The sequence below is a fragment of the Bos grunniens genome, chromosome 10, assembly GCF_055505025.1.
Source record: "Bos grunniens cultivar Pamir isolate PY7600 chromosome 10, Bosgru_T2T1.0, whole genome shotgun sequence".
In the NCBI taxonomy this organism is placed as follows: Eukaryota; Metazoa; Chordata; class Mammalia; order Artiodactyla; family Bovidae; genus Bos; species Bos grunniens.
Window position 1 is genome coordinate 3,360,509 of NC_141174.1, and position 130,347 is coordinate 3,490,855.

At 48.7% G+C, this 130,347-nt stretch overlaps 2 protein-coding genes and 1 pseudogene across 2 annotated transcripts; 2 read left to right on the forward strand and 1 right to left on the reverse strand.

Moving 5' to 3' along the window:
- The first annotated feature begins 3,320 nt into the window (after positions 1-3,320).
- KCNK10 (potassium two pore domain channel subfamily K member 10) lies at positions 3,321-91,154 on the forward strand. The gene is made up of 6 exons (XM_086319338.1): positions 3,321-3,652; positions 33,912-34,029; positions 46,612-46,772; positions 80,924-81,110; positions 85,279-85,421; positions 87,679-91,154. The coding sequence occupies exons 1-6, from the start codon at positions 3,428-3,430 to the stop codon at positions 88,294-88,296; spliced, it is 1,452 nt and encodes a 483-aa protein (XP_086175464.1). The 5' UTR covers positions 3,321-3,427; the 3' UTR covers positions 88,297-91,154.
- Positions 65,855-65,934, reverse strand: LOC147363880 (U4 spliceosomal RNA; annotated as a pseudogene).
- A 6,979-nt stretch (positions 91,155-98,133) lies between the features above and the next one.
- On the forward strand, positions 98,134-101,849 carry LOC147363881 (uncharacterized). The gene is made up of 2 exons (XM_086319339.1): positions 98,134-100,748; positions 101,301-101,849. Exons 1-2 carry the CDS (start codon positions 100,198-100,200, stop codon positions 101,440-101,442), a joined length of 693 nt encoding a protein of 230 aa, XP_086175465.1. The 5' UTR covers positions 98,134-100,197; the 3' UTR covers positions 101,443-101,849.
- Positions 101,850-130,347: the final 28,498 nt, after the last annotated feature.

The window sequence follows — 130,347 nt, forward strand, 5'->3', positions numbered from 1 at the left end:
TAGTTCTGCAGTAAGTCTCTTGTAAGCAGCTTATAAATAGGTCTTGTTTTCTTATCCGGTCAGTCACCCTGTATCTTTCAACTGGAGCATTTAGTTCTCGGACATTTACAGTGACGATGTGTATGTACTCATTGCCATTTTATTGCTTTCTTTCTGGTTGTTTTGATAGTTCTTTCTTGTTCTTTTAGCTCCCTTGCTTGTTTGATGATTTTCTTTCCTGGCATGCTTGTGTTCTTTTCTCTCTTGTTTTTGTGTATTGTAAGTTTTGCCTTGTGGTTACCATGGGATTCTTATATGTTGACCTGCAACTGTGTCTATTAGTTTTAAACAGGTAGTCCTTTAAGTTCAAACACATCCAAAAAAATCTACATGTTCACTTCTCTTTCACACGTTTTTTTTTGTTTTTGATGTAATATTTTGCATTTTCATGTTTATCCCTCTGCTGATTATTGTAGCTATACTTGATTTTCCAGCGTTTTTTGTCCTTTAATCTTCATACTCGCTTACTTAAGTGGTTGATCCTCACACTTTATTATGTACTTTTCTTTACTAATGAGATTTTTCCCCCCTTTATCTATAGATACTTCTTCTTGTAGTCTTTTCTTTTCTGCTTAGAGAAGACCCTTTAACCTTCCTTTTAGGGTTGATTTAGTATTGATGAACTCTTTAAGTTTTTGCTTAACCGAGAAGTTCTTTGTCTCTCCTTCAATTCTAATTGATAATCTTGCTGGGCAGAGTGTTCTAGGTTGCAGGCTTTTCCCTCCCTGCACTTTGAATATGCCACAACACCCCCTTCTTTCCTACAAAGTTTCTGCAGAAAAATCAGCTGATAGCCTTCTGGGGGATCCCTTGTGTATGACTGCTTTTTTTTTCTTGCTGTCTTTAGAATTCTCTCAGTTTTGTTATTTTAATTATATCTTGGTGTCTGTCTGTTTGGGCTCATCTTGTTGGAGACCCTCTGTTCTTCCTGCAGTTGGATGTATGTTTCCTTCTTTAGATTTGGAAAGTTCTCAGTCAGAATTTCTCACAATGTGTTTTCAGCCCCCTTCTCCCTGTCTCTTCCCCTCCTGGGCCCTTTATGATGTGAACGTTGGTTATCCTAGGGATCTCTCACTCTGCTCTCCTTAGAGTGCGCTTTCCTTCCGGCGGTTCCGGGTGACTCCCGCTCTTCTGTCTTCCAGATCCCTCATGCGTTTCTCTGTGCCACCCAGTCTGCTGCTAAGTCCTTCTCGCGTGTTTTTATTTCAGTTATTGTTTTCTTTGGTTCTGAGTGGTTCCCTTTCACATTTTGTCGTTCCCTATTAAAATTCTCACTGCGCTTATCTATTTTTTCCCCTAATTCAGTTAGTATTCTTATTACTTATCTTTGAATTTTTCATTTGGTAAATCATTTATTTTGGTTTCAGTAATTATTTTTTCAGGGGTTTTTCTCTCGCTCTTCCAGCGGAGACAAGCTCCCCCTCTCACTTTCCTTATCTCTCTCTATCTTTATGAAATTAGGGAAGGTAGTTCTCTGTTGCCCCTTGTGTTGCAGCATTCCTGTTTGATCTGTGTCTGCCCCGTGGCTTGGGTGGAAGAGCCGGATGTGATGAGAACACAAGTGACATCTTTCCTCGGGTTGTGCCTCCTACCAAGGCAGTAGCTGGGAGTGGAGACGGAGGGGCTGGGCCAGAACAGGTGTGCCCTGGGGCTCCTGTGCCGAGTGCCATCATCACTCTATGGTGGGCGGGGGGCAGGGTCAGCCTCCAGGTTCTTAAAGCGGAATCTCTGAGGGCTGAGCTTCCAAGCTAGCTCGGCTCGCTTCAAGTGTGCGCTCTCTCCCTCCTCGCACTGGCACCCTCACTCCGGGGGAGCGAGAGGGGCTGTCCCAGGCACTTGGTGAGGGCTGGGGTACAGCCTGTGGGGGTCCGGCTGACGTCAGGGGTCTGGATGTGACCTGCGTCAGTGAGAGCAATGGCTGCCTCTGCCCTGCTCAGGTGCTGCTTCATGTTTGAGCCGCCTCGGTGTCTCACAGCTGAGGTCCTCCTCATAGCAGCTCCCATCCCACCGTGGAGCTGTGACGTGAGACGGGGGGGCTGGAATGTTCCCCCGGCTCAGGCTGGCACACACACTGAAGTAGCTGTGGTAGGCCAGTTGGCCAGCTGGCCCCTCTCCGCCCTGCTTTGGGAAGGAGCCAGCAGCAGTGCGCTCCTCTTGAGTGCAGTCCCAGCTTCCCACGGCTTCCTGTTAGTCCCGCCAGCCCTCCAGGGGAGCTCATTTTTTTTTTTGTAGAACTCCAGAGGTAGAGCCCCCACTATGGGGTTTGAACCACTCACTTCCCAGGGAGAGTCTTCTCCCAGTTTAATCTCCATTCTCCTCTGAGCCCCCTCCCAGGGGCACAGCTCATAGGGGAGTGAGCTCCATGTCCTCCTCCTATTCCTCCATCTTGATCTGAGAGGTGCTGTGTTTGAGTTTGGACCCTTCTCCCGTATAGGAAGCTCACCCTTCTGTTGTGACCATAGACCTCAAGAAAAGAACTTTTAAACTTGCCAGATGCTCATATCTTCTGTACACTTGGTATCACCTAGCCCTCAGTGCTTGGACAAATCTGCTGGGTATCCTTTTCCTACTTATTTCCTGTCCAGATTGAACAGTGCACTTCTTTTTAAAATATGGTGGTTTGTTGTCTATCTTGAAAGTGAAAGTCGCTTAGTCGTGTCCGACTCTTTGCAACCCCATGGACTATACAGTCCGTAGAATTCTCCAGGCAAGAATACTGGAGTGGGTAGCTGTTTCCTTCACCAGGGGATCTTCCCAATTCAGGGATCACACCCAGATCGCCCGTGATGCAGGTGGATTCTTTACCAGCTGAGCCACAAGGGAAGCCCAAGAACACTGGAGAGGGTAGCCTATCCGTCTCTAACAGATCTTCCTCACACAGGAATCGAACTGGGGTCTCCTGCGTTTCAGGCAGATTCTTTATCAACTGAGCTATCAGGGAAGCCCTAGTCTATCTCACACATTGCTTAACAAGAAAACTGAGGCAGGAGCTGAATGATAAATAACAGACATGGCTTTCAGATTTGGACCCTTGTAGAGAAATATACACATTTCAGACTCAGTTATTATTATTATTGAAAACTGGAACCCCTGGTGCTCAGCTTTTATTCAAGCAGACACCTAGCAACTGGTTGAATTCCCTCACTGGGGGCTTGGGGAACCCATGTTGAGCCCTCCCATTTGACAGCCGGCTTGAAAGATGTCTGCGCGGTGACATGGTGTAGGGTGTGTGTTTATAAACGAACTCTCTTCTCCCTCTCGCCCGCCCCGTTTCCCAGTGGCCGTTCCTGCAGCAGCGCCCCCGGCGTGCCCGCCCAAGGCCGCCGCTAACGGGGCTCCGCCGGCGCCTCGCCTCGCCGTGTCCTCCCGAGCCGCGGTCGTAGCCAGGATGGAAGGCGCGGCCCAGGGGGGCCTGCAGACCGTCATGAAGTGGAAGACGGTGGTTGCCATCTTCGTGGTCGTGGTGGTCTACCTCGTCACGGGTGGTCTCGTCTTCCGGGCGTTGGAGCAGCCCTTTGAGAGCAGCCAAAAGAACACTATCGCCTTGGAGAAGGCGGAATTCCTGCGGGATCATATCTGTGTGAGCCCCCAGGAGCTGGAGACGCTGATCCAGGTGAGCAGGGAGGGAGTCCGCCATCGCCTCGCCCGCGGGGGGAAAGGGCGGCCTGGACGTCTGTCTTTCTGGCTCACTGAGCCTTGCCTTTGGTCGAGATGCTTCTGGAGGTGAGGGGGGACCTCTCTGGGAGGTGATGTTTGAGTGGAGACCTGTGACAGGGTGCGGGAGAGGGGTCCCCCAGAGCACACAGCAGCAGGCTGCGTTCTGCATCACCTGCTCTGGGATGCGGTGCTCAGCGGCTGCAGCAGGCTGAGGGCTTTGGATTGCCAAGTTCAAGGCCACTTATGTAGGCTGATTAACCGTTACATCTGTGTGAGGTGCTGGGTAAGAGGGTGGCCTGGAAGTCAGAGAAAGAATTTTAAGCAAGTAGGAGTGTCTTAACCTGTCCCAGGTGAGTGAGAATGGAGCAGAGAAAAGGCCACCAGAAGTGGGGTGGGGAGGCCGCGAGAGACTTGGAGAGGCTTTGGTGGCTTTGTAAGGATGAAGAAGTAAGGACGTCTATGACAGCGATGAGCAAGACGCTGTTTCGCAAATCCACTGTGTGTCAGGCACCGTGCTGGGGCCTCTCTGTACTTTGGATAGGAAGGAAAAAAATATTCAAAAAAGAAACGGAGGTGGAGAACTTTGGCCTCCTGCCTGCCAGGCAGAGGATGCAGAGGTGGGGTGGTGTTGGCAGGGGCGAAGTGAGGCTGGAAGGGAGTGTGGGGAACAAGGAGTCATCTAAGGCGGTATGGTGGGGGGGCGGGGCGGGGGGAGAGAAACAGGAGGCTTGAGAAGCACCTCAGGCGGAGAGGACCGAGTCCCAGGAAGAGGACAAGGGGGCCGCTGAGAGCCCAGTTGGAGGGCTTCACCGCAGAGGTGACAGAGGGTGAAGCTTCTGAGCTGAGGTTTGGTTTCCAATCTGCACATCCTCCTGAACCATGAGGCGTGGTGGCTGGGGTTTGGTTTCTAACCTGCACACCCTCCTGAACCATGAGGCGTGCTGGTGGAGGGTGGTGACACAGAAGCAAGGGAGAGCCCCGTTTTTCTGGAGGTTCTCAAGTTTGGAAGGCAGAGGGGTGGAGGAGACAGCTTTCACGGTTCCTTTTGGCCCTGGTGTGACCCACATTAAGTTCTAATGGTAGGAGAATGCTGGAGTGTGTAGCCTATCCCTTCTCTAGCAGATCTTCCCAACCCAGGAATCGAACTGGGGTCTCCTGCATTGAAGACGGATTCTTTACCAACTGAGCTACCTGTGAACCCCAAGAGAAAAACGAAATCATATATCAGTGCACGTGGGCTTCCCAGGCAGCTCAGTGATAAAGAATCCACTTGCCAATGCAGGAGTTGCAAGAGACATAGGTTTGATCCCTGGGTTGGGAGGATCTCCCAGAGGAGGAAATGGCAACCCACGCCAGTATTCTTGCCTGGGAAATCCCATGGACAGAGGAGTCTGGCTGGCTACAGTCCATGGGGTCACGAAGAGTCGGATACAACTTAGCGACTGAGCATGAGCAGGATTTTAATGCATGTATGTAGAATCTATTAATAGAAAAATGGTACAGATGAAGCTAGTTCCAGGTTATGAATAGAGATGCAGACACAGCAGTGGGGGGCTGGCAGTGGGGGAGGAAGAGGAGAGGGGGACAGAGTGGGAGGTTAGGATTGACATGCATGTACTACTATGTGTAAAATCAATGTGGGAAGCTGCTCTATAACACAGGGAGCTCAACTCGGGGCTCTGTGATGCCCTAGAGGGGTGGGGTGGGGGGCAGTTGGGCGTATATATGCGTATAACGGAAACTGACACAGCATTGTAAAGCAAGTATAATCCAATAACACATTCTAATGGTTACTACACATCAGCTTGCTATGAGTCACAAGTCTGGGCCGGCTTCTTTCTTTATCTATTTTCAGCTCCACTGACAGGTAGGGGAATTCTGGGGCCACTTATGATCTGACCCCTTTATTGTCATTATATTCTTTTCTTTGTTAGTATATAATCTTTTAAATGTTTCTCTAATCTGACTTGGTGGTGGTGGTTTAGTCCCTAAGTTGTGTCCGACTCTTGCTAATCCACATCTCCTATATTGGTAGGCTGATTCTTTACCACTGAGCCACCTCAGACTTGACTCTTAAGTTTAATAGAAATATACATTTTCCTTCTGGGACTGCATATGACTTCATGCTATGTCCCACAATTTTTATTAAAAAAAATAAAACCTTACAATTTAAAAAGATAAGGGCAGTGTTTCTTACCACTCTTTCTTAGATGGACTTGTCTTTTTTTTCTCCTTTCATGGGAACATACAAACAGTTTTGTGATGGTGAGAGTGTTGTGCTAATCTGTTTAGCACAGGTTTAAGGCTCATATTGATGTAAAGAATGGAGGACATAATTCTGGAGTAATTTTAAGTAAGGGATTATACATGTTGCATTGATGTGTAATGAGACCCTTTGTATTTAGTTGCCGTATATGTAATAATCTAATAGGAGGCCTGGATTGAATCTGGGCTCATGCCTGAATTTTCCTTCCTTAGACAGTGAGACACTGGGGAAAGGGATCATGTCTTATTATCTTTGCATCCACATGTAGCCTCTGCATGGCTTTGCATCTAATTATTACCCAAGAGAGAGACGCTTTTGGAATGAGATATCAAAGGAAATCTCTAACAGTGGTGACGCCACGAGGTATCTGAGCTTATTCATGCGTTCCTTTATTAACTCAGTAGTTCCCTATTGTCCGCTCTTTGGTTTTTTCCTTTATGAAAGAATTCAGAGGCTAGAATGAAGGACAGGATGACAGAGGTAGTTCTGGTGTTGCCGTTAAGACCCATCCTTTGACTTCAAAAGTTCCTCTGTGAAATGAGGGGTGTGTGTGTGTGTGCCCATGAGATCATTTTTATAACAACTTAAAAATCTACCCTTTGTTAGGTATCCATTGTGAGTTAGGCACCTTCTATCCATCAATTCATTTAATCTCTCCAATAACATTCTAAGTTGGTACTACTCTACGCATTTCACAGGTAAAGAAACTGATGCTAAAAGAGGTTGAATACCTTTCCAACCATCAATGTGGCAGAGCTGAGATTCAAAGTGAGGTTTACCTGACTCTTCCTTGCCTCACCCGATGAGTATTTAGCCCTTTAAGTAGTTCTTGCTTGATCATTAGCTTCAGTTCAGTTGCTCAGTCGTGTCCGACTGTTTGCGACCCCATGAATCGCAGCACGCCAGGCCTCCCTGTCCATCACCAACTCTCGGAGTTCACCCAGACTCACGTCCATTGAGTCAGTGATGCCATCCAGCCATCTCATCCTCTGTCGTCCCCTTCTCCTCCTGCCCCCAATCCCTCCCAGCATCAGAGTCTTTTCCAATGAGTCAACTCTTTGCATGAGGTGGCCAAAGTACTGGAGTTTCAGCCTCAGCATCGTTAGCTTAATTCTCTCTTAAATATTTGCTTCATGTTTAATGCTTTCCAGAATTTTAGCAGAGTCAAAAAGCGTTGGATTTCCTTGCTCTCTAACAGAAAACATTTCTTTTTCCACCCCCCTTTATATGCATAGACTGTCAGTCCTGGATATGGGACGCTTTAAGATCTCCATCTGCTGTGGTGTAAGTGTTTATACCTGTGTTGATCTACAGTTTTTGAAAGCTAAGTAGTTAAAATACTGAACCTATGTCAATTAAGAATCACATTGTTGGGGCTTCCCTGGTAGCTCCGTGGTAAAGAATCTGCCTGCCACTGCAGGGGACACGGGTTCAGTCCCTGGTCCGGGAAGATCCCACATGCTGTGGAGCAACTAAGCCCGTGTCCCACAGCTGTTGAGTTGGTGCTCGGGAACCCAGGACCACGATTCCTGAGCCCTTGCAAGACAACTGCTGAAGCCCGTGCTCCGCTGCAAGAGAAGCCACTGTAATCAGAAGCCCCTGCAGCCCAGTTAGGAGCCCTGGCCCGCCGCAGCTAGAGAAAAGCCCGCACAGCAATGGAGACCCAGCACAGCCAATAATAATAACAATAAAGAATCAAATTATTATGCGCTGTCCTCAGTTCACTGCTTCCTTCATAGGCTGCAGGTGGCAACACCTTAGGACCAGGGAGCATCCTCTCACTTTCGAGCATCCTCTGGGCAGCGCTCTCTGGAGTGCGCATAAGAAGCACGCTGTTTAGGAGGGCTTTCAGGATGCTGGGAAATAGTATTATTGTATCTCAGTGATACTTTTGTCTAATAGGGAAAAGGTCAGATTGATGGTATTTATCTGATGGTGTCAGGACTCTCGGCTGAATTGAGTGAACCACTCATAGAGCTAATTTGGAAGGTGTGCTGCTGCTGCTGCTGCTGCTGCTAAGTCGCTTCAGTCGTGTCCGACTCTGTGTGACCCCATAGACGGCAGCCCACTAGGCTCCCCCGTCCCTGGGATTCTCCAGGCAAGAACACTGGAGTGGGTTGCCATTTCCTTCTCCAATGCATGAAAGTGAAAAGTGAAAGTGAAGTCGCTGAGTCTTGTCTGACTCTTAGTGATCCCATGGACTGCGGCTCACCAGGCTCCGCTGTCCATGGGATTTTCCAGGCAGGAGTGCTGGAGTGGGGTGCCACTGCCTTCTCCGAATTTGGAAGGTGTAATTCATATTATTAATAATAACAAACACAGAGCAGTCTGAACAGTTTGAGTGGTAGTCGCTCCGTCCTGTCTGACTCTATGTTCCCCCATGGACTGCAGCCCTTCAGGCCCCTGTCTCCATGGGATTCTCCAGGCAAGAATCCTGGAGTGAAGATGCCAGTCATTGGGATCTTCCCAACCCAGGGATTGTACCCAGGTCTCCTGCATTTCAGGCAGATTCTTTACTGTCTGAGCCACTGGAATAGCCTAACCCCCATGAGATGCCTGGATAGCTTAAAAGACCTATAGCTGGGGAGGGTTTTTTTTGGGGTACCTGCGGACTGCAGAGGAGACAGATGGGTCACCATCCCTGACCTCGATGCTGTTATGGAGGAGACTATCTGATTAATAGATTCATCTGTGCATTCTTTACATTGCTACTGAACTTCTGTTATATCAGGTCACAGGCTAGATGCTGGGGATAGGAAACAGGAGAATAAAATGTGCCACGAGCAAGTTACAAACCTCTCCATGATTCTGTTTCATTATCAATAAAGTGTGCCCCAAACCCTTCACCCTTAGGGCTTGAGAGGATTAAATTCTGTGATTCATGAGAAGGGCTTTGAACTGTGCTTGGCATGTGGTGAGTATTCAAAAAAAAAAAAAAAAAGGTAGATATTGCTGCTGCTGCTGTTTATAGTGTTATTCAAGGAGCTCAGAATTTTAAGCAGTGGTTCCTAATGGGGAGTAGGTTGCCTCTGGCGGGGAGGCGCATCTCTCAATGTCTGGAGACATTTTCTATGTCACCGCTGGAGAGATGGTGTGGGAGGTTAGTGGGGAGAGGCCAGGGATGCTGCTAAAGACCCAGCCCACTCATCACAAGGAATCATCCAGTCTCACATGGCAGGAGACTGGGCAACCATGGAGGAAGAGGCGTGTCAGCCAGTAACTGGAGCTCACTGGAGTGGAGGCATTTCCCCCCAGTTTTATTGAGATATAGTTAACGTATATCCCTGTATAACTTTAAGGTGTGCAGCATAATGGTTTGAGTATTTATTGCGAAGCGACTACTGTAAAAAGTTGAGCAGGCCTCCATCATCTCATATAGGTCCACAGAGAGAAACTTTTTTCCTTGTGGCGAGACCTCTTAGATTTCCTATCTTACAGTTCTCATCTATACCAAATTGCAGTGTTCACTGTAGCCATCAAACTGTACCTTCCCTTCTGAGGACTTAAAACTGGAAGTCTGCAGCTTTCCAGCACCTTCCCCCAACTTCCCTTCCCCCACTCCCATCTCTAATATTTTTCTCTATGAGTTTTTAAAAAAAAAAACAAAACATTTCACACATAAGTGAAATCACGCAAACATTTGTCTTTCTCCATCTGATGTATTTAACTTAGCATAATGTCCTTAAGGGCCATCTGTGTTTGTGCAAACGGCAGGATTTCCTCGTCTTTTGATGGCTGAATAATATTCCGTGATACCTGCCTCTGTCTGTGTGGACTTCTGCGTCCATTCACCTGTCAGCGGCCACTTAGATTGCTTCCACGTCTCGTCGCTTGTGAACGATGCTAGGAGCGTGGGGTGCAGACAGCTTTTCTGGTTGTTGTTTATGTTTCCTTTGGATGTATTCCCAGAAGTGGAATTGCTGGATCATATGGTAATTCTATTTTTGATTTCTGAGGAAGCTCGTACTGCTTTCTGTGGCGGCTGTGCCAGTTTCCGAGCCCGTGACCGGTGCCCGAGATCCCTCTTCTCCACATTCCTGCCGGCATTGTCATCCCTTATGCTGTGGATGATGGCTGGCGTGGTGTTCCGTGAAGCGTGTGCACAGTGGGAGCCCGCGGAGGCCAGCAGAGGTCAGGAAGGACTTGGTGGTATTTGTCTCTTTGGGTCCCTGTGGCGATCGTGTGAGGACTGTCTGTCGTGCCACTTCCAGAGGAGAACGCTGAGGCAGCCTGAGGTGCAGCTGCACGCTCAGGTGAGCTGGAGGATCCCGGCTTTACTCCTGGCAGTCTGACCCGCGTGCCCTTCCCTCATACCCAGTGTGTTGGAGCAGAGACCTGGAATGTGGGAAGGATCCGTTCAGAACTTGCTCTGAGGGCATCCCACCAGCCTGGGGGTCCCTGGAGGGGGCTGCAGGTGGTCCACCTGCCCGGAGTGGGGAGGTGTGGGAGAGCTGATGGGGGACGGGGCTGGACCTGAGAGGTGGTCGGAGAGGCTAGCCAAGGAGTTCGGGCTTCCTGCTACAGGCAGTGGGGACTCGCTGAAAGATTCAAGAAAGTTGTGACATGACGGACGTTTTCTGTTGGAGAGGCAGCCATGATGTCCGGTTGGAGGAAGGAGAAGCTGGAGGAAGGAGGAGTCGTTTGGAAGAATACTGGGCCCTCGTAGGTGGGCCGTGCCGAGATGACAGTGGATGAGACTGCATTTAAGGGAGTCTGACAAGGCTGACTTGAAAACGACTCACTTCTCATCCAGCAAGGGTCTAGAGGGCCTGCCCTGGGCCCGCACCCCTCCTCCAAGCGGAGGCCACGCGGGTCGCGTGGCACGGCCGGCGGCACCCGCGCTCGAGTCGCTGTCCCGTGCTAAGGCTCTCTTTCCGCTCACGGGCTGTGTGACCTGGGTGAGAGGTGGCATCACCGCAGCCCCAGCTTTTCTTTCTGTAGAATGAAGATGGTGAAGACAGAGTCCGCCTTTTAGGGAGCTCTGAGGATTAAACAGAAAAGCTCAGCCACTCTGAGCTACGGTGACTGCTACTATTTGTTTCTTAGGGAAGACAGGAAAAAAAGAAGTTTAGAAAGCCCCTCAACCATGTGCATCTGGGGGTTTTCTGTTCAAGGAAAAGAGAAGCAAGCTCTTGAAACGCCCAGTGGGGCTTCAGATCCTAAATTTCCTAACTGACCAATGTCGATTTGCTTCGCCTGTTCACGTGTCAAGTCTGTGTCGCAGAGACGACTCTCCCGAGCGCTGAGCTGGGCTGCTGAGTCCATTTGCTGAGTCGCTGTGGCCGGAGCCCAGGGAAGCCACTTGGCAGCTTTGTGTGTCCTCTCAGGGACTTACCCCGCCCCCAAGATCATCACTTTTACCAGCAACTTTGGTGGGGTCGCTTGGCCTCAGGTGATTCAGTAGACACCAAGCTGGCTTTGTGGCCTTGATTCCCCCTAACTGTTCCCCTGTGGGGCCCAGGACACGCGTGGGAGAACCTCAGGGACGGGAGATGGAGGCAGCCCCGGGGAGCAGGTCACCGGGACAGCGGGCTGACCGGTGACCACAAAGTCACTGGTCTTGAGTGAGAGCTGCGGTCCTCCGGGCCTGACGGCTGTTCATCCCTCAGGGAGAAACGTCCACCTTCTCGTTTGTTCCCCGGGGCAAGGCCGTTAACCCAAGCTGGGCCTCAGCAGCTCAGTCTGCAGAGCACACACAAGACCCGTCCATCTGCGGACTCTTGTCCCTGAGACCCGGTGAGAGACTCTGCAGACGACAGCATTGGGAGGTTTCCTGTGGAGCTGTGGTCACCATAAAAAATAGCTACTGTTTATTGGTGGTTTCCCTTCCTCTAGGCTTGTTCTAAGTACTTTAATCCTTAAACCCTTGCAACAGACCTTCAGGTAGGATCTATCATCATCATTCAGTTTCCTGGATGAGCAACAAAATTCTGAGAAGTTAAGCAACTTGCCCAAGGCCACCCAGCAAATAAGTGGTTAAACTGGGATTTGAGCCTCGGAATGCCGGACTCCAGAGACCAGACATCTAACCACTGTGCTAGACTGCTCACTTGTGTCAACCGTCTGCATCCTCCATACAGTGTCTGCGCTTTTTCTTAAACCTTTTGCTCCAAGGAAAAGACTGGAGGGAGAAGGAGACGTTTTTAGCTGATGTGGTACTGTGGTCCAGTTTCTGAGTCATGTTGACTCTTTGCAGCCCCATGAACCGCAGCACTGTCCTGCGCTGCCTCCCAGAGTTTGCTCAGATTCTTGTCTATCGAGTCGGTGATGCCATCCAACTGTCTCATCCTCCATCGTCCCTTTCTCCTCCTGCCCTCAATCTTTCCCAGCATCAGGGTCTTTTCCAATGAGTCAGCTCTTCCCATCAGGTGGCCAAAGTATTGGAGCTTCAGCATCAGCATCAGTCCTTCCAATGAACACCCAGGACTGATTTCCTTTAGGAGGGACTGGTTGGATCTCCTTGCAAGTCCAAGGGACTCTCAAGAGTCTTCTCCAACACCACAGTTCAAAAGCCTCAGTTTTTCAGCACTCAGCCTTCTTTATGGTCCAACTCTCACCTCTGTACACGACTATTGGAAAAACTATAGCTTTGACTGTATGGGCCTTTGTTGGCAAAATGACGTCTTTGCTTTTTAAAACACTATCTGGGTTTGTCCTGACTTTCCTTTCAAGCAGCAAGCATTTTTTAATTTCATGACTGTGGTCACTGTCTACAGTGGCTCTGGAGCCCAAGAAAAGAATATCTGTCACTGGCTTCCACTTTTGCCCTTTTATTTGCCATGAGGTGATGGGACCAGTTGCCATGATCTTAGTTTTTTGAATGTTGAGTTTCAGGCCAGCTTTTTCACTCTCCTCTTTCACCCTCATCAAGAGACTCTTCATTCCTCTTCTGCCATTAGAGTGGTATCATCTGTATGTTTGAGGTTGCTGATATTTCTCCTGGCAATCTTGATTCCAGCTTGTGCTTCATCCAACCCAGCAGTTCGAATGATGTGCTCTGTATAGAAGTTAAATAAGGAGGGTAATATACAGCCTTCTCCTACACCTTTCTCAAGTTTGAACCAGTCAGTCACAGGACTGTAGCACTCCACATGTGGCCTGTTGTGTGTTCAAAGAAGGAGGTATCAAGGAAGGAAAAGACCATGAGCCCCTTACCCCATTAAACCTAGAACTACTTTTCCTATTGCAGGGCTGGGGCCGCCCCTCCTCATTTGGAGTATTGGGAGGAGGGGGTGAGATAACCCACATAGGTGCTCAGCAGAACTCCCAGCACAGAGTTGGCGTTTAGGAAACAGTATTTCCTACCCCCTGTTCCAGCTTTCGTCTCCAAGGCCAAGTGCAGGGAACGGAACTGTGGATGATAAGCGCACCTGGACGGCTTGCCTTGCTTTGGCAGGTGAATAAGACACATTGAGCAGGTCTTTGAAGTCGTTGTTCCCACCAGCTCGGTTGGAGAGTCACTTCACTGCAGGAGCATCTTACCCTCTGGGCTCTCACACACCACCAGTGCTTACTTCTCTGCCTCCCGCAGAGTTGTTTTGGAAGCTTCCCCTCGTGACTTGTCGGGAAGGAAGCAGTGGAACATCCATCCTCTGGAGCCATCAAGACACAGAATCATGGGGCGACTTCCCTGACTGGCAGGGGAGGGAGCTCCGGTCTGCATGGGTGAGGGTCTGCAGTGGTCACTTTTCAGGCCATGAATACATTTAAAGACTTTGAGTGTCTTCAGTGTGTCTGGTATGGTCACGGGGCTGTGGTTTCTCCTGGAAATGGCCCTGCTGAAGGGAGTGGTGTTTCACAGGAGTGGATTTAGTGTTGGATAACTAAGACAATAAAGAATCTGCCTGCAGTGCAAGAGACCTGGGTTTGATCCCTCGGTCGGGAAGATCTCCTGAAGAAGGAAATGACAACCCATTCCAGAATTCTTGCCTGGAGAATCCCATGGACAGAGGAGCCTGGCGGGCTACAGTCTATGGGTCGCAAAGAGTCAGACATGACTGAGGGGCTAACTGAGGTGCTCACAGGGAGGACCTAGGACTTTCCCGGTCGTGGCACAAGCAAGAAAGATCCCTCTCTCTCTGGAGAGTGTTCTCACGGCAACTTGTGTGTATCCCACCCACAGTGGGCAGGTTACCTCGCTGTCCAGAGGGTTGACTTCTGTCCCCGGCACACTTCAGTCCCCGTCTTGTCGAGTTGCTTCACCCTCAGAACCCTCAGGGCCTTCTCTGCATGCTGGTTCTTTCTGGAGAAAGACTGCAGCTTCCCACGGCCTGCCGTGGGCTGGCTCTGGAATTTCCGGGAGGTGGGAACCTTGGGGGTGGGGTCCCTCCTCGTCCTGCTGGGGGTCCCCCTCCTGGACTGGTTCAGTGCCTTTTTCTGTTGGTGAGCAGGATCCTTGCCACTGGGTTTCACTTTGTGGTCGCGGAGGGTTTTTTATTCTTTGATAATAAATGCCTAGAGCCTTGGCTCGTTTCCTCAGTGCTGAGGCCTCAGGCTCGATTTGGTGGCTACTGTTTGACACCATTGGTGGGGCCCTGACTGTGCGCAGGCTCGGGGCCAGGCTGTTCCTAACCTCGTATTTTCATTCCTCACTATCCCGAGGGGTAGCTACTGTTACCGCCCACATTTGCTGACGCTACGGGCCCTGGGTAAGTCCTCTCAACTAGCTGGTGGCAAAAGTGGGTATGGAATCCAGATTTTCTGACTCCAGAGCCTACGCTTTCTCTCTCTCTTTTAATTTTATTTATTTTTTTAATTGGCGGAAACTTACTTTACAATGTTGTTTTGGTTTCTGCTGTACAACAATGAGAATCAGTCATCACTATATACACACACATCTCTCTTCCCTCCCGAGCCTCCCACCATCCCGCCCCTCCGGGTTGTCGCTGAGCGGAGGCTGGGCTCCCTGGCTTATTTAGCAACCCCCCACTAACTGGTTTACACATGGTAGTGTACAGATGTCGATGCTACTTTCTCAGTTTCTCCCACCCTCACCTTCCCCAACAACTGTGTCTCCAGATCCATTCTCTGCTAGGTTCATCAGCACCATTTTTCTAGGTTCCATATACATGTGCTAATATATGGTGCTTGTTTTTCTCTTACTGACTCACTTCACTCTGTATAAGAGGCTCTAGGTTCATCCACCTCCCTACAACTGACTCAAATTTGCTCCTTTTAATGGCTGAGTAATAATATTCCATTTGTATGAATGCACTACAACCTCTTTATCCATTCATCTGTTGATGGACATCTAGGTAGCTGCCATATCCTGGCTGTTGTAAATATTGTTGCAGTGAACATTCAGTTCAGTTCAGTCGCTCAGTCGTGTCCAGCTCTTTGCGACCCCATGGACTGCATGCAGCATGCCAGGCCTCCCTGTCCATCACCAACTCCTGGAGTTTACTCAAACTCATGTCCATCGAGTTGGTGATGCCATCCAACCATCTCATCCTCTGTTTTCCCCTTCTCCTGCCGCCTTCAATCTTTCCCAGCATCAGGGTCTTTTCCAGTGAGTCAGTTCTTTGCATTAGGTGGCCAAAGTATTGGAGTTTCAGCTTCAGCATCAGTCCTTCCAAAGAACACCCAAGACTGATTTCCTTTAGGATTGACTGGTTGGATATCCTTGCAGTCCAAGGGACTCTCAAGAGTCTTCTCCAACACCACAGTTCAAAAGCATCAATTCTTCAGTGCTCAGCTTTCTTTATAGTGCAACTCTCACATCCATACATGACTACTGGAAAAACCATAGCTTTTACTAGACAGACCTTTGTTGGCAAAATAATGTCTCTGCTTTTTAATATGCTGTCTGTGTTGGTCATAGCTTTTCTTCCAAGGAGTAAGCGTCTTTTAATTTCATGGCTGCAGTCACCATCTGCAGTGATTTTGGAGCCCAAGAAAATAAAGTCTCTTACTGTTTCCACTGTTTCCCCATCTATTTGCCATGAAGTGATGGGACCATGATCTTAGTTTTCTGGATGTTGAGTTTTAAGCCAGCTTTTAAACTCTCCTCTTTCTCTTTCATCAAGAGGCTCTTTAGTTCTTCTTCACTTTCTGCCCTAAAGGTGGTGTCATCTGTATATCTGAGGTTATTGGTGTTTCTCCTGGCAATCTTGATTTCCGCTCATGCTTGGGGTACACGTATCTTTTAGAACTGTGGTTTTCTTACATTATATACCCAGTAATGGAATTGCTGGGTCATATGGTTGATTTACTCCTAGTTTTTTTAAGTCATCTCCATGCTGTTCTCCGTAGTGGCCGTACCAGTTTACATCCCTACCGGCCGTGCAGGAGGTTCCCTTTTCTCCATGTCCTCTCCAGCAGTTATTGTTTGTTGACTCTTTGATGATGGCCATTCTGACTAGTGTGAGGTGATGCCTCACTGTGGTTCTGATTTGCACTTTTCTAATGGTGAGTGATGTTGAGCATGTTTGCATGGGTTTATTGGACATCTATATGTCTTCTTTGAAGAAGTGCCCATTTTTTGACTGGGTTGTTTGTTTTTCTGATATTGAACTATGGGAGCTGCTTATATATTGTATAGATTAACCCTTTGTCAGTCGCTTCATTTGCAATTATTTTCTCCCGTTCTAGGGGTTGTCTTTTTATCTTTTTTATGGCTTCCTTTGGTGTTTGAAAACTTTTAAGTTTTATTAGGTCCCATTTGTATATTTTTGTTTTTATTTCCATTAATCTAGGAGGTGGACCAGAGAAAATCTAGCTGCAATTTATGTCAAAGAGTGAGCTGCCTGTGTTTTCCTCTAAGAGTGTTATAGTTTCTGCTCTTACATTTAGGTCTTTAATACATTTTGAGTTCCTTTTTGTGTATGGTGTTAGGAAGGGTTCTAATTTCATTCTAGTACATGTAGCTGTCTAGTTTTCCCAGCACCACTGATTGGAGAGGCTCTCTTTTCTCCACTGTATATTCTTGCCTCCTTTGTCAAAGATAAGGTCCCCATAGGTGAGCCCATGCTCTATCCTTGACTTGACACAATGGTGTTGAAGAATGTGTAATTGTATCAGGAGAAATTCCTCCTGACTAAAGGAAAACCCACTTAAACCACAGGATCGGAGAGCTCCTTCCTGAGAGTCAGGGCTTGCCTTCCGACCCAGAGCTCCCTCCCAACATACAGAGAGCATCTGTGCCAGGGCCAGGGGCTGGGTTGTGGGCTCTGGTCTAGAGACTCATTTCTCTAGTCGAGGAGGAGTTAATCTGTGGTGTGAGCAGCTGCAGGAGAGACTGGGCAGGATGCTGTGGTCCTGGTCATGGACCTTTGACGTTGTCATGGTGACCGAAGCTACTATTCTGCAGACAAAAGGCCAGAGATCTTGAGCTGTCAAACTTTCTCCCCACAAGCAGGAGCTGTTGGTTAATCTGCATGACCCATGAACACTCCCCAAGGCTGTGACATTTATCATTCTCTTCTGCCCCAAATCACTCACTCACTCATTCATTCATTAATTCAACAAATCTTTTGATTGCTTGCTGTATGCCAGACTCGATGCTAAGTACTGGGGACATGATAGTGAATAAAAGGCAGACATGATCCCCAACGTCTTGGAGCTTATAACTAGGATGGTCAAACATCTCAGCTTTTGTAGCCCTGGAATAATTGTGAATAGCACCCCTTTTCCTTTCAAAAGTTTCTCTGTTTCAAAGATAAATTACATGGTCAACCTGCTGATTGGTAATGGGAGAGGCCAACCTTATGCCAATCGTCACATAGATACGTATAAATAAAGACAGATAGAAATCGACTCTGAATATTCACTGGAAAGACTGATGCTGAAGCTGAAACTCCAATACTTTGTCCACCTGATGTGAAGATCCGACTCATTGGAAAAGACCCTGATGCTGGGAAAGATTGAAGGCAGGAGGAGAAGGGGGACGAGAGAGGATGAGATGGCTGGATGGCATCACCGACTCAATGGACAAGAGTTTGAGCAAACTCCAAGAGACGGTGGAGGACCGGGAAGCCTGGTGTGCTGCAGTCCATCAGGTTGCAAAGAGTCAGACAGGATGGAGTGACTGAACAACAGCAACAAAAACCAGATGTAGGCTGCAAAAGCAAAGTAGCTGGAGCTGGGAGGCATGTGAGCAGAACTGACTCAGCAGACGGGAAGCGGGAGCTGAAGGTTGGGCCCCGTGGTGGAAGGAGGCCAGGATGTCTGGGAACTCGGGAGGAGGGGAGTATTGTGGCCAGAGTTCTGTTGGCAACGGGAGACAGACATTGGAGACAGGTAGCGGCGAAACCCTACCAGGGCCTGATGTTGGATTTCATTGTGAGAGCCCTGACTGTTTCAGGCAGCAGGTGACACGACCCAATCAATCAGCCCACTGCCATTTTGGCCCCTCACATAAAACTGGAGCGTAGCGGCCATAGTAATGAGCTGGATTTTAGTCATCCAGTCATCCATTCCTCAGCTAAACATTTACGGAGTGCCACCTATGGCACTTTGCTAAGTGTTCTGCTCTGGATTTCTGAACTGTTGTATCCTCAGAGGTGACAAAACTTAGGTCCAGGAAGAACCCTTCACGAACCCCCAGCCCCTGTCCATGGTGGTAGTCCCCTGCTTGGCCTGGAAGCATCAGATACTCACATTCGCCTCTGTGCTAGACTATGGGTCTTCCCTGGTGGCTCGGACAGTAAAGAATCTGTCTGCAGTGCAGGAGACCTGGGTTCAATCCCTGAGTCAGGAAGAAATCCTGCAGAAGGGGCTGGCTACCCACTTCAGTATCCTTGCCTGGAGAATCCCACGGACAGAAGAGCCTGGCAGGCTAGAGTCCCTGGGATCATGAAGAGTCGGACACAACTGAGTGACCAACACTTATAGACTCTATTGGCTCTTCATCATTTTCCCACCAGTCTCTTTTCCAGGTTTGTGAGCTTTTTGAGGCTGGGGCTATGTCTTTTATCAATATATCCCTTATGCCTGGCACAGTGGCTGGTCCGTGGCAGATGCTCGCAGTTGAATGAGTGGTGCTTATGTATCTGTTTTGGAGACCAAGAGCCCTTCGTTTAGGACCTTCCCAGAAGTGAATTGGAAAACCAATTTCTTTCTGTGTGCTCGGAGACCTTTCCTTCCGGTCAGGTCGTCCAGAGTACATGTCTGTGTTCTTTATGCATGAGCAGACTCTTTGGTGTTGAAAGCCCCAGAGTTTTACATACTTAGGAACATGACGATTTTAGAGAAAGAATGACTCCTAAGACAGGCACTCAGCAGCCTGTGGAAATCCTTGCTGTGAGCCGAGTTCACAGCAGGATCAGCCTTTTCCTTCTGTGACCTGGGCCCTCCCTTCTTCCAAGTGGCCATTTTTTTTTTTTTAATTGGAGGGTAATTACTTTACGGTGTTGTGTTCATTTCTGCTGTCCAGCAGCGTGAATCAGCTGTGTGCATCCGTGCATCTCCTCCCTGTTGAGCCTCCTTCCCACACCATCCCACCCCTCCGGGTCATTACCCAAGCAGCCTTTTGTGCAGGAAGTCTGGACCACAGGCAAGGCAGCAGGTGACCTCTGGTGAGTGCAGGATCGGTTCTTTGTGCCCAAAGATGCAGCTCGGGTGAGCTGAAGCCACTCTCGGCCATTGCCCTGAAGTCAGAAGGCACTGCCCCTTCTCCAGCCAGGCGGCCGTGCGGAAGATTGTTCACCGTGTGGAAGAAGGGCCTGCAGCCTCCGGCCTGTCTCTGCAGGCTCCCACTTTATTACTATTATTGTTTATATCCCTGGGGTTGTTGGTTCCGTCACGGTTTAGTGAAGAAGACCTAAAGCTTTTAAGCCAGAAATTAAAGAGCTAATGGCAATTGGCATGACGCTAGGAATTTGCAAATGTGAAGTCAGTGTTCTAAAAACACTCTCATAAAAATAAAACAAAACCCAGAAATGATTGCTGTAGTATCCACATTTATCTACAGATGTGCATGTGTTTGTTCCTTGTTTAAAGTGAAGCAAAAATCTCACTTAACAAGATTAAAAAATTTGTAATTTAAAACAATTTTAGTGGCATATACTTAAGTTCCTCTGCCTTTTCTAAACCTAGCTTGTACATCTGGAAGTTCTTGGTTCACGTACAGCTGAAGCTTGGCTTGAAGGATTTTGAGCATTACTTTGCTAGCATGTGAAATAAGTGCAATTGTACGGTAGTTTGAACATTTTTTGGCATTGTTCTTCTTTGGGATTGGAATGAAAACTGACCTTTTCTGGTCCTGTGGTCACTGATGAGTTTTCCAAATATGCTGGCATATTGAGTGTGGCACTTTAACCACATCATCTTTTAGGATTTGAAAGAGCTCAGCTGGAATTCCATCACCTCTACTAGCTTTGTTTGTAGTGATGCTTCCTAAGGCCCACCTGACTTCACACTCAACATCTACTTCTGCTTCACTGACTAGGCTAAAGCCTTTGACTGTGTGCATCAGAACAAACTGTGGGAAATTCTGAAAGAGATGGGAATACCAGACCACTTTACTCATCTCCCGAGAAACCTGTATGCAGGTCAAGAGGAATGGTTAGAACCTTACACAGAATGACTGACAGGTTCAAATTTGGGAAAGGAGCACGACAAGACTGTATATTGTCACCCTGCTTGTTTAACTTCTATGCAGAGTACATCATGCGAAATGCTGGGCTGGATGAACCATGAGCTGGAATCAAGATTGCCGGGAGAAATATCAACAACCTCAGCTATACAGAGAAGTGGTGCATAAGTGATGCGCTGTATGCATCACCATAAGTGTAAGTGTGTAAGTGTAAGTGTGTAAGTGATACACACAGTGACTCCGCTCTAACGGCAGAAAGCGAGGAGGAACGAAAGAGCTTCCTGATGAGGGAGAAAGAGGAGGGTGGAAAGGCTGGCTTAAAACTCAACATTCAAAAAACCAAAATCATGGCCTCCAGTCCCATCACTTCATGGCAGATAGACAGGGGAAAAGCAGAGGCAGGGACAGGTTTTATTTTCTGGGGCTCCAGAATCACTTTAGGCAGTGACTGCAGCCATGACGTTCAAAGACACTTGCTTCTTGGAAGCTCTGACAAACCTAGATAACATATTAGAAAGCAGAGACATTACTTTGCTGGCATAGATCTTTGCAGCAAAGATCCATACAGTCACAGCTATGGTTTTCCCAGTAGTGTGTGAAATGGATGTGAGAGTTGGACCCTAAGGACAATGAGCGCTGAAGAATTGATGCTTTTGAACTGTGGTGTTGGAGAAGACTCTTGAGAGTCCCTTGGACTGCAAGGAGATCCAAGCAGTCCATCCTAAAGGAGATCAGTTCTGAATATTCACTGGAAGGACTGATGCTGAAGCTGAAACTCCAATACTTTGGCCACCTGATGCGAAGAGCTGACTCATTGGAAAAGACCCTGATGCTGGGAAAGACTGAAGGCAGGAGGAGAGGGTGTCAGAGGATCACATGGTTAGATGGCATCACTGACTCAGAGGACATGAATTTGTAGGTCCTGTGTTAGACTCTGACGATTAGAAAAATAAAATAAAGATGATGCAAGATGCCTGCTCCCTGTCCTTCAGAAGCTTCTAGCCCAGACTTCATTGTCTCACTAGCTCGCTTATACGGTATCACTGTGGCCACATACTGCTCTAAAGTTTTCTTGTCATTTAGTCTTTACAGTCATCGTTTGAGGTAGGGCTAAGCAACTGAGGAGCAGACAAGTTAGATAATTTGCCCAAGCTTAAGAGGCAGGTAGAACTGGGCTCTGGACACAGGCAGTCTGACTCCAAACCCCCTGCCTCTTCACCAGGATGGTCTGCCCCTGTTGGGGAAACTGCGGTGGCTTGAGGCCGGTCGTTAAGAGTCCAGTGTAATTGGTGCTGGAAGGTAAGGAAGTGCTCAGGCCCCTATTCACAGAGCAGGAGTCTCCAACTCAGCCTGCGGAAGCCCCAGAAGGACCTCATTCTCCTGTGAGAAGACCACGGAAAGGAATGATTATCTGTTGGTCATGCTCTCAAGGGGCACGGCCTTGCATTTACACATAAGGATGTTGGGCTGAGTCAACAGATTCTATTTAAGAACCACAGTACACAATGTATCATTTAAGTCTGAAGTTGAGGGTTGCTTATCCATCTTCAAGGAGAACATGCCTTTTCCCTCCCTTCTTGGTAGAAATGAGCAGAAGAGATGCAAAGCTGGTTGATGAGCTCTAGCCTTACTGAGGAAGGCAGGGTTTAGCCTTTTGTCTTGTGAAAAAGGAGGATCATAGGTACAAATTCTCTGTACGTCTCCATGCTGCCCTTTTTCAGGTGAAAGAAGGTGATGTCTCAGATAAGCTTTAGCAAAGAGCTTTGCGAGGTGGGCAGAGAGTTGTCTGTGGGAGACAGGAGAAGGCCAGAGTCAAAGGCGGACTTGCAACCAGGCCCAGCTCTGTTGCCTGCTAACTACTACAAAGTGGGCATGTTTCTTTATTTCCATTGCTTTACTTATAAACAATGGGAATGATAATAGGATTTGTTATTACAGGGTTTTTGTTCGGGTTGAATAAGCTAAGGACGCATATTGTAGATCCTGGCTCCTATGAATGTTTTCATGAACGTTCTTGAGCTTTCTTCAGAGGCTCTGGGGCTGTTTCTGTTCCCGGTCTGCTCACACATCAAGCCACTCATCCGAGACAGGTGCCAGTAAGCGCTGATTCATTTTCTAAGGGGCACAGGAAATGAAATATTAATTGGGGATTAATATGGAGCACTCAAGAGTAAGGAAGAGTCCAGGCAGAAAACTGTCAACTTAAAAAGTAGTCACAGCCTGGAAGTTGAGAGTTATGTTTTATTTGGTGGGAATTTTAAGGACTTCAAGCCCAGGAGACGGCGTCTCAAGTAACTCCGAGAGAACTGTTCCAAAGAGGTGGGAGAGGAGTCAGGTTACATAGAAGTTTGCAGCAAAGGGCAGGTAGTCTGAACACTGAAAGATTATTGCTAATTTAGGAAAACCAGGTATCTCACAGAGAAGACTGAGCACTGAAGAATTGATGCTTTTGAACTGTGGTGTTGGAGAAGACTCTTGAGAGTCCCTTGGACTTTAAGGAGATCCAACCAGTCCATCCTAAAGAAAATGAACCCTGAATGTTCATTGGAAGGTTTGATGCTAAAGCTCCAATACTTTGGCCACCTGATGTGAAGAGCTGATTCACTGGGAAAGACTGATGCTGGGCGAGATTGAAGGCGGGAGGAGAAGGGGACGACAGAGGATGAGATGGTTGGATGGCATCACGGACTCAATGGACTTGAGTTTGAGTAAACTCTGGGAGTTGGTGATGGACAGGGAGGCCTGGTGTGCTGCAGTCCACAGGGTCACAAAGAGTTGGGCATGACTGAGTGACTGAACAAAAACAAGATATCTCAAGTTGAGGAATTTAGCGATTTTCTATGTATAGGAAGATACAAGAGTCTGGGGGTCCTGAAATCATTCCTTTCATGTGCATCTCAGCTCTCTGGGGCCAGCATCCTGGGATCTGATTGTTCACATCTTTAGTTCCTTACTCATCTTAGGGAGTGGTGGCAGCTTGTGGCAGCTCGATGGCTACCTGATAGCAACCATGGTTCTCCCTGGATTCAGAAAGTCACCTGTGGAGGGCTGGAATCGAGGATGACTGTGACATCCTTGTTCATTGACATGGCAGGAAGCGCTACATTCATTCACAAAGCTACAATGAGTGCAAGATAGCAGAAACATCCCTTTTTCGTGACGTGATTAATCATCTGTTAAATCTCAAGCTCTCTCCAGTGCAGTGGGGATGGAAGGAGTAATCCTCTTGGATTTTGCTCACACAGCATTGAATCAGAATTCCGGGAGCTGCTTTTTTAGCCCAGTGGAAAAAAATATATATATATTTTTCCCCAGAAATTGGGTAGACTCATCTTTGATAGGAATAATCTCAAATGCAGAGAGAGTGGGGCATGCTTCAGACATTCTCCTTAGGACCAGAGTGATTTTTCAACATCACTTGGCAAATTTGTTTCTCAGTCTGGAGAGTCTGAGTCCAAACTGAGATGAAAGAATGACAGTTAGTTCGTCTGAAAGTGTATTGATCTTTTCAGAGCAGACACATGTATCTCTGCCTCCTTAGAGTACTGGATGCTTTCAGATTTCTCTTATTTCATCCTTGCATGTAGTCAGAGAGAGAAAACTAATTCTGTGTGGTAAGGCACAATTTGAAAGGTAGAAGGGCTCCTCCCAATGTATCTTGGTCCCACATGACTGTTTGACTAGGTGAGTCATTAATATATTCCCAGGTGCTAAGGAACCGAGTTACAGAACTTCCCCCCCAGAGAAATGACCAGTACTGGTAGCGAGGAAAGCTCGCGTGCTCAGACAGTAGCTCTGGATGGGCTGTTCAGCTCACGTTGGGTCTCTCTCTCTTGCTCTTCAAACAGATTCTCTGCTCCTGCTGTCCAGTCTGCAGGTAGCCCTCTCTGTACATTTATCACCAGGCTGTAAGTAAAGCTCTGATGAGAGCCTGCTGCCTGGATCCCCTGGGGACTTGAGGAAAGGCTAATATTTGCACACAGCTGGATACTCAGGGCAGCAGGAAAGTAAACAGCACCCTCGTATCCCCCATGGCATTGAAGGTGCTTGCGCTGCCTTTTTATGCCTGGTTCCTTGGTGGGAAGATCCCCAGGAGGAGGCATGGCTACCCACTCCAGCATTCTTGCCTGGAGAATCCCATGGACAGAGGAACCTGGTGGGCTTCAGTCCGTGGGGTTGCACAGAGTCGGACACGACTGAGTGACGGAGCGTGCAGCACATGCAGGTCTTGGGGAAGGTTTGTTGATGGGAGACTCTGAGGCGGTGAGTCTATTAGGATGGCTGGTCTGCTCGGCCAGCACAGGTCCGTCTGCTGCACTGGCCGTCTGCCCGGGTGGGAGGTGGGGACCGTGTCCCTCAGTCTCCCTCTCCCATGACCTCTTGTAGACCTTTGGGGTGTCTCCTCCTGGAGGGCGGGGGCAGCCTGCTCTCTAGAGGCAGGGAACTGGGCTAAGAGGATCTGCGATAGGGAGAAAGAGGCCCACAGAGGATGGAGGGAAGCTGCCTTCCTGGCATTTAGGGTGATAATCCTCCGGGTGCCAAGGCCGAGCATCCGCTTGCTGGCTTGGCCAGGCAGGAGATGTGTGATCATGGGCAAGGTCCTCGTTCCTCTGTCTCTTGTGTCCCTGGGGGATGCCTATGTTACAAGTCACTATGAGGGTTCACTGAATTAATCTATGCACTGGCAAGTACTTAGATTCCTGTTATTATTAATATCATTGGGTACGGGATGACAGGGCAGGCTGTCTGAAGTCATATATCCATCAAAGAGTTCTGACAGCAGCCCTGGAGGCAGGGTCCTTTATTTAAAAACCTTTAATAGATGTATGTGGCCGCGCTGGGTCTTAGTCACAGCATGCGGGCTCTTTTGTTGCAACATGCAAAGTCTTGGTTGTGGGCTAGCTCCCTGACCAGGAATTGAACCCAGGCCCCCCGGCACTGGGAGCACAGAGTCCTAGCCACTGGCCCACCAGGGAAGCCCCTCCTTCATTTTAAAGACCAGAAAACCGAGGCTCGGGGAAGCCGAATACCTTGCACGGGCTGGAGTGTGCACTTTCCCCTTAAACCTTCCCCGTGGCAAGAGGAATATATGAAGTGCTGATACTCTTTTTCTGCGCTGAGGACTTCTTGGAATCAAGAGGCGCCTCGCTGGGAGGTGGCTCCCCGCTGTTGTCTGAAGGACGTGTATGGTGTGGTTCTGCCCTGGGATGTGAAGCAGCCTTTCCATTCACTTCTGCTGCTGAAATATTGATATGTGAAATGCTTCTGAAGCAGGAGAAATAAAAAGCCACCGCGGCAAACAGATTAATTTTATACTTCCCTTTCTCACCTGGGGCCCCTCCGCCGCAGATGTGCGGTGACCTGTACCCTGTTGTGGGGCTTGGAGTCATTAGGGGCACTTCTCAGCTGTGATGACTGCGGGTGCCCACCGCCTTTCTCGGTCTCCCAGGGCCTGTGGCTTTCCTTCTCTCCTCTAATGGCTGAAAGCGCGCCTGCTCTGAGGACATTTATGAAACCACTTCCCCTTCCCCCCACCTTGCCTCGACCCCTGGCTGAACATCTCCTTCCTAAATCCCTCTGCTGACTGTGCCCTCCTGACATGAAGAACGCGGAAGGCCTGGAGCCACCCTGTGCCCTCGGACGAGGTCCTTCCCTTTTCCCCCCGCTCTGTAAGCATCAGGAAGAAGACCACGTGTCCTGCAGTCCGGCTGACTCACGACCCGAGCCGCTCTGCCCCTGCGAGTGCGGACGCTAGATCAAACCGTCCCCGCGGTCGTTGGCGTTGGTGCGGATGCCTCCGGTCGGCCGCCTTCCTCGGTCTCAGACAAGCCGAGTGATGACTGGTCCACCTCTGTCTGTCTTCCTCCCGGTGCCGCGTGAGGAAACAGAGAAACAGATGATCTCACGGGGTGCACAGATCACAGGAGAAAAGCCACAGACAGTTAGTGGTCCCCCGAGGGCCGTGGTTCATCCCCGAGCAGCACTAAAGCTCAAGATGGTATCACGAACTGCCTGAAACTCTGATTTAGGCAGCCCGGCCTTGCCCCGAGGGACGCCGGCACGGGGAGCCTGGTGGCGCGCCTCCGGGGCTCCTCACGCCCCTTCCTTCCCGTCAGCCTCAGACCTGCCTCGTCTGTGAGAGGCTGCAGTCTCCCTGTTCCCCCTTTCTGGGGGTCCTGATGCAGGAGAGGTTGGGGGTGGAGAGGGCAGGAAAGGAGGAGAGTCCTTTAGTCACTTGTTTTCCAGTTTCACTGAGATTAAATTGACATTTTAACCGGGTGGAAGTTGAAGGTTTACCATGTATTTATTTGATACACGAATTTATTGCAAAATGATGACCATGGCATTAGCTAACGTCTCCGTTACACACTATATATATGTGTGTAATACACTATATTATGTGTGTAATACATTACACACTATTATGTAATATACACTATGTAGTGTATATATACACTACTATACATATGAATATTCTGTAATAACTTCTATGGGAAAAGAATCTGAAAAAGAATGGAGATATGGAGGTGTGTGTGTGTGTGTGTGTGAGAGTGTGTGTGTGTATGGACTCTCCAGGTAGCTCAGTGGTAAAGAATCTGCCTGTTGATGCAGGAGATCCAGGAGAGGTGGGTTCGATCCCTGTCGGGAAGATCCCCTGGAGAAGGAAAGGCAACTCACTCCAGTATTCTTGCCTGAAAAATCCCATGGACAAAGGAGACTGTTGGGCTTGAAGTGAAGTGAAGTGGCTCAGTCGTGTCTGACTCTTTGAGACCCCATGGACCGTAGCCTGCTACACTCCTCCGTCCATGGGATTTTCCAGGCAAGAGTACTGGAGTGGTTGCCATTTCCTTCTCCAGAGGATCTTTCGGACCCAGGGATTGAACCCAGGTCTCCCACACCGTTGGCAGACGCTTTACCATCTGACCCACCAGGGAAGTCATGAGTTGGGCATGACTGAGCGCTCATGTCTGCACGCAATGCTATACATATATCTGATTCACTTTGCTGTGAATCAAGAATCTCCATTCTTTTTCAGATTCTTTCCCCATATAGGTTATTACAGAATATTGAGTAGCATCCTGTGCTGTCCACTAGGTCCTTATTGATTATTTTATATATGCAGTAGTGTGTATATGTTAATCCCAAGCTCCTAATTTATCACCTCTCCCCAGGTTTCCCCTTTGGTAACCTTAAGTTTGATTCCCAAATCTGTGAGTATGTTTCTGTTTTGTAAATAAGTTAGAAACAGATTATTTTAGATCCGTACGTGTTCACATTCAGTCGGGTCTGACTCTTTGTGACCCCATGGACTGTTGCCCACCAGGCTCCTCTGTCCACGGGATTCTCCAGGCAAGAACACTGGAGTGGGTTGCCACTTCCTACTCCAGGGGATCTTCCCGACCCAGGGACTGAACCCGCATCTCTTGCATCTCCGGATTGGCAGATGGATCCCTTACCAGCTGCACCGTTTTGGCCTCTTTGATGTCAGCACACTAACCGCTGTCATCACCTTTCATTCACCTGCTTTTTAAACATAGAACAATCCTTATATTTCTTGGTGCTGGGTTGCTCTCTTATGTTTGTATTACAAAGAAATAAGTTGCTTTCCCTTCGCACTGCTGGGAATACCATGTGCCTACATTTATTACTATAGTTTGTTCACTCATTTCCTATTGACTGAAGCATTCATTTATGAATCCCTTGCTGGGTGGGTATTGGAAATTCTAACTTACAGGCTATAAAGGAAATTCAAAAAGGGGTAGAATTAAATTTTAAAGTGATGCCTTCTAATTTGTAGTATGCTTTTCTTGAAACTCTCACATCCCATCTAGTATAATTATCTCCTTGTGATTTTCAGAAGACCTCTCTGAACTTGGTTGTGGGTGAACTTGTGAACACATGATGCTCCTTGAGCCTGAGATTGTGGCTTTAGATGATGCTGATGGGAGTTGAACCTCAAACCTATAACTGGTCTTTGAAGCCAGACTGTGGCTCAGTTTCGTCATTTTGTTAGCAACGTGCTTGGCCATTTCTAATGAGCTGGCTTATCTTCGCTTTTGCAGCCTGCATGGAGACGGAAAAAAACTTAAAAGCAACTGCTTTTCATTTTAATAGCCTTTACTTGAGTTCAAACAACTAAGATTATTAGAAAATACTTTAGAAATTTAATAAAGTTAGAATTATGAATTCAATCAGTAATATGGAGTTTAAAATGATGCCGTTGATTCAAGTGATAGCAGCCCATTTATACTGGTTTTCCCTGTAGGTATATAACCTACAGATTGTGGATTCTTTTTAATCCTGGTTGTTTGCTGGAGTCTTTCTGATCTAAAAGATCTAGACAGTATCACACCTCATTCCTGGGCTGGGGGGATCCTCTAGTCTTACCAAGAGCTTGGTGACTTGGGAGAGGCCTTCTTTTCTCCTGCTTGTTTCTGCTTGTAAATCATATTCCAGCCCCCTGTGCCCTTATATTTAAACTCACTTCCCCAAAGCATCTGCTTGTAGAGCCCACTTTATTGAAGACTTGGGGGCACAAGAGAGGGATTTACATCCGAGATCTGAAGCAAGTTAAACTTGGGTACCAGATGGACCTGCTTTATTTAAACAATTATTTGCCTGTTTCTGGCTGTGCCGGGTCCTTGTTGCCGCGAGGGCTTTCTCTAGCAGAGCAAGGGCTACTCTGTTACGGTTCGTGGGCTTCTCACCGCGGTGGCTTCTCTTATTGCACAGAAGCTCTTGGCGAATGGGGCTTCAGCAGTCGCAGCCTGTGGCTCAGTATCTGTGGCGCACAGGCTTAGCTTCTTGCTGGCATGTGGGGCTCTTTCAGATCAGGGATTGAACCGTGTCTCCTGTGTTGCCAGGCGGATGCTCTACCACTGAGCTGCCAGGAAAGCCTGGACCTGCTTGTTAGAAGTCTTGGGCATTGCAGTAACTGAGCTCAGCTGACACTTGTCTGTTTTGCTCTCCTCTTTTCCTTTTTTATTCCCCCAGTGCTTTCCCTCTCTTTTCTCTCTTCCCTCCCTCAGGCTCTAAAATCCACTTTTCCCAGTTTTTATGTATTCTTTAAATTTTTAGTGCTGAGCCGTGGAGCTGTCATCCGCTGCAGCAGTCCAGTGAAGTCTGATGCTCTATCGACATGTTCAAGGAAGCAGTCTAGTTAGAAATGACTGCTTGGGCCTTCCTTGGTGGTCCAGTGGTTAGGACTCCTCGAAGGGAGTCGTGGGTTCTATCCTTGGTCGGTAAACCAAGATCCCACAAGCCACGCAGTGTAGCCAAAAAAGAAGAAATGACCACTTGGGAGGTCTCTTCTGTCTAAATTCTTGGACAGTGACAAGCCTTCTCCCTCCTCTGTGTCTGGAGGTGAGGACAGGGTTGGTGAGTGTGACTGTGTTCAGGGTACCATATGCAGAAGAAAGGGCAAAACCCCAGGGCTTTGGATCAGTCTGGGCTTGAATTCTGAACCCTCCTCTTCCTGGCTGTGTGACCGCAGACGGGGTACTTGACATTCCTGAGCCTGTTTCCGTATCTTGAAAGAGAGAGGTAATATGACGTGCTCACAAGTGTAGAAAGAATAGAATAGAATAACACACAGGTTGTGGAAGGGATTAAAGGGAGGAACGCTTCTAGAGCACCTGCCTCAATGCAGACACTCAACCAGTGTTAATTTCCTTTCCTTTCAAGTGATAGATTCTTTCCTTGAGGGTTACATATGTAAACATTAAATATTTATCAATTGCATAATTCAGAGAAAAGAAACTTGAAAAGGAATCTTATGTTGGATTTTTTTTTGATGAAGCCAATAATTACCCCTGCTTGTCTTTGCTGCACATCTGTCTATATGCGGCACTGGGTCTGCTTTGGATGTCAGTGTGCTGTCCTTAGCACAGGGAGGATGGATTGAACCCAAACTCTTTTCACTGCTTCATAGAAGTTGTAAATATTAGGTATTGATGCTGTGATCTGAGGCCACTCAAGTGACTGGGCTCTAGAGCTGTCCCTGAGGTGGGCCCATCAGAGCCGAATCGATGATGAAGAGATAAACAAAGCTGAAGGCCTGTGGTTGGTCTGATGGCACTCACAGGAGAGTGAAAATGGGTATTTTACCAGCAGAAAGAACTCACCCTCTGTCTTCTATCTGAAGCAGAGGATTGCAGAGCCACCAGTGAAGAAGTGACCTTTGTAGATCAGGCTGATTTAAACCTCGGGCAAAGACACGTTCCATGCAGCTGGATTTTAAGTTCTGGGCTGCCAGGTTTATGTTAGAAACAGTGGCTAGTGTAATATTTCATGTTCTTAGAGGCAGGAAAGAGTAAAGACTTGAACAAAAGAGGTTTTTTCCTTTTGTCAATTGTCTAGTGAAGTGTGAAGTGAAAGTCACTCAGTCGTGTCCGACTCTTTGTGATCCCATGGAATAGTCTATGGGATTCTCCAGGCCAGAATACTGGAGTGGGGATCTTCCCAACCCAGGGATCGAACAATTTGCCAAATGCAGTCAGTAGTCTGTTTATGAACAACTGTGAGCTAAGAATGGTTTTGCATATTTAAAGGGCTATAAAAAGAAAGGAAAACTACACAGCGAAAACCACATGTGGCCCGCAAAACCTAAAATATTTACTGTCTGGCTTTTTCTGGAAACGGGTTTGATCCCTGGTCTAAAGAGTTGGAAATATCTCAGATCAATGAAGGCAAAACGTAACTAACAATGGTTGACTTTTTCAGTTGTCATCTAATTTGTGGCAACCACTGTCTGCTCGTTTTAACAAAGCTTGCTGCTGCTAAGTCACTTCAGTCGTGTCCGACGCTATGCGACCCCATAGACGGCAGCCCACCAGGCTCCTCCGTCCCTGGGATTCTCCAGGCAAGAACACTGGAGTGGGTTGCCATTTCCTTCTCCAATGCATGAAAGTGAAAAGCTCAGTGAAGAAAAGAAAAGTGAAGTCGCTCAGTCGTGTCCGACTCTTAGTGACCCCATGGACTGCAGCCTACCAGGCTCCTCCATCCATGGAATTTTCCAGGCAAGAGTACTGGAGTGGGGTGCCACTGCCTTCTCCGTTAACAAAGCTTAATGGCCATTATTTAGGATGAATATAATCACATCTCAATGTTAATTGTGTCTGGCAGTATCCACGTGGGGTTATTACAGTTTTCGGCAGAGAGTGGAGTCTCTCTTCCTTTCTAGAAGTAGCTCATGTTTCTGTCACCTCCCTGGGAAGCCCCCAGCTGTCCCTTCTCCACCACGGCTCACCTGCTTGAAATCTCCTCCTACCCTCTCCCCTGGCTTGAAAGAGGTTGGCAGGGCCTACTCGGGAAGAGCTGCGGAGGGATTGTCCACCTTGTTCTGTGCACGCTGAGACTCTGGAAGGATCTTCAGCAGCGGATGTGTGATCAAAGACCCGTGACTTGTATGTGATGAAGAGGTATAAGTTCTGGGCCTAGGCCGTCCATGGGGGCGGAACCTGAACAAACAACCTCCTGGAAGAATTGGGGCCCAGATTAGACCCTGAAGGAGGGGCACCTTTGTGGGAGAGCAAAGCAGAGGTTCAGGTGTACGAGGGGATGTCTCCTAGAGGGTCCTGCCCAGGGCTGGAGGCTTTTCCAGTCATGTGAGCTGGGGTTGGAGCGTCAGTGTGGCCAAGTCATTGGGAATTTTAAAGTGTATGAAATTCCAAATCCAGTAGCCAGTGAGGAGTCACTGTCATTTATTTTAAAAAGGAGGTATGTGTGTGTGCGTGTGTGTGTGTGTTGGGGGGACAGTGAAATGACAGTCACACAGTTGGCAGCTCTTTGTTAAGCCTTGCTCCAGTGCTGGGCACCCGGTTACATCAATCATCTAACTTCATCCTCACAGTAACTCTGTTGGGGGAGGAATTATCACCTCCAGTTTGCAGATGAGGAAATCTAGGCTGAGAGGGGTGAACATAACTTGCCCGAGGTTCTGAGGTCCTAGCTCCCAACTCCCGAAACCAACTCAGGGGAAACCAGTCCAACAAAACAGGCAAGAGAGGAAAGGAACTGAAATCCTGTCTTCCAAGAACGACCGCTTTGGGGGCCAGTCCTCACAGACCGCTTTCCGTGGATACTCAAGACCTGTGCGTTCTGCGTAACCTGTGCCAGGACTGGGTAAACCCTGCGTGCGTGCTCAGTTGCTTCACTCGTGTCCTTTGCAGCCCACCGGGCTCCTCTGTCTGTGGGATGCTCCAGGCAAGAATGCTGGAGTGGGTTGCCACGCCCTTCTCCGGGGGATCTTCCCGACTAGGGACTGAACCCGTGTCTCTCACGTCTCCTGCATTGGCAGATGGGTTCTTTACCACTGAGCCTCCTGGGAATCCTACACCTGCACATTTTACATAAATGACAATATAGTATATATCAGGTTCCCCTCCCATTTAAAACTAATTTTTTACTTTTAATAAGTGAGTGTATAGTGTTATAAAAATTCTACTAAGTAGATTTGAAGATCTAATTGGCTTTACTCAATGATTTATGAATTGGGCAGATCTCATCTAGCATCTGGAGGCATGCTCCCAGGGTCTGTACAAAATGGACGGTTTTTATAGGACAGAGAACTATTATGAAAAAAATGTCATATTTAGTGAAATAACTCAGACAGAGAAAGATAAATAGCACATGTCATTTATGTGTGTGTGCTAAGTAGCTTCAGTCATGTCCGACTCTTTGTGACCCTGTGGACTGTAGCCTGGCAGGCTCCTCTGTCCATGGGATTCTCCAGGCAAGAAGACTGAAGTGGGTTGCTCTTTCTTTCTTCAGGAGGTCTTCCCGACCAGGAATTGAATTTGCATCTCCTGTGTCCTGCATTGGCAGGCGGTCTCTTTACCAGTAGCACCACCTGGAAAGCCCGATATCATTTATATGTGGCATCTAAAGATAATACAAAGGAGTCTATATATAAGGTGGAAATAGAGTCACAGACACAGAAAGCAAAGCTGTGGTTACCAAAGGGCCACGTGAGGAGTATGGGGTTAACGGATGCAGACTACTTTGCATAAAATAGATGAGCAGAGGGATTTAGCAGATGGAGCTGTATTCTTGTAAGGACCTATAATGGAATACAATAAAAAAGAGACTGAATCACCTTGCTGTACACCTGAAACTAACATAGTATTGTGACTCAACGACACTTCATCGAAAGAGAAAAAGTATTAGAAAGATCACAGTTCTGGAGCAGGTTGAAGCTGCAGTGGAGTCAGGTGTTCAGCGCGGGTTTGGTGCTGTGCGGTCCGGCACAGGCGGTGGGGTTCCGGGCTGCGCTTTCCTCTCTAACTGCAGTATTTCACTTTGTGACTGTGCTTTTGTCCGCATACCCTGTCGTCTAGAGATCACTGCAGGTTCTTGAGCAAGGGAATCTTGATAAACTTCTTAACTGAGTCTCATGCTTTCTCACTTTCCTTGCAGCACGCTCTTGACGCGGACAACGCAGGAGTAAGCCCAATAGGAAACTCTTCCAACAACAGCAGTCACTGGGACCTGGGAAGTGCCTTTTTCTTTGCTGGAACTGTCATCACCACCATAGGTATCCATGTGTTTGCAAGTATCTTTTCCCCGGCAGGCCCTCCTGAATAATGGCACTAAAATCAACAGTTCGTCCGCATAGAATCCACGACTGCCGGGGGTTCGGAGGAGGCTTCCCAAACACTGTCAAGTTATCACAGTACTTGTGTGGTGGCTTTCAATAAAAGCCAAAGTAGAATGAACTGTTTCAGTTTTCAAAATGAAAGTCTAGGGGACCTTTAGTTTAAATGGACCTCATGGGAAGGTTAAAGTGAAAAAAATCAATCTCTGAATTGGTCAGTTGAACTCAGATTGCTCAGCTGAGTTGAAATTCCTTTTTTAAAAGTGTACTTATTACAGTTATTCATGAAGGTACCAAACTGTTCTACAAAGTTTGTTATGAAAAACAGCAGTCTCTGCCCGTCTCTCTTTTTTTAACCTCCCCTGGATACATTGCTTTCATCCCTTTTGCTTGATTATTTTGATATTCATCTCCATGTCTTTAAATATCACATTTGCGCTGCACTTCCCAAATTTTATTTTAGTGATGATTTCTTGACTTCCCATTGAGGAAGATGAGGAATTAGTTCCCTTTCCTCATCCCTGCCCACCGTAGAAGGGCTCTCTTTCCGTCCTCCTTCCTTCCCTGTGGTTTAATTAGATCAAAAGTGAATGTTTGCATTACTTTGCTGGGTAAATGCTCTTCACAGCTGATCATAAGGTGAGCTCTGATTACTTACTTCCTGCACCAATTTTTGTTCTCATTGTATTTCTGTGTGTCTTTTATCTGATCCTCGGGGAGTCTTGTATTTTTGTCCTAGGTGTTAATTGGTTTGTCATAGGGGTTAACTTCATAATTATAATCGCATATAATAACCTTAGGGTTCAAATCTTTAAGCAGTATTTATTAGCCCTCTGTTATGGGTGGTGACATCTCTTTCTCCACCACACAGTTTCAGTTGAGGCCATCTTATCAGTGTTTACTTTTACATCATTAAATATGCTTAAGCTTCTGTCAGACGACTTGCCCACTTTAAATAATAACTCTTGGCTCTCAGCGGTCATATATAATGCAGTGAGGGAACTGACTCAGCATCTCAACTCCTTTTCCTCTTCCGCTATCAATTATTACTCTCTGTATCATTCTGTGACATCAGGGTGTATATTTCACATTCTGTTCTGCTGCCTGGGTACTCCCATTGTGTTAGTCATAGTTCTGCGGTTGAATATTGTCCGTGTTCATCTCTAGCCACGGTTTACACTGTGGTTTTGCCATTGCTTTTGTCAATCTTCACTTGCTTGGCTGAACCTTAAGAATGGCTCCTGGGAGCAATATTCCCTGGGTGTTTGTATTGTCAAATGGTAGCCTTACACTTGCCTGGAAAATCCCATGGATGGAGGAGCCTGGTAGGCTGCAGTCCATGGGGTCGCTAAGAGTCGGACACGACTGAGCAACTTCACTTTCACTTTTCACTTTCATGCATTGGAGAAGGAAATGGCACCCCACTCCAGTGTTCTTGCCTGGAGAATCCCAGGGATGGGGGAGCATGGTGGGCTGCCGTCTATGGGGTCGCACAGAGTCAGACACGACTGAAGCGACTTAGCAGCAGCAGCCTTACACTTGAAGGGCAGTTTGGCTAGAAATGAAATCAGTGACTCACATTGTTTTTCAAGGATCTTGCTGGTTACTCTGTTTCCCCCTCTGCTTATGCAGTGGTGGAGAAACCTAATGGCAGGCAATTTCCCTCCTTTTATCAGTATAACTGACTTGATCTTTCTGCTCAGCTACTCAAAAGATTATTTCTTTATCATTCGCCTGATAAAGCTATGAGGTTTTGTCCCTTTTATTTCAGGAAAGCTGTCTCGATTGTCATTTTGAAACATTTTCTCCGCTGTATGGTCTGGGCTCTGTTCTTTAGGGATTCCAATTGTACATCTATCATTACTTCTTTCCATGTCTTCTATACTAGTATCTTCCCTGAACTCCTTTTTAACCCTTAAAATTGGCTTTCAATTTTTTTTAAATTTTAAATTATTTATTTTAATTGGAGGCTAATTACAATATTGTGATGGTTTTTGCCATTTATCGACATGAATCAGCCATGGGTGCACATGTGTCCCCCATCCTGAACCCCCCTCCCATCTCTGTCCCCACCCCCTCAGGACGAGCCCCTCAGGGTCATCCCAGTGCACCTGCTTTGAGTGGCCAGCTTCATGCATTGAACTTGCACTGGTCATCTATTTCACATATGATAATATACAAGTTTCAATGCTATTCTCTCAAATCATCCCTCCCTCGCCTTCTCCCACAGAGTCCAATAGACTGTTCTATACATCTGTGTCTCCTTCACTGTCCTGCATATAGGGTTATTGTCTTTCTAAATTCCACATATATGTGTTAATATACTGTACTGTATATTATACAATATAGTATATCGTTTTTCTGACTTACTTCACTCTGTATAATAGGCTCCAGTTTCATCCACCTCATTAGAATTGACTAAAATGCATTCTTTTTAATGGCTGAGTAATACTCCATTGTGTATATGTACCATAGCTTTCTTATCCATTCGTCTGTTGATGGATATCTAGGTTGCTTCCATGTCCTGGCTATTGTAAACAGTGCTGCGATGAACATTGGGGTACACGTGTCTCTTTCAATTCTGGTTTCCTCAGTGTGTATGCCCAGCAGTGGGATTGCTGGGCCGTATGAGTTCTAGTTTCAGTTTTTTAAGGAACCTCCACACTGTTCTCCATAGTGGCTGTACTAGTTTGCATTCCCACCAACAGTGTAAGAGGGTTCCCTTTTCTCCACACCCTCTCCAGCATTTATTGTTTGTAGACTTTTGGATCGCAGCCATTCTGACTGGTATGAGATGGTACCTCATAGTGGTTTTGATTAGTATTCCTCTGATAATGAGTGATGTTGAGCATCTTTTCATGTGTTTGATAGCCATCTGTATGTCTTCTTTGGAGAAATGTCCATTAAGTTCTTTGGCCCACTTTTTGATTGGGTTGTTTATTTTTTTGGAATTGAGCTGCATGAACTGCATGTATATTTTGGAGACTAATTTTTGTCAGTTGTTTCATTTGCTACTATTTCTCCTGTTCCGGAGGCTGCCTTTTCACCTTGCTTGTAGTGTCCTTCGTTGTGCAGAAGGTTTTAAGTTTAATTGGGCCCCTTTGTTCACTTTTATTTCCGTTACTCTGGGAGCTGGGTCGTGTCACTTGCTTGATTCCGTCCTCTCTTCTTTGTGTGCGTGTGTGTTTTCACAGTCTTACCTCCTCCATGCACGTCTTCCAATTTTATTTTCATTACTGTGATCATTAGGGGACTTTTTTCTTTGCTATTTTTTCCCTGGATTCCATTAGCTTAGCTCACATCTCATCTACACTTGTTACGTCATCATCTTCTCCCTGATTTCCTGCATCTTTGTGGTTTCTCTCTGATGATTCTGAGAGGCGATTACTTCATGCTTGTTTACGGTTTTGTCTGGTTGGGGCAGCATCTTTCTGCCAAGTGTCTTTCATTCACTGGTAAGTTTTGCTGCTCTTTCACTTTTTTTTTTTTTTAATGGAAGCTTTATCTTCACGCCGAGCATTTCTTTTGATGCCAAACACACTGGATATCCCTGGACTAGCTCTCTGCTGAACTTTCCCAGGGGCTTGAAGAGGGGAGCAGGGAGAAGTCAGTAACCTTTCTGGCCGCACGTGCCAAGACGCCCGTCTTTGCTGCTGCCAGTGAGGCGGAGCGCCTCCTGCAGACCCGGCCTGTCTGTGTTCCTCTCTGCATAGCTCTGCCTCTTCTGTTTCTCTGGACCAGGTCAAGCTCAGGAAGGCTTCTGCGGCTCTTCCTGTTCACACTGTATTTCACACTTGGTGCAAACAGGGATGTATCTTTTGAAGTGCAAGGTGAGACCCTCACTTTCATAATTGGATTTTTACTGACACTTTCTGAGATTTGCCATCAATGGGCGCTTTAATCATTCTCTGTACTTCTCTATATTTTTTCCCATGTTGCCTCTGCAATCTCAGCTTCTTTGGGTAACCCTGACCTATATGGTGGAATCTGTAGGTTGCATCCCTTTCCCAGCTCTGCTGAAAAAGAGTTTGAGAGTTATTGGCCCTTGTTTAGTAGTGAAGTCACATTGCAATAAAAATTCTCATTCAGAAGAATGGGAGACACACAGCTATCACCAGTTCATAGCAGCGATGGCCAAACAGAGGGAGATTCTTCTGCACTCAGTGGGAGGATTCTTGCATTAACATTTGTTTATATTCTGTGGGAGGAAATCTCTCTCTTAGTTCAAATCTCTCAAATCCCATAACTCTCTGAGGCCTTCTGTGAGGTTTTTCCTTCCCCCTACTTTTCATAGCCACACATTGGGTGGGTGTTGGAGGGTATGCCTTTTTGGGGGGAATGCATCTTTGGTGATTGTCTTCCTATTGGTGCCAGTTTCAGAAGCTCTGGGTTGTTGTAGCGGCACGGGTTTTTGTGTATGGTTATAGGCCTCATCTTCAGAACCTGTATGACTTTTACCTTGTTGCATTCAAGAAAGTTATGTGCAATAAGGAAACTTGGAGTGAGCGAGAATTGTCATTCCTTTTAGAAAGTCTCGTAACATAATTTCTGGCACACTAGGTTTGCGCTTACAAATCTGCAAGTGTATTAAGATCAACTATCCCAAGTAGTAGAGGCATAAATTATGCCAGGAAGTCTGGGGCCTAGAAGCCTTTCAGACACTCCAGACCGGATCAGATCATGCTTGTCCTCAATCCCATAGTATCCAACAAAGGATGCAGGATGACATGGCACCATTTGATGTAAGGGCAAAAAGTGCCATCCAGCTCAGCAGCCCCTGAGGGCATCGCTGCAGCAGACCAGAGAAGACCAATGTCAGGTTCAACTGTGCGCAGCGGTCTGGATATTAGATGGGGAAAGGGGTCGTGTGTCGCTGGGGTATTTACGGTGAAGTAAGTCAGAAGGAGAAAGACAAACACCGTATGATGTCACTTACACGTGGAATCAAATACATGGCGGAAATGAACCTACAAAACAGAAACAGACTCAGGCAGAGAAAGGCTTGTGGTTGCCAAGAGGGAGGGGATGGGGGGGAGTTTGGGGTTGGTAGATTCAAGCTATTATATACAGAATGGGTGAGCAACAAGGTCCTGTGTAGCACAGGGAGCTCTATTTAATATCCTCTGGTAAACCATAATGGAAAAGAATATTTTAAAATGTGTGTATATATGTGTGTATAACTGAATCACTTGGCTGTACAGCAGAAATTAGCACCTTATAAGTGACTATAGCACAAGCAAAGCAAAGTGAAGTTGCTCAGTTATGTCCGACTCTTGGTGACCCCATGGACTGCAGCCCACCAGGCTCCTCCGTCCATGGGATTCTCCAGGCAAGAGGACTGGAGTGGGGTGCCATTTGCTTCTCCAGGGGATCTCCCCAACCCAGGAATGGAACCCAGGTCTCCCACATTGTAGGCAGACATTTTTACTGTCTGAGCCACCAGGGGAGACTCATAAGTAACTATACTTAAATTTAAAAATTAAAATTAAATTAGAAGCATAAAAAAAGAAAGAAATTCAGTAATGTGCATGTGCACGGTCACAGTCCTGAGTTCAGAGACAGACAGGATTCCTGGATTCGGCCAGTAAGCGAGTGGGTTCCTGCAGGGGCTTTTGCGTGAGTTTTGGAGGAAATGACTTCTTTTTCTTACTGGAGGTAAATCGGGAAAAAGGTAAGCCAGGAGGACCCTGCTGTCCATTTCCTTCCCTCTAGGGGTTTTTCTGCCTAGAGTTCAGCTGATAGTGAAGAAGCCGAGTAACAGGAGGGGAGCCGTAAGTGAGGTCCCGCTTGTCGCCTTTGAGCTGGGGTGAAGCCGCCCGTAGAGAGTTAACACGTGTTAAACACCCTGCACTGGGCTCCATCGTGCTTTGGGTTCTCTCTCACCTAATGAAAAACCCTAACAAATGCACACTCACGGCTCAGAGATCACGGAGGGCTGCTAAGTGTCCTCTGCCCTCAGAGCCCGGGCTGGACCCTGCTGGCCACTGCGGCCGCCGCCGCCTCCTCCTGTGGGCTCCTTGCTTTTGGTTTCAAGGCTTAGATGGAGCTTCCTAGTGGATAAGCCCCTAGGTTTCCACGTGCTGGTGTCCTGGCAACCTGGGATGCTGTTGCCTCTATAGTGGGAGGACGGATGCTGTGTCACACCTGGGCAAAGGATAGGGACCTTTCCCAAAGTCTGAGGGAAGATGGAGCCCGAACAGGAAACTGCTGCACAACAGGCAGGGGACAAAAACGAACAAAACAAGAGCAGCCCGAACCCCAGGTCAGGGGCACGGCTCCGTGGTCGCACAGCGATTGCGTTCTTTTCTAGTGGATGGAAAAAATGCCTTTTTTTTTCCCTTTCACTCTGTCTTAATTGAAAAATAATGTGTTGTGAGTTGAACACCATTTAGCTGGCTAAATTTTGACTGCGGGTGGAAAGTTTTAGAAAGTCACACCATTAGAAATTTCTAAAGAAAACAGGAGTACAGTGTTAGAAAGAATAGTAAGGTGAGGAGATGATGATTTCTCATAATTATTTAGTGGCAAATTCATTCATTACAAGTGGTAGCAAGGCTTATAAAACACTAAGAGCCTGCTAATTTTTCTTCTTCTTTCTGAGACATTTTCCATCATTTAGAACTCAGGCAGTAGGGCAGTTGGAGCCGAGGAGCTCTTTTATTACTTGTGAAATACGCACATATTAGCGTGCTTGCTTGAGTTCACATAATGTGCTGCGTAATTCTGTAAACACTGCCCCATATTACTAAGGCTCTTTGGAAAAGCATCATCTTTGATGGGTCTTTTGGATCTGCTACCAATTCTGTAATCACATGATGTTGCAGGCTTCAGTGGTTTTCACTTCTGTGACAGTGTGATATCACAATGAAAATCCTTGTTCTCTAAGGGCGATCTTCATCTCTGCTTGTTTTCTTGGCAAGATCCCCCAGGGGATGCTGTGTCAAAGGGCCTGAACCTTTGAAAGGCTTGCCAAATCGCTCTCCAGAGACTCTCCTGAGCCACGTGAGGTTATGTGCTATTCAGACACAAAAAATGTGCTCATTATGGAGAATGCATATACAGAGATCTTAGGAATAATAGTCTTTTCCTGAAAAGCAGTGATACTACTCAGTAACAGAGGTCCCTTTTATCTGAAGATATCAAAGCACTTTTTTTTTTGACAAGATTTTCTTGTGCTCAGCTATACAGGAAGATCTACAAACGTGCGGCACAAGGGGAACATGTTCAAGTATTTCTCCAAACCAGGAGTCACGCCAGGAGAAGACTAGACTGCTGTCCTATTTGAGGTCACCCTGCACCCTGTCCGCTTTCTCAGTAACTGATTCTCATTTGCTGACTGTGCGGGTGGGTCTCCAGGGTATACTTTTCCTCAGCGGGAGGAAGCTATCTGCAGATTCTTCCCACAAAACATCATTTGTGGAAGGGCAGACAATGATTTGAGTTCTCACCAACAGCTCTAGAATCCAGTTAGATTTCCTCTTTGAAGCTTTTTTTTGTCCTTGCCACTCAGCATTTGGAATCTTATTTCCTTGACGGTAGATGGAATCCATACCCCTTGCAGGGAAAGCACACAGTCCTAACCACTGGACCACCAGGAAATTCCCCATTTGAGGCATTTTTGGATTAGGTCACTTGACTCTACCCGCATCCTAGAGAGCCCCTCCTCAGGTCCCAGATGGTAACCAGTAACCGTGTCCCTCTCCTGGAACTCAGTTAAGAGTTATTGGACTTCCCTAGTGGTACAGTGGACAAGAATCCAGCTGCCAGTGTGACGGCAGCCATGAAATTAAAAGACGCTTGCTCCTTGGAAGAAAAGTTATGACCAACCCAGAGAGCATATTAAAAAGCAGAGACATTACTTTGCCAACAAAGGTCCGTCTAGTCAAGGCTATGGTTTTTCCAGTGGTCATGTATGGATGTGAGAGTTGGACTATAAAGAAAGCTGAGTGCTGAAGAACTGATGCTTTTGAACTGTGGTGTTGGAGAAGACTCTTGAGAGTCCCTTGGACTGCAAGGAGATCCAACCAGTCCATCCTAAAGGAGATCAGTCCTGAATATTCATTGGAAGGACCAATGCTGAAGCTGAAACTGCAATACTTTGGCCACCTGATGGGAAGAACTGACTCATTGGAAAAGACCCTGATGCTGGGAAAGATTGAAGGCAGGAGGAGAAGGGGATGACAGAGGCTGAGATGGTTGGATGGCATCACAGACTCAATGGACATGAGTTTGGTTAAAGTCCGGGAGTTGGTGATGGACAGGGAGGCCTGGCGTGCTGCGGTCCATGGGGTCGCAAGGAATCGGACGCAGCCTGGTGACTGAACAGCAGCAGTAGGTGCCAGGAACTGTGCTCCACAAACATCATCTCACGTAGTTTCACATTAACTCTCATTTGCCTCATTTTACTAACGAGAGGAGTGAGACCCAGAGACGTTAGATGGCTTGTCCAATATCTCAAGGTTAGTAAGCCACAGAGCCCCACTTTATCCACCAGGACCAGCTGCATAAGGCACAAAGCCCAGTGTCAAGTGAAAATGCAGTCTCTTGTTAAAAAAACAAAAAAATGATTAAAAGCCTCAAAATGACAACAGCAGAGCATTAAACCAAGAGCGAGGCCCTTTTAAGTGGGGAACGCTGCATGACTGCCACACACCCATGAACGCACAGCCTGGCTTGAGAACTTTTGCTCTAACCCAAACCCCAGAGCTGAACAGCACACGGTTCGGCCAAGATTTGACTTCGGCACGTAAATAGCAAACGGGAGGGTTCCGTGTGTGCTGCTCAGGCCCGTGTCCTGTGTAAACACCAGCTTTGTCTTCAGAAAGGGCTCGGGCTCTTTTCTAGCCTGGGGGTGACTGGCGCCGAGCGCTGCCGTGGGCTTTCTCATTCACAACAGAGTGTTCTCGCTGGGCTGGTCTCCTCCTGCCAAACGTCACCGGAACCCAGCTGGTGGAGGATCCTCGGAGGCTTCCTCTTTAGGAAGTCCACTTGTAATGCTCTGGGCTCCGTCTGCCTGGCCTGCAGCTTCTCACCCCCCAGCCTTCGCTGCCCCAAGGACCTACACCCCAAGTCCCGTCGTGGGAACCCTGTGCCATCCAGCCGGTCCAGCCTGGGGCACAGGCATTGTGTTAGTTGCCTCGGTGCTGTGGGAGAACGGTGGTTTCTGGGGAGAAAATAGAAGCAGCTATCTCTTTTCTCCTGGGACTTAGTTTTGCTGGAGACACAAAGTGATTCCTTCCTGCAGAAAACCCAGGCAAGGTGACAATTGCGGATCCTTACTGAATGCTTACTCTGGGCCTCCTGTTTCACTGTGGATTTAATCTCCAAAGGGTCCTCAGGCTTCACATGTAGCTCTTGAAGCTGTAAGGTAGGTGCTATTAATAGCCCCCTCATTCAGACAAGGAAAGTGAACCAGAAAGGTAGATTGCCCAAGATCTGAGAGTTAGCAAGTGGAAGGATCAGAATAGAAGTTTAACTCCCTGAGTTCTCAGGCCTCGTGACACCTTACTTCAAAGTTCTATCAAGCCTTCAGGAAGAACGGGCAGGGAAGTCTCGAGGGCCCAGTACAAACAGAGGCAAAAATCCAGGAATGTGTCCTTCCTGTTGCCTCAGAGCAAAATTCCAAAAAGTACCTTATGCAATTTTCTTAAGAGTAACAGGGTTGAGTGTCAAACTGGAGAACAGCCTCTCCATATAGTTCATCAGAGGCAGGGAACACAGACAGACAGACAGACAGACACGCACAAGATACAGCATAACTCAAAAATGGCAATTACTTTACATCCAAAGTGAAGTGATGGTCTTAAACAGGCTTATTCGAGGCTTGAAAGTGAAAGTCGCTCAGTCGTGTCTGACTCTTTGCAACCCCATGGACTATGTAAGTCCATGGAACTCTCCAGGTCAGAATACTGGAGTGGGTAGCTGTTCCCTTCTCAAGGAGATCTTCCCAACCTGGGAATCGAATCCAGGTGTCCCTCATTGCAGGCGGATTCTTTACCAGCTGAGCCACCAGGGAAGCCAAAGAATACTGAAGTTGGTAGCCTATCCCTTCTCTAGGAGGTCTTCCCGACCCAGGAATCAGACTGGGGTCTCCTGCATTGCAGGCAGATTCTTTACCAACTGAGCTATCAGGGAAGCCCCTCAGTCAGTTCACTCAGTCGTGTCTGACTCTTTGCGACCCCATGGACTGCAGCACGCCAGACCTCCCTGTCCACCACTAACTCCCGGAGTTTACTCAAATTCATGTCCACTGAGTTGGTGATGCCATCCAACCATCTCATCCCTTCTCCTCCTGCCTTCAATCTTTTCCAGCATCAGGGTCTTTTCCAATGAGTCAGTTCTTCGCATCAGGTGGCCAAAGTATCCTCTATTCAAGGCTCATTTGAATATTACTTCTTGAGTGCCTGAGAACTTTGCTCTAATTTTAGTGTCCTAGCCTTCGAAACCCAGAATAAGGAGCCCACTGTAATAAGATCCAGGCTACTGCTTACACTTTGCATTAGAAGCATAGGGCCGACTGATTTCCCCCACATTTTCCTTGAACCCCTCCAGAGCCAGGCATGGTGATGTTAAGTGAGTCTGAGGATAACCAGGTGAAGGTGGTGGTATTGGATTGGAGCCTCCTCTTCCTGCTTTGCTCTCAGGCTCTTTAGATGATGGGAATGTCCCCTGAGCACAGTCCTGACCCAAGCGGTGGAGCAGATCCTCTCTAAAAGCTGGTGGAAGGTGTGCAGCACTTGTTAAAGTTTATAAGATGCCAGCTCTGCAGATTCAAGGCCTCAGTGTGTCTCCCTGTGCCTGCAATGTGCTTCTTTCTGAGATATTCAAACTAAAAGATAGTCGGCTTCCTTGACAGTAATCAGGCAATTGGGAGACAGTAAACTTATGGCCAGAGCCATAAATGTTTCCATGAATTACCAGAATATTTCCAGGTGTCACCATAATCCTGCAGGAATTGGAGCTGTATAGGCACCTTTATCCCTTTTTAACAGGGCTGTGTTAATGTAAATCAGATTATTCTAGAGGGAAATGCTGACAGAATGATTTTGTCCAAGTTCCTGAAAACACCTGAAAAAAGTTCTGAGAGCCTTTTTTTTTTTCCCACAATTAAATAAAAATCATGGTGAGTCAAAAAAAAAGCAAGATTAGAAGGCTTGCCTGAACAGTCATTTAAAAAATAGAAGCTATATAATTTAGATGATTTGTGATAAGAGGTTTGAATGATTCTGATTTGGAAAACTGAACAGGAAAATAACCGGGTGACTCAGCACCCAGAGGCAGGAAGCAAGAGTGAGTCCTCCAGGCCCACAGGAGGCTGAATGACAGACGGGCCGTCAGCATTATCGTTCCTGTGTCAAATCCCCAGCGTGCTAATAGCCATGAGCCCAATAACTCACTTACTGTGTAGGTTAGAGGCAGGCTCCCTGTCAGCTGCTGTGAGAGAATGTTAAGCTAGGTGACTAGCTAGACACTGGTTAGTGTAATATTGCAGCACTCACTGGCGTGACCACTGAGTGATTTAGAGTCTCATCTCTGTAAAACGTGTGTTAATGCTGTACGCCTTTTTCTTCCAGCACCACCGTCTTCAGTCCTGTCAGAGAGAGTAAGCCAAATATCCACTAGTTAGGTACCTAGCTGCAGAACTCTCGAGAACGTGGATGTGGGTGTTTTCGAAGCGCTGTTTGAAGCAAGCGATAGATCTGGCTGTTGGACAATTGTTTTGTGTTTACACATCCATTCCACCACCAAACCTTCAGTTCACACCTGCATCCAAGGATCCCTGGATTCTTGGTGCAAGAAGTGGGCGGGTCGGGGTGGGCACTACTCAGGTGGCGTGGAGTTCCCAGGAAAGAGAAAGAGAGACCCAGGCAGAGCTCAGCATCCTGGCCCACGTGAGAAGGAGCGCTCGGCCTCTCCTCCTCCACTCCTGCCTCTTTTCAGGCTTCTCAGGGCAGGGCTGTATGATCCAGGGGTCCTTTCTGAATTTGTCCTAGACCGCCCATCCTCCTGAATGTGGAACACCCGTCACGCTAAGAAGGCAAATGCAGGAGACAGCCACAGTCCGACCCATAGAGGGGATGGCCACAGGACGAGGCTGGATAGGAGAAGCTCTTCCCAAATCTAAAAAAGTAGTGGTCAACCCTCCTCAGGTGCCCAGTGTCCCTAAACCAGACACGCCGAAGATGTCTGATGTTTCTGAAATGGGTGGTACCATTTTCTACCAGAAATGCAATTCTAGATGACCACAGATCTCCTAAAATGTCATCTAGTGAAATACATGTCATCTTATCAGATCCTGGAAACCTGGACCCTCTTGAAACTGTATACAGGGAGAGAAAGAAGAGACGCAATGAAACGATGTTCTCAATTTTGTAGGGCCTTTAGAATGGAGCGCTCCTAAAACTCCTGAGGTTCAGGGTGGGGATGAAGAAGCCCTCTAGGAAGTCAGGTTCTTTGGTTCCGTGCTCTAATTTCTCTGCCGCTTCACCACTCTCCCTCTCTCTTTTTAATATTTCTCACCAGGGTATGGGAATATTGCTCCAAGCACTGAAGGAGGCAAAATCTTTTGTATTTTATATGCCATCTTTGGAATTCCACTCTTTGGTTTCTTATTGGCTGGAATTGGAGACCAACTTGGAACCATCTTTGGGAAAAGCATTGCAAGAGTGGAGAAGGTCTTTCGAGTGAGTACTGCGTCTGTTTAAACCCTAACCTCTGTGATCCAGTTGGCTTTAGCCTGACAGGATCCAGAAGAAATTACCAGGGTCTCATGCTGTCATCCTCACTTTCAATCGGGTAGTTCAATGTTGTGGTCAGATTTTTTTATTTCGACCCGTGGTATTCACAGGTACGGTTCCTAATTCCTATCTCTTGTCAGTGTCCCTGGAATCACAACACAAGAGGGTTAAGTGTGGATTTTCCAACACATATTTTGGAGGCATGTGGCATACGCAGCTTCTTATTAAAGAAGGAAGATGTGTTTTTTAGTGTACTGGCAATAAAGTGGTGCTCAGGCGCTCAGTTGTGTCTGACTCTTTGCGACCCCATGGACTGTAGCCCGCCAGGCTCCTCTGTCCATGGGATTCTCCAGGCAAGAATACTGGAGTGGGTTGCCATTTCCTCCTCCAGGGGATCTTCCTGAACCAGGGGTCAAACCCGTGTCTCTTGCGCCTCTTGCATTGGCAGGCAGATTCTTCACCGCTGCGTCACCGGGGAAGCCTGGCAATAAAGTAGAGAATTATAAACCCTCCATTTTGTTGTTGGAGCTCCTTCTCTCTGTTTTATTTCCAAGCCCAGCGTCTTAGGCTGATCCTGGCTTCTAAGACCTCTTCCAGATGCCTGCAAGTCCCAGACGTTGCTTTGTGCTTTGTATCTGTCTCCTCATGGCCCCTTCCTCTCTCTCCTCCCACAGCTGAGCGCTCCCTCAGCAGTAGTCCGCTCACGTACTGACTCATACTAAGGTGTTGATGATTGCTATTGCCTTAGGGAGTTTTTCTTTTTGAGAATACTCACCTTGAAACAAGGGACAAAAATCTGAGTGCAAGGGATTTGTTTACTAGAGGTGGCATTCCTGGTATCAGTGACAGGCATGTGGAGTGATTGGACTGGGATTTCCAATGCCCTTTAGCTCATACCTGATCATAAAATTTAACAGAACACTTGTTTTGTTTAGGAGTAAGATCATTTCTGCTCTCTTTCTCATCTCTTTACCTAATTCTCAAATTTATCAAACTTCCTTCAGGGAATTATTTCTTATGATGGCTCCGTATTTAAAAATGACAATTTGAGCTCTTTATCAGAATCTGGAAATGATGGGCAGAAATAGGTCAGTGATCAGTTCTAAGGCTGCGCTTGTTTTCCGCTCTGAGACAGGAAATCATGACATAAACTTCTCTTTAGAAGACTGTAAGGGAGTGCGCCCCTTGAGCAGTTTCATAAGTTCTTATTGAGTTGAGTGGAGGAATGAGGCTCTAGAGCTGGTTTGGAGATGTCTTCTGCAAGCTCGGGGACTTTGTATGAGCTGCTTCAGTTTGCATGTGTGCTTGCTAACTCACTTCAGTCGTGTCTGACTCTTTGCCACCCCATGGACTGCAGCCCGCCAGGCTCCTCTGTCCATGTGGATTCTCCAGGCAAGAATACTGGAGTGGATTGCCATGCCCTCCTCCAGGGGATCTTCCTGACCCAGGGATCAAACTCATGTCTCCTGCACTGCAGGCGGATTCTTTACCACTGAGCCACCGCGGAAGCCCCTGCCTCAGTTTACTCATCTGCAAAATGGGGTGGAATTCGAATTTACTTTGTAAGGTCTTGGTGATGGTGAAATGGAATAATGTACGGAAAAGAGCTCGGCACAGGGCCGGACACAGAGTTCAGTGCCGCTGAGTGTCTGTCTCCCGAAGGGGGCACTTGTTGGCAAGTAGGCCATCATTAGAATTTCATGAGTGGCTTGGTGACATGGGGGTCTTCCTGGAAGTTTCCACAACCTTTGGTCTGAATTGCTGGCTGGCCCGCCAGCCTCATTAGAATGTGCACCTGGGCACCGTGGTCACCATGGAAACCATCAGATGCTCCCGTCTCCCTACACCAGACATGGCAACCTTGTTTCCAAGGGCTGTTTTGAACTTCTCAGAGGTAGCCTGTTAGCCATGGCCTCATGGTTTCTGAGTTAGAGAAAAATGAATCTGGTGGCTTGAACACTCAGAAGAACAGAATTCAAGTGGAGAAATGTCTGATCTGGTGTTTTTATTTTTATATCGCTTCTCTAGATCTGAGTTTATTTGTGGAAAGGAAAGATCAGACTACAAGCTTTCGAAATTCCCCCTTAGCAAAAAATAAAATTTGGAAACTGTATTCTAAATGAAGGAAGAGGCTGCAATCATTTTGACGGCATCTGCTCCTGAATTTGGGGACTTAGTTCCCCTAATGAATTTCTTACTGCAAGTAGAGAGGATGGTTTTCCTTCCCCTTAAAGCTGCATCTCAAATGGATCATTACCAGGACTCTGGGACAGGGCCTTCAGAATTTCACATTTCACTTTATGCTGATGGCCTGCTCACTTCCTTGCGGTGCCATCAAGGATCGGGAGCCTTTCAGGAAGGCGCCAGCAGGTATCACTGGATTGGCAGCACACGAGGTGTGCTTTGCAGAACGTTGGAAGGTGCTGTGGATGGGTGTCAGAGTGCCAGGAGGACTACGAGCACACTTCCTCAGTCTACAAACAAGTGATTCTGCCTCAGTTTGCTTGCTGTGTGCAGTTTTGGTAGAAAGTCTCAAAGCTGGCTATTCATTTGAACTACATCTAAAAGGCCATTTACTCTCGAGAAGTGGAAGTGCTGGTTGCTCAGTCGTGTCTGACTCTTTGCGACCCCATGGATTGCAGCCTGCCAGGCTCCTCGGTCCATGGGATTTCCCAGGCAGTACTACTGGAGTGGGTAGCCATTTGTTTCTCCAGGGGATCTTCCCTACCCAGGGATTGAACCTGGGTCTCCTGCACTGCACGTGGATTCTTTGCCATCTGAGCTACCAGGGAAGCCTTATTTTGAGAACTAGAAATTGTATAAAGCAATAAAGCTTGGGGGTGTGAATTTGTGGTTCCCACGAGGGTGATTTTCACTTCTCAGTGACGCAGTCTTCTCCTTGCCCTGGTATGTGGGAACAGTGGAGTCAAGGTAAGATACAGAATCTAGGTGCCGAGATTCTGAGGTGACATAGTTGGATTCTTCTATCCCATTCCAGGTCTGAGCCTCCTTTTAAAGAACTGTTGAGAGTTATTGTATTAATATTATGTAGAAATGCCAAAAGTATTCTTAAATATCCGACTGTTGGGGGTTTTATGGGGTGAATAAATGAAAACTCTTTTTTTCCCCCTCTGGAGTTATGAACTAATTGAGAAATAGATACAGAAGTCAGATGGAGATTAAAAGGCCAGCTTTCGTGCTAATAAGCTCATCAGAGAATATAGTTTTAGCTTTGATGCCAGAAGGACTTACTAACCATTTTCACCCTGATTTAGGAGGATTTCCATGCTCTGTTAGTTTTATACTGCTGTGTAACGGATTAGGGCAAACGTAGACACTTAAGGCCAGAGAAGGCAATGGCACCCCACTCCAGTACTCTTGCCTGGAAAATCCCATGGATGGAGGAGCCTGGAAGGCTGTAGTCCATGGGGTCGCTGAGGGTCGGACATGACTGAGCGACTTCACTTTCACTTTTCACTTTCATGCATTGGAGAAGGCAATGGCACCCCACTCCAGTGTTCTTGCCTGGAGAATCCCAGGGACGGGGGAGCCTGGTGGGCTGCCGTCTCTGGGGTCGCACAGAGTTGGACACGACTGAGGCGACTTAGCAGCAGCAGCAGCAGACACTTAAGGCAGGACTGGTTTATTACATCATTGTTGTGTAGGTAAGACATCTGGGAGGGCCTGGCAAAGGTTCGTGATCAGGATATCAAAGGCTAAAAAGTCAGAGTGTCAAGCAGGCTGGGTTCTGGATCTGGGGAAGAGTTTGCTTACACACTCATTCAAATCTTGGCAAAGAATAAGTTCCCTGTGGTTGTAGGACTGAGACTCCAGTTTCCTTGCTGGTCATAGGGTGGGGGCCATTCTCACCTCCGAGGTGGCATACATTCCTTGGCACAGGGCCCCTCATCTTCGAAGACAGCATGGGATCCCTCTTCTATCTCAATGACTTCCCCTTTGCACTCTCCTGTCAGCTGGAGAAAGCACTGTGGATTAAGAGCTCATGTGATTAGATGTTTGTGTGTGTGTTAGTTGCTCAGTTATGTCCTCCTCTTTATAACCCCACGCACCTGCCAGGCTTGCCAGGCTTCTCTGTCCATGGAATTCTTCAGGCAAGAATACTGGAGTGGGTCGCCATTCCCTTTTCCAGGGACTCTTTTCAACCCAGGGATCAAACCCCGGTTCTTCTGCACTGCAGGCAGATTCTTTACCATCTGAGCCACCAGAGAAACCCACAGTTAGATGAGAGATGAGATATCTCACCTTATCTCTTAAGATCAACTGTGCCGTGTAAGGTAAGAGTCATGGGAGTGATCGCTCATCGTGGTCCGAGTTCTGGGGGTCAGGGTGCTGTATCTTTGGCCATTTTAGAGACCCTGCCCCCCGACACCATCTTGGTCTTCGGTAGCACAGGCCTCCTTGGTGAGGGCAGGGTCTGCTCTACTTGCTACACCAGAGAGAGTGAAACAGAGTGCAGTTCCCTTGAAGAAAGTCTTCAAACAAAAGAAACCTTTGAAGAAGGTTTCAAACAAGAGAGAAAAGGGGCCGAGCCAAGCCAAGGGAACTCAGTCCCTTCTGCTGAGTCCGCTGGGCGAGGGAACTCAGTCCCACCTGCCGAGCCCACCGAGCCTGCCAGTGAGGGGACCTGGTGCCCTCTGCTGAGCCTGCCCGGTGAAGGGACCCGGTGCCTCCTGCCGAGCCTGCCCGGTGAGGGGACCTGGTGCTTCTTGACGAGCCCGCCCAGTGAGGGGACTCGGTCCCTTCTGCCAAGCCAGCAGGGCGAGGGGACCTGGTGCCCCCTGCAGAGTCCGCTGGGTGAGCTCCTGCCCAGCTGTGCTTGGCATGGGGAGGCGCAGGAGTGTTACTCTGGCTGGCATTCTTCTATGAGGAATGTGAGGCCAGGAAAATGGGCCTTGCCCCTCTGCTGATTTACAGAGGGTTAAGAATTTGACACAGCTTACATAGGGAGAATCCTGGAGCGAGGTTGCTTCAGGCGTCAGGCATCCTTTTCCCAGCAACACGCAAAGGATTCTGGTGCGAGTTTCAGAGTGTGGATTTTTTTCCCCACATGGAATTCTCTGACACCAGCTCGATGTCTTACAATTCAACTCAAGTCTGGCACTGTCTGCCTGGAATTGGCATCAGGTCCCACAGGCTAGGGGCTCAGTCCCACAGGCCTGCTCTCTGCGTTCGATGGAGCAAGTCCAGCTTGTTTCTGCGCTTCTGATGAGTGGAGGTTCATGAATCAGAGGTTCCCCCCGACTCCTTCCTTCCTTGGGTTCAGTTAGTTTGTTACAGTGGCTCAGAGAACTCAGGAGGCCAGCCTGCTGACTAGACTACTGCTGTATCACCAGGAGCATTTCAGGGTGTGGATCAAAAGTGAGACACAGAGCTACACGGTGCAAGGTCCCAAACCAGTGGTGCCTCCCCAGGGCTCCAGGGCCTGGCCTGGGGGCACGTGGAGCGTTCTGGTTTACCAGCCTGGAACCTTCTGTGTCTCCTCCATTTTGAATTTTTATGGCGGTTTCATCCCATTGGTGTGACTCATTGAGTCGTTGGCCATTGGAGATTGATTCAATTTCCAGCCCCTCTCCCAGCCCCACTGGAAATTAGGGGTTGCGGGTGCAGTGAGGGTGTGGCTGAAAGTTCAGCCCTCTGTTCCTGGTTTTTTTCTGGTTTCCCTGGTAACCAACTCCCATCCTTAGATGACCCCAAAGCCACTTCTATAACATAACAAAAGAAGCTTTATGGGTCTCGGGAAATTCCAGGGGTGTTAGGAGCCCTGTGCCAGGAAAGTGAAAGTGAAGTCATTCAGTTGTGTCCGACTCTTTGTGACCCCATAGACTGTGGCCTACTGGGCTTCTCCATCCGTCCATGGGATTTTCCAGGCAAGAGTACTGGAGCGGGTTGCCATTTCCTTCTCCAGGGGGATCTTCCTGACCCAGGGATCGAACCTGGGCCTCCCACATTGTAGGCAGATGCTCTTACCATCTGAGCCACCAGGGAAGTCCGTAAGACCATGACCAAACACATCTTTCTTATTCTGAGTCACAATGTCACGCACGTGTACCCATCTTTCTTATTCTGAGTCACAATGTCACGCGCGTGTACCCAGGCTTGCTCTCCTCCTGCTCTAGTTTCCTTGGCACATCGGCTTTCCATCCACAGACTTACTACCACGTGGTTTGCAAGATGGCTGCCTCAGGACCAGATAGCATGTTTTTACTCAATCACATTAAAAATTTTATTTTTTGAGGTATAGTCGGTATTGTTGTTGTCGTTTAGTCGCTAAGTTGTGTCTGACTCTTGCGACCCCGTGGACTGTAGCCTGCCAGGCTCCTCTGTCCAGGGGGTTTTCCAGGCAAGAATACTGGAGTGGGTTGTCATTTCCCTCTCCAGGGAATCTTCCTGACTCGAATCATGTCCTGAATCGAACGCATGTCTCCTGCATAGCAGGCAGATTTTTTACCACTGAGCCATCTGGGAAGCCCCTTGACTCTGTCAGAGGAGGTTAGTTTACATACGATGGTCACCAACACCAGTAGTGTATTCTTACCCTCTCCAAGGCTGCGGCTGCCTGGGCATTTCTCCAGACATGAGGGTTTTTTAAGGGGAACAGACATGACATTGCTCTTCAGAGCTTTGGCCTCCAGTCACAACCCACTGGCTCTAACAAGTCACCCTGCCCCACCCACCTGGAAGAGGGCCTGGGACGCACTGTTTGATCCCCAGGACGGCGAGGGGGTGGGTAAGTCGATGAGCCATGCCGTGTGCAGATGCCCTCGGACTGCCTGTTGGCTCCGTAGGATGACAGGCATCCCTGGGATTTACATGCAGGCGGCCTTGCTCTTTGGGGACCACATCTCTAGTGATGCTCGTATTGCATCCAACAAAGATGGAGCCCATGATTTGTTAGGTGACTTGCCTAAAACCACAAAGAGTGGAGTGAATGAGCCTGGGCTTGGGACAATTTGTAAATATTTATATAACATAAGGAAAGCCTGGCAGATCAGCGGTAAAGAATCCGCCTGCCAATGCAGGAGACATGGGTTCCATCCCTGGGTTGGAAAGATCCCTTGGAGAAGGAAATGGCAACCCACTCTAGTATTCTAGCCTGGAGAATCCCACAGACAGAGGAGCCTGGTGGGCTACAGTCCATGGAGTTGCAAGAGTCAGCCACGACTTAGCAACTAAACAACATCATATAGAGCAAAAGTAATTCTTCCCAGGTGTCCAGCAGGAAATCTGAGCAGTTAGCAAGGAAGGATAATTGCTTGGGATTGAGCAGGGCTGACCTTGGTTCCAAAGGAGCTTTTGGAAGTGGGCGGCCTCTCCCTTCCCAGCTGTGGGCGGGCTCTTGCTGGGCTGGGCTGACTGTCGCTTGATTGGACGCTGTAGGAAACTTGGTCAGATTTTGGACTGGATCTCATTTTCCTGCTCTGAGTTGGACTTTGGCCTCTGGTAAAGAGCAGCAGCCTCTTTTCATCTGGCGGATCCACAGGCTTTCCGATAGAGCCTCTAAAACCAAGGGACACTTTTGTTCTTTGGCCTTTCCCTCCCAAGGAAACAGCAGAAATGTTTATTTGCCTTTGGAACCAAAGGAGCTTGGCTGTAGCTGACAAATAACATGTTACCCTAGGCTTATCAATGCGGTGATAACTTGGGGACTTTAGAACCCGCCAAATGCTTAAGACAGGGTGATGACAGTCTCAATCTGGTAATGATGTTCAATTCGTGGGGGAATTAGTCACTTTGGGTTGGAGAAAGGGGCTGGTGGTGAAAGCCAAGGGCTCCAGAGACCTCTGCCGTGTGCCTGGCATGAATCAAGGAAGGGTTTTGGAGAGCACCTTTGGCAGGGGGGCTTCTGTTTCTCACAGGGTGTCTTTGAACTAGTCCCCACAGCAGTGGGGTGAGCAAAATAATTATTATTTCAAGAAGATAAAAGCTCTTGTTTGGGGAACTGTATGTTATTCTCAGCTCTGTGGCTTCAACTGTGATTTCCAGCTCTTAGCATTACTGGTGAAGGTCACTGGGGTACTAGTCATGCACACCAGCATCTTGCCTGAGTAGTCAGGGGAGCGGGGGAGGGCCAGGTGGTGGCTGAGAGTGCCTGGTGGTGTGTGGTGTTTGTGTGTGTGAACGCGTGTCTGCCTGTGACATGCCTGTACTAGTGCATAGCTTGTACACAGTGCAGTCCTGAGAAATAACCCAGGGGGACTAACGTTACACGGATGCCACGCTGTGCTGTGCTGAGTCCCTCAGTCGTGTCCGACTCTGCGACCCCATGGACTGCAGCCCACCAGGCTCCTCTGTCCATGGGAGTCTCCGGGCCAGAGTACTGGAGCGGGTTGCCATGCCCTCCTCCAGGGGATCTTCCCAACTTAGGGATTGAACCCAGGTCTCCCACATTGCAGGCAGATTCTTTACCGTCTGAGCCACCTGTTCTGTGGATTTTGATCAGAGAGAAGACCCTGGTTTTAATGTGAGCAGTTTGCTTTCTTACTTTTCCTAAGGGGCTGGAAGGGGATGGGAGGTAAGTGTTTCTGAGATTTGTTTATTTATGGCTGCCCTAGGTCTCCGTTGCTGCCTTTCTCTAGCTGTGGCGGGCGGGGCTGCTCTCAGCTGCGGTGCCCGGACTTATCATTGCGGTGGCTTCTCTTGCTCCAGAGCAGGGGCTCCAGAGCATGTGTGGCTCACGGGCTTAGCTGTTCTGCGGCATGTAGGATCTTTCTGGGCTTGGGATCAAACCAATGTCTCCTGCATTGACAGGTGGACTCTTTACCACTGAGCCTGGGGAAACGCTGGTAACTGATTTTAAATGCAGAGAAGGCATATATTTTTAAAGCTTTCTTGATTAGGTTCAGAACAGCTGAAATCATTGAAGAATATTGTCCCTAATGTTCATTTGGCACAAACTATATAAGTGACGTCCACCAAACAGACTACACAGCATCTCTTAATGCCAGCCGTGACACAGTCTGTCCATGATGAAAGAAAGTGAAAGTCGCTCAGTTGGGTCCGACTCTTTGCAACCCCATGGACTGTACAGCCTATGGACTTCTCCAGGCCAGAATGCTGGAGTGGGTAGCCGTTCCCTTCTCCAGGGGATCTTCCCAATCCAGGGATTGAACCCAGGTCTCCTGCATTGCAGGCGGATACTCTACCGGCTGAGCTACCAGGGAAGCCCAGGGATTGAACCCAGGTCTCCTGCATTGCAGGCGGATACTCTACCGGCTGAGCTACCAGGGAAGCCCTTGTCCATGATGGTCGGATGGTCCTTCTTTTCTCCCTTCCTCTGACGCAGTCTTGCCCGGCTTTGGCTCTGTGGACGTTTTGGGCTGGAGATTGTCTTGAGACCTGTCCTGTGTGTTGTGGGATGTTTAGCAGCTCCCCTGGCCTCACTAGATGCCAGTATCATCAGTGTCTCCCGTATGAGAGCCAATAACATATCCAGACATTTTTACATGTCTTCTCGAGGGCAAAACTGTCCCAGCTAAGAAACTTGACTCTGCTGGGATTTAAGGGATCAGTTGTGCCACAGGTCGCAAGGGGCGCATCCTGGCCCCCTGGATGAATCTTCCTCAGAAGCTCTTTAGGGCCAGTGCTGTTCCCGCTCAGAGTTCTCTTCTCTCAGATGGGTCCGTAAAGAGGGCTTTAGAAACCTTATACTCCGGAAATGAGACTGCTGTCTGTGTGCCGAGTCATGTCTGACTCTTCGAGACCCCAAGTTTTCCAGGCAAGAATACTGGAGTGGGCTGCCATGCCCTCCTCCAGGGGATCTTCTCGACCCAGGGATGGAACCCAGGTCTCCTGCTTGGCAGGTGGGTTCTTTACCACTGGCGCCACCTGGGAAGCCCAGGAATAAGATCATTCTAGCTACTAAGGGAACATGCCTGGAGTCTTGATTCTGATGATATACCCAAAGATAGTTGGTTCCACTATTCTTCAGCAGGCAAACCATCTCAGCACTATCTCTAGCTAGCCCATTGGGGATTAATCTAATGTATGATTTTTCCTCTTTCTTGTCAATCTTTTATAACTGGCCAATGTCCCTTAGGTGTCTCCTGTTGCCATCTGAGATGAATATTTTAATGGCCCTTAAAATGCATCTTCACAGTTTCCTAAAACAGCAAGACTATCAAATTGCCTAAAATATAACTACTTAAAATACTGCCTGGATAATGTTTACCTTTTAAACATTTTTAAGGTAGCTTTAACAGAGTCTCTTTTCGTCTTTCTGGCAAACTTTGATCACAGGAAGCTTCTGGGAATCTGACTGCTACTTTGGGATGGGCATTCATTTACAAACTTCTGTATGCAGGGATCTTTATAGGGAGACTTGTCATTTGTCCAGTGGGATTTGGTTGAGGCAGGCTGAGTATTGTGGGACTCAGTATGGAAGTCTGGAGATAAGGTGCGCATGTGTTTTGAGGATTTACTGTGTGCTGGACACTGGGTTGTGGGCTTTACCTAGAGTATGCTCTCAAGGTCTCAAAGTAAGCTCTTCGGTTTCTCCAGTAGTCATGTATGGATGTGAGAGTTGGACCATAAGGAAAGCTGAGCGCTGAAGAATGATGCTTTTGAACTGTGGTGTTGGAGAAGACTCTTCAGAGTCCCTTGGACTCCAAGGATATCAAACTAGTCAATCCTAAAGGAAATCAGTCCACAATATTCATTGGAAGGATAGACGCTGAAGCGCCAATACTTTGGCCACCTGATGCAAAGAACTGACTCACTGGAAAAGACCCTGATGCTGGGAAAGGTTGAACGCAGGAGGAGAAGGGGACGACAGAGGATGAGATGGTTGAGTGGCATCACTGACGTGATGGACATGAGTTTGAGCAGGCTCCAGGAGTTGGTGATGGACAGGGAATTCTGGCGTGCTGCAGTCCATGGGGTTGCAAAGAGTCAGACATGAGTGAGTGACTGAACTGAACTGAAGCTTTCAAGGGATAATTCTTACCTTCTTAATTGTGAGATTGGAAAGCTTGAACTGGTTCTGTGAGCTCTCCAAGATCACTCACTCCATAAGTGACAGCAGAGATTCCAAACCAAATCTCCCATCCCAATGAGCACACGTAGACTTCGCTTTCCCACCATCCTTCCTTCCCTCTTTCTCTTGTAAGGCAGGGATAGTGTCCGATGGTTCAGAAGAGTCTCTCATGAAAGCTTTAGTAAGACCTGGGGACAGACAAAGATGGCTAGTTGAGAAAAAAACCTAATATTGGCCCTGTCTTTATTTGCAACCAAAGGGTTTTGGTTTTCCAGCTTTATCTCATCTGTGGACACTTTGAACTGGCCTGTTGCCTCAGATTCTTCTCTCTGCACTGGCTCTAGCTCCTGAATCTGGCTCTTTGTTGTCAGACATCTCTTGCTTGGTGTTCTCTTCTGCAGATTAATCTAGGGCTGAAGCCCCCTTGCTCATGTCTGCTGTGTGATTAATGTGAAGGTGAACTTGTAGAAGAGGGCCTTGTACTGTCCTGGCGGCTGACTGGTCTGGGCCCACCTCTGCAAGTGGAGTTGCCAGGCAGACTGCGTTCTCCACTCTCCCATTCATTTCTGTCCTGTGTGCAGCCCACTCGATATTGACAGTAAGAGGAACACACAGCTCTAAGCCCAGCTTCTTGGCACATGGTCTTGTCTTCCTAAGGCAACTCTCCTTTTTCTGGATTCATCAGATTGCCTCAGTGGTTTTGAGAAGCTGGGCTTTGAGGGCATTAATGTCAAGATTTTAATTCCCACTGGGGATTTAACTAGTCTTAAACTCGTGGAAGGGCTTCCCTGATGGCTCAGTGGTAAAGAATCTGCCTGCAAATGCAGGAGACACAGGAGACATGGATTCGATCCCTGGTTTGGGAAAGCTCCCTGGAGAGGGAAATGGCAGCCCACTCCAGTATTCTTGCCTGGAGAATCCCATGGACAGAGGAGCCTGGTGGGCTACAGTCCATGCGGTCGCTAAAGAGTCAGACGTGACTTAGTGACTAAATACCAAGGACAAACTCCAGGAAAGTGGTGGGAGAAGCTCTTCCTAAACCACCCTCCAGTCGAGGAAAGTCTCTGGAATGTTTGTATGGATATTCCTCACCCGCTGGGTCACGCCCATGAAAGAGATGGTTGCTTCCTAGAATCCCAGGGATTTGGGGAAGAAAACATTTTATTATTTGTTTATTTTCTTGGCCAAGTCACGCAGCACGTGGGATCCTAGTTCCCTGACCAGGCATCGAACCTGGGCCCCCCCACATCGGACCCATGGAGTCTTAACCTCTGGGCCACCAGGAAAGTCCCACAAAAACATTTTATATCTTTGCATTTTGAAAGTACTGACAATCCAGTAGTGCCTTAGTGTGTATGGTAACTGGTTTTTAAAACTTCCAGGCACTTCTGAGTTATGAATTTAGTCCAAGAATTTTATTAGTACTCATAGTTTTATTAGTATCATAAAACCAGCCTAAGAGGTGGATGATTTCCCATGTTCACCCTTCATCACCAATTTTCACAGGGTGGTTTGGGTCTTTGGAGGACACTCATATAATAGAATAATAATCCTTTACCCTTTTATAGAATTCTCCTCTTTTTTGATATTACATTTATCAATATTAAAAAAAAGGACACCTTTTTTTCTTTTACACTTAGCCTCATGCTAGTTCTGGGAACCAAGCAAGTAATAAAGCACTCTGGAGTAGCTTCTGACAAGTTGTTGTTCAGTCACCAAGTCACGTCTGACTCTTCGCAACCCCGTGGACTGCAGCACACCAGGCTTCTCTGTCCCTCACTACCTCCCGGAGTTTGCCCAAGTTCATGTCCATTGAATCGGTGATGCCATCCAACCATCTCATCCTCTGTTGCCCTCTTCTCCTTCTGCCTTCAATCTTTCACAGCATCAGGGTCTCTGACAAATTAGGCTCCTAAAAACTGAGGGATGCCATGGTTGACCTGAGTCTGCGCAGTGCAGAGCGGGGTGTGTGGTCTGTGACTGGTATGTCAGTGGTCGTTGATAAATTCTAAGCCACTTCTGAACTTCTTGTTTTAGGAGAGGGAGAGTGTTTAGGATACGTCATTATTGACAGGTGTGCTGGTGCTCTGAACCTTAACCCCAGAGAGGCTGCTCCCTTGGGGGTGACAGCATGCTAGCTATGGTATGGTCGCCCTACTGAGCAGGCTCTGATGGCTTTGAGTAAGAAAGGGCTGCCTGAATTGATGGAGCCCAGGAAATGTATATTCTTGTTGCAGGAAGTACACTTTATTTCGGGAGAGAAAATACTTTTAATTTTATTGATATTTTCTGAGAAGAGCTGCGTTTGTGCATCGTAGCATTTTAACTTGATGATTTTGTGCTGTATCTTGAAAGTTTGCTGCTGAGTTTAGTCTCTTGTTAAAACAGAGCTGTGGTTCTCACCCTGTGGATGCGGTTCCCTGAATCTTTCCTTGCATCAAGCATTGTTGGTAGACAGAATACTGCTGTGCTCAGTCGCTCAGTCGTGTCCAACTCTTTGAGAATCCATGGGCTGTAGCCCACCAGGCTCCTCTGTCCATGGAGACTCTCCAGGCAAGAATGCTGGAGTGGCTTGCCATGCCCTTCTCCAGGGGATCTTCCCAAGCCAGGGATCGAGCCCAGGTCTCTGGCATTGCAGGCGGATTCTTTACCAGCTGAGCCACCCGGGAAGCCCAAGAATACTGGAATGGGTAGCCTATCCTTTCTCCAGGGGATCTTCCCAACCCAAGGACTGAGCCCTGGTCTCCTGCTTAGCAGGCAGATTCTTTACCATCACCAGGAAATCGGGTAATCATCAGTAATCCACTCAAGTTCATTTAAAAATATGATTCCTGGATTCATAGTTCCTTTTTTTCTTTATATGTTTTCATAATCAGTGGCACCTCAGTTCAGTTCAGTTCAGTCACTCATTCTTGTCCGACTCTTTGCGACCCCATGAATCACAGCACGCCAGGCCTCCCTGTCCATCACCAACTCCCGGAGTTCACCCAAACTCATGTCCATCGAGTTGGTGATGCCATCCAGCCATCTCATCAATGGCACCTAATGTCCTATTCATGTGTGGGAATTGAGGATTTTTTTTTTAATGTTTGCAAGGGATTTCCATCATCAGAAAAGCTGACTATAAAAGTAGAGAGCAAGCCTGTCTTTTCAGATCAGCATATTTCCGTAGAATTAACAGTTTTGTCCTGGCCATAGTCACTGTTTCAGAGAAGATCTTTTTTTCATTTAAGGTGACCCCAAGAGTATGTTGGATTCTTCAGAGCCTCCTTTAACTTTTTCTTTATGCCTGTTTTGTTCTAGTGTGGTAAAAATATACATAACATAAAATTTGCCATTTTAACCATTTTTTAAAATTAATTAAAAAAAATTTATTGGCCACACCACACGACATTAGGGGGATCTTAGTTCCCTGACCAGGGATTGAACCTGTGCCCCGTGCTGGGGAAGCTCAGAGTCTTAACTGCTGGGCTGCAGCAGAAGTCTCCCATTTCAACCATTTTTAACGGACACTGCAGTGGCATTAAGTGCACTGGCTCTGTTGTGCAGTCGTCGTCACCATCTGTCTCCACTGTAACTGAAACTCTGCCCACTGAACAGTAGCTCCTCCTTCTCCCCAACCCCCAGCAGTCTCTACTGCACTTTCTTTCTCTATGAATTTGGCTGCTCTAGAAACTCCCAAGGGACTCGCACAGTACCTGTCCTTTCCTGACCGGTGTGTTTCCCTTAACACGATGTCTGTAAGGATTCGCGCATATTGCGGCGGCTGTCATCCTTACCTTCCTTTTTAAGGCGGAATGTGTTCCCCGGTAGATATGGACCACGTACTGCTTATCCAGTCATCCGTCTGTCGGTGGACTCGGGTTGCTCGGCCTTTCAGCAATTGGGTATAATGCCACTTTGACCGTGGATACGCAAGTGTCTGTTCGAGGCCCTGTCTTTAATTCCTTTGGGTGTACAGCCAGGGATGGGATGACGGACCATGTGGGGATTCTGTTTCATTTTGCGAGGAGCTGCACTCTTTTCCCTTCCCACCAGCGAAGGCTTCCAGCTGCTGCACGTCTTCACCAGCCCTTGTTCTTTCCTTTTTCTTTAACTTTTATAGGCCACAGAGACTGACGTGCTGGCTGTCCCCTTCAGTCATGGGGGACAGAGTGGACAGGATGGGCCCCGCCCACCTCCTTTCCACCTGCCCCCGACCCTCCCCTCCGGCCAAGTCTCCATCCCCGGGCGTGTCCCCACCCTGCGCCCCTGGCCCTGGCTGCCTGCCTGGGCCTCTGTGGGCCGCTGACGCCTGGTTTCCACCTGGCCCTGCCACTCTGAAAGCCTTGCCTTCGCCTCATAGGGATTCAGTCTCCAGCTGCTCACAGTGCCCGCTCCTTCATACCTCTCCCCAGGTCAGCTGCCTAATCAGTAATCAAATAAGGCCTCCTGTGTTCTCCGCATGGTGGGGGTATATGACAGTAAAGACGGACAGTCCCTTCTCCCAAGGAGGAAACAGGCATGATGAAGACCAGTGTCCATCATGAGGCCAGGGCCGGGCAGATGGCCTTGGAAGTCATTCAGCCTCAGGGCATAAGCCTTGAGCTGTCACTTCCCAGCCATGTGACCCCGGGCAGCGCCTCAGGTTCCTTGTTTGAAAAATGGAGATTAAAAACAGGAGCTACTCCTTTGGGCACTTGGTTGATGCATGAGAGCAATGCCTGGCACCCGCATAGCACCTAGTAGATGTCACTTACTGTTTAGCTTCGGGAGCTCAGGGTGGGGCCTTGTGAATTCCAGCTTGTGTATTTGACGTCACACGTCTTCAGTGATGCACCTGTCTTATGTAGCTAATGGATTATTCTCTTTAATTAAAACATAAAGGCTTTGAAGCTAAGGGATACTCTGCCTTTCTTTTACTTTTCTTCTTTTTCTGTGAGATCTTTGCTTCCTAACCAGGGATTGAACCCAGGTGCCCTGCAGTGGAAGTGCAAATTTCTAACTGCTGGACTGCCAGAGAATTCTCCTCTGCCTTCCTTTCTCTGTCTGCCTCTGGGACCTGCTGAGTACCAAGTGCTTTGCCCGCATAGTCACTCAGTCGTTTCCAGCTCTTTGTGAGCCCGTGGACCGTGGCCCGCCAGACTCCTCTGTCCATGGGATTCTCCAGACAAGAAGGTAGCTATTTCTTTCTCCAGGGCATCTTCCTGACCCAGGGATTGTGCCCGGGTCTCCTGCATTGCAGGTGGATTCGGAGTGGGTTGCCATTTCTTTCTCCAGGGTGTCTTTCCAAACCCAGGGATCAAACCTTCATCTCTTGCATCTTCTGCATTGGCAGGCGGATTCTTTACCAATGAGCCACCTGGGAAGTGCTTCCAAGGCATTCAATAAGTACATATTGATGGTGAATTGGAAAGAGAAACAAACAGATTCCTTTCCACACACCCAACATGTGCAGGCTATGCAGTGGCCCCAGTGAACCTGACTGAAGAAGGGATGCTTACTAAGGCAGCCTTTGGCACTACCCTTTGAGGGATGGACGTGGAGGTGGGTGGGGCTGGGGAGATGAAGCAGACGAGCAGTAACAGACAAAGGGACTCTGATGGACAGGAGGAGTTGGGCCTGGGACGGAGCTCCAGCATCAGTTATTACCTTTGGAGGAAAAGATGCACTGGCCATGAATCAGCAAAGGGAGAATCCGGAAGGTCTGAGTGAGCTCCCGCTGTTCGTCTGAGCAAGGGGGGAGGCTGTGCCATTCATTAGTTGCAGCTGCTTAGGCAGATGTGTCCATGGTGTTCCACCACAGAACACGGAGACACGAGGGTGAAAAGAAAGTCAAAGGAGGAAAATGAATCTATGTTAGCTACACGTTGGCTGCCTCTTCACTTGCATGTGCTCTTACTAGACCCAGACACACAGGGCCGTACATATTTTTATAAAGTAGCAAGGAGTTCCAAGACTTTCCTCCCCAAAGATACCTGGCTCCTCAAAAGTCAGCTTGGGACCCCCCTGGAAGATGGATTTTGCTGTGCTGCTGTTCAGAAACTGCGTTCTTGCCACCAGGGCTCCACTTAGACTGAGCAATGTCCCTTGGGTTAGTTTTTTTCCAGTCCTTGGCAGAAGTGAATTTTACTGTAAACAACATCAACACCATTTCTACCTGCGCCTGGGGAATAGTTGAAGGGCTTGTGTTAGATTGTTACTATTCATATTTGGCTGTCTCCGCATCCACATTCCGCACCCACCTCTCTTCTGTCTCACGGGTAAATACAGATGAACGTGATCCGCATCTCGTGTCAGTTACCGGGGTCTTCCCCTTGCAATTCGATCAACGCTTTACACTTTAGTTTGAACATGTAGAAACAGGAATCTAGAGCTTGAAGTTAAGAAAAAAAGCAAAGGAATTTATGTGTGATTTTTAAGGGTAGCACAGGATAGCACAGAAGCTTCTGTGTGATTTTTTTTTTTCAAAATGAATTTTATCAAGGACGGTAACAGAGTTGGCACCACAACTAACAAGAAAGCAAACATCAACATTTGAAACAAAACGCATGCCATCTAAGTGCCATATGGCGTGCTGGCCGTGTTAGCACCATTTTCTTTTTGGCTTTCATCCTTTTCCTGACATCGCTGTCTGCTTCTTGCCTCTGTTGCTCTTTAAAAAAAGTCTCAATTGTCCTTAGCCCTTTGATTCTGTATGTCCGGTGGGTGTCTTTCTCTCCTGCCTTCCCTTTGGAGGCCTGTCAACTTTTCCTCCAGGGAAGAAGGGGAAGAAGACCTGTCCAGATGGCCGGATAAACATGTGACACCTGCTTCTAGGAGCCTCTCCGGGGGGTAGTTGGAGGGTTAGATGAGACCGCTCTCTGCCTGAAAAATGGGCATGCTGCTTTCTGTCTCTTTTCTAGTGTTTTAAAAAAGTGATCATGTCTTTAGCTTTAATAATATTTTGAGAAATATCTTGAATTCAGGTTCTCTCCCATTATTAGGGAAACAGCAACAGGAAAAGAACTCACTAACCAGACTGTGAGGAAAGTTCCTCTTGGTCAAATTATTTTAAACAATGAGTGGAAGAGGTGTGGGAGATTAAGGAACGAAATTCTGGTTCCAAACTAAGAGTCGTGGAGATGAAGTGTACAGCGGGGGGAATACAGTCAGGAATACTGGCATGTCTCCATGTGGCGACAGATGGTAGCTAGATGTGGCGCGGTGATCCCTTTGTAATATAAGAGATATCGAACCGCTGGACTGTGCGCCCGGAACTAATCTAAGTGTTGTAGGTCGACTACGCTTCAAAAATTCATTAAAAAAATTAGCTTTTCACAATTAAAAGTAAGATCCTTGATGATACTGTTTGGGGAGAAATCTCTGCGTCCGCAGGGGAAATTCTAAAGGCCTGTGTATTTGGCCCAAAGGGCAGCCCTCTTTCATCTCCAGATTTCTGCATGTTTGTGCGCGCGCTCAGTCGCTCAGTCGCTCAGTGGCGTCAGGCTCTCTGCGACCCCACAGACTGTAGCCCGCCAGGCTCCTCTGTCCAAGGAATTTTCCAGGCAAGAATACTGGAGTGGGTTGCCATTTCCTACTCTAGGGATCTTCCCGACCCAGGGGTTGAACCCCGTCTCCTGTGTCTCCAGCATTGGCAGGTGGATTCTTTACCACTGAGTCACCTGGGAAACCTCCTACACAGTTCAGTAAACCCAGTCCTGAATCAGACCTCTCCTTCTTCACAGTGCTAGGCAATATTCTTACTGCTTTGTTTCACCTGAAATTGCCCAACACCCCCTTTTAGAACAATGATTTATTACTATTCCTTTACTACATGCAAACGAATTTCATAGGTAGTACAACTTAACCTACACACCATTTTCTAACTGCAAGATGAAGGAAAAATAAAAGCAAGGTAATTTATAATAAAGGAATCGTATTTTTGTAATAGGTGCTTGGTCATGAATCCCTGGGAGACACATGGACATGGTTAGACCTTGCATCTATTAATACATGTCAGATGCAGAGGCCGGGCCAGGTGTGTTACATCAGTGACTAAGCTGCCGCGGGGACTTTCTTTTTTTTTTTTTCAATTAGCAATAATCGCGCCTCGGATAAACCTCAATGGCTACGATACTGCCACTGCGAAAAGCTTGCCGCGGGGACTTTCTTGCCAGGGCTGTGGTTTTCCAAGATAGAGAGCAGTTGTTGGCAAGGTTCCAAACTTGTCAAAATTCAGCCTTCTTGCTGAATTTTACGCTGGAGTCATAGTCTTAGGAAATTCAGCCTGTATCAAAACTGTGCAAAAAGAACTGTGTGTGTGTGTGTGTTTATCTAGAAGGGAGTTATGTTCTCAGCTCATGAATATTCCTCAGTGGGTTATTCATGTTAAATTTGAGATAATCCTTTGACTTATGACACTAACTCCCCACCCATTATGTGCCAGGAGGGCCCCATCCAGTGGTGACAACCACAAACATCCTCACAGATTTACCAGTCACTTTCTGCTGCCACTGCTGCTGCTAAGTCACTTCAGTCGTGTCCGACTCTGTGCGACCCTATAGACGGCAGCCCACCAGGCTCCACTGTCCCTGGGATTCTCCAGGCAAGAACACTGGAGTGGGTTGCCATTTCCTTCTCCAATGCAGGAAAGTGAAAAGTGAAAGTGAAGTCGCTCAGTCGTGTCTGACTCTTGCGACCCCATGGACTACAGCCTACCAGGCTCCTCCATCCATGGGATTTTCCAGGCAAGAGTACTGGAGTGGGGTGCCATTGCCTTCTCCGAGTCACCTCCTAGGGTATTATAAACCAAATGGGGTTATAAAAAAAATTTCAGGAAGCGCCTGTATAACTTTCAGGAATATAAAGAGTTGCTTTTGCCTTTTCTCCAGGTGCTAAGAAAGAGGGAGCGAGTGTAGAAAAACACACCATGCAGGGCCCCCTGGATGCAGGGTTAGGGGGACAACGTGCAGGACGGCAGTTCGGGGAGACAGGGGAACGTGCAAGGAACACGGATGGCAGGAAGCAGGGCTCGGTAACGGAGAGGGCGGAGGTGGCCTACAGGAGGTCATATCCGGACGGCGTTCAGAGGGGTAAAACAGAGTTCTGCCCAGCGTGAAAGGGGAAGAAGATCCCAGCGGCTGGGACAGCCTGGAAAAAGACACAGGAAGTGGGGAGGTGCAGGGTTTGGGCACCGATACATGATCAGCCCCTTGGAGGGTAAGATACAGGAAGATGCGGAGTGTAGACCCGCTCAGGGGGCTGCGTGTGCCTCAGAGAGACGGGGAGTGTAGACCCGACTGAGGGGGCGGCGTGTGCCTCAGAGATGCCGAGTGTAGACCCGACTGAGGGGGCGGCGTGTGCCTCAGAAAGATGCTGAGTGTAGACCCGACTGAGGGGGCGGCGTGTGCTCAGATAGACGGGGAGTGTAGACCCGACTGAGGGGGCGGCGTGTGCCTCAGAGATGCCGAGTGTAGACCCGCTCAGGGGGCGGCGTGTGTGTGCCAGGAGCGGGGCTCCCCAGCAGCTGTGCTCAGGAAGGGGCTTGCCGCATCCCGGGACGAGCAGGCGGTGCTGCGGGATGCAGTTACTGAAGGGGAACAGGGCCGCGTCCTCGCAGGTTCCGCCGCCGCCTCCGCCAGCGGTCCCGGGATTCGGAAGGCCGTCTGAGAATGGCCCGTCTCTCTTACTTTCGCTGGGGCCGAAGCTACTGTCCCTGCTCCTTCTGGTGTTCCCGGAAAGGCATGGTCCTCATCCGCTTCCCGCAAGAGAGGAAGACACAGCGCACGGTTTCCAGGGGCTTCGTGCTGTGTCTCTGGGGAACGACTAGAGCACAGTCGTCGGTAGCATGGTCGTCACTTCCTGTCTCTCCCTTTGCTCCTCCTCTCCCTGTCCTCCTCCTTCTCTCCACCTCTCCTCCTGTCCTTTCACTGCAAAGATTACAAAAGATTAGACGGTCACTGGAGAGACGTTGGAAACACAGAAGGGTACTAAGGAGGGAAAAACCACGTGAAAATCTGTTGTCCAAAGAGACCATCACACGCGGATGACGGTCTTTTCTCTTTGCATTTCTGTGTGGCCTCGAGCCTGGCGCCCCAGCAGGCCCCTCCCCAGCTCTCTTCTGGTCCTCGCAGGCGTCTTCACCCTTGTGTGCCGCTGTCGGGTTTCCCAGGTGGTGCTAGTGGTAAAGAACCGGCCTGCCAGTGCAGACAGAGGTAAGAGACGTAGCCTCCATCCCCGAGTTGGGAAGGTCCCCTGGAGGAGGGCATGGCAGCCCTCTCCAGTCTTCTTGCCTGGTGAATTCCATGGACCAAGGAGCCTGGCAGGCTACAGTGGATAGGGTCACAAAGAATCAGACACGACTGAAGCAACTGAGCACACTCGTGCCCGTGTCTGTCCTGGCCACAGCCTGATCCTCCCTGTCAACCCCTCTGGACTACCAGTCTTTCCTCTCGCCCTGGACCTCTCTTGGCAATGCTGCTGGCCCCTCCTGCAGGTGGCAGACCCCTCTGCCTTGGTTGGTACTTGCTCCTTTCCCACTGGCCTGGAGGCTGGCACCACACTTCCTGTAACTATCCATCCCAGGAGAGGATAGAGCCTCTTCTACACCACAGTTGAAACTAGCTGGAATTTTTAACAAGACTCTTTTTTTTTTTTTGAAGATTTAGGAATGTCAGAGGGATATTACCTAAAGCAGTTAAATCACATCTGATTGTAGTTCTGCCTGATCTTAAGAGTCTAGGATTCCAGCAGGGAACCCATTCCAGGCCACGTCCCTGACCTGCCTCCAAGCAGCTGAAGCCGGTTTACCCTGACATCCAGGAGTGGCAGTTTAGCTGAATCAAGAGACACCAAAAATGGCTACTTTAAATAAACAATAAAAATAAAAACAAATTTAAAGCTATTGTGTAGCTTCCGAATTCTTAAGATGGACGGAGACCTCGACTTGGGAGGTACCCAGGCAAGAGCCAGGACCCAGTCATGCCATAGAATTAAACCTGTAAGATGCCACGACTGTGTCTGCCAGGCAGACAGCACCAAGCCCTGCTGCCCCCTGATTCTGGGCCCCCGATGCTGCTACAACTGCCTTTGTGACCATCCCTGGAAATGGGATATAATACCACCATTGGGGCCACCAGTCCCAGATGGAGTCCGCATGGTCCATGCCTCTTTCTGTAACACCAGTGGTGTGCTGACTGCTGCCCTCCTGCCCCTCGCCCCCGTGGAAGTGCCCGTCTGGTCCTATTCAACTCCACCTTGATCTGTGGCAAGGTTCTCGCTCCTTATCTCTACTCCTCTCAGTGTCTTCTTTGAAGAGACTCAGGAGGATCCAGGACTCTTGGGAGGTGGGCTGTGCACAGGTGGTGAAGCAGGTGGTCCCGCCCCAGGGGAGAGCTCTGCATCAGACCCCTGCCTCCCTGCCTCTGGTCCTGCACTCTGAGGGTTCTGCCTGGCAGAACCTAGGGAGACTCAGTCCCTCTCAGCTTCCTTCCTCTCCAGGCCGAGTGGGCATTCCACCCTCTCTCTGGGTCCATCCCTAGCTAAGTCTTATCCAGTCTCTGGGAGATGAAGAAATGGTTACATGCCTCTGAGAATCTTCACCCCTCATTTAAGAATGGCCTTTGGGATTCCAGAGAGAGAAAGGGGGGCACAGGAAACAACCTTCAGACGAACACTTCAGGACCCGCTCTGCCACACCTGCTCTCTACTGCCTCGTTCAGGGTCTGGTTTCCGTCTCTCTGGCTGGATGAGCTGGGGTTACGTGCTTCTGTCCTTGCAGTAGGGAGACCAGGGAAGTGAGTCGCTGGCATTCTTCAGCTTCTGTGCTGGGAAGAGGTCTCTGTCTTTCACTAGACCAGAGAAGGGGGCTCAGATGGTGGGCAGACAAAAAGGAATGACCGGTACCCTCTAACGTGGTCATGCCCTAGGATCTGATTCCATCACGACGTGAGAGTAGTGTGGTTAGTCGGCCTTCAACAGCGTCACGATGGTCTTGAACAGTACACTCCCAGCGGGGTGTCACAAGGGTGGGTCCACTTCCATTTTCTAGTCTTTTCTCAACATGAGGAGAACATCAGAAGGCCTGGATAGACATCCAGGCCTTTTTTTAACATTGTCTTTGGGGGTCTCCGTTTCTGGTTCTCTCTGGAGAATTATTCACGTAAGAGCATGCACATCTCTGTTCAACACTTGGCAGGATTGAAGCCATCTAAAACTGTATGAGAAGGAGAACACGTTTCTACAGAAATTGTCGTCTGCAGAGACGCAGCCCCTGCCTAAGCGTGGGCCACCATGCATTACTTTTTCTTACGGAGCATGTGATGTTCACTCCTGCTATCATCTGCATGGCTAAACAGCCTCGTTTTATGAAAGGTGAAGGAATTAATATACTTTTGTCATTACAGTAAGCTCCATTAAAGGGTTTGTATATAACTTAATTCTCTTACAAGGAAAAGCTATGCGAATGAAGTAACAACAGGGACACTTATTGTGTGTGTTCATTTATAATACAAATAGGATTCTGACTGGTCATGTCTAATCAAATCCACATTCTAATGGAATCCATTCTAATCAAATTAAAGAACAATGCTACTTTTTAATAATTGTGGAAGAATGGTTATGCATAAGTAGAGATGAGTCATGAATTTATTTGCCCACAATGCATGCACACTTGGGAGGTCCTTGAGGCATTTGTGTAAATTTTGATACAAAGAGGACAAATCTATCAGGGAGTCAGGATACCCACCTTGGATGATTGGCATGAGGTTATCAATGAAAACTTCATTAGGAGCGGGAACCAACCAAAGTATGTCAAGTCTGAGTTCATTAGCACCTCCTTGGCCTCCTTCAGGGATGCTTCTCTCCAGCACCAGTCTGCCGCCTTGAATCATTTGCAATAACCCCCTTTACTACCATGGTGGTTTTAGTCACTCAGTCGTGTCCGATTCTTTGCAACCCCATGGACTCCTCCCCACGGAGCCTGCCAGGCTCCTCTGTCCATGGGATTCTCCAGGCAAGAATACTGGAGTGGGTTGCCATTTCCTTTTCCAGGGGAACTTCCTGACCCAGGATCAAACCCGAGTCTCCTGCATTGCAGGCAGATTCTTTACTGACTAAGTCACAAGGGAAGCCCCATTACTCCCATGGGTGAATAGTTTTTTTAAATTTTTATCAGAGTATAGAAGGAAATGGCAACCTACTCCAGTGTTCTTGCCTGGAGAATCCCATGGACAGAGGAGCCTGGCAGGCTATAGTCCATGGGGTCGCAAGAGTTGGACACGACTTAGTGACCAAACCACCAACCATAGATGCTTTACAATGCTGTGTTAGCTTCTGCCGTAGAGCAAAGCGCATCACCCATGCATATACATCCATCCCCTCTTTCTTGGATTTCCTTCTCATTAGGTCACCACAGATCGCTGACTAGGGTTCCCTGTGCTGTACACATAACTGATAGTAGTCAGTGATCTATTTTTATACATAGCTGTGCGTCAGTCCCGATCTCCCAATTCATCACCGCCCCCTCCATGTCTACAGATTTGCTCTCTATGTCTGCGTCTCTATTCCTGCCCTGGAAATAGGTTCATCTGTACCACTATTCTAGGTTCCACACATAGGTGTTAATATATAATATTTTTTTCTCTTGGGTAGATCTTTTTTTTTTAACTTTTCATTTTATATTGAAGTACAGACAATTAACAGTGTGATAGTTTCCGGTAGACAGCAAAGAGACTTAGCCATATATATGCATGTAACCATTCTCCCCCAATCTCCCCTCCCATCTAGGTTGCCATATAACATTGAGCAGAGTTCCCTGTGCTATACAGTAGGTCCTTACTACTGTTATCCATTTTAAATAAAGCAGTGTGTACATGTCGATCCCAAGCTCCCTAACTATCCCTTCCGCTCACACTTCCCTCTTGGGTGATCTTGGGCTGTATATATGGAGGAACGGGATAGGCGTATAGCATCACCTGGTCTCTACACTCTCTCGTTTGGTGAGTGCTGCTCACTTCTCTCAGGCTGCGATGATCTGTTTGCTTGTGTGATTGTTTAATGTCTGTCTTGGCTCCACTAGGTCTGTGAGGCTGGTGCCCACCCGTGGACTTATCTCTATAACAGATGGTGCCTGATAAATATTTATTGAATGAGAGAATAGAAAGGTTATAGGATTCAACTTCATTCACAGCTTGAGAAATATTCTACTAAAGAAAAATTCTCAGCTCTGGATGCTTCTGTCAAATTCCCTCAGTGCAGGGCTTCCCAGTTTAAGATTTATTTCTGTGTGACTTTCTATGAAGCTCTGTTCCATTCTTATTTAAACTTCTCTGTTCCCAGTCTAACTAGAAAGATCAAGCATCTCTCTCTCCTCTGTTTTCTTTCTCTCAAACAGAGAGGTACAAACCCAGCTGAAAGCCTTCTTATACCTCCAAGAAGATTCTAGACCCCTAAAACCATTATTCTGTCTTGCTTTCAAAACCCCTAAGTCATTTTCTCAGCTATGCTCATCCTTCTCAAAGACTTTCTTAATTTTTCTTGCTTCTCATTGCCTCCTTTCTAGTTCACACATCTTCCTTTTATATGATTTTTTAATGCTTGTTTCATTATTTTTGTAGATTCATATGGGTGGGCATTCCTACGAGCTTTCATTAAAGTGTCTAAAAAGAAAGAAGGAAAGAAAGAGTGTAACTATTGAGAAGGCGGTTGTTCACTACTTGCCCGATAAAACCCAGGAATTTTTACAGTTATTGACACAGTAATACTCAGGTGCTTTTTAAGGTGTTAGCCTAAATTTGGTTAATCTTGGGGGCTTTCTTCAAATCTTCCAACAGGTAAGATAAATGAGGCCACAGAAAACACATGCTTGTTTGTCGCTTATCTTGATTCCTGGACATGTAGACAGTTATTTCAGGAAGCCCACAAATGCCTTCTCCCTGGGCTACACGTACCCAAGGTGGGGGCATTTGACGGCTTTCTTCCCTCCCATCCCCTTTAGATGCCCTTGGATGCTGGTTCCACGCAACAGTGACATGACTGAGAAATGCCAGAAAAGACGAGAAAGACTGAAGACCTCCTTCATGAGCCACAGTGGGGCACAGGACCACTGGACTGACCTGTGCTAAGTGGCTGCCTTCTGGCCACTGATCCCAGCTACCCCCTCACCAAACCTGTCCCCGACCCCAGTCCCTGGGCAAGGTTCTCGTCTCTTCTTGACAGCTCCAGCCAGGACTGGTCTTTCCCAATTCCTTATCTCCTTTCAGAAAAGCATTCTTAGCAAGAGGCTCACAGTAATCTCCTTCTTTTCCTTTTTTGTTACATGTGTTCCTTGCTGGTGAGGGGCCACAGTCTAAAGTAGGGACTCCACCTTCCACTGAAAAGAATTTTCTGCATACTACATGGTCTGACCTCTTTCTCTGCCTCACAGTGGCATCATTATTGAGCTATCACCAAAATTAAAACAAACAAACACGTTGTACCAGGGGGACTGGAGCAGGGAGACTTGAGACGATTGGGGCCTTTGAAAGAAGTAAATGGCATCCCCTCTTTTCTACCCAAGGTATGAGCCAACTGAGAAATAAGACGAACCAGATGACAGATTTAAACCCAGTGTTGTTATGTACCCTCAGTACTAGAGAATTTCGTTTATGTCTGAGGAAAAATGGGCTTCTTCATACAATCTTAGAATTAGGAGATCACAAGTGGGTGTGCCTTGAGGGCAGCTGTTTCCCAAAAGGAAGAAGAGAGGGAGACGCTGAGTTCTCAGGTCCTGTGTCAGAGTGAGGGGCTAGAGAGGGGTCACGTGTGTTACACACGTGGAGCCCCGTGAACAAGGGCAAAAGCATCAGGGATGGGAAGGAACATTTATTCTGTTCGGGTGCTCTTCTCTCGTGACTGCTGTGGACTGCTTGGCCAATGCACTGTGACCGTGAACCCGTGTTAGCAAGAGAAGAGCGAGCCGCCTTTCAGCTGTCTGTAGCGTTGTTACTGTAGTATTATTATTGTATGCTTGTGCATGTGATGGTGGAGAGGGCATTTTGGGGTGGGAACATTGTTTTGCTGCTGATATCTGGGTAAAGCAAATGCAGAAGTTGGCTAGGTGAGCAGCTGGGTATGGCATCTGTCTGGATTGCCAGGAATTATGCTGTTGATGAGGCTCATCAGGAAGTGTCCCTGTCCTCTCCTTTCCATGGGCCTGCCTTTCATACCTCAACTAAAGAGAAGGACCGCTCTTCAGCCAGGGTTACATCTGCACTGGTGTGGTCACTTACTTGTTCTGATTTCTAGGACATAGCTTCTGAGGGCTTAGCTAACAAAGATCCATATATCTTCTATTATAGGTACAGTTTTTTTTTAATTCTAGGATTTATTATTTAGACAATGTGTAAGGTTTTATAGACACTGAATCATTTGCAAGCAACAGTCAACCTGCAACATATCTGTGATTTTCTTCCCCAACCTTAGATGAACCTTACTGATTTCCCTTGAACTTAAGACAAATCACAACTTGTACAAAGTTTTGCTTTTGATTTGGTATCAAAGCTCCTGTTGTTGTTGTTGAGTTGTTCAGTCGCTCAGTCGTGTCTGACTCTTTGTGACCCCATGGACTGCAGCAGGCCAGTCTTCCCTGTCCTTCACTATCTTCCCAAGTTTGCTCAAACTCACGTCCTTCGAGTCGGTGATGCCATCCAACCATCTCATCCTCTGTCATCCCCTTCCCCTCCTGCCGAGAAGGGGACGACATGCTATGCTAGAGTAAATATGCTAGAGTTTGACCTATAGCTTGTTGCTAAGTCACCTCAGTCGTGTCTGACTCTGTGCCACCCCACAGATGGCAGCCCACCAGGCTCCCCCATCCCTGGGATTCTCCAGGCAAGAACACTGGAGTGGGTTGCCATTTCCTTGTCCAATGCATGAAAGTGAAAAGTGAAAGTGAAGTTGCTCAGTTCTGTCCGACCCTCAGCAACCCCATGGACCACAGCCTCCAGGCTCCTCCATCCATGGGATTTTCCAGGCAAGAGTACTGGAGTGGGTTGCCATTGCCTTTTCTGACTCTTACCACTACGACCTATAGCTTAGTGGGTTCAAATAAAATCTGGCTTGAAGTGATTCCTGATATAGTTCTTTTAAATAAGTCTTTTGTTATTGTTATTTATTTTTTATTAAAATTTTTACAATGTTGTTTGGTTTTGTCCTACAACAATGCAAATCAGCCATAATTATTTGTATTTCACTTATAATAGCTACAAGAATAGTCATTTCTTCTCTACAAGGTGATGTTTTTAATAAATGGGATGTCATTAGGTAAAAACTTTCCTTCAATGGTGAGACCAGGGCTGGGTACCACGGACAGCGCCATAAAGACTTCAGCCAAAGACTCAGATGTTCCCAGCCTGCGCCAGCCAACTAGACTTTGTGTGCATGGGGAAGGGAACTTCTTTCTCTCTCTCTTTTTAACTGCTATATCCCTTGCAATTAGAACAACCTTTGATATGTAGAAGGTTGTTAATAATTATGTGCTGAATGAATTACCTGGTTGAGTGTTGAGCGCAAAATCTTGTGTTCCAATAGAGTATTTTCTTCAAATGTGAAAAGCCACAGAATTTTTGAAAACTTTCACAGGTTTTAATTAAAGTGGTCCTGGAGTGGAGCTGCTGAGAATTCTTTTTATTATTTCTAGATTTTGTCTCCATCCCAGGTGCACCTGGATGTGATAAAAAACAGTGACAAAATCCAGTGATGAAAACAATTTAACTGCGTATACCCAAAGCTTTTCTAAACCTTTGCCTGGGGATACCAGCAAAGCACTGAACTGACCAAAAACCTGTTGGATGCTGCAGTGTGGCTCGGAGGCAGGTGCTAGATCCAGCTCTTCTGGGGGTTAGATGCTATTGGATGCTGCAGTGTGGCTCGGAGGCAGGTGCTAGATCCAGCTCTTCTGGGGTTAGATGCTATCCATTTGTGTGATCTGTATCCGCTTTTTTTTTTTTTTTGGTGTAGATACTCTCCTGCTTTCGCGTGGGACATTTTCAGGCGGCTCCATGGAGATTTTACTGCGCGATTCTCACTAATGTGTGTTTATAGTCTCTCTGCCATGGAGATTATAGGCAAATGGTGTTTAAAAGCTTTCCTCATAGTTTATACAATTGCTGGTACTACGTGGTGATTTGTTGTGATGTTGAAACCATTAGCTAGAACTGGACTTTTAGAAAAGGAGTCTTTGTGGAAGACATAATAATATCAGAAAATAAAGTCGGCTCTTTTGTGAGGCAGCTCCTATTATCTTTCCATTTCGAGAAGTCATTTTCAGCTCAAGTGTATTACCATGGTGATGTGTTTGCATTTCAACAAAACAAAGCTGAACCATAAACTAGAGCTCTGCATGTCTAGCTCCTGTCCTAGGATTTTTACTGCAGTATCTTTATTATTCAATGACATCTCCAACATCCCTGGCTAAAAATCACAGCAAATAAAGTTTCTCAGTCAGATACAACAATCTGGATCACTAATCTCAGAATTGTAAGAAATCGCATAAAAGCAAAAAGAAGAGTAGATGTTAGAAGAGGGTAAAAAAATAAAAAAAGAAACAGCCCACAGATGAATGGAAATATACTTGTTCTCCAAAATAAGATTGTGGAAATAAACAAGCGTGGTAGGGCATCGTACTTAATGGGAATTGGGTGTGTGGCTTCACCGTCTGAGGTCTGAAACAGGTAAACGCTGTCAGAATTGCTAGTATGTACATCCTCTCTTGAAGGAGTGCTCTTAGAACTGGATCCCCAGTTTCCTGTGTATGAAGCTTATTTTGCTTTTTGGAATAATTGCACATAATTTTGACAACTAAAAGAACTCTATAGGAGGTGGGGTTTGAGTTCCTCAGAAATTCCTACACTTAGCGCCAGCCAGCGGGATGTGGGAAGTGGTTGTGCATCGTGTCATTTGCATATGGAGAAAGAAGGACCACAGCATCTAATCCACACAGTGAGAAAACAAGATTTGGACAGATACATACAAGTATTCTATCACTTCTGCCCAAATATTGTATCAAACCATCTCTTCCCAAATAACAGTTTTGTTAGCCTAAGAACACATTAACTCAGTCAGATCTGGGCTCTCACAAAGCTTTATGGTAACTGCTCTGCTTACTGGTAAATAAGCAATGGGATTTTTGCCTAGCAACCCCGCCGTGGAAACACAGCTCGACTCGCTAAGTGGCAGGGGAGTTGGGAGGGGCAAGGAACACAAGGGCGGTGCCTTTTAGGGACTCTCTGCAGCTGGTTCCTGACACCCCAAAACATTATCTGCAATTCTTGTCAGTTTCAGAAGGATGATGAAAAAAGCTGGGGAGGGGGAAACTAACTGAAAGGCAAACAGAAAAGCTTCCAAGATTGTGAGCTGAGACTGTCTGAGGGCTCAGTCCTGGGCCAGCACAGAAGAACCAAGAGAAAATGAGGACTTATTTCTTATTGAAAAAGGAGGTCATCATATGAGACAATGTATCCAGGAAGGGAAACCCAGCAGTGACCACCCGAAGCTAGACAGAGATTATCTTAAAACCAGATGTGAGGGAACGTTCCTCCATAGCAGAGGGCAGCGTTCAATGTGGGACTGCCCACATCTAAGGAAAGACTCGAACTTTTCCATCAGACATGATTGATAACAGTCACCAAGCATTTAGCGGGCACTGAGCTGAGCTTTCACACGCTTATTTCATCTTCCAAACACTCCTGTGAGGCGGACTCTCTTATCTCCATTTTTAGAGGAAGAAACTGATGCCCAGAGAAGTTGAGAAACTTGGTCACTCAGTCACTTAGCAGTGGGGATGGAGTGTTTGTCTGGCAGGCTGCCCCGAGACTCCAACTTCTTAAGCACAATAGTGGTGAATGGGTGCAGAGCTAGTGGGGATGAGAAACCCACAGATCACTGGATGACGCGTTTGTGGTTCCATCGTGGAAGCTGCAGTTGAAAATGTTCAGTTAGGGCAACTCTTCTTAAGTGTCTAGAGGACAGCATAAATGTGGGTCTCCAGAATAACAGATACTATCAAAACCTTATGCCCATACCCCTTCCTTTTATAGTGAAGTACGGGTACACGCAATTTCATATGCCTACACACACACGCAAGACACTTGATTTTGTAAGTCCCTAAAATACCCTGATGATTTAAGCCTCCGGGGATTTGCTGAGCATCACCCTAGGATGTCTGGAGGAAGCGGTCCAGGGACACGTTGGTTGGCTTGGGCAGTGAGCAGTGGTGAAATGCTAACTTGCAGATAAACTCTCTGACAGATAATGCCATTAAGACGCCACGCTCTAGCCTCTGTTGCACACCTCCCTTTGCTACCAAACAAATGCTGCCCAGTGCCATCATCTCTTTTGCCCACCTCCTGGAGCCTGGGAATGGCTCCAGCTTCCCACGTACTTGCAGCTCTCCTCTGCCAGCCTCAGCCTCATTTGGATTGCACTTGCGTTCACATCCTAATTTCTGACTTAACAAGTGTCTCGCAAACATTTAATTCACTTTAATTTCATTATGCATTTGAAGAGGACGATTTATTGAGGGGGAAAATGATGTTCCGTTGCCAGCAATTAGATTAACTTAATGATCTATGATAAAAATCTCCTTTTGGGCTTTGGCTTTTGTCCGTGTTTACAAACAAAAGTAGGCTAATAATAATAATAATAACGAAGTTCCTGGATTCTCAGAGGGGTCTTAACTGCCCCCTCCAAGTTCTACAAGATCTAATATGGAAATGCATGAAATGGGTAAAACATTCTTTGTGGTTCTCAGGTCATTTGTCTTGTCACAGTACTTTCATTTGTGGGAAAAAAATGTGTATGCAAAAATATCAATAAATTATCCTTTTTTTTGATGGCTTTTCTGAGGAGATGGGAACTATATAACAGCATGGATCAACTTATTTTTTCCTGTTCCCACTTTGTATCCTGAGTACTCTCTTAGAAGTCAGAGAACTTGACTCCTTTTTATGAAGGATTGTATTTCTTTAGCTTTTCCTATGAATATTTAGGGACTAGCTTTCCTGATGGCTCAGATGGTTAAAGAATCTGCCTACAATGTGGGAGACCCACATTTGATCCCTAAGTCAAGAAGATCCCCTGGAGGAGGGCATGGCAACCCACGGCAGGATTCTTGCCTGGAGAATCCCATGGACAGAGGAGCCTGGGGGGCTACAGTCCACATGGTCACAAAGAGTCAGACACAACTTGGTGACTAACACTTTCATTTCGCTTATACTGATCTCACTGCGGATTGAGATTTGTGCAGATAAATATTCTCCACTATAGCTCTTCTTTGCACTTACCTGCCCACAGTTCCACCATACTGAACACACCTGGGACTCAGGGCCTTCGGCAGGTGGGACTGGTGCTTGTGAGGCTTGATTGCAGAGGATGGCAGCCTCCCACCACCCTTTCCCAGCTCTCGTGTCCCTTGGCGTTTCCCAGAGAAGAAAAGGTGGTTCTGAGGTTTATCTCCGTAAGTCAGGAAGGAAGAGAGGAGTGGGAGGAAGAGAAAGAGGGTCATAACCAACCTTCCTGTCTTGGAGAACACGGTCATTTCCTGTCTGAGCTGTGTGGTCGGTCGTAAGAGAATCTCTTGGCCTGGAAAACCTGGCTGGGGTGTCCCTGCCGTGAGGAAAGGTTAGGATTTCCAGGACGGTGACAGGATCGCCCAGTGACGAGGTTTTATTCTCAGCCTTCCTTCCTCGAAGGGGAAACAGGGTGGCCTGTTCTTCACGGAGGTTAGCCCGGTTTCTTTCCTTACAGGAGAGCTCTGGCGACTCTGAACTGGTGAACTGTTGAGTAACTTGAAAAGCGGTTTCCATCCCTGTGCGCTGGACTGAGAGCTAATCACAGCTGCATTCTCCTCTCAGCTCTGCCTGATTAGCAGCATCTTATGCAAGCTCCTTTTGCATCCATAAAATGCGGTGTCTGAATGCTAAATGCACTCTGTACTCTGGACCTGCTCTGCCCTTTAATTCACTGGAAGGCGATGACTAGAAAATATTAATAGATGCCATGGTAGAGATTTCCATATCGATTCCTTGAATGTGTGCTTTTGCAGGGCTTCAATCCAGGCAGTATACACAGGTCCGGGCACTCTGGTGTTAAACAGACATTTATGAGACGCTGAGTTTTTGGTCAAGTAATAGTGTCAGGGTCCCCTGATGACAGTCTCCAATGGCAAACTGGGAGCTCTGAGAAGACCTTAGCAGGCTGTTCAGTTTGGAGGCGATGCCAGCGTTGTCTTGAGTGTCATTCAAGGGGACACCAGCACCTCCAGTCTGCCTCTGGTACCCCGTAGGTGTGATTCTTTCACCCCAATATCAGGGTCATTCCCGATCTAGGTGCATCTTCACCTCTTAACTACTGAATCCTTCAGAAGCTGACTTGAGGTGGAGCTTCTATTATTTGTTGTAGACACGGAGCCTGCCATTCAACATGGACTCCTGCCCTGTCCCTTGATGGTTATACAGCCAGCAAACATGACGAGCACAGCACTGACTTAAACACACGCGTTTTAAAAGAAGACTGTGATATAAATGTACCGCCTTGGCTGGGGGACAGGAAGGCGAAGAAGCACCCAGGCAGATGGTTGGAGTTTTGTCCCAAACGAGGGTGGGGTCAGGTCAGCTGTGTTTTTCTTTTCATCCTAACCTTCTGGTCTGTCTCAGGAGCCATTTTTCCGGCATGTGCCCTTTGACTCGAGGGAAGCCGGGTGCAAATCCATCACTACCACTGTGGAAGGAACCCCCAAACCTGTGCCTCCAACAGAGGGTCAGTGAAGCCACGTGAGAAACGGCGGCAAAAATGGCCTTTCTTGGGAAGCAGTCTCCTTTACACCAGTGAGGGGGTTAGAAAGTCAGCATTTGGGCTGCAGTCAGGGAACCGTGCAAAGGACATTCAAGGAGTCTCTTGCCCAAGGACCACCGAGACCAGCTGAAAACTTCGGTCCTTACGTTTTTCTAGGAGAGGGTCCAGAGCTTTCATCAGATGCTCCCCAAGCTGCTCACGGACAAAGAAAGGTCCAAAACCACTGACGTTTTTTTCTTCTACCTCTTGTCTTCCGAATCCAGGGTGATGGAGCTGACTTCCCTGTCTTTCTTTCTCCTTTGCTCTTCTTTAGAAAAAGCAAGTGAGTCAGACCAAGATCCGGGTCATCTCAACCATCCTGTTCATCTTGGCCGGCTGTGTCGTGTTTGTGACAATCCCTGCCGTCATCTTCAAATACATTGAGGGGTGGACGGCCCTGGAGTCCATTTACTTTGTGGTGGTCACTCTCACCACGGTGGGCTTTGGTGATTTTGTGGCAGGTAAGCACTCTGGAATATCCCAGCCACCGGGGCCCTGGTGGGGAAAACATTTACTGTGGTCAGTGCTTTTCCAAACCACGAGAAAAGATGGAGGAACAAATGGAAAAGGCTCAGCATCACCACTGTTGGGCACAGGCTTGTTCTAAACCTGCGGTCCTCTGTGAGGGAAACAGCAGCCGGCTGCTGCCTTGGGAGGAAGCCAGCCTCTCGCCTCCCCCACTCAGGAGGCAGGCTATCTTCATCATCATATGAATTATGACTGAAATGAATTTCTCATTGGATTTCGGGCTTCTGAATTGTATTAAGGCTCCTTGCATCAACTGATAAAGGCTATATTAGCAAGTGGCAAAAATGAAGCTCTGGAGAGATGAGCGTCGAGTTTAGTCTGCAGGGACCTGCAGATGAAGCTTCCTGATGCTGAGGGCAGAGTCACCATCCCTGGAAAAGTTGCTCCAGGCATGTCCGGATGCAGGACTAAAGACCCAGGTAACCACCTGGAGTTGAAAACTGCCCCAAGAGAATTTAATATTATAATGGATCCTGCATGAATCTAGATAGACACAATAGCCTTCATTGTAAAAATAAATGCCAATGAACCATGCTTAAGGAAGAAAAAGAAATCACCATCAAATTCTTCTAGGGACAGGGAGCTTAAAAACTGAAATGAAACCTGACGTTTTATGGGTATTGCTCTCCCAGGGTGGTGGGAAGGTAGGGATAGGAGGAGGAGGCCACCGATCTCTTTCTGGATGGATTAGTTCTAGGTGGTCAGACAAATGCTCAGTTTCTACTCCCAGAAGTGAACACTTGACCCAGTAACTCTGTCGCAACTCAATATATTTAAAGAGGCCAGGGATCCCCTCTTCTGGAATCTGGAAAAAGGGTAAATTCTGGAAAGGATGTTGAAGGTTGGCTGTCTCCATGGTAATTCTAAGGAAACAGACAACCAGAAGAGTGGTTTTGCAGCTATTCCAGCTAGGAAGGTGAAGACCGAAGTTGCCTTTGTAGAAACAGCAGTTTTAATGCTTTCTTCCTTTTGACCGTCTTAAGGACTAAGAACTTGCCAAGTCAGAGTGACTGAGAATTGCTTACACAGAGCCCGAGGCCTGGGGCCCCGCCCGCCTTGGCTTATCCTCGATGCTCAGCTACTGAGCAGCTCCCCAGCTTGGGCAGGAGGTCGCTTGGTGCCACTTGATGAGAAGCCTGAAGCTCTGGACAGACAGCGCACAGAGGCAGGAGGACAGTACCAAGAGTGACTGTCCGGTCAACTCCTTAGCATTGTCTGTAGCTGCTCTGCGGGGAAACTCATTGAGGTTCCAATCCCAGCTGCTGTTTAGAGCTATTTCACCAACATCTTTAAGTTCCCCAAAGCATCGTCTGCACTCTGCTGTACTGCTCTGTGCTAACTCTGGCCTGTCTGGAGGACTGTCTTCTGGAGGACACGTTGGGCAAACCCTGCTCTCTAACCGGTTGCTCCATTCAATCTGTTAATCTGGGTCACAAATAGCACAGCCTGGGGAACAGGAGATTAAAAAAACTGCTTATGATTTATTATTTATCCTGATGAGCTACGATGGGCCGTGAGCGCTTAGCACACACCGGCACTTGGCCTGATGTTTACTTACCTGGAAAGGCCGTGACCTCCACAGTCACAGACATAGCATGGCTTTGTTCTTTTGTTTTTTAGTGATCTTTAGCGACGGAAGATTTTAATGAATCTAATGGCCAAGTGTATAGATAAATACAAAGAACTGTTAGAAAGTTTTAAAGTCTATTTTGGTTGTAACTGGGTCAGAGAAAATGGACATGCTTTCCCATGGGTTCTGATAACAGTAACCGCTGCACATGTAAATATGCCTCCTGCAGAGTACCTTTCTTTTTAAACATTTCTATTGGAATAGAGTTGATTTACAATGTTGTGTTAGTGTCCCGTGTACAACAAAGCGATTCAGTCATACACATATATGTGTCTGTTCTTTTCCCATTCAGGTTATTACAGAATATTGAGCTGCAGAGCACTGTTTTAATTCCCTTACCTACCGCTGATTACAGAACCATATTTCCTTTGCCCCATCGTCTCTGCAGACCTGGGTCTGTTATAATTCATGGCGCTGACTGCAATTGGACCAGGCCCTTCTAAGCTGCCGTTTCCATAGCTTACAGAGACCAATCTGAAGCACGGCTGCCTTGGAACCCTGGAAGTGTGTCAAAGCCTTTTTGGCAATGCTCTGAGAGCAAAAGGGAAGGCTGTCCATCTTTTAAAAAGATACATTAACAAGAGCTGATGGTTGCTGTGATTTGACAAGGCATCAGCTTGGAAACAGAATCAGAACATCAATCACCATGCAGGATTAAGTGCTGGTTTATTTTGTAGCTGGCACACTTTAGGACAGTCTAACAACCCATCAAGCATTTTGCAACCCTGACTGGCAGCACCTGAATTCCAGGCCAGCAGCTGGTAAACTAATGGGCAGAAGGGTGTTTTCTGCCTTGTTTGCTAGCGCACCCTAGTGACAGTCTTTTGTGGAGGATGGTGACTGGTTGGTAAACATTTATTTTCAGAGAGCTCCCAGGAAAGAGTGGCAGAGTTCCGCTTAGTGTGGAGATGAAATGAACCTCAGAACTCACTTCAGGCTGCACAAAGTCCCACAGTACCCTCGAGAAAGCTAGGGAGAGGGGAAGAATTGCCTGAAAGCGAAAAGCAAGGCAGTTACACCAAACCAAGCGGGGTGTACCACAGAGCCCTCCAGCAGAGTTTGGAATTCTAATTTTCAGAAGTGGCGGTAGCTATGGAGACCTTGTGGGCTCCGTTGCAAACTGAGAACTACCACAAGCCACAGAACCTGCCCAGCCACCTTTGGGAGGTATTACTGATACCGTAAAAGCTCAGTGCAGATTCAGAGGTGCTACATGAGGTTACAACCACAACCCAGTGGGAAAGTCCAGGGTACAGTAATTACCAATCCATGGCTAATGTCGATTTTCTTAGAAATGGCCACGAGCCGGCTTCATTGGAAAATGACATCTCACAGACAGGTATTTCATGAAGTGTCTTCACTTCTTTATGAGAAGGGGCTGGGCTTAGAATCTCTGTTGCTTGGTTACCTTGGGCAGGCCTGTAGAAGGTCTGGAATAAATAGGCTATTTACTTGGAATAAACGACTGATCTTTTCAATGGAACAGCCAGTCAATGCAGTCAGGCAGCTAGTCAACTTGGTTTGATGGATTTTTTACTATAATCCCTATTTGTAAAATAAAGGGATTGAACTAGCTGGCCTTGAAGGTCCCTTTTTGTTCTCACACAGAGATTCTAATTGACTCGGTCTAATTGACCCTATGGATCAGCATTACGTAAACACCATCCTCTGGTCAGCCTTAAATCACTATTGGCTGGGTCCAAGTCTCAGGAATACCATCAAGTCTAATTTTACTTCCACACACATACTTCTCTCTTGGTAAATGCGTATGTGCTTAAGGAGGAAATGGTGTCAAGAGTTCCAAACCATTTGGGATTATTTAATGGTATTTTGTTTTTATTAAATTTAAGGCAGTTTAAGAAAAACTTGACAAAATCAACTGTACCCCAATAAGAAAAAAACAAAAACAAAAACACAAAACTTGAAACTGGGCCTGCTCTGTTGTCCTCTAATTCAAGCCATTCATTGTCAAGCTCAAGTTTAAACTGGATGGATCAGGCTGGTCACTGACATATTTTTTGTTATTATGTATTGTGCATTAAGGGCTTCCCTGGTAGCTCAGCTAGTAAAGAATCGGCCTGCAAGGCAGGAGACCCCAGTTCAATTCCTGGGTTGGGAAAATCCTCTGGAGAAGGGATAGGCTACCCACTCCATGGACAGAGGAGCCTGGCGGGCTACAGTCCACGGGGTTGCAAAGAGTCGAACAAGATTGAGCAACTAATCACAGCACATGATGTATGGAGATGATTGGTCAAGATTCAAAATAAGTGAAGCCACAGGCCAGGCTCCTTTGGGGAAGAGACACGACTTTTCCTTGCCCTCTCACCCTGTCACATCGTGTATACAGCAGGCCGAGCAGCTGAGCATTGGATGGTGATACGACCGCAGCTCTGCTACACGGACTGGGATGCGTTTGCTCTGCGACGACCGTTTGCGAGACCCTCCTTAAAGTAACGCTTGGTTGTTTGCAGGGGGAAACGCTGGCATCAATTACCGGGAGTGGTATAAGCCCCTGGTGTGGTTTTGGATCCTCGTTGGCCTTGCCTACTTTGCCGCTGTCCTCAGCATGATCGGAGATTGGCTACGCGTTTTATCCAAAAAGACAAAAGAAGAGGTAGGATTCCGTCCAGATTCTCTGAATGTTCCTGAGGTCAGAAACATTGGCACCCCACTCCAGTACTCTTGCCTGGAAAATCCCGTGGATGGAGGAGCCTGGTGGGCTGCAGTCCATGGGGTCGCTAAGAGTTGGGCACGACTGAGCAAATTCACTTTCACTTTTCACTTTCATGCATTCATTGGAGAAGGAAATGGCAACCCACTCCAGTGTTCTTGCCTGGAGAATCCCAGGGACGGGGAAGCCTGGTGGGCTGCCGTCTATGGGGTCGCACAGAGTCGGACACGACTGAAGCGACTTAGCAGCAGCAGCAGCAGCAGCAGCATTCTATGGGCTAGACCATCTCCTACTAAGTGGAGGCCTCCTACATGTCCTTGTTTTGAATCCTTGAATGATTTTAAATGCCACGTTAAATGGGATAGCAGTTATTTCTGGATTCTTTTTTAGCAGGTGAGAAAAATCTGGTGACTCACTTACCAGCCCACAGCTCCTGGAAAAACTAGTAAACGGCAACTTATTTTTAAAAAAGGAAGTGAAAAAAAACATATCCAGACATAGTCAGCATAGGCAGACTGCAGTTGGGGGAGGTGTACAATTGCCCCCAGTCCGCAATGTGTGCATTTTTCTCAATTCCATATGAGACTGAAGTTGTTGAACTGTGGCCGGCCGTGGAGGGCGAACTCATGAGGTCCCTTTCACTCATGTCCCCTCTGGGTTGTCAGATCTGTAGAAACAAATATATGTCTGTGGCCAGGGGCACACACACAACAGCCCTTCCTTCCTCAAATAAATGTGCATGGAAGCCTACACACAGGCAAGAAAAGGAATGGCTACAGAGCAAAGGTAGATTTTGTGATTAAAAAAAAAGTGTCCATGTAGTTCTTTTGGAAAGAGAGGAAAAGAGATAAGAAAGAAGAAGGGTAAAGAGAAGCAAAGCAGTAAAGAAAGGAAAGGAGATAAAACCTAAAGAAACAGAGGGTCAGCCTGTTTAAGGGCGACTGTTCCCTGCCCAGGGTGCAGGCATTCTGAGCGGAGGGTCCTGGGAGAGCCTCCTTACATGGCACCATCTCCCACACCATTCCTGGGAGCAGAGGTTTAATTTTCCTGGCTTGCAGAAGCAGTGTCAATGCACTCTCTAGTCTGATTCCCCAGAGAGCTAACTGACCTGCTGAAAATCAGCCATAACAAAAGAGAACACTCAACAACATAAATATTGACATTTCTCAATGCAAAAATCCGAGTTACTCCTCTGCATAGGACAGCATGAGTCTTGTACTAATAGTCCTGCTGAAATAAAGCCCAGAGAGTTGGTCTTGACCCTCATGCAAGACTTTGCTCTGAGAAAGCACGTGTTCTGTGGGCTTTGGCAGAAGATGCCGCCTTCCTGCACCCTGAGCAGAGAAGCTTGGTTATCAGGTACCTTGCGTGGGGGTGGGGGGGTGGTCTTAAACCAGCGCAAGCCGGATAGCACAAGGTCATAGACAGCATTGTCTAGATATGGGGTGACACAGGACTTTCCTTTTTAGAACTAGGTCATTTCCAGGCTAATGGGGACGGGTGGAGCACTCTAACCCAGACAGACATCTTGGAGGGACAGGGCAGGGCAGAGGACCCTCTGGATACGTGCTTTGTGCCCAGGGCCGAGCTAGGTGCCCGGCTACCTCACATAACAGGAAAAGCTCTGAGCTAGACACAACTGCCTCCGAGTTATGCAGCAGGAATGGAGCCGGACCACGGAAGGGTGAACCCAACAGACGCTAAGTCAGGTCCGTCCGCCTCCCCTTCTGTCCCCCGAATCCAGGTGTCTGGCGGCGTTAGGGTTGCCCAGCACGTGCGCCTCTCGGAGGCACCTTAGTCCCGAGCGGGAAGGGCGAGGGTGGAAGTAGCCTTTCCTCCCCTTGGTGGGGCGGACGCAAAGCCACCGCCTCCGGGCCTCATTCCCACGAGGACCCCCGAGGGCTGCGGGCACGGGAGGGTGGTGGCGATGGGGGGCTAGTGGCAATGGAGGGTCGTGGCGATGGGGGGCTGGGTGCGATGGGGGGTGGGGGCGCTGGGGGGTGGGGGCAATGAAGGGGTGCGTGCGATGAAGCGGTGGGTGCGATGGGGGGTGGGTGCGATGGAGGGCGGAGGCGGGTGCCCGGGCGCTGGGGGTGATGGGGGTGGCGGCGATGGGGGGGCAGTGGCGGGCGCCTGGGCGCGGGGCGTGGGGCGGGGGGCGATGTCTCAGCGCCCTGTGGTCGCCCCGTCTCTCCGCCAGGTGGGCGAGATCAAGGCGCACGCGGCCGAGTGGAAGGCCAACGTGACGGCCGAGTTCCGGGAGACGCGGCGGCGGCTGAGCGTGGAGATCCACGACAAGCTGCAGCGCGCTGCCACCATCCGCAGCATGGAGCGCCGGCGCCTGGGCCTGGACCAGCGGGCGCACTCGCTCGACATGCTCTCGCCAGAGAAGCGCTCGGTGTTCGCCGCGCTCGACGCGGGCCGCTGCAAGGCCTCGTCCCAGGAGAGCATCGACCACCGGCCCAACAACCTGCGGCTGCAGGCGTCGGAGCCGCTGCAGAAGCGCGGGCAGGGCGCCTCCGAGGATAACATCGTCAACAAGCTGGGCTCAGCTTCCAGGCTCACCAAGAGGAAGAACCGGGACCTCCGCAAGGCCCTGCCCGAGGACGTGCACAGGATCTACAGGACCCTCCGCCACTACTCCCTGGACGAGGAGAAGAAGGAGGACACGGAGAAGGGGTGCAACTCGGACCACTCCAGCACCGCCGTGCTCACCGACTGCGCCCAGCCGCCGGCCGGCGCGGGGGACGGCGTGGGCCCCGCCGACGCCAAAGACGCGGAGCGCGACAGCAGCGCGCTGCTAGAAGCCAGAAACTAAGCGGGAAGGACGCACTGGACGTGACCCAGCCTTGTCTTTTGTTTGTTTGTTTTTAAATATATTCACCCTGAGACACGTGCCTTAAAACAAGACTTCTCGTTAGTCCGAAATTACATAGCATCGAAGAAGATATTTCACTGTGCCATAAACGACCGAAAAAGCTCGCTCTGCCAAAAGGGAATCAAAAGAACAAGGACTCGGCTTTTGATTACAGCCGCAGGACACCCAGGGCGCCTTCGTGGGCGCGGGAGGTCACGGCCGCCGAGGTCCAGGGCACGTGCCGGCGATGGATGCGGTGGCCCCGGGCAGCGCCGCCGCGCTCCGGAGGGCGCGAAAGGGCAGCTATTCGTAGACCAGCCGTCTGAAAGGAACAGGTGTGTCTTTTAAAGGAAGTCGTCTCCTGAACCCACTGTCGGGAATGTGTGCACGCACGCACAAGGGGCCTGGACTGGGAGGTGGACTGGTCCTTGTCACTTGGGGTCGGAGCTGACATGTTGGAATGTTGCTCTGAGCTCCGATTTTGAGACAAAAGCGTTCAGTGCATCCCTAGTCTTTTCTAAGCTCCAGATGAACGTCCCTGGGACCCGAGAGCACCTAGAATTTGTTGGAAGCAGATGAGAGCACACGTATCAAAAGGTGCAATTGCTTTCCTCATTACAAGAGAAAAAAGTCACATCACACTGTGGATATCACCGTAACCAATGACAGAAGCCTGCTGAATTTTGTCTTTCTCACAGGTAGTCCAATCGGACTCGCAAGCATTGGTGAACACTCAACCTCAGCCGCTGCGTGGTGACAGGCAAAAACCAAACCTCAGTGCACGGTGCGCTGAAAAGGCACCAAAAGCGTGCAACGGTGAAAACAAACTGGTTTTGAAATGTTCATGTTCACTTTTCTAGTGGAACTTGTTACAATTGGTTTTGATAAAAAGGGGAAAAATACCAAAACTATTGCCTTGCATGATGCCAGTGGCTTACTGTCCTGTCTAGCTAATCCTAAATGTTTGTAAACATAGACATCCTGCATGTCTAAGACATACCAAGGAGGACCATGGCATCGTTCCTTCTCAGGGCTTCTCGTCCCTTTGGGTGTCTTAGGGTAGACAGAGTGACACCAGGTCCTATCCTGCTATTTGCAAACAAAAGGAAAAGGAATCCCTCAAACCAACCCTTGTACGAGAAGATTGAATTGTTTTCATTGCTTGCAGCTTAAGTGCCATTACTGCCATTTTTTTAAAAAATAATACTTAAAAGAAGTATTTGAAAGACTTCACGTTTATGTTTGGGTGTTCCTTTATTCTGAAAGTATCACTGCTTTTCCTTGATCATTTCTTCACTTGTACCTGCTAGCCACTAAAGTTACAATGCTACTGTGATTGATTGTTTCTAGGAGAACAGTAACCAACACGTGGTGATAATTATGATTTTTTTTTCACGAGGTTAGAACACCCGGTGAAGGAAAGTGGGGGTCTGATGGGTCATAGGTTTGAGGAGGAAGACTCTAAGTGGATTTTTAGCAGCAAGGAAAGAGTACGTACTACGCCAAGTATCCCACGTGTGCCTCAGCCTTTTTCAGAGTTGGCTGGCTGTCATCCTGGTTCAAACCTAGCTATTTGTGCCACACACTTCAGTGTTTGGACCTGGCAACACCCGGAAGTTGCTGCTTACGGGCCTCCTGGGCTCAGTACCACTGTTTGGGGATATCACATAGCTAACACGCAGGGTGGATTTGTCAAAACGTCACAGGACTGGCAGAGACTTCTAGAAACCATCTAATGCTTTTCTGACTTCCAGGGAAAAATGATAGCCACCGCATCCTCGACTGCTTCAGCCAAGGCAGACCTCTTGCTGCTGTTTCCCCCAAATGCACAGCTCTCCTTTGTCTAGAGCACACGCAGCCCCCGTGTGCCTCACCGCACCCCCCCCCCCCCCACCTCATTGTAAGCTCTGATTAAAGCACTGGCATCACTTTTGGGAAGGAGCCAAATAAGAATCAAGTCTGATTAGTGCCCCCCCTGCCCTATCCAAGGTATGTTTGGATTAATGCTGCCACAGGGCTGTGGCTCACTGGTGACATCCTGTGTCCACAGAGTAACAGACAGATGCTTGGGCAACGATGTATATGCAGGGGTGGGCCTTGGTTCTTACTATGGGAGTCATTCCAGCCTGACAAAGTGTGTGCTAAGGAATTAGTAGGTAACTGGGCTTCCCTGGTGGCTCAGACAGTAAAGAATCCACTTGCACTGCAGGAGACCTGGATTCGATCCCTGGGTTGGGAAGATCCCCTGGAGGAGGGCCTGGCAACCCACTCTATTATTTTTGCCTAGAGAATCCCACGGACAGAGGAGCCTGGTGGGCTACAGTCCATGGCGTCGCAGAGAGTCCAAGTAAAGCACAGCACAGCACGGGGAACTGGGACTTTATTCTTCTGACAAGTTGAAAGCTTCCTGATTAAACTGTCCAGGGATCTCATTCATTTGGGTTTCTACCCTGTTACTTGATACCTTGTTTATAGTAGTGGGTTAAAATTCTAGACTCTACAGGCAGAGCTGACCAAGAGGCTTCCCTGTTATTTATCCAGTGACGCCCATAGGCCAGGCACTAGATGAGGCACTTTAGGGGCGTGGGCTCACTGAACCGCCCCAGCAACGCTCTGTGGGAAGTGTTTGCAAACCCATTATACACGTGATGACACAGAGGCTCAGGGAAGCCAAGTGAGTAACTTACCTAAGAGCACACAGCAAGAAGGCGGCAGAGCTAGTCACCAGTCTATTTGACCAAAGTCTGCTTTTGACTTTGCGGCAATGTCCACGCCACGCACCTTGTGAGTGTGTGTCTGTGTGTGCGCGTGCACGTGTGTCTTTCTAGTTTCCTGGACATGGCATACAGAGGTAGGAGAAAGCTCTTTATTGCCACGATGGGATGAGGTCTTTGTGAACACGGCCTAACGCGTTGTCCTTACAGATGATCATTGTACATTATTTTGGTTTTGGTTTTGGGAATGCGCCTCCTGGCACCCTTTCTGTACTGTTAAAAATGCCCTTTGAAGACACCCTTTTGCACTTACTTGCTTGTCCTGCAGGAACTCAGCATACAGGTGGAATAAAACAGTTCAAAACTCTAAGCTGCACACTCTACCAAATGGAACCACACTCTACCACACACCAGATGTTGGTATATGTGTGTGTAGACACTCAGTTGCGCTGATTCTTTACCACTGAGCCCCCTGGTAAGCCCAGACCCTCGGCCAGACAAGGCAGGTCCCAGTCACACAGAGGGAGCGAGAATAGCCCTTGCCTGGGAGTTTCCCGAGTACAGATGGGACTGAGGCCCTGATGAATACAATCAAAGAAGAGCCCTCTCTTCGTGGAGATTGATCCATTAGACATGTGGGCACAGAGTCCGACAAGCTGTAGCCTACTCTCCGGGCTTCCCAGGCGGCACTAGTGGTAAAGAGTCCGCCTGCCAGTGCAGGAGACACAAGAGATGCAGGTTCCATCCCTGGGTTGGGAAGATCCCCTGGAGGAGGGCATGGCCACCCACTCCAGGATTCTTGCCTGGAGAATTCCATGGGCTACAGTCCCTAGGATCGCAAAGAGTCAAGAGGTGACTGAATTGACTTAGCATGTACGCACGCATGCAACCTACTCTCCAGAGGAGAGGCTGGGAGGGCATCCAGGGGTTGGGCTCCACTTCATGTGTACAAGCTGAGATTTGGGAAGAGGAGGCCAGTTGTTTTGGAGTTGTTTGAAAGCTACCTTTTTAAAATGGGGTCCAGTAACATGGGAATTCACATGGATAAGGCAAACTTGCTACAAATCCTACACACACATCAGAACAGCCCTGCCCTGCCTGCACTTCCCACCCCACCATAAACCCGGAGAAAACATTTTGATTTTGCACATGGACAGACCACAGGGACAGTGACTTCGGTGGGCAGTGTCATTGTTTCTCCTGGTAACTGGGTGTTGAATGTTTCCTCCACAGAGGATCTGGAAGTTTTTACTGGTGAGAACCGAGGGACAATTTGGAGAGACTTCAGCTCAATGCCCAGTTCGAACCCAATAGCGACCCTAGGACTTCATTGCTTTGGGGCAAGGCCCTTATGTGTGTGTAGGTAGGGCTGTTCCTGACCTACAGCTAAGGTGACTGGGACTGTCTCTGCTTCCCTGACCCGGCCCGTGATCTTGGGCCCCTCAGACCCTGTGCCTACATTTCTGTTACCTCATCAGCACATCAAGGGAGTGGAGCCCGGAGAGTCAATCTTGAAGGTCCCTTTTGGTTCTGCAGTGCTCTGACCAAATGCTCAGCGGTCCACGAGTTAAGTCCGCTAAGAACTTCACTAGCTGGATTTGTAAATACTGATGGATGGGCCCTGCTTCCTTTAGGCAAGATGAGAGCTTAGTCTCTTGCCTCTTGGGATTTGTCTCCTGGGTGATGGGTGGAGACCAGATAGATTTGGGAGCCTGGTGTCCAAATGCGGGTCGTGCCCCGTGTAGGCCCACTATCACCTAACCTCACACTGTCACCTGCGTGGGGGGGCTCATCCCATATGGGCACTTTTTTACATGGTGTTTAGACTAAAGAATTTTAAGCTATTACTATCTGCAGTCAATTGCAGTAAAGGTTTCATTTGACTACGTTATGAATTCTTACACTATAAACAGGTTATTTCTTATTCAGATCCCTACACCCACACACAGAACACATACAGAGGCAATGGCTGCTTTGGGTTCTGTGGGGATGGTTCCATGTTGAAAGTCCTAGTTGGACTAGATGTTAGCAAACCACCGCTTCCCTCCCTCCGAGATGGTGCTTCTTGGCTGAGCCGATGCTGCTCCTGTATTTGGACGCTTAGTTTCGGGGGTTAGTGAGAATGCGGCCGGAATTTGGGTAGGGCAGGTTTTCGCCCACTGTATTGGGTAAGAATGTAGATCATTCCAATGAGTACCATGGTGTCCAAACCTTGAAAGCAAACCAACCTGCAGACACTCTCTTAAAAAAAATTTTTTTAAAGCCAGTACTGCATCTCATGTCTGTGCTTCCTACATCCCCCTTAGGTTTTAAAGGGACGGGGGTGGTTCCTCGCGGTTCCCATGCAGTTGTGTGCAAAGGCAGTAACCGCAGGAGCAGAGGGACTGCAGGAGCAAAGGGAGCTCTCGGCGGCGGAGTGTAAGAGGTAGCTAGTGAATTGGCCTTAAAAATGGCAACTCTCGGAAACAAAGGTGATTTTTTGATTGGGCTTTGTGGATGCTGTGAATGCTGCGTATGGAAACTCTGGAGTAGCATGCTCACTCCAGGGCTGTAAATAAAGTCCCGTCCTCCGTCAATGGGCGAGGAACCCGCTGCTTCGTGCTTACTTCACCCCCGCCCGCAGTGCATGGAAACCGCAGTCCACCCGCCCCGCCTCCCCCACCCCGCAAACCCGGCGGTCCCCAAGTCACGTGATGTCAGTGCCGTGGCGAGGAGGAGAAATAAGGGGTGTCTCTGATTTTACCAAAAGCGATTTTTGTCACACGTGCCTAGGAGATCTGGAAACTTTCTCTTCTCGGTTCTTAAGTGAAAAATCTCAAATAGTTCCGTATGCATTACAGAAAAAAAAAAAAAAAGGCGACAAAACTCCTTGCGAGCACTTCCACCCCATCTGCACGGCTGTCCGGGACAACGGCGAAGTGTTCCCTCTGCTATCAGGGCCCCGAGCTTGAAGTGAAACACGCAGCGGTGCCTAGAAGTGTTATGCAAAAACCCACCGTCATGTCAGCCTCTGGCTTCTTACCCACCCCAGCGTCATAGGCAGGGGACCCCGTGACAATGATAAACCCATGTGTGGAGGTGTTTCACCTATTTCTCTCTAAGATTTCATGGTGCTTAAAAAAAAAAAAAAAAAAGGCGTTTTACAGAAAAGAAGCAGGGTGGGGGGAGGAGGGAATTTTGTAATGTTCTTATTAGGAAAAGTACAAAAGCAACTTTGCTTGTAACATTTCAATAAGCTGTGCTGCTACTGTCTTTGGTGATGTAAGTTTTTTTGTTTTTTGTTTTCCAACGATGGAGAAAATTGCAACAAAGACCTTCTGGAAGATCTAATACAAAGTCTCTCCTGTTTTCCTTTATTTGTGGGGCCAAACATGGTTCATCGAGGCTGGGCTGGAAGGTATGCTAAGGACCACAGGTCATCCAGAGATAGGCTTCTGGCCTGGCTGGCATTCATCAGGAAATAGCCAATGCAAACTTAACTGTCTGGCAGGTGGGGAAGCCCACAGCAACCCAAGAGGAGGAAACTTGACCAAGTATGGTTACTTCATATTTGCTTTCACTTTCTTATTTTTATCTCATCCTGATTGCACATTGCTGGGGATTGGACAGCATGTCACCATTTCCAGGTAAGACACTGAATTTGGGCATTGTGCCATGTCTGCCCATATGAAATGGACAACTGCTTGGGTATCCAGATTTCAAGCTGCATTTGGTTTTGCACTTAACTTTGTGTTCACCAACCATGGGCTTGTCAAAATGGGTAGAGATAAAATGCCCACCACTTTTGAGCACCAGCTTAGTAGTAGCAGTAGTTTAGTTGCTAAGTCGTGTCCTACTTTTGCGACCCCACAGATCGTAGCCACCTTGTCCGTGGGATTCTCCAGGCAAGAACATTGGAGTGGGTTGCCGTTTCCTTCTCCAGGGGATCTTCCCGATCTAGGAATCGAACCCAGGTCTCCTGCATTGCAAGCAGACTGTTTACTGACTGAGCTATGAGGGAAGGTACCTGGTTACGTACCATGCACTCTGCTAGGCAGTTTGCAAACATGCCACTGGGTCTTCTAAAGTTGGGTTTCTTCATTTTGTCCATGAAGACTTTGAGGCTCAGAGATGATGAGAAACTTCCAACCCAAGTCAATCAGCTCCAAGCCCGAGTCTCTTTCACTAGATCACACAGCTGCATGGGGCGTGTGCTTTGAGCACTCATCTAGTAAAGGTGATCTGGTTCTGACTTGTCTGCACTGTCTCGCCCACCCTGTTTGTGAGAGAGGTGTGCTGTGAGGTCAAGGGTGAGTTTCTGGCTGCAGGACTGAGCAAGGCCAAGTGACTTCCATTCTTAGCTGAAGCCAAGAACGCGCCCAGGCTAACCCAGTGCGACTACTGGTCGTGGGCTGGCCAGGGACAGGTCTGGTTCCTATTTTTATTGGTTTTACTTGCATGCACGGGGACAGAGTGCATGGCGCATGGCAGGAATTCAAAGCGACTTTTCCAAAATGCAAATTGGCCTCTGGATCTCCCTGGCCTTTGAGATAAAAACCCCAAAGCCCTAGTCTTGGTCAGGCCCCGTGTGGATTTCTGCCTCATCGCACGCCAACCTCGGCCGCCACCACTTTGGATTTCTCCCCGGCTCTACCGGTGGTCCATGCTTTATTCTGCTATCTCCAGGTCTCTGCATGTGCTGTCCCTTTTGGGAGGCCTCCCCCGCCTTAGGAGCCACCTCCCCCGTCCCACAACCACCTGGCCCCTCTTCAGCTCAGTATTGAGCTGAAGAGTGGCCTATGGGGACCCTTCCCTCCCTCATCCCCTCCCCTGACTGTGAGTTAGCTGCCTTCTACACAGCGGGCTTCCCTCAACTCGAGTGCCTGCTATAGGCCTGCTATACGGCTATATGGTTTAGTGGCTGGTTGCCTTGTCTGTCTGATGCAGGACATAAGCTCCTCAGTGCAGCAACTCAGCCTCTCGTTTCTCTTCTCAGGACTGAGCACTGTACCTGATAGACAATATAGATACCTTACTGGTGGAATGATTTTAGTGCCCTTCTTGACAGCACATTTGTATCCTTCAAGGGAGATTTAACTTTTTGTGAATTCAAAGTCATTTGGAACCCAAGGCTATCCAATTCCTGAGTATCCTCTTGGTTAAAATCAAGTTTGCCTTGTACTAATAATAAAGAATTTGATCTGTGTTTCGTGTTTACAGAGAGCTCTGAAATTTTGATCACAGTGATAGTTAAAGTAACTAGACTCTAAAGATGACAACTTTGATGGAAAGCTCTCATTCAGAGGTACAGATAATGGAGTATTTATTTTAAAACCATTCTTAATACTACTGATAGTTTGAATGTATATGACCTTAGGAAATACTATATTTTGTGGGGATGTCAAACATATGACAAATGGGCCACACTCCTTACACCTGTGCCCAAGGCAGATATTGTCATCAGTCATAGAATACCTTCCCTATTGATCCAGGTACATTCTCAGAATTCACTGTAAGACTGTACTCAAGGCCCATAGTTCTCAAAGTATTCGCCAATGACCTTCTTACATCCCTGAGATTCTCTCATGGTATCCACAAGGTTAGAACAATTTCCCAGAATACTACTAAAACATCATTTGCCCACATTCTCTCATGAGGGCATAGCACTTAGAATTGAGTAGTCTTAGTCACTTAGAGAGGGGTTTCCCAGGTAGAGCTAGGGGTAAAGAACCTGCCTGCCAATGGAGGAGACACGAGAGATGTTCAATCCCTGGATGGGGAAGATCCCCTGGAGGAGGGCATGGCAATCCACTCCGGTGTTCTTGTCTGGAGAAATCCACAGAGGAGCCTGGCAGGCTATAGTTCATAGCGTCGAGAAGAGATGGACACAGCTGGATCAACTTAGCACGCTTGTCCGCATGCAGTCACTTAGAGAACAGGGGCAGCAGGGTAGCAAGTAACCTTCATTGAAGACTAAGAATTTTCCAAAATGCTAGCAAATGAGCTTGCATTTCTTAGAGAACCCCAAGTAGCTAGCTATGATTTTATTGAAAAGGGCTTTCTGCCTGGCCTCACAGGAATGGATCATGGCAACATCCGTACAACAATATTCCTGTGGCTGGCCTTGCTGCCCGGTGGGCTCCAGCTCCTCAAATTCCTTCCAGTTAGCCCTGCAAATCCCGGAAGTCTCATGGGTGCTCAATTTCTTGGCCACTGTGCTGCGGGGATCACTTCTCTATTAACCGAAAGCTCCTTGCCTCTCTGGGGATGGATGACACGGCTGTCCGTTGATCCCTTGGTAGCAGCAGCCTCTCTGTTTGGGTAACTGTCTCTCTTCCCCATACCGGGAGCCCCTCGACGGAGATCTCCTTACCTTCTTGTTTCCATGGGCCTGTCACAAGCCTGGAGCACGGTAAAAGATGGAAAGATGTTTGTTGAATAAATATCAAATCCAAGAACGTGGAGTTGAGTAAGGGCCTCTGCAGAGAGTAGGGGCAAAGCAAGAGAGCCCAAATCTGGGGTGAGCTGGAGGGGAGTTGGAAGGATGCAGCGTGTGCGGCGAGCCAGGGCAAAGGGCGGTGGGCGAGGCAAACGAAGATGTCCAGAGACAGTACTGACCCCAGTGGCGACTTCTACCTCGTCACTGCTGTGAATTTACATCATGGGCAGGAACCAGAGTGGGTCACACACCCTCAGTGCAAAACTATTCAGTTAAAATGCTAGTGCATACGTGGCGGTGTGAATTTGAGAGAGCACACAGGTCAACACACACACGTTGTATCTTTATGGATGACTTGTTCTAAGGAATACATTTAAAAATATATTGCAAGACTCTAAAACTAAAAAAAAAATTTTTTTTAGTGTCTCACACAACCCATTTGAGAGAGTTATGTTTATTAAATGCATCTTAAAGGTCGTTTAGAGACTCATCACTTGGAATCATTCAGGATAAGAAAAGATTTTTTTTCCCCTCAGTTGGAAAGTAGTAACTTTAAAATGTTTTCCAATATTGTAATCTGTTATCTACAAGCTGCCTGTATCAACAACTCTTGGGAATCTGCAGACACCTGAGGCAAAGAACAAGTGCAAGGCCTCAGTGAGACAGAAATTTATTTTAAAATAAAGAAACTGGGAGGACTCCAACATTAGGGAATCAAAAGCATGTGTTGCAAATGTATGAAACAGAAATACACATGATGCAAGCATAATCTATGGCTCTCAGTTTCAACATTTTAAGTAGAACAGTAATCTATGCCTTAAAGAACATTCTGTGGTTGCCTGATTCCACAGAAAGAAGAGAAGTAATGGGCTGTTTCTTTCCATGAGTGAATGCAAATTTGAAACAATTACAATTTTTCCACTGAATTGGTGCGGGGGGCAGGGGGTGACGAAGAATAGCTAATGGTGGCTCAGACAGTAAAGTCATCTGCCTGCAATGCGGGAGACCTGGGTTTGATCCCTGGGTCGGAAGATCCCCTGGAGAAGGAAATGGCAGCCCACTCCAGCATTCTTGCCTAGAAAATCCCATGGGTGGAGGAGCCTGGTAGGCTACAGTCCATTGGGTTGCAAAGTCGGCCACGACTGAGCGATTTCACTTTTTCAATGGTGACAGTAACTGGTTAAGACTGTGCAATCCACCAATCTGTTCCACCCACCCATCCATTTAATAAATATTTTTGGAGCCCACCTCTGTGTGAGGTGTGGGAGAGCTGCAGGGTGTGGCGGAGCCTTGGTCCCTGCCCTCAGCGATCTCAGATCGCAGTTAGTAGCCCTGTGCCCACTGTGCTGTGGGGTGGCAAAATCCTGCCGTCTGGTTGGAGGGAGAACCATAGTAGGACTTTGTGTGACTCTGTTCAAAAGTACAAGAAATTACCCCCAAAGTGCTAGGAATTCAGACAGTGTGAGGACTGGCACACACACGGTGACAGTCAAAACAGGCTTCCTGTAAGAAGTGGCGTCTTTAAGAAGGCTTAGTAGACTGGTTAGGGAACAGGAGAACAGGAATGACTCCCAAGCATATGAATCCGTTTCTCCTGAGGACACCACAAATGAGTCTTCACTTGGGACTGCTTTATTACATTTTCTGAAATAAACCACAAACTCGAAGATAAAGTTAAAGATGAGCAGAAGGTAAGCGCTATAGGTCACCACCAATTGCAACAGGAATTGTAACTCCTTCTGAAAGCAAGTGTGTCTGAGGAACACACAGTAGATAAAGCAGCTTCTCTGCCTTCTCCCCTGTCTCCCCCCGCTCTGTCTCATCTCCTGGGGCTCCCAGGTTCTAGCCTCCTTTTCTCAAGCCGAGGAATACAATGGCCACAGGATTCCTGGCTTCTTTGTTTCAAAAGTCACACCCATGGGAGGACTTTAATTCAGCGCAGGCTTGGGAATGAGGTTTTCCCGAGTCAAAAGACATTTTCTTAGGTTGGGGACCGAACAGTTTGGAGTCGCATAGAGGGGATGAGACAGGCTTCAGCAGAGGCACCCTGGGGCAGCCCTGCCAGAAGGGCCGGGGGTGCGCCACGCAGGTGCGGGGTGGGGGTAGGGGGGGGGCGGTGCCCAGGATCCTAGCCCAGACCAGCAACCCAAGGAGACATTTTCCACATTCCTGGTAGGATGGATCTTGGAAACTGAAATGTGACTGATTTTTAGAGAAAACAAAAGGCGTCTTTCTTTCTTGCACACGTAAACATTTTTTCCCCCTTCTTCTAAATGAAACTTCTTAGTTTGAACCATCATCATCTCTCTCTCTTTTTGACTTGTGTTCTTTTAAAAAGATTTTATTGAAGGTCTTCATAAGGCAATATGCAGACTCCAAATCCGGCGGCCAAGGAGACCCTATGCTAGTGTGGGTACCCGGCTGGGGTGTGGCAGGCGGCTCTCTGCCTTCCCACCCCTCTGGTTCCAAGATGAGGGTGATGGTGGCTTCCAGTCACCTTTGGGTTCCACAGTGCTCCTGTGACCGGGCACGGGCTGTCTGGGCCAGTTTTACCAGCCGGGCCCTAAGGCCGGCGTGACCCTTCCCTCCATGCCCAGCACACCCTGTCTGAGGGGCGCGGGGTGCCCGGCGCTGTCAATACAGGAAGCGAGGGGCCCCCACTACGGACCGTCAGGCCATCCACAGACTTCACGGTGGCTTTAGCCCTCTGTCCTCAGAGTCCTCCCAGACATGGCGAGCTTGCAGCCTCCGGCCCCGCTCTCCATGGTGACCCGCAGCACAGCAAGGCCTTCCAGGAGGGAACGCAGACCCTCAGGCTGGGCGCACAGACCCCTTTTGGCCTTCTTCTCGGCACAGCGTTCTGTACTGCCCTCGGAGAAGCCAGGTCTCTTCGGAACCACGCACACGGCTCGCAGCCACAGGCCCCCACCGGCCCTTCTCACCGAGAACATCCCGTTTCTTCGCGGCCAGGAGGGTGACCTCGGTCCTGCTTGGTGTGTGACTCAGGCCTCAGCCCCGGGGCACCCATCTTTGAGACGCCCTCGGTTGGGCTCTGTGGGCGCCGCGCCCGCCACAGGCTGCCTCTTCCGGCAGCGCCGCGCCGCCATTTTGCCGCAAGGGCTGCTGGGAGCGAAGGGCGTCTCAGGCGAGGACGGCGCGTTTGTGCGAGACCCGGATGCTGGAAACGCTTCGTGCGTACGTGTGTACGTGCGCCAGCGCCTCGGGCTGGACCGTCTCTCTTTGCTGGATGGGGTGAAGCGGGTGGCTCCCTCTGAGGAGAGGTGGGGAATGTCCTCAGCCGAGCTCGGGTTTTCCGCTCCCTGCCTGCCCCGGTGGGTGGCCGGGTGGGGCTGAGCAGAGTTTGTCTCCTCCTTCAGGGAAAGAGGAGGCCAGGGGGGACAGGGACAGAATTGAGGGTCCCCCTGTGAGGAGAGCGGGAGCCAGACAGCTCCGTGGCCAAACCAGGACACGGAACTCAACTCCAGACCTCCCCAGGCCCACACACGACCCCCGCACCCAGACAGTCAATACAGTGGCCCTGGGCTGTCTGTGTCTCCGTCACTTAGCACTGTGGGATCCGGGATCCAGGGCCAATTTTCCAGCCACCTTGAGGTGTGACTTACCCCAGAAAATAGGCGTGTGTGTATGTCAAGGAGAGGAAGGGGCCATGCCCCCCCACTCCCTCCCACACCCCCTTCCCAGACCTTTAGAGGGAGCTCCTAGAAGAACTTTATCGCCCCAAACTGACTGCCTGTTATGACCGAAGCTGCATGATTTTTCTTCAGTATAAACATTTTTCTCTCTTCTTAAATTTTCCTCTTTCCTCTCCTCAGTCTGGCCCCTGTGCACCGCCCCCCTCCTCCACCGCCCCAGTTGGAGCAAGAGGAGGATTCGACAGAGACGGAAGCAGAAAGAACCTCGCGTTCCCCCCGACTTTTTAATATTCTCAAAATTCTGAATCCTTGGAGGGGATGACCAATAGAATAATGAACACTGTTAAGGATGAAAAGATATGGGGATACAGTCAAAAACGTCTTCCGGAAACAGAATAATTTTATTCATTCTGGGGGGGCGGGGGGGCGGGGAAGGCTCCTCTGACCTGAGGAAAGAAGAAGGAAAAAAGCAAAGAGGGACGTGGCAAGAGCGGGAGGGGGTTGCCTGAAAAGTGTATCTGGGCAGTGGGACCAAGGGTCTGCTTCCCGGTAGGGGCGTGGGGGTCATATTCCAGGGCGTCTAGGGATGGAGTGACAGGGGAGAACCAAACCTCCTGGGGCTGAGGGGACCCCCACCCTGTCCGAAGCACAGAGGCAGGTCAACAAGCTAAAGGTAGCCTCGGGCTGGAAGGGGACCAGACACTGAGCGGGTGACAAGTTTTGGAAAAATAATCCCAGAAAAGATCTAGAGCCAGAAGAGGTGACCCCAGACCATAAAAAAAGGACCCAAAGGGAACTGAGCAGAAGGGATGAGGGAGGGCCTTCGAGATCGAGTTGGGCAGGGGGCCTGGCCCTGGAGACGGTTTTCTCCCAGGAACTCGGCCCCTGCCCCGGTACTGTGATCCCTCCTCAACAGTTGAGGAGGTTTCATGGGACTGGCTGTTTCTAGGGGCCTGGACAATGTGTTTAAAACAAAACAATTCATCCACCATCATCTGAAAACATGTGCCAAATGCACCTGCCTGCGACCAGGGGATCTTTGGAGGAGATCTGAGGCCAGACACTGAGAATGCTTGGCTTCGTCTCAGGTCGGTGCGAGGACCCGGGGGTTGTTGGGCACTGACTTGCACATCAAGCCCAGACCGTGAGTTCAGGTTTGTGCCTTTGCACAAACAGCTCCATCTGTCACAGGGGAGGCGAACAGATTTGTTCATGGTTACAGAAGAGGTAAACACATATATGGAAGCACCAGGGGACTTTACTACGCAGGTCTTGTGCCCTGTGGTGCCTTGCCAGGGGCTGGTTTACAGTGGAGAACCAGCAGACACACAGAGCAGAGAAGTGCACACGTGATCCCTTCTAAACGAAAACAGCGTTCTGTGCTCTTGGCCATGGGGATCTGATAGAGACCGAGAAGTTGTCCCAAATGCGTTTAGAGCAAAGCCAGAGGTGGCCTCTTAACAAAGATTTAGGAAAGAAAAAAATTAGGTTAGAATTTTCTGAGTTAAACCTCCCAGGGCTACTGTGTCCAAAAGAATCTTATCGATCTGGCGGAAAAAACATCTGAACCAGCGTTTGGGTCTTGGCCAGTCTTTTTTTTTCAGGAGTCTGTTTTCCCTTTTCAACTTGTCTTTGTCTTTTTATTTACATTTTAGACCTAAGAGAAACTGGAGCGCCTTTCAGTAGTTGCTGGCTTGTCAAGCCCTTCGAGTCAAGCCCAAGTCTCCCTGGTCTGTAGTAACAGAAACGTGGTTCCTGTTGGCCTCGGGGTGGACTTGCCCAAGGTGACAGCTACCCCTGGCAGGCAGGTGACAGGTGGCATATAAAATCAGGAAGAGCTTAGCTCCAGATCCCAGTTCCTCCTTGGCTCCTCCCTGCGGGAAGCTTTTCATCCAAACTTGAAAGCCACACCATAGTAGAGGCCTTGGAGCCCTGGGAGATGCCACTTCTTTGTCAAAGGCATCGGATGGACCCGGGCGCCTCATCTCTTCCCACAGTCACCTGGGTGAGTTTCCTAAGGCAAGGCCCTGGGGCTTTGGGGACTGAGACCCCTGGGTTGGAAGATTGAGCAACAAACCACAGGGCCGCCGTCTGCCATGAAGACCTCCTCCCCAGGGTCCCCCCTCCCCACACCCCCATTTATTTCTCTGTGTCTCAGCTAAAGCACTGAATTGGCAGCCCCCTCTGTCTTAGGGGAGGGAGCAGAGGGAGAGCTTGGGGGAGGGGCCACCTGTGACCCCATCAGGGGAATGTCAGAAAATTCTCTGGTTGTCAGAGAGTGTGTCAGGCCGTCCAGCATAGGTACACGTACAGAATGGAAAAGACCAGGGGGTGTCTTCACCTTCCTCTTTTTCTGTCTCCCTCTCCTGTTGCCCTGAGTTCTGTTGCCCCTCCCTGGCCTGAGTGGCCTGGTTCTCCTTCCTTGTTGGCGGTACCACGGTATCTATCTTTCCATTTCCTCTGTTTTTCTGTGAACTCCAATAGGTAATCAAAAACACCTCTTGGCCTTTAGAGTTCATTTTACCTTGGATGAACCCTCTTCCCTCCAGGCTTCGTAGGCCTGGAAGGCTGGTGTGGGGAAGGGGAGGGAGCTTGGGGCTGTTAACAGTGTTGGTGTAGAGCTCAGTCTCTCTCTCAGACAGTTCCAGTTTTGTTTTGTTTCTTTATGAAAAGGTTTGTCCCATGAGCCAGGTGAGGTCTAGGAGGCTGGCTGGTGATGTTGGGGCAGAGATGGGTGCAGTATGGAAGAGGCTGCAGACCCCAGCAGGGCTGTGTAGAGCAGTGGCATCCTGTTGCCCTACCATGCACAGAATCTGCCCCCCACTCTCCTGCCCACCCCCCCATGCCCCCCCCATCCCCACCCCCCCCGACCCGCCCAGGCCTGGCACAGTGCTCAGAGGCCCCATATCCTGGACCCGGACCCATGTGGGTCTGGAAAACCTGTCCTGACAGTCTCTGGATAATTATGAGAAGAGGCAGCTTTGCCTTCTCTTGCCCCTATGGACGTTGTCCTCTGTCCTTCACCGCTGTCAGGCGGTGGGTTTCTCGCCCCTCGCCCAGCCCCAGGCAGACTTCTGCTGCCACAGCACGATGCAGACTGCCTTCTGGGCTTGGAGTCATCATTTCTGTTCACTCCCAAATGTCTCCTCAGGAGTCATCTTAGTCCAGTAGTTCTGAATGCAACAAGACTGTGGGAGACTACCCACTTTGCTGGGGGTTAGACTAGCAGCAGTGGCCACAAAACAACATCCCTCTGGCGCTGACCACTCCCCACCACTGCCCTGTGGGGCTCCAGTCCCTCAAGTTGCTCTCAAATCCCTCTCATGGTCCCTGAGAGTGACTCTCTCACGCAGTACTCATCCTTGTCCTCTTCACCTGAGGGATCTGGGCTTCTGCCAATATTCAGACTGGCAGGTCAGTTCTGGGAAGTTCCAGAAGGTTCTAGAGCTAGTGCTGAACCACATACATCCAAATCAAGGCCCAGGGAGGTGCTTGGGCCAAAGGCATTGAAACATGGAGCCCGATGCTGCCAACACTGCCCCGACTAACCAGGGAGCAGTGGCATTTTGGTAACCGTCTTTCTCTGTGACTCTTTCACTTTCCTTTTCATAAGTTAGACCTTGAAAGAATCCTGGGGAGGAGAAGAACCAGACTTCTCTTGGACGGGGCCAGGACAAGGGCCATGCAGGCTTTGGAGACACCCCTCCCCACCTGCCACCCTTGGTCCCCTTACTGAGGGAGGAAGTGGTAGGGGGGGTGAGACAGCAGGTCTGAATCATGCCCCAATTCCAGTTTCCCCAAACTGCACTCAAAGATTGAGATCTGCCAGTACAGGGAATGTTGAGGTCACGTATTCCAACTGTGCAGAGCCCATGTCCCTTCTGCGGTCACCCTGACAGATGGCCCTTGTGGCTGCTATTTGCCCACTTCCAGCACGAGTGGGGATGAGTCCAGGCTTGCCTTCACTCAGAATAGAAAGGTTCATTCAAAAGAAGAAAGCGCCGTCTCCTGGCCATGCACTTTGGGTCTCTGGGAATAGATTTCAGGAAGGTCTCTGCCTGCCAGCACCTCTCGCTGACCCGGGCCACCTCTGGGGTGGCTTTCTGGCTGTGTCACTGCTGCCAGACTTCCAGCCGTGGGTGCTGCTTGGCGTCTGGGAGCTGGCATGCCATTAAAGTGACAAAGGGGAGTAAGGGAGAAACGAGAGACGGTACGAGGAGAAAATGGGCAAAAATAATGCGCCTGCTGGGAGGACAGTGGGAGGGCCTGACAAGCAGAGTGGTTTCAGACTTAGTTTTTCAATCTCCTCAAGGACATCTGGGTCTCAAGTGCAGGGAGAAGGTGATCATTCATTCATTCACCCCTTCACCCAACAAACATTGAATGCCTACTGTGTGCCTGGCCTGGGGCTCTAAGGTGGAGATCCAGTGACAGAGGGGAGACAGTGTTTCTGTACAAAGGACCTCAGCATCTAGGGTGGGTGAAACCCACGAGGCCAATAAACGTCATAGAAAGTGGCCAGTGCCATGAAAGAGTCATACCCAGAAGAAGGGGTCCCACTCGCCACCACCTGGCAGTGTGGTCACAGCAGCGTTCAGGAAGAGGCCCGCGTAGTGGTTGGTTTGAGGGTGGGGACAGGTGAGTGTTCAGGGCAGAGGAGAACCATGAGCCAAAGCACAGAGATGGGCAGGTCATGTGGTGGGTGGGGGGTTCAAGGATGATGCGCACTGTCCTAGAATGGAAAGACTGCATGAGGGCGGGAGGGGGCCAGACCCAGAAAGACCTCAAATACCATGTTGAGGAACTTGGACTTTATCCTCCAGGCTTTGGGGGGAGCACTGAGGGTGTGTGAGCAAGAGCCAGGCCTAAGAGAAGGGCCCAGTGGAAGTGTGGGCTAGGAACACAAACCCAGAACCACGGGAAGGAGCGGTTCTGTGCAGTGACAGGAAGCTTCCAGCCCTCTGAGGTCAGGAAAAGTGAGAGCTCACACATCGGACAGTCTGGCTAAAGGGACTTCTTCACCCAGCTAGAAAGCAGCAGCACTGAAACCTGAATCCCGTCATTTAGAAATGTGATCCACTGGCTTCCTTCTCAGAAGTGAATTCAGCAAAAATATCTGAGATTTTTAGCTGTGAACTCAAGACAGGGATGCTTCGAATTTGTTTTTGTTTCATCTGCATCTGTATTTCGCCCTTCCTTCCCTCTGTTCTTCCCACCTTTCTTCCTTCCTTCCTCCCTTGTCCTCTGTGCTTCCCTCTTTCCTTCTATACTGATTGACTGCTCTTCAGGAATGCAGGCAAAAACTCACATGAAGTCTTCCCTCCTGTGGCCTGCAGGTTAAGGCACAGAAGAATTTCCCTAAATCATTCAGCCTTAGGAAGCGCCAGCCAGGCTCAGCTCCTTCGTCAGTAAGAATAAAAGGGAGTGGAATGAAGAATGGGAATACGCCTGACGCCAGGAGCTAGTCCTTCTCTAAGTTATAGGGTGTGGAGGGCTCCAGGGCAGGGAGAAGGTGGAACGGAGTTCTGTAGCAAAGCCCATCAATCAAAGGGGTCATCAGGAGGCAGTTTCTGTACCTTGACTCTTCCCACGAGACAGTATCTGCTGCCGTCCGTGGGCACAGTGTTCCTCCTTGGAGAAAACAGGAAAAAAAAATAGTTCAGTCAGTAGTCCGGGGAGTTCCTCAAGCTGGAACTTGAGGTTACTTCCCAGGGTCAAGTGAGGTGATGTCCCAAGGTCAGACTTTCGCTTCTGCCTCTTTCTGTCCTTCAAAATGCAGTTTTATCCTTCTCTTATTTCGCTAGGCCCAGCCATGGGGGTGTCAGAGGGACCTGCCTGAAATGAGAGGTCTGAAAAAGGCAGGGTCCCAGAATGTCAGAGCTGGAAAGGGCCTTGTAAATGAGCTTCACATTTATTCAACATAGTTTTTAGGTAACACCTGTTTCCTAGGCTCTGTGCTCACTTCTGGGCCTGACCCTCAGGGGAACAAAGAGTAGGGGCCCCTGTCTCTGTACCCCTTCCTCAGCCTCAGGCTTTCCTGTCTTGGCCACTGGAGCAGATTTGGACCTCTTCTTCACTGAGCTGAGCACACTGAATTTTTCAGAGATTCCACCAAATTTTCTGGGTCTTTCAGCTGTTCACTTGAGCCTGGTCCCGCTGCTCATTTTCAGTTCTTGTTTCACTTGGGTCTGTATGTAGGCTTCTCAGCTGTCTTACCTTCTCTCCCACCTCCCCCCCTTCCTCTCTTTCCTTCCATTCTTCCATAGTCATTGGCGTCTCAGTATGTCCCAGGTTTGGGCTGGGGCTCTGAGATAAATTGAGTGGCTTATAGTCAGGTGGGAGAGGAGCAAGAGTTATGAGCTCACTTGGAGTGTAAGAGCAGGCACAGCCTGAACCCTCTCCTGCAAAGGCCCTCTCCGAGACTGGAGGGCTGCTGCGGAACCTTCACCAAGGTTCCGTTCAGTTAAACTGCCCTGGGGGCTGCTCCTGCCCACACTTGGATCTCTTCAGAGACCCAGCACAGTCTTCTCTCTGTGGTCGTCTGACTGCACCTTGAATCTCAAGGTTAAGATCCAGTTTCTTCAACTTCCACCAGTTTTTCTCCTCCACATGGTTTTTAATGGGGTCTGCTCCATTCTTCAGTATGATTTTCACGATGACTTGGGGGCCAAAGATTTTCCAGGGGAACAGGTAGCCTGCTCTATAATACAAGCTTGAGAGGAAAGCTTTTTTTGAAGAGGTGGCACAAATGGGGATGAATTCTCTAGGCAATTTCTGGTCGAGTAGGGCCTGGAGAGGTAGTGCTAGGACTATGGTTCTTGCTCTGTGGATCACCAAGGTTCTGAGTCTAGTTGGTCGCATCTATCAGACAAACTAGGACATCAGCACGGTGCCCTTTAGTTAAGTAACATTTGGAAGGCTCTTGCACTGCAGAGATGTTTATTAACTAGCTAACTGAAGCTAAATTTAGAAGTCAAACTTAAGTACTTGGACTAATGTTGGGATTTTGATACCATTGATCAAGATCATTTCCCCTGTCTCACTCTGATAAAGAGAGTGCTGGCTTTTAAAATTCCCTGGGGGGATGATAACCTTGCAAGACAGGTGGTTTTCATTCAGTGGTCATGCCTTCAGCCCACCTTCAGTATACAAATATGCATGCATGCACGTCACATGCCCCCACCAGCCATCCAGTGTAGTTCTTGCTGATGCACACAATGTTTCCAAAGCTAAGAAGAAGGGAGGGATCATTGTCTTGGCTGATAGGAAATCCTAATAAAGTTAGAAAAAAAATCCAAGGAGACACATGGATTTCTTATCCATCTTCCCCTTCCACCTTCCCACAAGAGCCCAATCAAATTATAGAAATGGTTAATATTTTTAAAAAGTCAATGAGGGTGAAAGGCAGCAACTAAGCCTCAGGAAAATATATCCAAGCTCCCAGGGAATATCTGTTGTGAGTGTTTGAATGCCTAGGGTGCCAAGACCTAAAGCAAACAAGCCTACAGAATTCCTCATCACAATAGGTGACGGGGGAGAAAAGAGGAAATTGGAGGAGGAAAGACAGTTAGAAGTCAGCAGATAAGGCACACAGCGTCTGTTTCCTCTGTTTTCCACTCAAGACTCAATATAAGTAGACCACAAATCAGATTTAACACATTTAAAAAAACATCAGCTGGAAGGGAAATCTGTTGAGCCTGATGACTATAGCATTTTATGGAGAAAGGGAGATTAGGTGATGGGAAAACATAGGGAAGTAGTTACTAGGTTTTTGAGTTTATTCAATTTTGTGACATCTTTTTCTTTCTATTCATATTCAGAAACTTGTCAAACTTTGCAATTTTGTTTCTCTCTGGGATCCTTGTTTTATTTCTCTCATGCCTGAGGGACAATGACTTCGGAGACACCTGGTTTGAATATAAGTCTTGACTTTGGCACTTACTAGCTTTGTGACCTTGGGCAAATTGATGAACCTTGTTTTGCATTTAATTCTTCTTCTAATAAAACTGGAATGATATTCCTAATCTCATAAGATTATTATGAGTATGAACTGAGCCAAATGCTTGGTCCTTGTTGGCACCTACAGGTGGCGCTCAATAATACTGAGTTCTCCTCAAAGGAAGAAGTGCTATTTCTAAAGCTAAGCTCTCTACTGGTACCCTCAACAATCACCTTCTTTCCTGATTTTGTGGAGACCTTCCTCCTGTCTTTTGCATCTCCAAATTTTCTCACTGTGTGAGACCCTTTCTTTTATGGAGGCACCCAGATTTAGTGGGTCTCTCTTTGTACTTGGAAGTTATGGGAAAGGAAAACTCAGTCAGGAAATGAGGTACCTGTGGGTTCTTTGGAAAACTGGGACCAGGAGGCAGTGAGGAAAGGACTTGGTGACTCTGGGTCCACTTGTCCAGGCAGGGGATAAGGCCATGAGGACGGGTAAGAGCCCTCTCAGTACTAAGTACGTGGAGTGAAAAGCCTTGGGGCTTGCTGAAGGAGGAAGGGAAACCAACAGCCCGGGGGTCAAGCCGGGGTCAGGGGACAGAAGCAGAAGGGGTGTGGGGATCACAGAAGCCAGGGCCTGGACTAGGGCAGGGCAAGAGAGAAAGCAGTCGGGCGTTCACACATCACAAGGCCTGTACGGTGTCCACTGAGCCTCGTTGTGTATTAACAAGGAGCCTGAGACTTCGGCCAGATCCTTTCCAACGGTGCAGCGGTGGGAAGCGCAACCGCAGAGCTAGAGGAGAACAAGCATGAAGGGAAAGCATGGTGGATTTATTTGATGAGCTTGGCAGGGAAGACAACCAGCTGCAAGAGAAAAGACCAGTGGGGACTTTTGCTGCTTCTGGTGGGCTGGGGGCACAGAGCGGTACCCAAGGAACCCTACGACAGAGGTTGAGAAGGCAGGGGAGCGGGGAAGCCCAGGGGAGGGTCTGGGAGGGGAGTGGGGATGTGCGTGCAGGTCATTGATGGTGGGATGGCCCCTGATGGAAGAACAGAGAAGGTTCTCTGAAGGAGAGGGAATGGGCGGTGTGTGGGGGTTTGTAGACTTAGATACATTCACAGGCAGCAAGGAGCTTGCCTGGTTCTTTGGGAGGGTTTTGTTTTCCTAGGGGAAGTAGGAGGTGCGCCCATCTGTGGAGCGCAGGGAGTTGGGGGTGAGAGAGGACCTTGGTGAGGAGTGGTGAAGGCTGGGAACAGCTGCGGCAGAGGGTGGGGCAGGGCCTGGGTGTGACTCTGTCAAGCAGTGCTCAGCAGCACAGAGGTAGGAGGCGCCCCAGTGGCGGGGGAGAATGTTTGGACCGATCCAAGGTTGGGAATAGGGCAAGGTGGGATTGAGGGGCGAGGACGCGAGGCATCCGAAGGGGACGGGAGAGGCTTTTCCCTGTGCGTCTTCACGGTGGGTTCTTCCAGAACAGGAAGAGAAGCTATGAAGAGGGACTGGCTGGGAGGAGGCAGGGAGAGAAGGCGGAGGCAGGGAGCCGCCCTATCCTTGAGGCTGAAGAGCTGGTATCAGCTCCCCCAGAGCCCTTTTGACAGTGGAGGTAAGGGGCATGTGGAACAGTCAGACACGCATTCTTCCCCTAGCTTTTAGGGTTCTGAGTCCCTTTGTCTTTCTTCTCTTCCTTTTACGACATTGAATAAATTTTTTTTTTTTTTTAAAGATTGCCCTAACAATTACAAGGAGTTTTAGGGACCTTACATATCTGACAATACTCCCCTCTACCTTAAATCTTGGCTTCTTGCCCAACTGGGCAGGTCCAAGTTTTTGCTTTTGATGATGGTAACTGGGGCAATGGAAAGGGTTGGGCAAGTAGAATCAGGGAGCCAGAGGTCCGCCCCTCACCCACCATGGGGACCTGTTGCTTGCCCCCCACCTCCCGTCCCCAGGACTGTGGTTCATAGCTGGATCTTCAGCTTCTGCACCTCTTTCAGGAATCTTCTGTTGTCTATGACCATGAGCAGTCACAGCGGAGGTGGGATACATTCTTGTGAACATTTCCCTCTTCGGCCTTTTGCTCTTTTCTTAAAGCTTGCAAATTGGAAATGCCAAGGAACTATAAATGAATTCTGAATTTGGGCCGAACGGAATCCACACACTCCAAACTGTATGGAGCTTCTCTGATTCCTCCAAGAGTGACTTCCCCTTTCCACATCTGGTAGAATATTCCTTCAACTGGAAGTTGGACTTGGACAAGTCACTGCCAGCCTCAGGGTCATCTGTGGATTTGGATGTCTGGGTCTCTTCTGCCCTTGGTGCACTGTGGGTATGGGGACATCTGAGGACACCTGTACACTCTTACCCATTTTATTATGTAAATGGTAATGGTGCAGGAATAGGCATCTTTGATAGACTCAGAGAAAGAGCAGGTGCAAATGCTTTGTTAGGAAGGAAGTCAGTGTATCCTTCCCAGAGTACTTAATTCGTGTACTTCCTGTATGTCACAAAACACTGGAAATTAGGACTGAATGAGCCTCCTTACTGTAACATATACAGTTAATCGGTCTTGTAGTTCATTTGTTTGTCCAATTGCATTTCTAGTGTTGAATGAAGAAAGAGCCTCATCACTGGTTTCCAAAAGCTGTCAACAAGCATCAACCACTAACAGAGGCAACAGCAACATGGCTCCCTTTTCTTGCTGAAAATCCTTCCCATTTTGGATTCCAAGAGGAGGTAGTTAAGAAAATCAGTAGCTCTGTTTCAGATCTGTTCTGGTTCCATTTCTGGAGCTGGTTTGGTGCCTTCTTTTCTTTTTGGGTCAGTAAAGAATGTGCCGTGCCCCTCTCTCAAGCCCCGTTAGCTCCTGGAGGGACCGTGGGTGTGTGCCCTGTGCCGCTTCCTGTCTCCCTCATGCCCGCCTCCCACATTTGGCTGAATGTTCAGAGCACACAGACACTGGACTTCCTTCATGATATTCCCTGGTCAGGGGTAAGCCGTTTACCCCAGATGAAGTTTTGCTTATCTTGGGTCATCAGGCTAGGTTGGTTTCAGTGAATTATCTCAGCCAGGGGAATGCAGAAGATGCCAGGATTGGAAAGGCCTGGGTCCCAAAATATGGACTGTGGTGAGCCAGTCATATCATGAGCATCATGTGAGAACTTGTTAGAAATTCTAGGTCCCAAGACCAGACCTAAGGATCTGTGTTTTACCAAGATCTCCAGGTGGTTCAGACACCAGTAAAGATCGAAAAGCACTTGTTGAGGTGGCATGTTAAGAGAAGCCGACTGGCTCAAGTGCTGTTTTACCTTTCACTCTGAAGGTTAGACTATCTCAGAGGCTGCTTTGTTTTTTAGGTTTTTTCATTCAGAAAATGAAAGTATTAGTTGCTCAGTTGTGTCTGACTCTGCGACCCCCATGAACTGTAGCCTGCCAGACTCCTCTGATGGGATTCCTCAGGCAAGAGTACTGGAGTGGGTTGCCATTCCGCTCGCCAGGGAATCTTCTGGACCCAGGGATTGAACCTGGGTCTCTCGCATTGCAGGAGGATTCTTTACCAGAGAGGGAGACAAATGGAGACCCTTTAGGAGTCTGTTGAAGGCCCAAGGGATGCTGGAAGTTTTATACCTGTTGGAGGTACTAACATTATGGAAATTTGTCCCCTCTGCTTGGCACACCAGTCTGTTATGCTGCTGCCAATCTCTTGTGAGCTTAGGACGGCACTGTATTCCAAGACAAGAAAACCACGTGGTAGGTAGAAAAGAAAAAAATATGACAGCCATCTTCTGTTCTAAGACTTGGAGGCAAAATGAAGCCTGATAATGGTCATTACCACTGGGTCATTACCTACTGTGGTTTTGTAAGTCCTGTAAGTTTTGGCAGCTTCATTGTGAACAGTAGTGGAAGGGGAACCTTTAAGAGAAATCACTGTTTTGTGGCATTCTGGCTGCTGGCAGGGCACTGCCTGTCTGTGGTCTCCTGCTGAGGGCCTGGGTAAGTGATGCCTGGTGTAGAAACAGGGGCTGCCTTTCACCAGGAAGCCCTTCTCTTCTGCACTGCATAGCAGTGTGGTGAGATGCATTTGTTGCAACTGCTTATATGATTTGGAAGATGAGGAAATAGGGATTCACCATCTAAATGAAATATACATCTCTTTGGCAGCCATAAACGTAGATAGTTCTTGTAGGTGACTAAGTGTTTGGGGAAGCCTGTGAGAACACACACAAAGCTTGGATCAAATGTTTTGGAACCATTTATCTTTTGTCATTTTATGTGGGCATCCATCACTTTCCATCCCACTCGAGCTAGATGAGTTGAATCACTTGTGGAAATGCCTGGATTCTTTCTCTCTCAGAGAGACACCCTAAGAAGTTGCCTACATTGGCAAGTAGTGGAGGACTGGTAAGCACTTTAAATCAACCATGGGCTTCTTTTGACCCTTGCTATGATGAGATGGCTTAGAAAGAGAAAGGCAAAGGGCTCAGGAATCTCCTCTGATTGAAACTGTAATCCTTCGGTTTTAACCCAAATTTCTATGCAATTAAAAAAACCCCACAGTTTCTTATTAGCTTAAAAATACATGCTGCTGCTGCTGCTGCTAAGTCGCTTCAGTCGTGTCCGACTCTATGCAACCCCATAGACGGCAGCCCACCAGACTCCCCCGTCCCTGGGATTCTCCACGCAAGAACACTGGAGTGGGTTGCCATTTCCTTCTCCAATGCATGAAAGTGAAAAGTGAAAGGGAAGTCACATGTAATACAGTGCATTACATTTTCTCTCATTAATACTCTTTTTCTATGTGATTTTTTTAGTGGCTGCATCCTGTGTGGTTTAGCTCCTCTAAGAAATGGGCATAACTGTAGTTACTGGTCTAATCAAATAGGGAACAAGAACAACAATAACAATAACAGAAAAGCCTTAGTTCCAGGAGCACTGAAGTTGAATTCCATCTCCATGGGGGAACTGTGTGACTGAATGGCAATTTGATTTCATTTTTGTGTGTTCTATGACTTGCACACACTTGACTCAAGCTCTCATTTTTTAAAATGATTTGGGGCCCCAGATGTTTTCTTGTTCCAAGAGCCTCAGATGTCTCTCCATCTGCCTCTGGAAATACCTTATGAGTGCAGACCAGAGCCTCGATAAATAAGCTAATATGGAGTTAGGGAGAGAAGCTAACCAAGGAAAACAGAATTAGTTCTTCCTTCTCGGTAAAAATGTACCAGCCCTTCTCCTGTCTGCATTCATTTTGGAAAAGGGTCTGTAGGTGATGATGGAAGTTTGGAACTGTATAGCTGTTAGGATCTGCCTTAAGAACCTTCCAGAAGCACAGCTGCTATTGTGAATCTGCCCCTGCAGAGTGACTCCTACTAGCTTCTCATTGGAGAAATTTCAAAATCCTTGGCCTGGCATGTCATGGCCCCACCCTGCCACTCAACTCTTAAATTCGTGGTGCTTGCCTGTATTTATCTGACATGCAAACGGGTCTGTTCACATCCAGAGACTAGCTCCTCTGCCTCTGTAGAAATGCGTGACATGCTTCCTTCTCCGACAGCAGCCTCCTGGAGTTTTCTTCCCCTTGGAAATCCCACCCTACCCTTACTCAAGTCTCAGTTCTGTGTGGAGTTGCAGCCCTCTGGGCTTCCTCGCTCAAGACGCTTACTGACACAGATGGGCTTCTCCCAGTTGATGTTTCTCATACATTTCAGTCACTTGATAACGTGTTTATGTGCTCATACTTACTTGGTTATACACCTATGTGTGTGAACGCATCCCCGCTTAAACCGATAACCCTTTTCCATGTACAAATCAGATTTGCCATCAGTTGACAAAAAAGATGTATTTCTTTTGCTTTCATTTTATAGAAAGCCACACCCAAACCTCACAAATCACAGATGGGAATGGATTTTAAGTCTTTTGAGTCGGCCATGACTGGCCACAAAATTAGGATCTCTGTTTTCTTATGTCTTCAAAATGACTTGTACCTTCCTTTGAACTGTAATCTCCAATCATAATGAAAATGCAATAACAGGATGCACAGGGATTGATGGGGAGAGAATAGCACACAAACCTCAGAAGTAACATAAGCTGATGAAGAGTCCAGATGATTCAGAAACATGAGGCTGAAAGCCCTCCCCTCCTCCCTCTCTCTCCTTGGTTTTCTTCTATGCTCAAGACTACTCTATTTGAAAGGCATAATTTTACCCATCTCTTAAATTGTAGTCAGTGTCTTCAGGAACCATTTGTGTAAGGGGAAATTTGCCCATGGCTGTTTCACAACCTGGGGACCATCTGTAGAGCTAAATTGTGAGACCCTACTAAATAGGACCCTGCTGTTTATTTCCGATTATCCCCAGTAGTGGCTGGGACTAAGTCCTTTTGCATGGAAGCTGCCCAATGCCTTTGAGGCATCAGGAACCAATATTACATGAGTGTCTCTTTTTCCAGTATGCTGCCAGTGGTATAGGCATAGTAATTATGTGTACCTATGTGTGGAAAGTGCATGGAATTCTCCAGGCCAGAATACTGGAGTGGGTTGCCTTTCCCTATTCTGGGGGATTTTCCCAACCTAGGGATTGAACCCAGGTCTCTCACATTGCAGGTGGATTCTTTACCAGCTGAGCCACAAGGGGAGCCTATGTATGTGCCTGCCAGACACAAACCTATGTACGATCACACGTTTCCATATGGAGTTTCTGCCTTCTTTAATAAGGTGGGCACAGGGGACAGTCATTGGGAGACCCTGCTGGCAAAGGCTCTGTCATAGGAGCAGGAACATAGGGCCAAGCCCCCTGACAACCTTGTTGAGCTCAGCCTTGTGGTAGCGCTGGCTGTGTGTGCAAATAAACTGATGTCTCTATTTGAGATGCTGTCTGCCTCCTTACCCGGGCCCCTCCAGGCCGCCCGCCCTCAACCCCCACCCTCCCCAGCAGAGGACTTGGTTTCTCTCTCTCTCCAGTGGCCCCCGCAGCAAACCCATTTCTGAGCAGCAAGTACTAGCCAATAAGAACTATTTCTGTGAACCCGAAGTCACTCCCCAGCTCCACTGTCCGCCCTCCCCCGCAGATGTAGATAAGAGAATAAGCTCGGAGAAGAAGAGCTTCCTGTTTCTCTGATCCCCTGGCCTGGTCTCAGTTTTGTTTGGTGACTGCCTGGAGGCTCACACCCCAGAGGTCCGGCCAGGCCCCTCCTCGCCGCATTCCCCCCCCCTGCTGCCCCCTGCCCTGGGCGGGAACACACGGAGGAAGGAGTCTTGTCTGCAGATCCCTGTGGACTCATACTGAGCTGAAAGCACAGGCCGGTGGGTGGCGTGTTACCTTGGCAATACAGGCATCACCTGAGTTATCCAGACAGCCGTTAGTTTTGCCACGTTATTTGGAATGCTCTCCAGGCAAAGCTTTATGTGGCATATCTACATATACCTACGCTGTCTTGTCTCAAAACGCTTCCAGTTCAACGGAATAGATGCCCCTCACCCCCCCCCCCCGCCCACCCTGCCCCTACCCTTGCTTTCTGAAGATGCCCATATAGGTTTTACACAGCAGAGCAGCTCTGGGCATTCGTTTGTTTCACGGTCTTTCCCTGTCTGAAGTGTGAACCTCACGGATGGGATGGGGCAGTGCTTACCCAGTCGTGCGACCCTCAGCTCGCCCCCCATGCCGCTGCTAAAGCAGTCCGCAGTGGTGCCAACCCCTTCTCCCCTCTGGCTCTCCATCATGTACCCCGTGCCTGGGGGCTGCAGCCTTCCCCGCTTCTGCTGCTCCCCAGGGCTCCCGGGCTCCAGTCCTATCAAAGTTCTTTTCCTTTCCAAATGAATCCTGCTGTTTCACCTGCTAGGAACTTGCATTTGCTTTCCTTTCTTTCTTTTTTTTTTTTTTGCCTAAAACGACCTGCCCAACTCTCTGCCCATAGAGAACCTGCCTTTTCCTTTCATGTGAGTGAATGTTTCTGCTTCTGGGGAAACCTTTCTGAACTTTGTTTTTTCTGCTACTTGAAATATTTAGTCCTGTTGCTATCATTATTTGTGGACATGTTTGTTTTCCTTAAGAGCGTAGAACTTCATGAGGACAGAGACCACTTGTTTAATTCATGCTTGTGTCCCACATTTCCCTTGCTGCCCCTCACCCCAGGGTCCAAGAAAAACAGGTGATTGATAAACACTTGTTGAAGTGACCCTCATGATTCCCCTGCACGGTGCATTTCCTTTCAGCTGGGTTGATGTTAACTTGTGACATGTTTGCTTAAGAAAAACCTAGTCCAGGATTCCTCATTATGATTGATTCTATGAACAGCTTGACTCTCCCAATTTTCGTGGACTGCTTAAATTTCCTAGGGCTCCAAAGAGGTCTAAACTTGTATTTGCATTCTGCCTACCTGAAAAGGACTTGTTGTTTTGGTTAAGCTGCTCCTTTTCCAGGAGTGGGTAATGGCCCACCTCAGCTGATACAGACAAAGCATCATGGTGGCTTGAAGCCAGACAGCTCAGATGACATATTAGAAGCTCATTGGAAACACGGGTGGCACTCCAGGAAGTGTTGCCAGTAGAGGATAAGCTTCCGTATGCTAGAAGATAAGCTCACATGTTGACTGGTGGGCATTTGAAGGTATAATGACCTCTCCTTACCTGTGTATCCAAGGATGGAGTTGAATGTGACATTTTGGAGATGAAAATGGCCAAGAAAAAAGGCAAAGAGAAACAGGCAAAGCTGATTCCCAATCACTCTCTCGCCCACATTAGGAGATGGTCCTTATGTCAAAGGATGAAGGGTGCAACCTGGTCAGCTGAGGAGAGGGAGGGAGGTGAAGGGAAAGGCAGTCACCTTCATGAAGGATCCACTCTTTGCTTGATACTCAGCTCAGTACTTGACCTACGTGACATAATTTAATTTTCCTAAGAACTTTGCCAGGTAGAGTAATTATTTCCACTTTACAGATGCAGAAACTGATGCTCAGAGAAAATAGATGGACTTGCCCAAGGTAAACATGACTAGTGAGTGGCAGAGCTCCAGCCTAGCTGGCACCAGAAAGCAGAGGGGGCTCTGCACACTCTTACGCTGCTTCTGTGTCCTGACTAGGGAGGTAAAAATGGCATGCCGGGTTGTGGGGCTGAGGGAAGCAAATGGGCATTTGGCAAGAGCAGACTTTAGGCAGGGCTATATGGGGCTTTCCAGTTTTTCCTGACATTTAACCATGTTTTTCTGGCCTGACTCCTGTGGGGTCTGTCCTGCATAGATGGATCAGAATATTTAGAGGTGACAGCCTTAGGAACTAATTCAGGGTACAGCTGGGGTAGGCTGGTAAGATATATGCAACAAGACTTTGAAAATAAAAGGTAGTATATACTTTGCATTAAAAAGTAGTACAAGTTAGGGTGAGTTGGTGACCCACGGCATCAGCCAGTCTGCAGGCACTAGGCTTGCCTGACTGTTGAATGTCTAAGGGACAGAGCTTTAGAAGGACAAAGATGGATGACTGTGTCAGGCACGCCCCTGTACAAACTCTAAAAGAAAGTCTGCATTGGACATCTTATAAGGAATCATCTTCTGTGCTTTCACCACTTAACAGATCCGGGAGAAGATAAAACGTCCATGCCAATGAAAGTCTTTCTGACTGAACTGCATTGAACAGGGCAGCTGTAAAAGGGCGTTGGGAGAGGTCAGCTTCTCTGCGCTGTTTCCAGTGAGTTTGTTAGGAGAGGAGAGTGAGGGAATGAAGAGAAGAAGAGGGCGTTTTCTCCAGGGTAGCCACAGCATCGAGCACAGACTCCTAAGGTGGATACTCCACAGAAGCAAGGGCCTCTGGACATGCGAAGCGGGGCGAGCGCTAGAGACGGTGACAGAGACCACGTCCGGAAAACTCAATAAACAGAGCCAGCTTCTGGCTGGGCTGGAGGCTGACTGGCTTCTGACGGGACTGGAGGGTGGCCGGGAGGGTCTGGCCTGAGACGGGCAGTGAGAGAGCTACACTGCAGCTCCCCTCTTTTCTGGGGATGCAGGCCCTGTGTCCTTCCTGTCTCCCCAGATCTGAGCTCTCCTTTAGTAACCACACACTGCCAGATCAGGGGCTTCCGTGGTGGCTCAGACGGTAAAGACTCCCCCTGCAACGCGGGAGACCTGGGTTCGATCACTGGAGGGGAGGGCATGGCCTCCCACTCTGGTATTCTGGCCTGGAGAGCCCCCCTGGACAGAGGAGCCTCATGGGCTACGGTCCATGGGGTTGCAGAGTTGGACACGACTGAGGCATTAAGCACAGCATAACCGCCAGGTCAGAGTCCGCGCTCTGAGGGGTCTGCTGTTCTCCCAAATACATCCAAGGGCGCTCTCTGAGTCTTGAATTTCTTGGGTTCTTTCCTTTTTCCATTTTCCTGCGCCTACTGACTCCCCTCCTTCACTCTTCCCAGCCCCTTGGAACTCTTCTCTTTCTGCCTTAGGAGGAATGAAACGTAGCCCCTTTTCTTTGTGTATCTGAAGGCTGGGGTTAGTGGGGATTTTAGCACTGCCTAGTAGAGGAGACAACGTTCACTAGCTCTCCGCAGCTCTGGGGGCCTTCCTGCCGGTCCCTCTCCCCCTACTCCTCTTCCTCTACCATTCGCCCCTTCCCGGCAATCGCTGCTAAGTACCCTACTTAGTCTCCATTTCTTCCAAGTCACCAGGCCTCTCCTTAGTGGTATCTGCACCTGAGGGCTCCAAGACTCTCTGGGTGCTTTATTCAAGCAAAGCAATTTAGGTCTCTCAGGCTCAGGCTGGACATACTTAATGGAGCTCAGCGGCCTCACTCCCCAGTCATCTCAACAGAAAGACGACCCACCTCAGCAAGGAGGTGGATCATGCCATTTCCTAGCAGGCAGAAGTTGTAACTCCTGGGTGTTTTCAACACAAGCCTTTTCCCTTCCTCCAGTGTTGAGAGCATGTAGGACAGAGTCAAGGTGTTATAGAGGCTGGAGACACCTGCACACCCTGCTCTCAGCTCTGCCGACAGCAGAGGAGCCTGTGAATGGCTTGCATCAGGTTTGCTGCTGGATTTACTCCTTACCTTGGTCCTGGGAGAGGCCAGTGGCTTGGCGGTGGTGTGCTCCTCACTGAAGAGAAAACTTGGGTGGCTGAGTGGAGTTAGTGATCCAAGATCTCAGCGCCAACCCTCAGTGACCTTGGGCGAGTCCTAGACGAATAGGACAAACAGAAGCATGGCAGCCTTCCCTTTATAATGACTGCCCTGTTTGCAGGGGGTTGCCCTCGCCCTCGGACGCACAGTCAGACCGGCCACCTCTCTGCCTCTGACACGTAGTGTGCACTGGGCGAAGGAGGCGTCAGGGCAGTCTCTTCCCGAGAGCCAAAAGGACAGAATGCAGGGCTGCTTCCAAGTTTGGGTTTTGCTTTTCTTCTTTGTGGCCTTGCTTTCCCCTCACTATTCATAACTCCTTAATGGAAGCCAGGTGGTCCCACATCCCCACCCACGCTCCCCACCAGCTACCCAAGCAGAATCCAGTCTATTAAGATGTCCAGTTTTGAGAGCCAATCACTCCCTGCTGGAAACGACCGTGTAGTGTGGCTGGACTGGAAGGGCTCAGGTCGAGGGCGATTGTCCTTTCGTGATGCATAATTTAACAGAGTCTCTGAGAGGGGACAGAATTTTAGTCCAACCAATTCCATCTGTGGTACAAATGGCTTAAAAAAAAATCAGTAGATTAAGGATTAAATTAGAGAACTTCCCTCCAGTCTTTATGCCTATTACCACGCATGCTGTTAGTATTAGTTCATTGTACTGTATCATATTTCTTTCCTCGAGAAATAAATACAAGGAAAAATCGTTGCATATCAGGGATTGGCAGAAAGACGTTATGACTTCTCATGATTGCTGGGTGAAGAAGGGCTCTGTCACCTTTGAGGGGACTCTTGGCTTTTTGGTGGCCCAGCTTTCCCACCCAGAAAATGCTGGAACACTTAAGGCATGGACTACAGCTGCGTCTGTTCAAATCTGTGTACTTTTGGATTTAGATGACATTTTCAGAATCCATGCTTTGACACACTTGGGTGCCCACGGGGGATGTGAAAGGTCCAGAGGGCACTGCCCATCTGTCTTCATTTTGCACAAGTTGTAACTGAGGCCCCGAGGTTCTGTGAACAGGCTTGCACAGGCTGACCCCAGCCTCGGGTCCTGGGACTCTGGGTGCTGGCTCCTTGCCCGGCTTCTGCCTTTCTGACCAGAGGGCAAAGCAGATTGTGCATGACTCTTCCTGCTGAGGGAAAGGTGGGCAGTGTCCTCATGGTCGAAAGGTGAAGAAGACATAATCAGCTCTGCAATCTCGATCTATGAGGCATAGATCTTTGCTGCCTTCATTCTGTAAAATCGCAGAGGGCCAGCGTTTCCAGCAACAGAGTAAAGAGGGTGCTCTGCTCTCGTCCTCTCCCTCCCCTTACCCAGTGCATCACCCCTTAACGGCCCAGACTTCTCTGGATGGATCTGCCCTTGGACGTTGTCTGAAGGGGAGGGGAGGGGGAAGGAAATGAGAAGGGTTGAGCCCAAGGGGCAGGAGGGAAGGAGGCAAGGGGCAGTGGTGTCCAGGAGAGGGGCAGCCGGGCTGGAAGGAGCCCCATGGGGTTGGGCTGCCCTCCTCTGCTCAGATTCCCGGGGAGATGGGGCCGTTGGGGCCAATCTCATCACTCCATGGGGTGGGCAGACCCTACCACGGAGGGTCAGAGGGTGCCCAGCCGAAAAGACCCATTTCCCTACCCAAATACCAACAATACTCTGTAGTTTATCTAGGAGCTTGAGTCCAGATGGATCTGTTTTTGGATGATTCTCAGGAAGGAAAGACTGTGAGATTGCCTTCAGGGAGTATGCAGGTCAGGACCATGGACAGCGCCACGGGAGCCGCGGCACTCGCCCTCCTGGCTTCCCAGAATGTGGCAGGCAATGTCGCAAGGGGTCACACTGCAGGGCCGCAGAATACTTCACAAGAAACTTCCTCCCAGCTCCCCTGAACCAACAAGCCCACCTGGCAAGTAAGTAATAACCTTTACGGTGAGGTCCGGCCAGCTGGGCAGTGGAGAATGCAGGGGAGACGAAGACTTTCTCCTTGTTGTGGCTTCATTTGTGATGGCAAGGGAGCATCTGAACATCTTCCCAGTGAGGACCAGGGCTCCAGCTTCTATCAGAGAAGAGGGAAAAATGGTGCTTCAGCACAGTACTCAGTTTCTTCGCTTTTAGAAATTTCAAAGAAAAAACGTGGACAAATTGACTGCCTGGAGCCGTGGTTGAAATGCCCTTCTTTCCTCCAAGGCTCTGAAAAACTAGTAAATATGAGAAACTCTTTGGGGAACCTCCATAGGCAGATCTGAGGAGATGAGAAGTGGAAAGTGAGGGAGTGTAGCCAGACTGGGAAGGAGAAGCTCTCCATGGCCAAAGGGTTAGTGTGTTCTTTCTTGACGAGGGCCAGAACCAAGGCATCAGGTAAAAAGCAAGAGCTGAACAAGTCATTGAGCCAACGAAGTTGACTGAACCCGGTCTCTCCTGAAATCAAGAGCCACAGGAAGTAGTGGGAAATGCATAGTCAGGTAGTTCCTGGCAGGATAGAGCAGTGGTTCTGGGAGAACCACTCGTGGGGTACCCTTGCTTGTAATGACCTTCTACCTGTACTCGACAGAGGAGAGCAGAGGTGTGCTTGGTTGCATTTAAGCGTTCAGGGACAAGGCAGACCCCCCCATCCCAAACCTTTGGATGCCCTTTCTACTGCTGGATGACGACAGTCTCCAGGACCCCCTGATGGAATGGTGTGCTGAAGGTGGGGAAAGGGAACACCCAGAAATTGTTCTTCTGGTTTGTGCCCTTCCACAAGGGCACCCCATGGTACCCATGGCGACAGGTGCTTCCTTAGTGATGAACTCTGGGACCCCAGACTGAGTCACCTCAATGTGTGGGCTGTGAGCAGAGACTTGGGGGGTCAGTCATGGTCGAAACCAGGGAGACTTGGGGTACAGGCCTGGGGAAAGAGGTTGACAGAACAGGAAGGCAATGGGGTTATGGCTCTGGTTTAAAAGTCAAAAGTCAAATGGCTCCTGTCAGTGGTTTTCTAGGTTTGGCACAGGAAAATGGCGTGTTTTCCATTTTGTACCAGATGGCGACTCTTACTTGCCTGGAACATATCTTAGAGCAGTGGAGCTTGACGTCACTTGGGTCATGGATTTCTCTGGGAGCTGACAAAAGTCATATTTGCAGAAAGACAAACATCACACGTAATTCCAGTGTGTTCATGGACCCTTTGGCAACAGCCCCCAGCCCCCTTCTCCCTCTGACCCCAGACCCTGATTTAAAAACCACTGTTTTTGTCTGTTCTTCTTTTTGCACACCAGAGAGTGTATAGGAATCCTGTAAGGCATTGGCCAGGCACCAAAGTAAAGATGGGAATATTGGGATGTGACCTGAAGTTACGCCAAAAGGGGATTTTCTGGGTGGAGGGATACAGTGAGCTTTGTGAGCCTCTCCTTCATGGGAAGACTGTTTTCCATAGGACATGTGGCAAGATTCTATTTTTTCCCCAGATTACATTCATCTCTCCACTGCACTGTGGCTGGAAGACAATGGATAGTTGAGACAGAAAGAAGGATACATGTCTTTAATAGCTGCTCCAATACTCTACCACCTATTGGATGCTAGGCTTGGGGATGTGCTAGCTGTGTGGTGAGTGCAGACTGGAGACTCTGTGAATGGCAGTGGCTGGTGCCAACTTAGCAGCAAACTCACTCTGACAAAATGGATGGAAGGTGGATCGCCTCTTCCCAGCCGTGAGGCAGCTGCACATGTGGGGGGAAGATGACACAGCTGAGGGGAGCGCCTGCAAAGTTAGAGGTTTATATGCAAATGTGAAAAGTGTCAGACTGATGACTAGAAAAGATGCACTGTGATAACACAGACAATGCCAAAGGACTGTGGACTTTGATAAGGACTTTGATAGGCAGTCCACAAAGGAAGAGACAGGAGGGGTCCCAGGCTTCTCCAAAGCACTATTAGACCTCCCGACTGCCTGGGGGATCCAATTCGGAAACTCTGTGGGTACATTCTGTTGTAGAGTCTAGTGGTTCACACTTGCAATGAACTTGATCCCAACTGATCTGAAAGAGGCTTTTAGCAGCCCCAGGAGGCAGCACCACAGGAGTTGTCAGGGACTGCAGTTCTCAATGCCTGGGGTCTCTCCCGGTTTCCTGCCTCATTGGACAAGCCTTGTCCCAGGAGAGAATCCTCTGCCCACCTTCTGCAGGTGTGTGGGGGTGCTTTCTAGAATATTCTGTTTTTTAATACCCTCCCCACCCTTGCCAGAGGGTGGGCATGGTCTGCAGACTCTCTTGACGATTCTCACAGAGGCTTAAGAAGCTCCTTTCTGATCTATCCAGTGAAAGGGCTACACACCGAGTGCCCAGAACATGCAGCGTCTGTACAACAGGACTGTGTATTTGAAATCAGGACTGTTCTGGAAAGTCCAGCATGGTGGGGGGAGGGTCCCACACCTTGGTCCCGGGGGCCCTCCAAATCTCATCCCCCCAGTAGAATGGGCTCTTTTTGACCTGAGTCTCCTGAGTATTTATCTGTGTACTCTCATGAGGCGCTGGGACAAACAACACACGAGATTCCGAAGCTTGCCAGCAGTCGTGGTTGAATGCAGGTTCTCTCCGTGTTGATATTCAGTGAATTTCAAGAGGTTGTTCTTTTGGTAAATTATAAAAATGGCCCCTCCTTGCTCTTCCTCTCTTCTCTTCCATAGCCTGTGAACTTTGTGGTTTCTGAAACATTAGCTGGCTTCTTGCAGGAATATTCTTTAAGAATAGACAGGAGTTAATGCTGTTCTAAAAATGGTAACAGTTTCAGACACCACTTAAAAGGGTGCTGAGCTACAGAATTTTAGTGTGGACAGACCATTGGCTTTCTGTGAGACACGATCAAAGTAAGGAGGGCTGGGGGGCGGTTCTAGACATGCTGCCCCCAGCATCATGGCTGGGCTGGGCTGGCCTCTGGGGCGCTGAGCCCAGCCACGGCCCCCCACATCTGAGACTGTCCAGGTGGGCGGGGCTGCTTAGTCTCCTGGGTGGTCCAGCGAACTCTCATCACGAAGCTGGACCCAGGTTGTGAAAATTCGTGGGGGTGCAGAGAAAGTCAGCTGGGCTGGCTGCTGTCCACAAGAAAACTCATTTCCTCATTCATCCATCCAAAATTCTTTTCTGTAGCACACCTTTTGTTTTCTCTCTGTGTTAGGCAACATATTTGCATTTTAATGTGGCATCCCCGGTTATACGGAAATGGTAAAAACCTCATCTCTGCCTTTAAGGTCATGGCTCCTAGACCAGGCAGTCAAGTTGGAGTGGAATTACAAAAGAACACAAAAGCAGGATCCTGGAGAGAAGCGACAGGGGAGGGGCTCTGAAACCGCAGGGTAAGGCCCTTCACCCTGCTGGGCTGGTGGGGGTCGGGACAGGCATCCAGAGAAGGGGGGTTCTGCTTTCGGTCTGGATCCCACCCAAGCGAGGGCTGGAAAACCTGAGTGGAGGTCACCTTTCCAGCAGAGGGTGCCCACCACTGGGCTGGAGAAGCCTGACTTGGTTGTGATTAGGGCTCGGGGCTTCGATCTGGAAAATTGGGATAGCAGACCTGGAGGACCAGGTTGGAGCATCCAACGCAGGGCCTGGGCACCCGGGATACAAGGCAGACGCCCGGCTCTGTGACCTGGGGCCCAAGGGAATCGCTTCGGGAGCTCTGTGCGGGATGAGAAGCCTTGACTGTGTGGTCACCAGGTGGGGGGTGGGGGTGGGGAGTGACCTGCCCTCGGGGATGTGTGGGAGCCTGGGGATCAGTCCTGGGGCTTCGAGGTCAAGACAACCGCCTGGGTGGGTCCAGGCACGGAGCTGTGTGGCCCAGCGACCTAGCCATCGAGTGTGGGCACCCCTCCCCTGTCAGTCTGCAGGCGGGGGACCCTGAAGCTAAGCCTGGCCAGATAGGCAGCGGGGTAGGAAGGGCAAGGCCGGGGCAGGGCTCGGAGGGGCGTCGGGAGGGAGGAGAACTGAAGCGACTCCACCGTTTTCTTCCTGGCACCTGGCTTGGCTTGGACCCAGACCAGGGTGAGGTAACAGCGTGCGCAGGGGCCAGCTGCGGCGGGGGTACAGGGGAGCGGGGCTGGGCGTGCAGGGGGCCTCAGAGGCCCGCCACGCCGATGCTGCGCAGAGCTGGATGCTGCGCAGAGCTGGGCGCCATCCGGGTTGAGAGTCGCATGGTATGAAAACCATCCCCTGCAGACAGATGCTTAGCCCTGTGGTGGCTGGTGATAGAGTTGACTTGTCAGGGGAGTTAGCCGATCACAACTTGGACCGGGCTGGACCCTCCATCCTTCTGACGCCAGGCTGTCTGTGACCCGGCTGCTCAGCACAGCGCCTAGGACGTGACGGGAGTTGACAGACTTTGGGTCCACAATCGTTGGCCCCTCTATCTTGATTCAATCCAACCCAGCCCATTCAGGGAGGACGTTTCTGCCTGTGCCTTGTGCGCCTTGCAGCCTGGGAGCTGATCCAGAGTCTTGACGCAAAGCATTTTAGTTTCCCACCCTGGCTGCCCTTTGATCTGCCTCTGTATTCCTGTCCCTACAAGGCGCTTGGTCCTGGACGGACCGCAGCTTGACCCAGTCTGTCTCCGATCCAACTGTGCTCTTGGCTCTAGCTTCATCAGTGGCATGTTTCAAAGCCAACGTTTAATCTCTGCCAGAGGAACATGTGAACGTGTTCAGAGCACAGTCTTGTGTAGCTGGCCTCCGTGAGGAACTTAGGAGGAACAGAGTTTTAAGGATGATAACTGTGTCTCGAGGTGAGAGTTACAGCTTGGGATCAGAGCACGTTCGTATGAAACCATGGATATGTTTTCTATGTGCAGAAGCACAAAGAGGGGTTAGAGGGTATCAGGTTCTTGAAGTCTCCATAAAATCTGGCTCACTGGGGCAAGTGAAACTGGTCTGAGCTGACATTTGTCTTCGTGCTCTGAGACTCCAGCGGCCTCTTTCTTGTCTACCGCCCTGCAGGGCCACATCTCTGCTAGCCTCAGATTACGGACTTCAGGGTTTTCTGAGTAAATTGGAAACTGTGTCCAATACTCTTGTCACGTGGTTGCTTTTCACCCTTATTCTTTGATGCAACAGCTTTCCTCTTATGGTACCCCAGAAAAGCCCACAGAAATGCTAAATTACGTGAGAAATGCCCTCACTCTCTGATAAGGCCATTCATCCAGTAGTACAAGTATTAAATTTCTCTCCTTTGGCAGTCATGGGCCTTTAGGGTTATTCAACTACTTTGACTAAATATTTATGTGTGTATGTGTATATATATATATATTTCAGCCTAAAAAACCCATGGCGAAAGCAGAGGTTTATAACTGCAGGTTTGCAACTGGTTCCACTGCCCTGATTTAAACACATTGTGCTGCACCAATTCAGTAGTAAAAGATAATTCAAGAGATTCATGAAAAATATTTTTTGCAGGGAAGAGAAGTTAGTGTTTCTTAAATATGTTCAATCCAGCCCCATTGTGCAGATGTGTGCGTCTCCCCAGTGAGTACCCTGTGAGGCCTGGACTGTTGGGATGATCCTTGTCTTTCGCTGGCAGCCCCAGGGAATGCCAGAAATAGATAGCACATCTATATTTAAAATGTATCTGGAGTATATTTAGCCTGTAACAGAGACAGGAGAGGAGCTGTTTGTTTCCTGAGATGACTGCCAGCTTCTGTTGATGGTACTTTCAGCTACTGAACACCTCCGGGTGGGCTTTTATTTCCAGGAAATGGTTGGTGTCTTAATCATGACGCCTGACTTTGCCCACGAAAATAGAATTGATATTTGGGCGTCTTCATCGGTGGCTTCTCTCTCAGATGCCGATGGGTCTACTTTATTTGGAAAGGAAGAGGACAGCTGGCCCAGCCCCGTCGGGGCGGCGGCCGAGGACAGTCCGCGAGAGCCGGCTTGCTTCTTCCTGGCCGCCGGATGCGGAAGCAGCCCTCCTTTAGAGGGCCGGGTTGCCCTGGGATTTCCTAGTAGTTCACGTGGCAACACGGAGAGGGCTTGTCCTTTGGAAGGGGCGTGATTTCAGAAAGATACACATGTTGAAATTTATGCGCGGAGATGTTTATTTATCGAGGAGGGAGGGGAGGACATTGTCCAAGTGTAAAAGAGAACCTCAACGGCCCCCCAGCGCTGCATACAGCGCCCCCCGCCCCGCAACATAGGCACGACCCCGCTTGCTCCCACACAGGCAGGTTTTCCCCGCTGGGAGTGAGGAGGGGTTGGTCCAGCTGCAGACGGGGTTGAGGCTCTCCAAGGACACAAGCACTGACGATGGAAGAACAGCCATGGGCCTTCAATGCGGGCCTCCGTGTTTCTCCATCCCGGCTTCAGGCTCCTGCGAGACGTGCCCACCAGCCCTCCTGGGATGATCGTTTACTGTTGGAATCCGTTCTGATTGCCTGGAGCCCGTACCCTACCGGTTGTTAAATATTTTGAACATCAGCTCGGCCCAGCTCAGAAGGGAACTGGGAAAGGAAGGAAGAGCAGTTTAAAGGATGTGAATGGGTCAGAGGTGACACTCTCAGATGGGAACAGTCCCAGTTGTGACAGCCCTCAGTGGGAGGCGGATAGGATGGTGAGGGGGGAATTGACCGGACTGCCCCAAGCAGGCGTCAGGAGAGTTGAACCTTTAAGCGCCTTTCTGGAAGCGTCCAGAGGTGGAAGACACACTGCCACGTTGACCTGTGAGACCTAGGGAACACTGTTAGGCCGATAGGGAGGTGAGGCCAGGGTTCCGGAGTTCACGGGGACGGGGAGGCTAGGAGGCTGCTGGAGGGGACACAGGGAGCAGAGCTGGAGCGTGAGTGGCTTGCCGCGGTCCCGTGGGGCCAGCTGCCCTGGAGGCCCTGTGGGGCGGCAGATGCGGCCCGAGTGCCCAGCCCTCTCAGCTGCCCTCCCGCCCCCGCCCCACCCCGCCCCACTCCTTTCTAGCGCCAATACTGGGGAGCTGGCCCAGACTGGACTGCGTCCTAGGGCTGTGCTCTGGCTGAGAGGCCCGGCCCCGCCCCTCCTGCTCATCACCTCCTCTGCATGGCCCCCATTACTCTGAGCGTTCAGGGTGGACCCCAGTGGAAATGACTTTGTGCACTTTGCTTTGTCAGTGCTGGGAACTCAGAAGGATGAAAGGTCGAACCTGCGTTGGACCCGTGATACCTCACGTCTTTCACTCTCCTTGCCATCCGCTTTGATGTGTAAAAAAATCCAAGCCTGTGCATGTTTTGCTTTTTCCTATCACATTCACTGCATTACTTGCAGGCAATGTTAAGAGAATTTCTATAAACAATCTGCGTTTGACTTTAGGATGTTCTATGTGGTTTTTTCCCCCCTGAGCAAAATGAACTGTCTCCTTGCCTTCGGGGGAGTGATATTCTGCTGTGTTTTGTTTTGTGATGTCACAGCAACACAAGAGGAAGGTGAACGGTGCTTAAGTTGAACTTGGTTAAGATGAGCATTTTCCTGTCCATCAACTGCAAATGGGGAGCTGAAAGGGGACGCTAATTGCAAAGTTCCGTGTTATCACTTATCTTTGGGTGTGCCATGGGTTGGCAACTTCTGATGGTGTCCTTTGTTAAAAGAAACACTTCATGTTTAATGAGCTATCATATGCTGCTGGTTAAGGCTTTTCAATTTTTCACGTGTAAGTAGCCAGTTCTCCCAATAAGATGCTTCAGTGCCTTAGCGGGAAGTAAAGGCTGAAGACACATCCAGGTGTCTGAAGGCTCCTTGAAAGTTGGTTAGTGAGCCTTTGCGGGGAAGGAAAACTAACCTCCTGAACAGGGGTCCAAGTTCATAACACTGGGGCTGAGCATATGACTTTGAGCAGAGGGTCAGTGCTGAAGACTCTTTGGCATAGCCAAAGAGACGCCCAGTGGAGGCAGGGAGATGGGGAGACAATTGAAGTGAACACTTCACTGTCACCTCGTGTTTATTTTTGTCCTAGTAGAAGTCAACCTCATTCATGAAGAGGCAGAATCTGTGAAATGACCTATGAAAAGAGACTTCTCTCTCTGCACTGGAATCTCAGCTAAAGCCTTAAAGTTGAGGGCAGTGGGCTAAATAAATAACTTCACATTCATTCAGAATTTACCAAAGAGGACTCATCTTTGAACACTTGCACCCATAAACTAGGTCCATCCATCTTATTGGAAGATTGGCATTTATTGTGAATTATTTTGAAGGGATATTTGTAGGAGTAAAGCCAGCTTTGAGTC

Bases quoted from the DNA above. Each gene is read 5' to 3' on its own strand.
- KCNK10 (XM_086319338.1), top strand. From the start codon at position 3,428: ATGGAAGGCGCGGCCCAGGGGGGCCTGCAGACCGTCATGAAGTGGAAG. The intron at 34,030-46,611 runs GTATCCATGTGT...ATTTCTCACCAG, and splicing joins AACTGTCATCACCACCATAG to GGTATGGGAATATTGCTCCA. The intron at 81,111-85,278 runs GTAAGCACTCTG...GGTTGTTTGCAG, and splicing joins CTTTGGTGATTTTGTGGCAG to GGGGAAACGCTGGCATCAAT.
- LOC147363881 (XM_086319339.1), top strand. From the start codon at position 100,198: ATGGCGAGCTTGCAGCCTCCGGCCCCGCTCTCCATGGTGACCCGCAGC. The intron at 100,749-101,300 runs GTGGGGAATGTC...TCCTCTCCTCAG, and splicing joins GTGGCTCCCTCTGAGGAGAG to TCTGGCCCCTGTGCACCGCC.